Source organism: Gambusia affinis, linkage group LG18 (assembly GCF_019740435.1).
Source record: "Gambusia affinis linkage group LG18, SWU_Gaff_1.0, whole genome shotgun sequence".
NCBI classification, from domain to species: Eukaryota; Metazoa; Chordata; class Actinopteri; order Cyprinodontiformes; family Poeciliidae; genus Gambusia; species Gambusia affinis.
In genome coordinates this window covers 12,380,470-12,496,934 of record NC_057885.1, presented here as the reverse complement: position 1 = coordinate 12,496,934, position 116,465 = coordinate 12,380,470, and the positions used below count along the sequence as shown (strand labels likewise).

General features: G+C 40.1%; 8 protein-coding genes across 8 annotated transcripts; 3 read left to right on the top strand and 5 right to left on the bottom strand.

Annotated features, from left to right (window-relative positions):
- Positions 1-2,964: 2,964 nt before the first annotated feature.
- Positions 2,965-5,811, bottom strand: LOC122820011 (piggyBac transposable element-derived protein 3-like). The gene is made up of 2 exons (XM_044097157.1): positions 5,352-5,811; positions 2,965-4,799 (listed from the first exon to the last, which is right to left on the bottom strand). The coding sequence occupies exon 2, from the start codon at positions 3,961-3,963 to the stop codon at positions 3,313-3,315; it is 651 nt and encodes a 216-aa protein (XP_043953092.1). The 5' UTR covers positions 3,964-4,799; positions 5,352-5,811; the 3' UTR covers positions 2,965-3,312.
- A 772-nt stretch (positions 5,812-6,583) lies between these two features.
- On the bottom strand, positions 6,584-12,778 carry LOC122820688 (zona pellucida sperm-binding protein 3-like). Its single transcript, XM_044098258.1, has 8 exons — positions 12,770-12,778; positions 12,603-12,722; positions 12,380-12,495; positions 10,254-10,357; positions 9,084-9,267; positions 8,843-8,960; positions 8,664-8,747; positions 6,584-8,597 (listed from the first exon to the last, which is right to left on the bottom strand). Exons 1-8 carry the CDS (start codon positions 12,776-12,778, stop codon positions 8,568-8,570), a joined length of 765 nt encoding a protein of 254 aa, XP_043954193.1. The 3' UTR covers positions 6,584-8,567.
- A 186-nt stretch (positions 12,779-12,964) lies between these two features.
- Positions 12,965-14,940, bottom strand: cnpy4 (canopy FGF signaling regulator 4). The gene is made up of 6 exons (XM_044097156.1): positions 14,763-14,940; positions 14,517-14,643; positions 13,986-14,082; positions 13,715-13,837; positions 13,502-13,619; positions 12,965-13,296 (listed from the first exon to the last, which is right to left on the bottom strand). The coding sequence occupies exons 1-6, from the start codon at positions 14,845-14,847 to the stop codon at positions 13,190-13,192; spliced, it is 657 nt and encodes a 218-aa protein (XP_043953091.1). The 5' UTR covers positions 14,848-14,940; the 3' UTR covers positions 12,965-13,189.
- An 829-nt stretch (positions 14,941-15,769) lies between these two features.
- On the top strand, positions 15,770-26,696 carry LOC122820022 (calpain-5-like). Its single transcript, XM_044097181.1, has 13 exons — positions 15,770-16,105; positions 17,117-17,296; positions 18,813-18,944; positions 19,028-19,239; positions 19,835-20,027; positions 20,114-20,307; positions 21,450-21,527; positions 21,660-21,942; positions 22,021-22,143; positions 22,228-22,424; positions 23,803-23,921; positions 24,061-24,200; positions 24,988-26,696. Exons 2-13 carry the CDS (start codon positions 17,132-17,134, stop codon positions 25,162-25,164), a joined length of 2,013 nt encoding a protein of 670 aa, XP_043953116.1. The 5' UTR covers positions 15,770-16,105; positions 17,117-17,131; the 3' UTR covers positions 25,165-26,696.
- Positions 26,697-26,818: 122 nt separating this feature from the next.
- LOC122820023 (transmembrane protein 272-like) lies at positions 26,819-32,676 on the top strand. The gene is made up of 5 exons (XM_044097182.1): positions 26,819-27,151; positions 29,707-29,762; positions 29,848-29,898; positions 29,984-30,190; positions 32,099-32,676. Exons 2-5 carry the CDS (start codon positions 29,729-29,731, stop codon positions 32,317-32,319), a joined length of 513 nt encoding a protein of 170 aa, XP_043953117.1. The 5' UTR covers positions 26,819-27,151; positions 29,707-29,728; the 3' UTR covers positions 32,320-32,676.
- A 3,902-nt stretch (positions 32,677-36,578) lies between these two features.
- Positions 36,579-46,706, bottom strand: pcolceb (procollagen C-endopeptidase enhancer b). The gene is made up of 9 exons (XM_044098256.1): positions 46,515-46,706; positions 43,486-43,528; positions 42,324-42,432; positions 40,954-41,212; positions 40,639-40,763; positions 38,508-38,644; positions 37,542-38,413; positions 37,362-37,445; positions 36,579-36,808 (listed from the first exon to the last, which is right to left on the bottom strand). The coding sequence occupies exons 3-9, from the start codon at positions 42,426-42,428 to the stop codon at positions 36,579-36,581; spliced, it is 1,812 nt and encodes a 603-aa protein (XP_043954191.1). The 5' UTR covers positions 42,429-42,432; positions 43,486-43,528; positions 46,515-46,706.
- Positions 46,707-47,773: 1,067 nt separating this feature from the next.
- Positions 47,774-70,015, bottom strand: per1b (period circadian clock 1b). The gene is made up of 20 exons (XM_044097180.1): positions 69,837-70,015; positions 61,648-62,428; positions 60,007-60,260; positions 59,508-59,629; positions 59,149-59,350; positions 58,875-59,069; positions 58,352-58,430; positions 57,520-57,626; positions 57,114-57,267; positions 56,757-57,030; positions 56,515-56,623; positions 56,254-56,413; positions 56,045-56,157; positions 55,717-55,863; positions 53,373-53,744; positions 52,223-53,010; positions 51,946-52,132; positions 49,618-49,834; positions 49,196-49,346; positions 47,774-49,105 (listed from the first exon to the last, which is right to left on the bottom strand). The coding sequence occupies exons 2-20, from the start codon at positions 62,040-62,042 to the stop codon at positions 48,833-48,835; spliced, it is 4,299 nt and encodes a 1,432-aa protein (XP_043953115.1). The 5' UTR covers positions 62,043-62,428; positions 69,837-70,015; the 3' UTR covers positions 47,774-48,832.
- Positions 70,016-74,574: 4,559 nt separating this feature from the next.
- On the top strand, positions 74,575-98,630 carry rell1 (RELT like 1). The gene is made up of 10 exons (XM_044096791.1): positions 74,575-74,836; positions 77,795-77,800; positions 79,680-79,891; positions 85,636-85,707; positions 88,493-88,547; positions 91,757-91,948; positions 92,622-92,745; positions 94,694-94,731; positions 94,811-95,134; positions 95,249-98,630. The coding sequence occupies exons 1-8, from the start codon at positions 74,814-74,816 to the stop codon at positions 94,709-94,711; spliced, it is 702 nt and encodes a 233-aa protein (XP_043952726.1). The 5' UTR covers positions 74,575-74,813; the 3' UTR covers positions 94,712-94,731; positions 94,811-95,134; positions 95,249-98,630.
- Positions 98,631-116,465: the final 17,835 nt, after the last annotated feature.

Genomic DNA, 116,465 nt, shown 5'->3' with positions numbered 1-116,465 from the left:
CAAGATTTTATTAGTAAACCGTAAACATTTGTATTTGCAAGTATCTGCCTTACTTTCCACACGTTTTTGCCTATTTATTAAGAGGTGGAATATTTTTTCCTACATTAATTTGTCAAAGACCTTCTACTTCTTCTGTGATCCTCCAAATCAAACAATCCTACAGCGTCTTGCAAAAGTCCTCTTTGAGCTTTATTACATTTTCTTCTGTTTCCTTTAATACTAATTGTTCATTAAAGTATACATGCACACATATGGAGATTTATACAAACACACATATTTGCATCATGACTGCAAATAGACTAAAACATATAAGGCAACAATAATGCTACTATAAAAAAAAAACCAAAGACATTAAAGTAAATGAGTTGCTCTGTAACTAAACAAAAAATCTGTGTAATTTTTGGGAGGTTTATGCGATACAACACAATGTAGTGCATTCTTTTTATTTATTTATTTTTTTGTATATTTAGCCCCCTTTATTCAGCTGCCCCGAATACGAATACAGATGCACTCCAAACCTTGCAGATTTTTACAGTAGAAACTGCTGAAAACCATCTGTCAGTTGCTTCCACTTCAAAGCAACGCTCTGTTGGTCTGTTACATAAAAATCCAATAAACTACATGGAAGCTTGTGGTTGTAACACGAGAAAACGTGATGCGAACACTTCTGCAAGGGTTGCATTGTGTAAATATCAGAATGCATCTATTAAGTTTGTTATATTAGTGCAGTAAAAGTGCCAATTCGACATAAATGCTGCTATTATTCTGGTATCTTTGTATTGAACTCTCAGGGTTTATGATTTTATAGCTTTCTTTTCCCCATTATTGTGGGATGTGGTGAAACCAGGAGAAAGTTGAAAAAAAAAAAAAAAAAGCACCTTGAACATTTTTGAGCAGCATTAAAAAAAGAGAGGGGGGGGGGGGGGGGTATATTTTCCTTGCCTGGCAGCTTTTCCCTTTTAAAAAAAAATGATACAAGAATAAAAAAAGACTTAAAGCTGGGCTCAATGTTTCATTGCTTGTTATGCAATTTTATTTTACACCAAACACATCCTCTTTATTAGCACCCGGCGGGCAAATTCTGGACACACAGGAAACTCGAAGCACTGACCGAGCTGACGTCTCGCCCTCCGCTTTGCTCCAATTATCCTCCAGAGAGGCAAAACAAGAGAAAAAGAAAATGTTTGAAGCTAATTGGCTGGCCTGGATGGTTCTCAGATGTGAAGCAAAACTGATACAGATGGAAATATAAGAAGAGGAATCGAAGCATGGGGGGTGGAGAGGGCTTGATTGGAGAGGAGGAAACTTTCCCAGAGAAGGACATAAAACTGATTGATGGCTTCCCTCGGGGAATGTTTCCCCAGGTGTGCCGTATATATGTGTGTGTGTGTGTGTGTGTGTGTGTGTGTGTGTGTGTGTGTGTGCGCTTACAGTGCACATAAGAAATGTTTGGACCAGGAACAAGAGCAATAAACTAAATTGAGGGGAGAAATAGCACGTTTTTGCGTCAATAACGCGCTTTGGCAACATAAATACAGAGACACAAGAGACGTGAGGTGGCTGCCGGTGATGGTGGAGGTGGATTGGCACGGTTTGATAAAGGTTTTAATAAAGCACACACTAATTGATAACAGAAGGCCTCTGTAAAAATGATGTAAGGTATTGTTTAACCGCTTTAATCAGATTCTTTGAGGTGGCGGCTGCTGACAGGTGCTTCGCACTGCCAAACTTCACACCCGGAGGCTCCGAGGTGCTAAGAGACCAAAAAGTAATAATAAACAAAGTACCAGCACGATGTAGTCATAAAACACAGCAATAAACCTCTGTGACAGAACGAGATTTATTTACGAGGAGCAGGAACGGGGCTACGGTGGTTGGAGGTTTGATGAATAATTGAATCAATTCGTCCAAACATATAAAAAGTCAACATCTACCGTCCTGTGCAGTCGAGGTCCTGAACAGGCCAGAGAAACAAGCAATCCATGCCGCTGCTAACCCTTCCTAAACCAGCAGGGGGCCCTCAAGAGCAGTTTGAAATTCCTACAAAATCTATATAAATCTTAGTTGTTCTAAGAGCATTCATCACCCTTCTTCTTTGTCACGCTTTGTCACATAGTAACCATTTTATGTGAAGTTTTATGCGGTTTTATGAGATATAGCGGTGATGTAAAACCTGTGGCTCTGGAGCAGCAGGTGGCTCTGTCTTCCCTCCACAGGGGCTCAAAACATCTAAACGGTTAAGTATGTTTTTAGTCATTTCTCTCCGTGTTCACAAAATATTTGGATAATGAGAAAAACATTATGAGAAATACAACATTTTTGTGATTTGTTTTTGTATCTTTGCATCATAAACTACCAAAATTTCTGAACAGAATTTTCCACAAATATCAACAATCTGTAGAATAAGATGTTTTCATCCTTTTCTGTTCTTATAAAACTTAGATATCTTCCTAATTTTAAAACTTCAAGCTACAAATAAAATAGTGGTTCTCTCAAAATCTGAACATATTTTTCTATTATTGGTATTCAAGGAAAGCAATTTCTCTTTTCTTCAAATAGGATGTAAATGCATCATGATGAGGTAATCCTTTTCCTCAGCACGAAGAGCTTTACACGATTCGACATGGTACAGGTTGAGGTTTACGTTCTGCTGAAACGTTTTAGAAAAAATTCACAAAGTGCTGTACACTGAAGAAACTCTTTTTCTATTTACACCTATATTTCCAATCTTACAAATACTAAATAGGGTAGTTGCTTTAATTTTCCCAAACTTCCTCACACAGTAACTGTATTTACTGCTAAAAGCACCGAGTCAAATCTGTGTGGCCAGTGGAAGAAGTAAATAAAGCATGCAGCCTGGGAAACAAAATTAGATGTTTGTTTGTTTTTTTTGTTAAAGAAATCAAGATGTTTCTGTTTCCCTTTTTTTTTCCTCCATATCCTCCTGGGAACCGAAGAAAAAAAGTGTGTTCCAATTTCTTTTTTTGTGTGATTTCCTATCTATTTGGGTCTAAAAAAACACCTTACAATTAAAATTTTTTTAAAAATATTTTTATTTTTAATTTCACAGCATGTCCACTGTAGTGGACAACAGGATGATTTTTGTGTAAAAATACAACTGAATTTAGAAAATGAGCAGATTATCGCTTTAGAGTAATATTAACAAAAGAATAAATTTAATTTGATCAAAAACTAAATTCTTTATCACTCTTCGTTGTTTTCTGTTGCTTATTGCTTGCAAGGACAATAGTTGCCTGTGTATTTAGTTGAACATTGAACATAAGCAGTTCTACAGTTCTTCTTTTGGATATTTTAGCGGTGATAATCCTGGAAGCACGTTTTCCTTTTGGTGATGCAGAGAAACATCTTGCATTTGGTACACCTCATGTATGTCTTGCCATTGCAGCCCTTATTCCTGCATCTTTCTGCATGCTTGATATCCACCATCTCTGGCATGTGCCTGGCCCCTAGTCTGCGTACAGAGGGCTCTGGTTGAGGGATCCTTGTTTTGGTTGGTGGCTGATACTCTTCTTCACTGTCTTCACTGCTGTCATCAAATGAAGGACTATCCAACAGCTCTTCAGCCAGGTGCAATTTGAAGTCCAGATACTGTTGGGTGTTCTTAGATGATCGATTAATCGCTTTACTGTCAGACTTGTATTGGATCCAAGCGTTTGTAATGGCAACATCAAAGAAATGAGCGATCACACGTGATGTCCATTTCTTGGTCCTGGTTGACATGCGATAAAAGCTCAGCATTCGGTCACACAAGTCTACGCCACCCATGTTGTCATTGTATTCTCTGATCACTGCTGGTCGTCGCACCTGGACATGAGCCTTTTCTTTGTTGGACCATCTGCTACAGATATCTTCTGGATCTTTCCCATACACAGTGGAAGCCATCAACACTGGTTTATTGTCAAACCATTTAGTGATTGCCAGCTCAGGCCTCCTCCGGACCATCGTCACTGATGCTCCTCTCCTTCTTTTCGCAACTGCTTATCTCCTGGTAGCTGGCATGGCTTTGGTACTCGGTTCCTCATTATTGTTCCAGTTGCTGGAAGACCCTTTGCAAGCATCCATGAGATCGATTGTTGTGAAGTATCGATCAAAGTATACACAGGTTCCTGTGGGAAGAGATTCAACCAATCGCAAGACTGCTGCAGCTCCAACTCCCAACCTTTGGCCCCTGAACGTATTCTTCCCTTGATACACCTCAAAATCCAGTACTAGACCATTTGGAGAGGCAAGGACAAAGACTTTTAGGCCAGTAGGGTTTGGCTTGCCTGGGACATATTGCCTGACTGGACAGCGGCCTGTAAAAGGGACGATTTGCTCATCAATGCAGACCTTTATTCTACCTTGGAAGTCTGAGACAACCTTGCCTCACACGGTCAAGCAATGGTCTGACTCTCCAAAGAATGTCTGACTCCTTTGTCTCTTCTGTTACATCCAGATCATCAACAATCTTGAGTGAGCTTCTCAGCTTGTAGAATCTATCCCTTGTCATTTTCCTGCTAATAACTGGCACTTTAGTTTTTTTAGCCCAAAACATTTTAACTCTGGGATAGCCAAGGCAGGCCATGTGTACTGATATGCCAAAGAAAATCTTGATTTCTTGAGCAGTAGTATTTAGTGACACTCCTGTCGTTTGCAGCTGTCTTTGATTTGTAAAAGCTGCCAAATCTTCAAAGATTTTGTCGTCGATGTACTGCGAAAAGTATTGGATTGGACTCCAGTGTTCTCGGATTTTAGGGTCATCTTGACAGACAGGAAGCCCAGGTAGCACAGGTGTGAATCTATTATGATGGATGGAAAAAAAACACAAATAAGTACTTAAATACTAATACAGCAATAATCTAATATGATAATAGAATTGGATACATTAGCCTAGAACTAAATAAAACATACAAGGTAGTCCTGGCCCAAAAGCCTGACGACTTTCCTGCTCCCTTTCTGGCTCTGAGACTGTCTCCTCATCAGATACTCCTGCATCTTCTTCCTCTCCTTCTTCACCTACTTCTTCTTCACCATCTTCTCCTGTCCCAGGCTGATACTCATCCTCATCCTCATCCTCATCTGACAGCCCCAAATCTGAATCTCCCTCTACTATTCGGTATAAAATCCTCTCTGCTTCACTTCTTTCTCCTACAAGAATGTTGACTCATTAAATACATTAAAATGGTCCTGGTGTCCACTACAATTGACATTCATAAAAGGACTGTTATTTCAAAACAGAAATTATTAAACTGTTTTCTGAGATAAAAATATTATCATTGACATGTTAATAAACAAGACTATATATAATTATCATGGTAAAAATAGCAATAGATAAAGAATAATTTGCTTACCTTTCCTCTTTCCATAAAATGTGGTTGTTGGTATGCCAGCCATTTTGATTGAAAAGAAAAAGTGAGTTCCCAGCATGCAAACCTATCACATGACACATCACTGGAAAGCCCAGGATGTCCTCTAAAGAGTAATGCAGGGCTTGATAGGGTAACTCAAAATAGTAAAAGAAAATACAGGTGAACAAAATGTCCACTATAAAGGACACAAATGAATGGGCCGGGTCTCAGGAGGATATATCTTGTCCCATAACAATAAGGTAGTATTCATTGCATGTATTTACAAATCTGACATAAAATGTGAAATAAAAGTAGTTTCAGTACAAGTAAAGAGTAAAAAGAGAGTAAAATAAATAAGCTCAGGGTAGTGAACTCAATCAATCAAGATCATCTGCTAGATCTTTTCAAATCAAATTGTTCGCATTATGTCCAAATCAATCCATCTATGTTTATCTCTGCAGGTGGATCCACATGCTGCCGGAAAGAAAGAAGGAAAGAAGGAAGGAAGGAAGGAAGGCAGGAAGGAAGGGAGGGTGGGAGGGAGGAGGGAGGGAGGGAGGGAGGGAGGGAGGGAGGGAGGGAGGGGAAGGAAGGAAGGAAGGAAGGAAGGAAGGAAGAGAGGGAGGGAGGGAGGAGGGAGGAGGGAGGGAGGGAGGGAGGGAGGGAGGGAGGGAGGGAGGGAGGAAGGGAGGGAGGGAGGAGGGAGGGAGGGAGGGAGGGAGGAGGAGGAAGGAAGGAAGGAGGGAGGGAGGGAGGAGGAAGGAAGGAAGGAAGGAAGGAAGGAAGGAAGGAAGGAAGGGAGGAAGAGAGGGAGGGAGGGAGGGAGGGAGGGAGGGAGGAGGAGGAGGGAGGAGGGAGGGAGGAAGGGAGGGAGGGAGGGAGGGAGGAAGGAAGGGAGGGAGGGAGGGAGGGAGGGAGGAAGGAAGGAAGGAAGGAAGGAAGGAAGGAAGGAAGGAAGGAAGGAAAGAAGGAAGGAAGGAAAGAAGGAAGGAAAGAAAGAAGGAAGGAAAGAAGGAAGGAAAGAAAGAAGGAAAGAAAGAAGGAAGGAAAGAAGGAAAGAAGGAAAGAAGGAAAGAAGGAAAGAAAGAAAGAAAGAAAGAAAGAAAGAAAGAAAGAAAGAAAGAAAGAAAGAAAGAAAGAAAGAAAGAAAGAAAGAAAGAAAGAAAAACCTATTTTCTAGACATAACTTCACCTTTTCTTTTTTTTTTTTTTTACTATACGAGGGAGATGTCTCCAGACAGATCGTGCCTGAGCGCCTTTGGCTGCACAAATCCAAGTTGGCACCGAGAGCAGAGCGGAAAATTATTCCTGTCTGTCATGAGTCCAAACACAATGTTTTGTTTCTCCAGAGTTTTCTTCACTTTGTGTCTTTGGTGAGTGTTGACAGTTGGAGATGAAGAGCGGCCTGTTGATCTGCAGGGGGAGGAAGACTCACAAAGAAAATTGATTTTCATCACAGTCAGCTCAGAGACTCTGGATTTAAAGCCGCGCCGCAGCTTCTGCTTACGTTGACATGGTGACACGCGGTCAAATATTTCTCAGTGTGGGATGTCCTGGTGGATAAAAAACGAAACGCAGGTCATGGACATCAAACTCCACCTGGTTCCCCCATTATTTCCTGTCGCATCTTGTTCATCCATTATTTAGTAGAAGAAAAGACGTACCAAAAATTAAATAAGAGCGCAACAGAGAGTGGATTGTCTTTTTGTACAAGTACTACAGGCTAGTTGATGTTGCAGTACAGCTGGCTGCGAGGGTAAGGTAGAAAAGTTACGGCTCCCCCGAGCCACTGCTTCAGCCATTCAGTCAGATAATAGCTTGTCAGGACTCGTGGAGCAGAACTTTGTTCTTAGCGTCACCGTGGCAACAGTGTTGGCTGTTAGTATGATCCAGTCCCATTTCCTCTCATGTCCATGCTGGAGGACTTGCCAGTAGCTTCCATGCTTCTGTCCACTGTATTTTGTCCAGTTCTTATCAACACTAAAAAACATCCATTTTCAACTCTTGTCACACATTCTGAGTAAGATTTTAGTTTAGACTTTGACTGGACTATCCTGACATATGGATGTATTGATCTGAATAATTCTGTTGCATCTCTACTTGTATGTTTAAAGCCGTTATCCTACTGGAATGGGAACCTCATACAGTCTGGAATCTTTTGCAGCCAACAGGTTTTCTTCCACTATTCCCTTGTCTTCATTTCCATCCATCTTCCCATCTGTCTCTGCCAGGGTTGAACATGTGCTCATCACCACGAGTGTTTGCAAAATCGCAACCCCAAATGCAATTTTTAGCAGAATATTACATTTCAAGAGTCAGGCCTTCGCTCTCTGCATATTGATAGCATATTAGGCTAGTTGGAAAGACTAAGTACCTCTAATGCCCACACCAGATGTCCAGTTTCAGCAGCTGAGACGCTTAAACTCATGGAAACTGAATCATAATTTTAGTTGTGCTTTAAAACGTGAGCTTATGCATCTTTAAAGTAGTGCCTTTTTTGTTCTCACACTCTCAGTTGTCATAATGAGCTATTATTCTGCGACACACACACAATGAGAGTTCAGCACATCAGTAACCTCGCAGACATATTAAAGATTGTGATCAGATTGGACCCGATTCAATACAAGAATGTTCTAGCAGCTGCAAAAGCCTGTAATATATTTTCATAATGTATGATTTTCTGCATTTAGGTCTCATTTTGCAAACGGGGCTTATCTGTTTTCTTTATCCCTAAGTGCTTCATGCTTCCTTTCACTCAGAAATATTTGAGTGAACAATTTATCTAAACAAGGTGAATTACACAGCTGCACAGCTTAGATGCATGTAAATAAACCTTGAGCGGCCATAAGTCCTGCTTCACACACTGACATCTTTTGCTTTTATTAAATTGTAGCTAAATTTCCAGCCAGGCGCCTTTCAGATGGCAGGACTATTTCATGATTCAACTGTTCTTCACAGAATCAAGTCCTGCAGCCATTATCTCGCTCTGGAAGAAACGTGATTGGACCCAGAGTTGTTTCTCTGAGCAGCTCTGCAATAAAACGTCATCTCGGTTATCGTCTGCTGTTCACATGACCTGCACACTGCGACTCAGGAGGAAACCCAGCACACTTTACACCATTTAGTCCGCGCTCTCTGTTGCTCCTCTGCGCCCTCTCGTGGATGAAATAAGCACTGCTGCCTTCGGCCGCCGCTCAGGGTCTGTCACTGCTCTCGCACTCATGATCGTCCCCATCTGCTGACCTCCACCTGAAAGCAAAACCAAATGTGGTTTGCATCACATGGATTTTTTAAGAATGACCGTCACTGACTGACCTCCCAGTTATAAAAGAGCAGGCTTTTTTTCTCTGGGTCCTTCTTAGAGAGGGCAACAGCTTCCAGGTAGCAAGTGATGTAAATCTGCAGAGAGGATAGTAGGATATACATTTCTTTTTCTTTTTTTTTTTTATCTGTGCAGGAACTGAAATGATAAAGAATTTAAATTTGGCACTGACAGAGTATCTCCGGTCCTGATGGAAGAGGAAAGGCTCCAGCTGAATGCGAAGGAGGTCGTCCCGGACCCGGGGCAGGAAGCGAGAGCCGGAGCCGCACAGCTGGGAGTCTGTGAAACATCTGCAAACAACAGGCATGTCCTTATCAGATTTAACCCCTGCAGCTTGGACATAATGAGAAGCAGGAGGTGGATGGATCGGCCGTGGAGGAACCGCAGCAGACATTAAAGATTGCAGGACTCACCTCTGGTGGTCTATGAAGTGGTATCTGGGGTGAGAGTCCACATCAGGAGTGAGGGTGGCCACGCAGCTGCCTGCATGTAGGCGGAGGGGAGGGTGATGATGATGGTGGTGGTCTATTGAGGTCAGGATGTTCACCATCTCGCTCATGAAGTAAACAGGTGAGTGTCTCTCACTGCTCCAGTCATCTTGATGGTGAAAAAAAATAAAAAAACTTCTAGTTACTTTTAGCTTCAACTGATATTTGCAGTCCAGATTAAACATGACTCACATGTTTAATCTGTGACATGTCCTATCAGATTAGTTCTCCTTAGTTTATACTGTTGGGAAACCTCCGATTGATTCATATTTTACTTTCATGTCCTTTGAATGTGACGGCGATCTTCAAGGATTTTTCTCCAGGTTTTCTAAGGACCTCTACCAATATACCCATTTAAATTGAAGCACGTTTTAAACGTCGCAAAACCAATCTTCAATGTATTTGTTGGGATTTTTACTTGATAGAGCAACAAAATGTAGTGCACTGTCAGAAAAAGGGATAGAAACAACAAAAAAATCAAAGTAAAAATCTGAAAAGTGCCATTCAACTCGCCGACACACTGCTTTGTAGAACCTATTGAGAAAAAATAATTCTGCGTTGTCCTTCTATCTCTTTTAGCTAGTTGCTAAGCTAAGCCTAAAGGAAATGACATGTTAGGAAATGCAAATGCGAGGTATGGGTAGAGGAAATGACACACCAGGGAACGCCCTCTTTGGGGAAAAGCTTAGATAAAGGCTTGGAAGAGTTGGACAAAATGGCAACCAACTCTTCATGGTTGCCATTTTGTCCTGCTAGCTCCTACAGGTGGCATGAGAAATGGACCAGCTGTATTTTGGCATTAATAAATGGAATTCATGAATTCACCTCACCGACTCTTTTTTTTTTTAAAACCTCATACATCAAGAACTCAGTATGGAGAACGGATAATTCTCTACAAACCGAAGAGAAGCCCACAGCATGATACTTCCAGCACGGTGTAAAGTTGCCTGAATATGAAGCTCTGATGAAGACCTACCGCAGGGAGGTGAGAGATCCTTCTTCATCATCAACTTGTTCGGATGAGATGAGAAAAGTCTCAGTGGTTCTCAACTTTTTCATAATAAGCAGCAACATACGTGAGTTTTTGGAGCACACCTGTCATGAGGTTGAGGTAGAAGTCGGGGGTGAGATGAGCCGAGTGGACGGAGATGACAGACATCCAGGTTGGCCTCAGGGCTCCGCTGCTCTCAGCGTACCTCCTGTAGTTATAAACAGAAGATTTCACATGACATTATCATAGTTTTATATAGCAGGGAGAAGGATTTAGGGGTGGGTAGGTAAATAAAAGAATGAAAATCTAGAATGCATCACTATATGAGGCGACAGTACCGTAATGGTACAAGTGAAATACTATAGTTTACAGATGGTTTCCAGTCTCTACAGGAGCAGAGAGAATCCAAAATCAGACCACACAAAAAAACCTTGCCCAACAGGTGTCAGTAACAGCGTTAAATTTGAAAAGTTATGATAAGAGAAAGACTGAACTAGTTCATGTTGTTCAGATGGGTTTCCTCTTGAGAAAGTCTGTTCTCTGCAAAAAGAAAAACACTTGTAGGTTACATCTGGATAATGTCATTTAGGACAACTGAGACCAAAGTAGACACGTTCGGTCATAATTCACTCGTGTTGGTAATCCAAACAGAGCACATCAACACAAACATGCCATCTGTGAAGCAGAGTGGTGGGCAGCTGATGATTTGTAGTTTTGCAGCCAGTGGCCCTAAATACCTTGTAGTCAGAGTCAAGAATCTGCTCATTGGTATGCAGAGTCCTCTAGATTTGAATGTGAAGATGATGAATGTGACAGATGAAGCTTGGTAGAACTTGGGTTATGCAGAATCGAAGCATTGTTGTAAAGAAGTACTTAGTGATACTCTGACAATTATTTTTTTTTTTACCTTAAAACATAGCTTTGTACATTTGTAGCATAACAAAAACTGATTGTTACAAAGAATTCTTGAATGGTTTAAAAAAAACAGAAATTCAGAATTTTAGGAAATTAAATTATTATTTTTTTTTTTTTAGTTAGGTAGAAGCACTAAATAAAATCTTGTGCTTTCCTGGAACATCAAGGTTGCCTTCTTGGAACACGACATATTTTCCAGAACCTGCAGGGTCTTTCCAGGAACTTTAATAGATCTGTTTCAATAACGTAAATAAGTTCTAAAACTTATTTAACTGGCAGTGACAGTCCAGTTAATTCCTGGACTGTCACTGCCAAAGTTTGGAAGACTACTTCTAAGTGTGGGCAAACTGCCTGGCGAGTTTTAAAAAACAACCTTGTACGTTCAGAAAAGTAACAGGTGCCAGTCCACACAGCCAGCAGTAACAGTAATCCAGGCCAGGAATTTGATACCATCCCAGGCCACCACCAGAGAATTAACTCAAGTCACCAGGACTGAATAAAATTTTAAATGAAGTTGTGCACTTTACCATCAACAGCGGCTGTAATTGCTATTCTCACTGAGACTGCACCCATACCAACACAATGCTTGGGATTTTACACAATGCTTGTCTGTTTGAGTCGCTGTTTGGAAAAGTTGGGAGAACTCCATCACACACCAACTTCATTTAAACATGTTTGAGTCGAATGTCTAGATAAATGGGTAAAAAAAAAACAAATTTTGGCATCCATGTGCTTTTTGCCATAACACTTGTGCACCACCTGGTCTATATCTTTCTGCATTCTTGTGTCAGACATCCTCACAAAATGATTTTATTTATTTATTTTTTCAAATTAAGTGGCCTGAATCAAATCTTTAGTCCCAGAACCTCTGCAATCGCTGAGCAGGCCAGGCCAGCGGAAAATATCCCAGTACTCCCTCTGGCCAATCCACCCCTGACCCATGCGTGGGAAAGTAAGCTCCAAGTTCAACTTCTAAGCCCGGTGAAAGTAAAATGTATCACAAAAGCATCTTTTAAGTTCTGGAAAGTAATATTTAGGAACAGCACCCTGTAGCCTTCTGGAAAATAACCAGATTTTTTCATTAAAGTATTTGGTAAATTCTGGAAAAGATATTTTGTAGTACTTCCGAAATGTTTTGCAGAGTTGTGCAGCTAGGTATATAATCAGTATTTCATGTATTTTTTTGTGTGTTTTTGAGAAATATTTCACATGTAAATTTCCCGCGGCGTAGCAGAAAAAAGCAGCTGGTCGAATAAAACTTCGCCGCATAAATAATGTTTAGTGAGGCTAAATTAAACGTCCCTTAATGTTTCACCTTTTATACCGACACAGCACAGGAACAGCAGCTCCCTCCGTCTTGAACGTCTCACCAGGTGAAGATCCAGGGAAGAACAGCAGCATGTTGCTGTACAACACCGCATCGTCTGTAAACTGCAAAAAAAAAAAAAACGCCAAGAAATAACAGGATGAAAACCAGCAGGGGGCAGCATGGAGCAGCTCCGATCCGATGCGCCTGGGGGTGGAAAAGTCTCACCGACCGTCACTCTGCTCCCACACTCAGCCAGAGGAGCCATGATGATGAACTCTCCATCTGCGGAGCGGCTGGCGGTGCAGCGATCCCGTCCAGAACCAGATGGTCCGAGCCTCAGTCCGACAAGCTGCGCGGGAGGGGGGCGTTGGGGTCCAACAGGTGAGGTCTCATCACGATCTCCATGTTGTCCTCCTGACAGAGCCTGAGACCTCCGAAGCAGCCGGGTCAGAGTGAAACAGAAAAACCGGTTCGGTTTGATGCGTGTAGCTCCGAGCTCTCAAAAAATAGGCAGAAATGATTAAATAAGCAGCAAGTTGCTCTGACACCACCTTCGAATGACGAGTTTAAAGACATCACATAAGCGGTTTATGTTGTTAAAAAGGTTTATTTCAAATATATAAAACTGTACATGGGGCAAAATGAAGTAGAAATACTGTGATGATGCAAATAATATATAAAGTGTCATGTTGCAACATGCAGATTATCCATCTGCAAACAGAATAACAGACTTCCTCTATGCATAATTTCGGCTTCTGTCCTCTGCGATGCAGCTGAGGTGTAGTGTTGTCTTCACTTTCGTCCAAAGGTTTTCCCTCAAAGTTCCCCGGCGTCGTGTGTCGTTCCTTCTTTATCTGCTCTTTTTTCTTCCTCAGCTCCTCCCTTAAGACCGGTGTCGCCTTTCCACACCTCCTCAAGACATTCTGGGTAAAAGAAAGCACACGATTTAGGAGGAGCATGAAGATAAAATCAGTGAAATCTTAAATGTGTGGTTTAGACAACTTAGACTTTTGATTCAAGTAAGTATTATTTCCCATTTAAATCAGTTTCTTAATGGCTTCCTATCACCACGTGAGCATCAAAATTTTAAATAAGTAGCTCTGAAGCGTCTCTCCGTTTCCGGCACACCTTGCTCTGACGTCGTCAGGACGTGGTTCTCACAGAGGAAGTTCTCCAGCCTCCGGTCCTGATGGTGGAAGTACCATTCCTCCACCACGTCCTCGTACTGCTCCAGCATCGTCTCGCACTGATCGCAAAAAACACACTTTGTCTAAAGAAAAGTCGTTTTGACAATCGTCTACTTTTAGTCACAGTCAGGAAGGGGAGTGTTCTCTGTCTTACTTGTTTTTTCATATTTGTCACCTCTGCAGACGGCTCGTCCCAGAGCTCATATGGCATGCCCAGGTCTACTTTCACTCCTTTGTTGACCAGATTCTTCAGCGTCGTCATGGTCTGACTGGAGCCCTGCAGTCAACGTTAAAACACAAGACGATAAACAACATGCTTAAGCAGACACACGTTACTCAATTTAGTGTTGGAAAACGGTAGAAAGTAATTCAAACTTTCACGGAGCCTTGAAGAAACACATTCAGTACAACGAGGCGTTCGCTACCTTGGCGTATCTGAGGCTACCAGGCCTCTCGGCGTGAACGTTGTACTGCAGGATGCGCTCGCATATGTTGTCCACCGCCTCGGTCAGACGAGTTTCTCTGAAATAAAGCATGAAAGATTAAATTCTGACATCTAACAAACGCAGGCATAAAACTCTTTGCAAAACTTCAAACACAAACTTTCTGCAAAGAAAAAGAACTAGTATAATCTCAAGCAGAAAACACACAAGATGCAACAAAGCCAAATGGCTTGTACAAAAAACCTAGATGTCATTATGTACTTGAACCTGAAATAATAATAATCACCTCACAACAACTTTAAAAACATTACTAAAAGAAAGAAATTATTGTTAAAGTAGGCCAAGTGAAAAACGTCATATATATATATATATATATATATATATATATATATATATATATATATATATATATATATATATATATATATATATATATATATATATATATAAGGTCACTGCTGATCTCTTTTATCCTGGCATTGAGTTAAAACACAAGGAAATAATATGGCTTACGAGGTGTTGTATTTAATCTTCCGCCTCCTCTTGCCTGTGTCCAGCACCTCTCCAACCTCCAGAACCTCTTTAGAGCGACCCGTTTTCTCCAGAGCCTCCTGCAGCTCCATTGTGAGAAACTTACAAACTAACACAAACAAATAAACAACCCCATATTAATTACGGACTCAGGAAAAGAACAGAAAAGTTGCAACAAATGCGACTCCTGACTCTTTTTTGTTTTTGTTTTTTTTTTTGTCGTCAAACCTTCGCATTTATTGGGCAATCTCTCGTCTTCACTCCCAGCTGCAAAGCCGCAGACACAAACGACAGCCAGAATAAACGCTTTCATTCTGAATATGTTTAAAATGGAGAGAATTTAAGTTTAGCGTCACCTCAGCCACATCGGCGTCATTTTTCCGCATGCGCATGCGCGCTGCATCAAAGCAGACACGACTAGTCGATTGCTGGTGGCTCGATGGCATGACCAGAGAAAAGAAAGACGAAACATCGATTTGTTCAAATAAAGTGTAAACATGTACATCTCGAGGACAAATAGGTCTAGTAAAATGAGATGCAAGAAAATTAAATAAAGTGCAAACGTAAAATAACTGATTTTATTATTTATGAAATGCATACCTAAAGTCCTAATCTTTTATGATGTCTATTCACACTCACTTCGCAAGACTGCTGTTGAAAAAAAGACATGTCAAAACTTGATTAACATTTGCTGCAGAAGCTCTGGGCAATCCAGTGAAATACTGGGAGAATATATTTTGGTCAAATGAGCCCAAGTCCGAACCCTTTAGACATTGAACACACCATTTCTGGAGAAGGGGGTGCATAAATAGAACCTTCAGTACCTTCAAGACTTGTGGTTTCATTTGTGTGGAAGAATGGGTCAAAATCCCATCTGAGAAATTTAATAACTAGTTTCTCAATACAGTAGAAGTTAATTATCAAAAAGGCTTTCCCAGAAGTAATTGTATTTTCTTTTTCTTTTTGTATGTGTGCATTACTTTGGATGTAAACATAATGGCTGGGAAAATTTATTGTCAATCACTTCTTTAGCAATATTTAAACTGAGAAAAACACAATTCTTATTTCACATCCTGTATTTGAACAGGTTAAAGTAGCAAAATTGCCTTGTACCATCGGATCTGTTTGTGTTTAAATGTCTATTTGATGTCTATTTATTGCAATTTTTAAAGCAGCTGTCAGCATTCCCATTTTTCCCCTTGAAGTGTTTCTCAAAATACACCCAGCCTAAAATTAGAACCAGCTCCATGGCCTAATTTAGCTCATTCAGAGCCGTTTGCTGTACACAGCTTCAACATCGTGTATGTTGGGTCTAATCGATGTGACATTTGGCAGTGAAGCAGTTAAAGGAGAAGGTGTCAGCCTCTTGGTTTCTCAGGTGACATTTGCAGCACGATCAACAGCAACCAATCCTCCAGGAGAGCGTGAGGAAGAGGAAGGAAAACCTGACGGCAGAAGGGGACCTGGAGTTACAAACCATGTTGAGATGAGGACTGAACCGAAGAGACATCAGAAACAAGGACAAGAAGGAAGCGTAGGGACGACCACCTGACAGCACACCGGAAGAAGCAGTAAGTGACGCTCAAACTCTTAGAAAACACCCTTATTCGTGCTGGAGCATGGAAGTTCACATGCAGATGTGTGAGGCTGACGTGTAAAAAAACTGCAATACCAGTAGATTTTACTGGTGTGAGGTTATTCTCAGCTGTAACAGTGTATTATGTCACCCTGCATGGTGACCAGCTGTCTATTGTCTGTGTGGAGGGAGATACAGTTACACAGAAACACAAACACTCAAGTATCGCCCTAAAGCTGTTACATAAACACAGACACATTCGTAAGGATGTGAAACTGTCCACTCCTTTTTTTTTACTTTTTTTTAATGGACCATAACTTCATTTCTTGTCTTGAGGCGTGAAACATCCTGGACAGACTTAAAATAGGAAAAAGCAATGTTACTCTTCTCTGCCTGTCCTATAATACAAAACATGATAGAAGCAAAGAAAAATATAGTCTGCAAAATTTCATGTCATAGTCTTTACCTTCCTTAAGTACTCGGTGGAAAGTATTGGGAAAACAAGAAGAAGTGGTAAAATCCTCAATTATTCAAAAACAGCAGGCCCACAATGTCAGTACTGATATAAAGTTAAAATAAAAGCAGTCTGCGTTGAAATAAACTCAGTAGTCTTTATGTTAACTCTGTAACTGTCAAGCATGGTGGTGGAAGTTTTGTGCTTTGGGGTAATTATATCTGCTGGTGGTGTTGGTTCACCACACTGACTAGATAGAATAACACAGACGGAGGTTTGGTGTTTCCAAAGCTAAACCACTGTGTGGAAATGACTCATAAAACCATTTTGATGAACAGCTTCTGCGTTTCAGACAAAATGGAAAACATTTATGAGGTTGATAAAAACAAAACTACTTTTCAGACCATGATAACAGGAGCAGACTACAATCTAAATAATTATCTTTTTGAATGGCAAATGACTTTAAGATCTCAACTCGTTACGTGATGCATCAAGTATTTTTTCTCTCTCTCTCTGAGTCCTTTTTAGCATCGTCTTTCCATTTCTTTTTAGTCGTTTGATGTGAGAATGCTGGAAGCAGTGAATGACTTTAAGGACCAGAGCTTTGACAAGCTGAGACGCTCCTGCCTACGTCGAGGGGCGCTCTTCAAAGACCCTCTGTTCCCTGCCACAAACCAATCCCTCTTCTACAAGAGGGCGCCCCCACCTGGACTGACCTGGAAGAGGCCGCGGGTGAGTTTGCTGTGGAGTAAAAGTGTCCAAATAAAACTGAAAGCAATCCTAGCAAATGCCTAGAAAGCCTAATTTATGAATCCATCACCTCTGGTCCCTGATCTAAATTGAGGAGGCAACTTCAGTGTTTCAACAAGTGGATTAATTAAAGCGCTTTCTATAATTAGAGAGGGTGTCAGGCAGTGAAACTCTATCCCGAGGAGGAGGAGATGCAGATGGACAGCCATATTAGTGTCAATAGTTGAGTTCAGAAAAAGCAGCAGCATGTAAATAGACTGGCTGGTTGTTTTTAGAGCAGTGTTGTGATGGCCGGGGCTTCCAGCCGCTGTAGCTGAAAACTGCAGCTAGATGTGAATAAAAACAGCCAACTTTGAGGTTTTATAATTTGTAGGTTTATTGGGGAAACGGTTATGTTTTTATGGTGAAGAATGAATGTTTTATTGCAGTAGTTAGGGTGTAGCTTGTGCTGTAAACGTTATGTTACCTTCTGGTCCTCTCTGGTTTGTGTTATGCTGTTTTGAAAAAAAGCTGGAATCGTATTTTATGGTTTTGCAAGTCGGGCTGCACGGTGGAGCAGTTTTTGGAACTTGTAGCAATAAGATCCTGAGCTTGAATCCTGGCCTAGGCGCTTTTAACCTTGAGTTTGGATGTTCTTCCTGTGGATCCATAGGTTCTTTCTGCTTATTTTTGCTCCCCTGCACATGTCCAAAACCATGGCTGTTTTGTCAATTGCTCTCTCTACATTGCACTCAGGTATGAGTGTGTGCTTGTGGTTGTTTGTCCTGGGTATCTCTATCTAGGGTGTAACCACTCCTCTCTCCACCCCACCCTGAGCAATCCTCCAAGGATGAGCAGGCCGGTACAGATTCTCCATCCTACGGGAGATGAGGGTCTTAAAGAAGGCAACTGTGGTTCTTCTCTTGTTTCTTCAAGATGTTTTACTCCTCAACCAAAAGTCTTCCTCAGTTCTTCAGACTTCGAAGCTGTAGTCATAAAAAAAAATCTCTCTCACAGGGCCCTCGAGGCCAATTTATCCTCCCTTTACTCACGTAAAGTGGTCCACCCAATTCTAACGTCATCAGCCATTACTGTCCTCGTAATGATGTTTATTAAGTTAGCATGGCCGTTGGACACTATATTATTAAGTTAGCATGGCCGTTGGACACTATATCAACAAGAGGACGTTTGGACTCAGTTTGGAATCCAAAAGAAAGTTTCAGCTAACAGCAAGCGTGGAATAAATCATGATAATGTACATTCTTAGAGGAAGACATGAAGAATCACTGGAGTAGATGGAGGTGGTCTGTGTTTCCATTAAATACATCCACATGTGGATAGAGAAGTTCCCCCATATTCATCATTTGTCTGGGAAAACATCAGGATTTGTTCTATACAAAAAAAAAACATCATGTTTTCTGTCCCCTTGAATGAATGGAAGTTAATCAGTGTAGACTGATATGATTTTATTTACTTTTTATCCTAATTTGGTCTTTTGTTACGTCTCTCATCTATCCAGGAAATTTGCAGGGACCCTCGTTTGTTTGTGGATGGTATCAGCACTCGCGACTTGCACCAAGGCAGTCTGGGTAACTGCTGGATGGTGGCAGCCATTTCCTGCTTGGCATCCGAGCCCTCACTGTGGAAGAAGGTTCTCCCTTCAGACTCCTATCAGCTCTGTGCCCTGCCTTTACACTTTCCCCTAATCTTACTCAATCCTTCTCCTCACTTCAGGTCATTCCCAACCACATGGATCAGGAGTGGAACCCAAAGCGTTCAGACTTGTACGCAGGGATCTTCCATTTCAGATTCTGGCGCTTCGGACATTGGGTTGATGTCGTTGTGGACGACCGTTTGCCGGTCAGTCAAGACGGAGTCCTGCTCTTCTGCCGCTCAGCAACACCAAGAGAGTTTTGGAGCGCCTTGCTGGAGAAGGCCTACGCCAAGTAAGGAGAAGCATAAAACTGTGTCCAAATAAACTGTCTTTAAAAGAATATTATTTTAAAGAATAATATTCTTTATTCTTTAAAATAAAGAATATTTTAAACTTATATTCTTTAAAATGACCCTGACTATGTCCTCTGCAATCATATAAGGTCTCCAGCAAAGGTTCAAAACACTCATTTCCAGAGATCCAGAGTTTCCCACAGAGAGAACAAAGCCCCCTTGCTAAGTCCCGTTTGTGCTGACTTGATGGTAAAGGGTAAAACGGCAAAATGGACACTTTCCAGTCAAAGTTTGTTTTCTTTCCTAAAAAAATAAACATGTGCTTTATACCAACTGTTTAGTAAATGAGCATTTGCCAAATCTGCAAATCTACATGCCAGGAAGCCGTTCTGCAATGATGTGGGAGAAGATGAGAGAATTGATGTAAATATGTGTAAACTGAAGTCTAATTTTGAGCCTGTGTGGATTAGAGAAAACTCCCCACAACACTAAAAGCCCAGAGGCAACGCCACAAATCTCCTGCAAATGGACTGACTGACATTTAGAAAGGGATAAACACACGACTCCCTGAACCAGTTTGTGTTTCGGTTTCAGACTAAATGGCTGCTATGAGGCTTTAGAGGGAGGAAACACTGCGGAGGCCCTCATCGACTTCACTGGAGGAGTTTCGGAGCCTCTCAGCCTGGACTGTGAGGCCCTCAGCCTGAGCAGCGAGCGGAGGAAGGCACTCTTCCAGACATTAGTTAAGGTCCATGAGCATAAATCCCTCATCACGTGCTCCATCCGGGTAGGACTTTGTTTTTTCTGTGACCCTGAGGGGCTTCAACGTTTCAGACGATGCTGGTAAATTACTAAACGTTTCACATTTCTCAGCCAGCTGAGGGGGAGACGGTGGAGTCGGTGTTGGACTGCGGGCTCGTACGAGGACACGCCTATGGCATCACAGCGATGAGGAAGGTGAGGCTGCCGGAGAATCCGCCGAGGACAGGCGGGACGTTCCGACTCTTTATGGTGCGCATGAGGAACCCGTGGGGGACCACGGACTGGAAAGGAGCCTGGAGTCAGGGGTGAGGGCGCTTTGAAACCTTTTCTTCTGACCGCTGAGCGCGTTTTGTGGGCGCTTTAGGAATAAAGCCTCAGCTGACGATGTAGTTTACAACGTTTTACAATGCCACTGCAACTTTTCTGGACAATTTCAGACATTTTACAACAGTTAGGCGAATGTTTTACAGGGGAACATCTGCTGTTTACATTACGAAGCTCTGAGAAAACTGAGAAAAATGGCCACAATGGACCAATGACGCTTTCCAGAAGTTAAAACACTACTTGTTTATTTCTTACACTCTGTCATCTGCTTCACAGTAGAGCTCATCTACAGCACACACCTTTTGAACATTTTCCACACTATACTGAAATGTACTTTAATGCTTTAAGCTGAATTTGATATGATAGATGCAGCACTTCATGTGTCAATTAAAAATCTAAAAAGTGTGGTGTGCATTTGTCGTCGGCCCCCCTGCGGCAATACTTTCTAGAAACACCTTTCACTGCAATTACAGCTGCAAATCCTTTGTGTCTGTACCAGTATCACACATCTGGAGACTGGCATCTTCAATGTAAACTCCACCAGTCTCGTCATTGAAAAACCACATGTACCACAAGCTTCTTTAAAATGTGCAAAAGAAAAAAAAAACTGCCAAATACACTGGACAAAATGCTTAAAATAGATTTAAACGCAGAACATAACAAATGGTAGGAAAATTCACAATAACATTTTACATAAAGATTTTCTAAAAGTCATACTAGAAAGATTTAAGAAGAAATGTTTTTAAAGTCTGAAGATTTTCTCTCCCTCCGGTCAGTGAAGATGTTTTGACCGCTGTTTCTCTCTCAGCTGTAGTTCTAAGACCACTGCACATTTTGTTTTTGCTTATTTAATTCATGTCTCTGATACAATTCAACGAGTTGCCATATTACTGAACTAAATCTATTAAATGATTTTATCTGCTGTTTTTCCATCCAACCTAGAGAGTTTGACAATTCATTCAAATCTGTTGACTTCTGTGTTAGTCTATCCCAAAAATCCCACTTGAATAAAATGTATTGAAGCTTAAGGTGTCAGTTTGACAAAATGTGAACGAATACGTGGTACATTATGCAGCTGATTACGATGAATGCGCCTTTTGTTGTTGTTGCGCGCCCCCTGCAGGTCAGAGGAGTGGCAGCAGCTGAGCCGAGCAGAGCGGGAGAAGATGGGGTTTGTTGTTCGTGATGTCGGAGAGTTCTGGCACGTAGCATTTCAGTCAAAATCTCAAACTATATCTTCAGAAACATATGTTGCATAATTTTTCCAACCTTCCAAGCACTTTCATTCATATATATATAATTTATTTATTTTATTTTCCTCCCCTCCAAACAGGATGGACCTCCGGGACTTCTGCTGCTACTTCACAGACGTGGTGGTGTGCCGGCTGGTGCAGAGGACGCTGCTGTGGCCGAGCTCACACTGGAGAGAGACGCAGAGCTACGGGGAGTGGGCTCCATCTCCAGTTGCCCCCGGCACAGCGCCTCTTTCTACGGGGAAGGTCAGGGAGAGCAGTCAGGAAGGAACCAAAAGGGGAGCGGCCATTGAGGAGATGGACAGGAGGAGTCGCTGTGGGGGGTGCATCAACCACAGGGACAGCTTTCTGCACAATCCACAGGTACAGACGTCATAAAACATACCTAAGCAAACAGAAAAAAAAATGCAGAAATTTACCCCATTACCTTCTGTTTTTAAGTACATGTTTGAGGTGCAAAGCAAAGAGGAGGAGGTGCTGATCTGTCTGCAACAGGAGGATAGGAGGGTCTTGAAGAAAAACGGTGGAGGGGAAAACCTGCCAATAGGCTTCGAGGTGCTGAAGGTGGGCAGAAGCTGTAAACAAAACACGAGCCTTTCTCGCTTCTTGAAATTTCATGGCCTTTTCCCACCATCTCATCCGGTTGAGGTGGAGGCGAACCGCCGCAGCCGAGTGCAGCTGGTGGTGGAGCAGGCGGCCAGCTCCATCTACATGGACTCCCGCAGTGTGACCCTGAGGGGAACTTTGGCTTCGGGTCGATACGTGGTGCTGCCCACCACCTTCCTGCCGGGCGACACCGGACGCTTCCTGCTGAGGCTTTTCTCGCACTCTAACGTCCAACTCAGGTGTGCCAAAGCGCAAAGAAGCCAGATGAAGAGGTCGCAGCTCTCACAGAAACTCAGATTAATCTGACGTTTGATGAGGCAGGACTGGTTATTCAGATAAGGTGTAATAAAACCGTATCCTAATTCAGAGCAAGTAGTTTCTAATTCTTACATCTAACCAAAGGAGAAGAAGTAAACTGTACCTGACACACACATGCATACACATACAAAAGACATTTAAGACAAAGTTTTGAGGGTCAGTCTTGAAGCACCCTCGTGTCTCCTAATAGACAATAAGCACTTAATCAATTAGTAAATTAATCTCATAATACATTTAAATGAGCTCCATAATTACCATTCAGATTATTAATATTTTTTTGAAGTGATATTTTGTTTAACAAGACTTCATTCTGGATTTTATTTATGGTTTTGGTTGTGTTTGGATTTTATTGACTCTTTTTGAATGTTTTTGGTGTTTTAGATATTTAAGATATCGTTCAGTTGCAGTGTGCAGTATTCTTTATATTAACATACAGTACAGACCAAAAGTTTGGACACTATTTGGTCTGTACTGTATTACTTGAAAAATGACCTCAAGACAATAATATTGTTTATCACAATGAATTCTGGGACAGTTTGAAATCCAGTAAAATGTGTTATTGAGACAATCCTGCGGACTTTTAATGTCTAAATTCATCATAAACCTCATAGCCTGGTATTGACCGGTTTGTTTTTCCAAATTTGATTCGATTAGATGTTTAACTTTAAGCTTTTCTTAAAGTTCGACAGCATCAGTGCATCTCATCTCTGTAAGGTGTAAATTTTGCAAGGGAAAGTTGACTTTACTGCAGGAATTTAAGGCAGCATTTGAAGTTACAGACTACATAACTTTCCTCATAAAGTTATGAGGAAATATTTCACTCAGAAACCATGTGACGAATGGGAACGATCTGTGACCAAACTAGAAAAACAACATAAAATAGGAGGGAGAGAAAATAACAACTCAATAAAAAAATAGGCCAACACAAAAATGTATCAAAAAAAAAAAAAAAAAAAGCTAAACGAACCCAGAACATACAGAACTGGAAACCTACGGAACAAAACAGAACCATAAATGTTTATGAGCGAACAGATGATGCAGCATTTCCAGTCTCCGCTTGGTTGAAACCGGCAATGTTTCCCAGATACTCTTCAGTTGATTCTGATTTGTAGTTTATGTCTGTTCATCGGGGCAGATAGATTGATTGTTCCCACCTATTAATTAAGCTCTAGTTAAAAAAAAAAAAAAATCAGATTTTACTCTTAGAAACAGGAATCGATTCGTGGCTAATTATTTTTCTTCCATGTAGCAGGATACAGCTCATGATTCCAGTTCATTTTTTTTTTCTTATCTTTGAAGGGAACTAAAGGAAGAACTGCCATCTCCGTCTTTGTTCCAATGTTTTCTACCTCAGCCAGTGGTGGTGACCACAATCCATCTGCGCAGGGCATCTGGACTCAAACCTCCCAAACAAACAGGTGGCTTAGCAGAAGAAGAAGACATTTTTTTTTTGGCCACATGTTCAGTCCTCCTCGACTGCTTCCATTTGCTCTGTTTTCAGTTTCTTCTGTTTTTGTTCCTTTGCATCACGTCGGGTTTCCTGCCTGGCGGCCACAGCTCCAGATGTTTACGCCGTGGTGCGGTGTGAGGGCGACGCCGTCAGGACGCGAGTGTTCAAAGCTGAGGACGGAGACCCCGAATTCAACCTCCGAGCCGTCTTCTACAGAAGATACCCCGACAACAACATCTCTGTCGAGGTTTGACGCTTTCCGTCTCGCGCCCAGTCAGACGATTGTGCATCACAGAAGTCTTCATAACCCCTGAGGTTTTTCACGTTTTGTCTTCAAAAGACATCAAAAATCTTGATGTATTTTATGTGATAGACAAACATTAAGTAATTGGTCGTGTAAAGTGGGAAGACAAATGAGTCCTGTGCAACTTTTAATACATTTTCTACCAGGATTATCCTGCAATTTGCTCCATCCGTCTTCTCATCAACTCTACGCGATTTTCTTGCCTCTGCTGCGGAAAAACATTCACACAGCCTGATTCTACCACCACCATACTCCCCCATTAGATGGTGTATATTTTCTGCCACACACACAGTGTTGCTAGTGGGACTACACTTTCACATTTTGATTACATTTGCCCCGAGAAGCTTCCTAAATGTGTTTGTTGTGTCTTGGCCAACTTTAAACATGACATGTTTAAAGTTTCCCTTTAAAGAATTGTTTTATTCTGGTCACTCTTAGAGTAACGCTTCAGTAACTTTTATAAACTAATTTGCTTTGATCTGGTTGGACAAGTGTTCATAGTGCTCCACGTTTGACATGTGTGATTCAAATTACTCAGTCATCTCTGCAATCTGTTAACGACTCTTAATATTTATGCAGCCATTTAAACCCAAACTTTGCACACCACCCCTAGGAGTTTGACTACATGAAACCCCTATAAAACATATTAAAGTCTGCTCGCATCATTAGCTAATATGAACATTTTTGAGTTTTGCAGTAATGACCTGCATGCCTGCTTGCGTATGTGCAGCTGTGGAGCACAGGCCTGCTGTGGGACTCCCTCCTCGGAGCGGCTCGACTCCAGACGACAGAATCTGAGAGCAGCCGGAGCCTCGTGATTGATCTGCGAGGGGGACGGTCGCGCTCAGGGTCCAGAGGCTGCATCTACGTGGAGACGTCCACCAGCGTCTGCCTGACGGATTTGTGACATCTGTCTGGTTGCCACGGCATCACCAAGATCATTTGGATGAACAGCGGAGCAAATAGACGACGACTGTCAGGGACAGCAAGTATAGCGAACCCTTTTTCTCTGTTCAGGGTTTTATTTGGCTGCTTTTATTATTATTTTTTAATACAACAATTATCTCTGTTTCCTATATATATTATGTTTTTTTTTTGTTTTATACAATAAATAATAATACATCATGTGCTTCTTTTATTTAATTTAAAGTCAAATATTCATATTTTTTAAATAAATCTTAATGGATGTTTCTTGAAAATGTGATGTTCCCAATTTTTATTGTATGTTCTTAATGCTCTATGCAACAGGAGTTCTACCGGCTGCACAGTCCAAACATTAGAAAGCTGTGACTGCAATGATTTTTATGCTGGCCTGTAATTCCTAACCAAATTGTACATGGATTACCAGAAAAGTCCAGTCATCGTAAACAGACTAATAACTTCTGTTTGTCTGCTTAAACCAATAACTCATGGTAAGATTAAACTGCCGACCAGATATGTGGCAATAGAGTACAACTGTATTGTACCAACTAGAGCTGACCAACCAGCTGTGTGCTGATGAGCATCAGACCCAAAGTACTGCAGTGCTATCAGAGAAAGAGCCCTCTGCTGCATCCCCTGCTTATTTGCATCATTACCTGCGCCAAACTATAAGGAGTTAAGCTCACTCCATGTTATATTTGATTATTTGGAGTATTAATACAGCTGATATTGCCCAGAAAACTTACCAAAAGCATTCTGTCCAGACAATATAGAGCTCTGCCTGGCTGCAAACGTTCGATAAGACATGCTAATTCTGCAGTATTTGTTTATCAAGATTAGATCCCAGTCGTCTTCGAACGTCAAGCAGGCAGCTGGTTTTATGGTGGCAGACATTATTTCACGTCTTTAATTCTTTAGTACAAGCATTTTGTTGCAAACAAAACGCTACTTTTGTTGATTTACGACTGATGTCTTTTTCTGCGATAACCGTTGCATCTAAGGTGCTCATCTCTTTCCACTGTTTCTCCATTCTGGCTCTGAGTTTGACTGTATTGTATTGTGAAAATGTAAAGTGGACCCTCAAACGTTCACAGTGCGATAATCATTAATTCATTTATTTTCAGAAGAACTGGAGTCCAAATTATCCACATAAAATTGTCTATTCATTTTCTCTTTTTTTTTTGTAGAGGACTTCTAAGATATTAAAGAGAAAACAAAGCTTGATAAGCTGAAAAACCTAAAGGGCGAAGCTATTTGACAGAAGCAGGTGTTTGAAAAGTAGCCAATCCTGGAGCACCACTCATTTTCCTTATTGCTGATTGGCTGTAACCCCGATGAGCTGAGATTGGGAAGACTTCAGATGTTCGCTTCTCCTGTAGTGCAAAGAAAGTTTCAACTGTGTGCGTTAATGTATATTATGGTAAATTTGGTGCCTAAAATATTAAAATGGGCAGTTATAAACATTTTAGAGGGTCTCCCAAGTATTTCCGGTTTTTGAGCTATTTACTATAGTTTGTTGGAATTGGTGCCATAAACTGAAATAAATCAACATATCCAGTTTGGAGTTATTTAATGAGATAATTTAAGTCCCAATGCTCAACTCAAGTCCCTAAATGCAGAGATTTGCTGTCCACAGTGGGGACATCAACCCCTATGTTAAGAACCAGTGCTTTAACTACAAGTAATTTGTAATATTAAGTTTTATCTTTTCTAGTTTTTATATAAAGAAAGATGCGGTCACTGTTATGGCTAATAATATTTTATTTTATAGCCAAGAATTTAATTTTAATTTTAATGGGAAGCGGGAAACAAACTAGCTCGATTTGCATAGCTAGGAGTCGTTGCCCTGCGTGACCGCGCATGCAGGCGCGCTCCCGTAGCTGAGAGGTTGCTCTGTCAGCTACCACACATAAAGGAGCGGCTGTCGATACACAGACGACCCAGAAGAAACCAAAACTCTGATTGAACTTTAGGTAAGTTTACGTGCTTCCCGTGATTTCCTTATGGGGTAACTCTGGCCGGAGACTTTCCGCGGCTGAACGCTGACGCAGAGGCCGTTTTCGGGGCGTGGGAGGCGGTGTGAGTTCTGGCACAGGACTGTTTCCCACAACATGCCAAAGAGTGAGAGGCGAGGCCGAAGTTTGAGGATCTCTGCGCTCATTTCTCTGCGTTCTTTTAAATCTGCACCACGAAACTGAACAAACATCAGTTTTCATTCCCTTCTACGTTGTTGATTTCTTTCCACATGTTGCTGCTTACTGTTAAAGATAATCAAACGAGAGCTTTTTTAAATTGGATCAGGCTGATCTGGGTTCACACACTCCCTCCACTCGCTGTTGTTCTGTTCTTGGTCTTGTGTTATGATCTTCGTTTTCCAGTCGGACTGGTTTTGGGAATGCAGTCTGAATAAACTTTATTATTGCACTGCCATTATTGTAATCTTGACACCAGAGAAAGAACTTTTTTTTTATTTATTATTATTATTTTTGAAGAGTAAATAATAATGGTCAAACATAACCTGCTTTTGAAGATTTTTTTTTAAAATAGTGTTGGGAAAGTTATTTGTGTGTAGCATGAACCAAATGAGAGTTTCTTAAGTTGCGACATCAAGCGTTTTATTTAAGGATAAATAATTTTCTGTTTGTTTTTTATTTATCCTTAACTTTTATTTGCAAAGTTTTCATGTGAAAGCATAAAAAAGGTATTTATTTTTTGCTATTTAAAAGAGTTTGTCTGACTTGCATTGTGGGTAATGTATCCAACTTTATTTCTTGAAAATATGAGCTCTAACTAATTCGTAGACCCCTGTTGCTTTAATTGTAACCGTTCTTTTAGCAGTCTGTCCCATGTGATTTATGTGCTCGCGTTTTGATGTGTCGTTTGGAAGATATCCAAAATGTGCAAGAACAACATTGCTTTGTGAAATGTTTTCAGTTGAATGTGGACATTTTTAAAAGTCTAAATCCTCTGCAGAAGGAGTAAAGTAAAAATACTTACGAAATTGCCTGATTGGCAATTATTTGATAATACGAGGGAAACGATCTACACATAGGTATTTTTATTCAGTTCTTGGGTTTAATATACTGCATTGACAATTATTTTATCTTTACCACATTTGCAAAGAGTCCAATCTAACCTCAAGTGTACAAAGCCCACAACAGACCACTCTGTTAAAAGTCAAGCCGAAATAAAGAAATGTGTGTAGCATCTGTACATTGGATCAATACGTTTCTATCAGCTCAGCTGTTTTCTGTTTACGTTTACTGATGTCTCCCAGCATTGTGGAGGAATTTTGATCCACTCTTCCTTATAACAATGTTTCAGTTCTTTGACGTTGGCCTCATGAACTCGGTCAGTCAGATTCAGGCCTGCACTTTGACTGGATGATTGCAGCACCTTGAGTCTTTGTTTTTCCACAGATTCTGTTGTAAACTGAGCTGCTGAGTTTGGGCTCATTGTTCTGTGTAAAGCTGCCGTATGTAACTTTTATATAAAAAGAATACATTTATTGAAACCAAGTTGCGACATTTTAGTACGAGACAGATAATCTGTGGGAAAAAATAGAGCTCCTTTGCCTTCTTCCAGTGCCATCTAGAAGCAACCAGTCAGAGCCAGGGGGCGGGTCTAAGCGCTGTCAATCACCGTCTGTGTGGCACACCCCTTGACAGCACCTTTATTTGCTTTTAAAGCCCTGCATGGGCTTCCCCAGTCTTCTCTCTCTGAGTTGTTGCAGCCTTACTCATCCTGCCTGCTCGACCAGGTCAGCTGATCACTGATCTTAAACTTATTTTGTCTAAAGTATTTTTATATCCAAGATGGCAGCCATTAAGGACATTTTTGCAACATCTCAACTATAAATGGAGCTAGACAAATAAAATTTTTTCATTACATTTTTGGGGTCAGATAATTGGATAGCCTTGCCACATTAGACAGGCTCTGCAGCCATCTTCAAAAATGATCGCCATCTTGAACTTTGAAACATATCGCACGACAAGCGGTATGTTTCGAAAAAAAAAAAGAGCGGACTTTGAAGGTTACATGTATGGAATTTCATGCTTGCATCATCATTTCATTTTATGAAATGTGCAACATTCCACTGCACTACCTGACCGTTTTGAAGAGGTGTTTGTACAGATATGTCGCAAGAAACAAACCTGTAACCATTACCTGATTAATAGTCTCCAACATTTCCTTCTCTGAGGTCATTGCTGTTGTCTTGCCATCCTGGCGCAGTGTAGCACAACCGCACAAGTTTTTTCTCCTGAGCAACAAATGGACAAAAGTCCCACTGATTATAAAATCCTACAAAAGTAACAAAGACATGCACGAATTTTTCTAACCCGTTAACGACCATACTGTCGTGTTTAAAGGTCAGCGTGTTCTTTTATTTTTATTTTATTATTATAATATTATTATTATTTTATTATTATTCTTGTTCAGGTGGATTGTATTATTTGAGTTGTCAGGTTTGTTTTGGTAACGGATGAATATATCCATCAGCGTCACAATTCCTTGTTGACCTCCGCAGGTTGGCGTCACCATCCCTGAAAATGAGTGGCATCAAAGACCATCCGGTTATACTGGGTGAGATCCTCTTTCTGACACCTTAATGGTTTCTGATCTGATCTGATCTGAAAATTGAGAATCCACGTTTTGTTTCTTCCTACAGGAGTCTCAAAGGTGGTTCTCTTTGTCATGCCCATTGCCTATATTGCAGTCGGTGAGCGGTTGTGCGTCTTCCTGTCGGTGTCATCGCTTTGCTTCACTGTGCTTCCTAAAAGAACAGCTTTTCCTCTGTCCACTAGGGGCAGTATACTTCAACGAGTGTCCAGTCCAGGAGAAGATCCCCATCTACCTGATCGTGTCGGGGGTCTTCTCCATAGTTCTCAACCTCCTATCTTGCCTCCCCTGCATTGACAGCAGGAAAGATGCACCGCAAACACCGGGGGGCCAGGTTCTCACCCTCTGGAACTCGCTGGTGTCCTTGTTCCTCTTCTGCTGGTTCATTTCAGGTGAGCAGCTTTTATTATTTGTAGATGCAGTGTGCCGAACCCAAAAGGACAGAAATGATGTTACTGGTTGTCTGGCAACTCCTTGGCGGGTTAACACCAGAGAATCTGGTTGCTCAGTGATAATTGTAGCAGCAATTTTAAATTTAGTTCAAGTCACACTTCAGCCACCTGTCGTCATTTTAGTTTTTCACTAGTTTAAGTTGACTAAATTTAAAATATGATGTCTCAGTTGAAATATTGTTGTTGTTTTTTTAATTAGTTTTTTTTTTTTTTTTACATTTGTACATCTTTAAACAAAATCCTTCCTTGCTTTCTTAACCCACTGATAACCAGGTAAATGTTTAGTTTTGGAGCAATTTTAATTTGAATAATTTTTTTTCAATAGGTTTTTAAAGTCCTAAAGAAAACCTTCTCAGACACTGAATAATGTGTATCATTACATAATGCTACTGATCGCTGCATTATATGTAACCAGGTGCCATTCGTTGACCATCTTTTACGAGAAAGAGTCTCATTATCAGAGATTTTAACTTGGCAAATGAGTAATAAAAAGTCCAAGGAAAATTTATGAAGACCTTTAGAAACAGGATGTCTGGCCAGTGTTTCTTTCTTCTTTTTTTTTGTTTGTTTGTTTTGGTTTGTTTTCCTCAAGATTGAAGCAGTCGCTCCGTTTAGATCTTCAGTTTTGTCATCAGCCCAATGGTTCAGTTTTCTTTGTTGCGATGCCGTCACCTTCTCTGCATTCAGTTGTCAAACATCTTCTTTAGGGGACAATGACATACATATGAATAGCTACAATTAGTAAATGTCTAAATCATTTATCTGTGTATCTTCTGAAAGTCTACATACATGATGAAATGCATGATGCTGATGGGAAATGAGACAGAGACTACAAAAGAAGATCATGGTCTATTGTCCTAGAAAGACTGACTACAATGGTCACGTTGTGAGAGTTTAAGCCACTCCTGAGCCACGATCGACATCGGAAATGTTTTATCTTGGCTGAGAAGCTAAAAGGACTGACCTGTTGCTCAGAGGTCCAGAGTCCTCGGATGAAAGTAAAATTTTGCAATTTATTCATAATTCAAGAACATAGAGCTTGGAGGAAGTTCTGTGGATTTTGGAAGTTTCATTAACTAGCCTCTATAATCATAAGTAGCGTAAACATTTGAAATGCGTCACTCTGTGTCAAGAACCGCTGCAAATACACTTTTCTAACAAAATTGCTGAAATTAAATGTTTTATCTCCAGAATTATTATGGTTGCACTTATCAATGCTGTAAAGCTGCATGTATCACATTTCATAAATTTGACATTGTAGAATAAACCTCTTGTAATTATGCACATTGACCACTAGATGCCGCCCTATAATGTTTTTTTTTTTTTTTTTTCTTTACTGGCACCATCCATCGCTGATGTTTTCTTGTAAAAATAAAAGGGACAGCGAGACTCTGAGGTTTTCTCCACTGCTGTGCTTAACCTTCTGCAGACGGTGTGACTGGAATCGCAGGTTCAACCTGTCAGTCCTGTGAACGCTGCAGCTAACAGCTTTTATAGCAATCAATAGTTCTTCAGGGGTTTTAGCATTTTTCATTCCCTCTCTGTGCAATGCATACAAATATTCAAATTATTACTTTTTATTTGTTCATTAAACTTTCAAATTACAAGCATTAAACCTAGTTTTGACGGAGCTATTTGATCATAAATCTTTAGGAAATCTCTGAGGTTTCCATAAAACAGCTGGACTTGCACAGATCGATTATTTTTTTCCAAATTTTTTTTTATCTGCTTGACACTCATGGCTGACTTTCTGTGGTTAACCTCGCTAGCTTGATACTTCTTCACATGGGAGGGTTAAAACCTTATCACGATACTTTTATGCTCACATTTCTTTCCCATTTTTGACAGGCAACATTTGGATCTACTCGATTTATAAGCCCGAGTACAACAAGAACGCTACCGATGTGTCGCGCTACTGTAACAAGACGCTCTACCTGTTCGCCTTCTGGAACGCCACGCTGGTCTACATCCTGATTATTCTGTTCATTCTCACCGGCTGCTGCGTCCTCTGCGGCTTCTTCCTGTTGGGCCGGGCCGACAACGACGACGACGCCAACCAGCAGGCGTGAGAGAGACCGCAGAGAAAACTGGAGCTGGGATGCTCGTTGGCTTTTGTTGCGCCAGCTGTGCAAAACAGCTTATTATAATAATATAAGTTTGAAAAAAGAAGAATAAATATTCAGTTTAGTGACTTTTATTTTTTTATGGCTGTTGAATCTCTACGCTTTGCTGTCGGACGACTTTTTACACAGGCTGTATTCGCCTTTTGTTCTTTCTGCTGTATTTTGTCTACCACTGTGAATCAATGAATGAAAGTTTTCTGTTTGTTTGGACTGCGGTGCTAAAAGACAAGTTTGGTGGGGTGTTTACATCTTAAGCTTTTTGGAAGGATCAAGAGGAAATCATAAAAGATCTCTTTTAATTTACTGCTTGTGCTCATTTATTTTTGCGCCGACATCTCTATCGAAACAAGCGTCAAATCTTATTGTTCAGCTTCATTGTCAAATATATTCTCTAACACGGCGGTTTTCAGGTAGAGGCGGGGGCGCCAGAGCACTTTAGGGAGGCGCTGCGTAGGGAAAAATAAACCGGAAAAGCTATCTGCTTGCTGTCTACTGATGAGAGAAACGTCTTTTACGCATACGATCAACTCTGTGGATTTAGGAAAAAGTTGGCTGGTAGGGGTGCGTGTGGAGTGGGGGATCAGTGGAAATGTTTCTTAGAGGATGTTTTGGCCAGTGATGTCAGTATCGTTACTGACGTGGACCACTTTTTTCTCAAATCCAGTAGTCAGACTACAGTTACTTATCAAAATCATTTTTGCGTTTCTTCAGTTATGTTACTATCTTCTTTTGTAATTTAATCGTATTTCTCTATGTCTTGTCGAGTTGACCTGCAGGCCCCTTTAACCTCAGTGGACAGAAATGTAAAAATGGGGGAGATGCGCATTTTGTTGGTGGAAAAACTGGAACTATTTTGAGTTTCTGTCGTCAAGTCCAATTATTATAAGCGGCTTTGGGCTTCATTTTTAAATTTAATGAGTGGCGTTACTCATTTGGGCTTGGAAATAAGCTAATAAATCCCAGAATTTGTCCATCATTAAGGTAGTTTTAGTCAGTCTCTCCCTGTTCATCATTTCCCGGATGATCCGTCCCGCTGTGTCTTTATTAATGTCAAGTTAATATATTACCTCTGAATGACGTCGAGCTTCGCGTTGCGCTCCAGAAAACTGCAAACATCGAGACCAATATGAACAGCGCAATAAACGTGAAAACAGCCCGTAGTTGCCAATAATTATAATGGCAAGTTAGCACCGTTATAATTATTAATATTACGGTAAGTGTCGCAGCCATCTGAGCTGTGGAGCTGCAGGAGGAGCTCTGTGTCTGAGCTTTGACACCAAACGCAGGGCCGTAACGCAGAATCTGGAGGCTGGGGGGAGGGGGGCTTTAAATCCTTCTTAGAGTTTTCCAGACAACAGTGGACCACACAAACTACTCATGTTTTTTGTACAATCTCCTCTTCAGTTCAACCTTATCAGTGGAGACACATTGTTGATGTTACCATTATAAAATAACTTACAATTAAGTTTTGGCAAAGATCAATGTGATTTTCACAGGAGGCAGAGCGTTGTTGTTAGCAGCTGCTGAAAGTAACTAAAAAGTTACTTTTTAATGTAACTTGTGTACTTTCCAAGTCATTAGTCAGTAATATAACTAAGTTACTTTTTCAAGGAGTAATCAAAATTGCATATTTTTTTATATTCAAATTTACATTGTACTTGGTTTTGGCCAAAACTTGCTGAAGGTGGCATTAAAAACTGATATTATTTCAGCCTCCACGGGGTTAAGCAGGCATTGTGCTCCTTGAAGCACCTTTCATACTTATTTTTACATTTAACATTTTAAAATGGGAAAGTTTACATATATTGAACTGGGGTTTGTTTTCAGTGTTTGACAGCCTATGTAGCTTTTCTGTTTGACATTTGTAGGCGTAATTAGTAAGGTAAAGGTACACCGAGACATAAGATGAACAAAGTTGGCACATCTGACATAAGTGATAGCAAGTCACCCTGTTGACAACACTCTTCAGAGTGGAAGTTGTTATAGAGAGAAGATTGGCTGGTTTCAGTATCACTGAGTGAAGCCAGAGGAAGGAAAAAACAACAACATTCAATAGAAACTTTTTGCTATGGAGATACAGTTACCTTAATTTTCCAGATGTTGAAGCACCTTGTTCTAAATTGTATTAAATGATTTTCAAACAAGTCTGTCTAGACAGCTCAGAAAGCTGAAGTTTCCACTGAGGTTTCTGACCAGCAGCGCTTCAGCTTCAATGGGCTCCACCTGTGGTAAATTCAGATGATTAGATATGATTTGAAAAGACACACAGATGTCTATATAAAGTCCCACAGTTGACACTGCAGGCCCCCTTTAACCTTTGCAAATATAGGAATTTTATGTGCGAACCATTTTAAACAAGAAAAACACAAACCTGTCACTGGCTTTAAACTGACAATATAGAGCAATAAAATGCTTTAGTTTTGGAAAGAGGACCTAGTCCAAATAAAACTGTAAATGCCACAAACTTTCTAAGTTGATCACTTCTGCTAACTTTTATTAAATGTGAGCCACTTTTCTCATTTCATCTGTTAAATAAGACTTCACCAGCAGGAACATCTAAAACAACAGTTTATTTTGTATCCCATATCATAGAAATTAATTCATTCCATTAATGCATAATTTACAAACAAAATACAAGATGAAATAACGGTGAATATTTAAAACGTGACAGCCTTCCATTAGTAGAAATATGTTATAACTTTGGAGGATGTTATTATTAAAACTTTTGCCATTCTTTCCAAGATGTATTTCTCTGCTGTGGACCTGACCGGTGCCTGATTTGTTGATCTTAGCTCCCTGCCTTATAGGATTTCCAGTGACTTCAGAAACATGAGTTGATAAATCAGAGCTGCTTGGGTCAGGACTGAGAAGTCACCTTCCCTGTAATCACTGGATCAGGTAGTTGAACAAAGTGTTAGAGGACAAAAAAAAAGAAATGGCTAAGACTCTAACGTGACATATAGGTTTTTAAAAACATAGCCTTTCTGAATTAGGATCTTTATTTCCATTTCTAGGATATAAATGGTAACTTATAAATGTATTTTGTTCTTTCTTTTATGATGTTTTTTCTTGAGAGGTACAGAATGAAGCAAAATCTTCCATACCATCCCTGATTTCTTTAGTGCTGGCTTCAAAAAGTCTACATCGAGTAATTTTTTAGAACAGTACTTTGTTGATTCCTAGAGGTCTCATTTTTACTCTGTTGATGTGACACCAGCTTTAAGAGCTAAGAGTGTCCTTGCTATTTTCCCTGGTAGATTCAAATTTACATTGTACTTGATGGATACAAGTTTAACTTAAAGTCAATTAAACTGAAAATTTCCAGAGATATAAAAGAGGTAAAACGTCAATATATCTTAGTGAAGAACCTGATAGTTAATTTATTTTATTTTTGACATTTAAAAGATTTTAGCCAGTAGACAAAAGATGTTTTATTGAAGGAGCTTTGTTGAGTTACTCCATTAAGATTAGATAGCTTACTTTTCTGAATAACCTCAGTTTGAATAAATAGAGCAAACATCTCACCAGAGAGTTCAACTAATGACTTGTCAGAAACTCATTGAACTTCCTGAATACCGTATTTTTCGGACTATAAGACGCACCAGATTATAAGGCGCATAAAGTGAAGCAAAATACGGTAGTCTGATAGGTCAGACTTTATTCAAATTATTAACAATAACTTAATTACCTTAATTACCAGATGTTGAAGCACCGTACATATCAGGAAAAGTGGTTCGCCACCCCAAAACAAGTCTGTCTAGACAGCACAGAAAGCTGACTCCACGAGGTTTCTGACCAGCAGCGATTATGCTTCGACAATCAAGGGGAGTGGCTTCGTCGCTTTCCAAAGTCGCAATAAAACATTCGGTACACTGTTCATTAAGGCGCACCGGAATTTAAGGCGCATTGCCGATTTTTTTGCAAATATAGGAATTTTATGTGCGCCTTATAGTCTGAAAAATACGGTAATTCTTTTCTGGCTTTAAACTGACAACATGTCAATAAATTTATTCACTATTTTTCTCACTTTATTGGCTATTACCAGGTAAACACTTTAACTTAATGATATTTGAGACTTAAAACCAAACCTTGGTTTAATGTGGTTTTGGGACACAAGATGTTGTAAAAAGACTAAATCAACAGTATTTAGCAAAAACATCAAACAATGCTCGCCACATTTTAACCAAACAACAGCTCCTCTTCTGTCATATGAAATACAGATACAAAGAAATCACCACGGTGACTGCATAGCTCTGTGTTGTACCTTTGATAATCCCAGGGCATTTCTTGCAGGCGGAGCTCAGAGTGACTGACTTGATGGGTCCTGATTTGTTGATCTTGAGGCTCCCTGCCTTATAGGCTTTGATCAGAAACACCTCCAAAGTTGCTGAGCCGCTTGGGTCAGGACTCAGAGAAGTCACCTTCCCTGTAATCACTGGACGGGTGAACAAAGTGTTAGAGGAAAAACAGAAATGGCTAAGACTTTAACGTAGACATATAGGTTTCTAAGCAATAGCCTTTCTGAATTAGGATCTTTATTTCCATTTCTAGGATATAAAATGGTAACTTATAACCTATAACCCATTTTTTACAGAGGAAAAAAATGTTTTTTTCTTGAGAGGTACAGAATGAAGCAAAATCTTCCATACCATCCCTGATTTCTTTAGTGCTGGCTTCTAAAAAGTCTATCTATCGAGTAATTTTTTAGAACAGTCTTGTTGATTCCTAGAGGTCTTTTTTCTTGTTGATGTCACCAGCTTTAAGAGCGAAGAGTGTCCTTGCTATTTTCCCTGGTAGAAAACACATTTCTGTGGATGGATACAAGTTTAATTTTTAAAGTACAATTAAATAAAATGTCCAGAGATATAAAAGAGGTAAAACGTCAATATATCTTAGTGAAGAACCTGATAGTTAAAAGGGTGTTCTAATGATTTTTTTAAGCCAGTAGACAAAAGATGTTTTATGAAGGAGCTTGAGTTACTCCTCACCAAAGTCATGTGGGCAGAAGTTGGAATGGAGAGTCCCTATCCTCGCGCAGGGTTGAGCACACAGTGGGTTGAGAGGTGAAGCTGCTGCAAATGTTCACACAAACACACATTCAAACAAAGAAATACATCAAGCAGCATCCTTACTGATACGGGTACAAAGAACAGCTCCATTTCATTCACCTGTCATGTTGACAGCAGGCTGTTTGGTCACAGTCCTGCTCAGTTCTGATTTAGTTGTTGTTGTTTTGGGCTTTATCTTTGGCTTCACTGTTGGTTGCAATCCAGTCTTTGGGGTTGGCTTCATAGGTTTGACACGAGGTTTCATGGTGGGCTTAGGTTTCACCCAAGTTTTCCGTGAGGGTTTAACCAATATTCTAGGTTTGAGTGTTGGCTTAATTATTTTGGTTTTAAGTGTATTTTTATCCCCAGGTTTAGCTGTGGGTTTTCTTACGGGCAACTTAGGTGTGGGTTTCGCTGGTTTTGGTTTGGAAGTTGACTTGACTGCAGGCTTGGGAGTAGGTTTGCGGAGTGGCGGTTTCTTTACCAGAGGAATTCTTGAAAACGGCTTTTTGGGGGGTTTGGGTGTTGGTTTCAGACGGATGCCAGGTCGTGGTTTAACAGGTGGTTTTGTAGTTGGTTTAGATGTTGATTTGACTGGTTTAGTAGTTGGTTGGATAGGCCTAGTCGTTGGTTGGACAGGCCAAGTCGTTGGTCTTGATGTTGTTTTGAGAGAAGGTTTCAAAGTGGGTTTAATCGGTTTTATCAAAGGCTTTTTAGTTAGTTTAGGTTTTGGTTTTACAGATGGTTTAGGAGTTGATCTTAAAGCTGGTTTGGTGGTCGGTTTAGGTGTTGGTTTGGTGGGTTTCCTTGGCTTCGAGGTTGGTTTCTGCGGCCTGGAAGTTGGCTGAAGTCTGTAGATGAAGTCACCTCCAGCTGTGGGTGTGCGGGACTCGCGGGGAACACTGGAGTAATGTGCCATGAACCCATCTGAGGTCACACTGAGATCCGACACAAACTGGACAAGGAGCTCGTTGCCATTTGTCACTATAGTTCTATATAAAGGTTGAGAAAATGTCATTGAAACCTCAAAAATGCATTGGTTGAAATTTGTTAATTTTGAAAGTAATTTCTTAGCAAAATTCTCACGCCGGCGCTCTATCTCCGCAGAATTTCCCAATCCTCCTCGAGTCATCGGTCTCTCCTCCGTTAAACAATGCCACGTAGTCGTAGCGACAGTACAAATCAGACTCCAAGTCCAGCTTCTCAAACTTCACTTCAATCACCTGGAAGACAGATGGCAACACAAACTAAAACTTCACAAACATTACGACAGGGAATGGCGCAGGAATGTTTATTCCTTCCTGGTTTTCATGAAATGAGTACAGTACGTCCACAGAGAGGTGGACTTGGAGGAGAGGGGAAATACAGAGGGGCTTTTAGCTCTTTCTGTCGCCCTTGGATACCCCCTCCCCCATTTCCTTAAGGTCAATCTCTTGGCTCACATGAACACACCTGCAGAAACTCAATGAACTCTTTCATTTAACCGTCATTACCAGAACCACTGTCACACTTTTCTCTTTCCCATGTTTCACAAACACATACGTATGTTAGTCAATGTCAATTAGTAACTATGTTTCCTATTGATGGCCCAGTTTACTCATTTCTTTAAACTTTCTCTTGCAACAACAACCCACTTCTCACAGCATAAAGTCCAACTAACATTTAATTTGCTGCATGAGATTTAAAAACTCTCATTGAACAATTTCAATGCTTAAAATGAACCTTTTAGGTCTTAGACCAGGGGAGCTCAAGTCCAGCCCTCGAGAGCTACCGTCCTGCAACTTTTAGGTGCATCCTTACTCCAACAGATCAGGATCAGCTCTGAACAGACCTGCTAACGAGCCATTCATTTGATTCTAGTGTGTTGGAGCAGGGAAGCATCTGAAAGTTGCAGGATGGTAGCTCTCAAGGACTGGACTTGACATTTTACAGTGGATCTGTGTCACTGAACTCTGTAGTAGCAGTGTACATATTTGAAGTAGAAACATCCACAGAAAAGTACATTTTTTTTCCATTCTTCTATGCAAAACAACTCAAGCTCAGTCAGATTAGAGGTAGAGCATCTGTGAACACACTATTTAATAACAAAACCCTACTTTAAGATCACCATAACGTTCAAGGGGCATCAATCCTTTTCCAAGGTCTTATATAAAACAAATTTCAATTCAAGACTTTAATATCTCTATGGATTTTTGTGGGTTAAGTGGCAGGACAACCTAGCATGATATGGCTGCCTACAATTTCTTTAACATCTGTCATATCACTCTAGTGGACGTTATTTCCCTGTATTTTAACAGTGAGCCATTTTCTGCACACTTGTTGCTAACAGTATGAGCTTAGTTGGGTGTGTTTTCTGTAGTGTTTAAAATGAAGGAAAGGTTCAGAAAAACTCAACTGTACACTGACTGTACAGTTAAGGGGAAAATGTATCAACACTCTGCAGGAGAGTTTATTGCAATTATGACCAATTTTTGTCTCTGAGTCAGCAAACCTAATTGTAGAAAATTACACTCATGATTTGCTACCCACAACAAATCAATTATTCTACTTTAGAATTGTAAACACATACTTGTAACATTATTTCATTGCACCATAGAACTGCAGCAGATTCCCTGTACTCACTGTCACCAACAAGTCTTAAAAAGGCATAGTTAAATCATAGATATTTTTTCAGTGACAGAAAGAAAATATACTGGCAGCTTATTTTAACCTTTGAATTCTTGGTCTTCTCTTTGCTTTAAAAATATTTTATTTTTAATCTTAGGGACTGCCAAAAAAAGTTCACAATGCAACTGAAGAGTCAGAAAAAACATTTTAAACAAATTGAAACATCAAGTGTTTCAAAACACCTTCAGAGGATTGTTGAATTAAAACACAAAATTAAACACTTGTATAATTTTGGAGAAGTTCTCCTAATGAAACAAAACTCCACTATTTTTATTCATCTTGATTTAAGTTTCACCCAATCAACAGCAAACATGACTACCTTCCTAAGTCTAAGACCACAGGACTTCAAAGGGGTTCATGAGGACATTTGATCGTTCAAAGATGATTCAAGCTGTCCATTTGTTAAAATTGCTTTTCTGCTGGATAACACAAAGAACACCAGGGGGCACTGCCATTTGTAAACAAGGTACAAAAAGAAAAAAATCCTTCAAACGTAAGAGGCAAGTTAGTTGCATTACCATAATTAGTTAGTGTATAACGATCAGCTTACATTGCTCGGCTCGACGGTGATGTGCCAGGAGCAGCTGATACCTGCTGGGTAATTTGAGTTGGGCCAGTTGGGCGTTTTCACAGAACCTTGTGGTTTGGTCAGACGGCCTCCACAGAACTGGTCCTCTGTGAAGTCAAAACAGGAAGCGCTCTAGTCCAAGTTAAATGCATGCACACATCGTAATTTGAAGGGGCGGTGGCTTTGCTCCTTCAAGATGATGAGATTTTAGACAAATGATCATTTTGCACATTACAAATGAAACGGCAAAATTTGCAACTGTTAAAGTTCGGCAGATGAAAACTAAGGCGTCCAAACCATCCATATGTGGCTTCCCTGCATTGAAGGAAGCGAGAAATCCTCTCCCTCCAGTGGCGTCATCTGACACCATCTCCAGCATCATGGTGTTGGAGGTGGAGATGAGCGCGCCTGGCCTGAATGTCCCACAGAAACGGCCCAGCTTTTGCACCAGGCGCGAGTGACCGTTGTAGACGTCCAGGTAGTCGTAGCGACAGGTGGGGTCAGCTTCCATGTCGAAGAGGCGGAAAGACAGCATGACCACATGACTCTCTGGGACCTGGTGTATTAGGAGAAGTCGAAAGTGAGATTATTACATGCTCGATTACATTTATATATTTACCATCATACTTCATGCTGGTTTTAAGTGGTAGGAACACACACATTTTTGTTATGGAATACAAAATACCAGGATGTGCAACATTAATACCGTAATATCATATTGAGAGTGTTGGAGAAATTCTGGTTGCAGTGATTTCCACACCCAGGACAGACTGCAGGTCCAAACAAGTTAAATATCACTGAGAGTACCGGAAGCACATGAGAAAGAGGAAACAATGTCCAATCGTTCCCAGAGGTATTCTTCACTGTTATACTGTATCAGAAATTTATCGAGCCTGTTTAGTTTTTAGTTACAATATGCTATTATCAAGAAGACCTAAGATATTGAAATAAAGCCAGTCAAAGTTTGAATGTGAGGGAACAACCTCACAATCGCCTGGAGGATCTTTATCTGTCCTGTCACCTGAAACGTCCTCGTCTACATTATCGCATGCTGAGTCTTCACTTTATCTGCAGGGTCTTTGTCTCTCTATCTCCAGAGCATCCTTGTCCTCAGTCATCATCTACATCACCATCATTGTCACAATTTCTTGTTTTATGTCATCCAAAAAGAGTTTACATCCATCCTCTTCAGAGATTGCTATCAGAGCAGCTGTCTTGGTCACCTCTAAACCCCCTGCAACTCCGCATAACCCCAGAAGAGGTCAAAGGTGTCCCTCCACTGTGTCCTCCTCCACTCCCAGTCTTCGCTTTCAGTGTCGTCATCATCTTCAGTATCTGCTATTGAATCTTTAGCATCCCTACACTTCCTGGAGTCCTCGGAGACCTGGCATCTCCCCAAGACTTTGAATTTTCTACAATCTTTAGACATCTTTCTTCTTTATGTCTCCAGTGTCCATTATTTTCTTGAGTCTTCAGAATGGTGTGGTGTTAGAGATCTTGAAGATTACCCCAATCAGCAACTAGTCTTCGAGGACAGAAAATGGTCACCTCTACTCTGCTAACATTAAATACCTTTTCAAAGAATTTTGAATATATCCTTGATGAGAAACAGAGCATCAAGCATGTTAAGAAATTTGACATAGAAACATTAAAAGCAATTCACTCACAGTGATGTACCAGGTGCATTTACTATTGGGTTTGTAGAAACTGGGGAACCCTTCACTGGCCACTATGCCAGAGTCAGTGACCAGGTGACCTCCGCAGGGGAACATAGTCCTGAAAAAAAGAGACATTTTGCAGTGGACTCCATGAAATGCATCTTCCCTGATCAGCCATACTGAAAAGTTTGGAGGTAAAAGTTTGCAGGCATACATCACTAAATACTCCTGGTGTATGTAACAGTGGCAGCCTGTGTTCTTCGAGGCTAGAGGGAGGTGGAAGTGGTGTGTTTTCACTTGACGCGTGGTCAGACCAGGCCAGCAGCCTTACCGTACGTATACTGTATGTGTGCTGTGCGAAGACTGCACCACAAGAAAGTTGACAGGAGACACACTTTTCTGCAGCAAATGGGCACTTTCAACCTGCGATGCAACAGACTGCTCACACATGGAGCCTGGTGACACACAGCCACCACTCCACACTCAGATAAACACACATCAAAAGCTCGACCAGCTTCAGCTTTTAATTTTGCTGCACCCACTCTGTGCAGATGGAGTCATCCACTTCTCCAGCAGTTTGTCATCTTGTAGAATCTATTGCTATATATATTTGTTAAGATTGCAAAATTTCTACTATTTTTCACTCCTGTTTTATAAATGTTGTGAGTCCACTGTGGTACTGTTCGGCCACAGTTGGCTGTGCTATCCCAGTGGTTAAAGTCCCTCCCTTCAGACCCACTGGAGCTTAGCAGCCCACAGGTATTTGTTTGTTACTCATGTTCAATTTACACCCTGTGTGTTTGTGGAAGTCCAGGCTTCGCTGGAGCTCTAAAAGACAACAACATAAAACTAAGCTCCAGAGATGAAGAACTCTGCTAAAGTGTTGCAGCCACCAGATCCAAAGGCATCTGTGAATATGCCCAGTTTAATTACTACACCATTTTCAACATCTGTCATTTTCTTTTGTGCGAGTTTACAGGATGTCAGTTACATGCTCCCAACACTAAACACTTCCATTTCCACTGCACTCCCACTGATCCCAATAAAGGAATCGGGCCAGACTCCCAGTCCTGATCTTGAAAATGACTTGCCACTTGTGAACACTTGTGAACATTTTGGAAAATAAAAAGCTACAAAAAGGAGGATGGTATCAACAGAGATGAACTCTTACCTTGAGTCTGTATTGTTCGTCTGACTCTGCCCTTCGGTCCATCCTAAAGCCAAAGAAAGGACAAGAAGACACACAGTCGATGCCCTGTCCTCCATCCTGCCGTCCTCAAAGAGTAGGAGAGAAGGCAGGGGAGGAGGACGGAGGAAGGAGGGATAAGTCAGGCATAGGCGTGGAGAGAGTCTGAGGTTAGGAAAGGGAGGGAAGAGGTGGCAATGATGAAAGGAAAGCTGAATGAAGATTGTTTGATGAAGGAGCAAGGGTAAATATAAATGGACAGAGTCCCTGCTACAGCAAGCACCCCACATATTTTATCCAAATGACAGATATCTATGCAGCATGCCTGCTTTTTGTCTTGTCTCTAGTTGTAGTAATGTCAAACAATGAGGATGTGTCATTGATTCTGGGACGACAGTGATGACAGTAGTAAGAGTTCATCCCATAATCGACGATGTTGCAGGTTCTCATCCCCAGTTGCACATGCCTCACATGTGGTAGTCAGGTGATCCCGGAACATGGCAGCCTCGACTCCAGTAGCTTGTCACTCTCAGTGTGTGAATGACTGAATGTAGTGTGAAGTGGACACGACAAAGCTTTACACAAGTAAGCCATTTACTTGTGTGGCTTGCAGATGTGTTTTGCAAGTCAAGTGGCACAAATTAACGTCTTTTGTTGGATGCCTGGGCTGGCCATTGGAGATAGGGTTGGGAACTTGATTACTTGGGGGCATGTCAGAGTAGAATGTCCTTCGCATGAAAATGAGTGCACTGAGAAGATGCAGGCATCTTTTGGAGAGGCTTCCTGGCATCTTCCCTTTGGACGTTTTGTGATCTGCACCGGAAGAAAACTGTGGGGCAGACCCAGAACCCCTTGAACGTGATCCAAGATCGTCTTAGGATCCCCAAAAATATTCTCCCACCTGGACATAAGACCTCTGTGACTCTATCTCAGTCAGACGATGCAGTAACCTAATTTACTTTAGTAGAGTTGTAAGTACAGGTGAAGATGTGAAACAATCTTGTTTGAACCTCATGATCAATTTTGTTACGTGAAGGAGAGGGACAAAGGTGACCCTTGATGTCTTCCTTCAAAATGGCCTTGCACACCTTCAGTAATTTTTTTTTTAACTATCAAGACTTCACATTAGGAGGTTCTGTTGGAGGATAGCCACAACTGTCCAGAATTGCTAGACCAGAATGATTTGTCCAGAGAACAAATGAAGTGAGAACTGGAATAAGTACAATGTGCCAACATTGAAGGACCCTCATCCAATCCATGTGTGGGCTTACCCACATCTCTACCCAAGATCAAAACATCCTCCAACAGAACTGTCTTTAACAAACCACAAACAGTTTGGTAATGACCAATGTGTTTCTCTGCATGTTGGAGCACTATCACAAGACAAAAGTGAAAACAAAGAGTCTAAAAGGTCAGAAGATTGAAATGCTGAACTTTTTGGCTAGGAAACAGCTCTAAATGTGAGAACCTAAATCTGACATTACAAGTTCGGATCTAACACGCAAAAACAAATAACAGGAGTTATCAATAAAGATGGACAACACAGTAAGTCAAAACTTACTGTGTAAAATTGTTTTCTCATCAAAAGTTTGAACTCAAAATGCTGCAAACCCCAACATTTGTGTCACTGCCAAACGTATGGCCGTGATTGTATGTATAAAAACCACTTCACTGCACAGCCAGCTATAAGCAGGACTCTTGTTAGTGCCTGCATTTAGAAAACTTGCTCAGGGTACCTACTTTCAAATACACCAACAAATCAAAAAAAAACAAAAAAAAACAAAACACTAAACCCTACATAGAGTTTAGTTAAAGAGCATATTTTTGGTTTGCCTTAACAAAAAGAATATTTGACCATTTTTTCTGCAGAGCAATTGTGAAGTCAGGCACGGCTGTTGAACAAGAAGGCTTGACTCATAATTTCTGCTCTAAAGAACCTTTAATGTACTCTCTCACGAATCAGATCAGGATTGTTCAGACTAATCAATCCCCTCCACTCTAAACTCAACCTTCCACGTCTTTACAGACCTTTCCAGTAACGCTGGAACCAAAATAGCCAATGACCAGGCTCAACCCACAGATTCAAGGGTCTAATTGTTTAAAATGCGTGCTGAAAAACTAAGATTTACGTTCACTGGAATTTCTTCTTCATCATAAAATTTTACATTTGACATTGTGTTTATATGGTGCTTTAAGTATTAAAATAGGCAGTTATGAGCATTTTTAGGGGGAGCCTCAAATATTTGTGGATTTTTGCTATTCACAGGCAATTCAATTGTGGTCCCTAAACCATGCGAATGCCGGGGTCCACTGTTCTTTTGTCACGTTTTCAACAATAATTAAATTCTTTACCCTTAATTTAATTGTGTGGTTCAACTTTCTATGTCAAGTTGAACCACATGGGAAGCTAAATGAAAAACATCTGGCTTCGTTGCCAAATATGTCTGACCTAAACGAAGACCTATTGGGTTTTGGAGTCCTTCAGTGTTTCTGCCGTCAGATAACACTCATAAATACAAAATGCTTATTTTAGAGTACTGGTATTTACTAAATCAGCCTCAATGGAGGTGATATGATTTTGATAACTATTTCTATAACATAGCCTATTTAAACTTTTGCATCCATATGGTAGCAACTACAGCTGCTATAAAATTCCTGCCTTTTAATCTCCTGTACTGAAACCGTCACTTAGAAAATGTTAGACTAATCAAAACCCTGCTAAGCTAGCCTGCAAGACCATACATTAATTGTCAGAGTAGTAGTTTTAACCTACTTTAATGTGCTGGATTTCAGAGTGTAGAGCTAATTAACTTTTATGGCTAACTTTGATGTTAGCCATGACTAAATGTTAGCTTACAAATTCTATACCACACTGTTCAGAAATAAGTGAGCACATCTGAAGTTAAAATACCACCAGAAAAGTTCACTATAACTCAGATATGGCAGATAAACATGTAAAAGTTTAATTGTCACTGCTGTATTAAATAACCGTTAAGTGTAAGTTTAGTATTCACCTTGGTTTAGAGCTGTTTGTTGGCATAAAAGCACAGTTGAAAAAAAGTGATTGCTAGCTTCTATTTGTTCGCATTGTGATAGTAAAAAAGTTGGAACATTGACTTTTGCTTGTACTAATCTTCTTCCGTAGGTACCTGTGACAAAGTTGCCAGGACAACTTTAGGTTGTTGTTTTTGCCTGGACATGAAAGCACAGTTTGAGTGAAAGCTATTCTGAGAGGTTAATTGTATTTAAACTTTGGGAATAGTTGTGTACCTACTACTGAGAGGTTAATTGTATTTAAACTTTGGAAATAGTTGTGTACCTACTACTGAACATTTTACATGTTGTTTTACGAGACTTATGTTTAGCTTTTAACGCTAGTCAGCTTAATTTTTTGTTTTACTCTTTTCAGGCTAGGAAAGTTAGCATGCTGACTTTAGTTTTTTGAGAGCAGTCCTTCTATAACCTGCTGCTTTGTGAAAGCTGCAAAGGCATAAAAATAGTTTTCATTTTCATCTGGCCAAGAAAAAAAACAAAAACATAAACGGTTCAGCATGTAGCATGTTAGATGCTGCCTGATAGCTGTTTCACTCTAGAAAAGTTAGCATTGCACTGTGGCTCTTTTTTTGTATGACACGGCAGCGAGCACAAGTTTAGATTAAAGCCGACGAGCCAAGAAAAGCATAGTATATGTGAAGGTTGATCACGGGGATTAAATTCCTTTGCGCATTGTTAGAAACCAGGGGATGAAATTGTTAAAAACCAGGGGATGAAATTGTTAAAGTGCTGGAGAGAATGCTAAATAGCCAGCCCCAAATAAGAAAGAATTAGTTTTTAAATGTAGGCCTACTGGGCCAGAACAACAAGCCAATTTGGTACAGAAAGAAAGTTTCTAATTGGAAAAGCTTTCAGCTAATTTATTAACAACTACTCTCTCATAACTGGTTCGGCACACAATAAAAATCATTATTGTCATCACTGTAATAAAGGGTTGCAGTGAAGTCAACTTTCCCCACATTGTTTGTCTGAACGAGGACGTGCCTTTGTCTTTTTTAGGCTGCGGTGAACACTTTGGGTGGAAACCGCAATTTGAATAGAAGGAGGCTGCGGCCGGGTTGGAAAAAGCAGCTGCCCTCATCTGCTCTCTGCCTCCAGCTCCTTCTGGACACATCTGTGTACCCAGGCCAACTGTTGCAAAACACCCACTGACAAAAATAGAGTCAAACGGACATAAAACTAACAGCTGGAGAAAAGAAAAGTCAAACATCTAAAAGAATCGTGTCTTAATGACATTTGAAGGGATTTTATTGTTTTCATTTTGTACAAAGAACTTCACAAAATATTTAAGAAACTGCTGCAGATGCCACTGACACCATGAAGAGTAGAACGTCACATGACCAGAACAGTGCCAGAGACACAGAGGAAGAGAGAAGAAGTGAGTGGGGAAAACGTGGGGGGTTGAAAAACTGTCAGGGTGTTTATGAAGAAAAGCACTGATCTCTTTGAAAAGCTACTTAAAGCCACGAGCGAGCACTGCTAACACATAAACTGAAAAGTGACCGCCACTTGGAGGAATACTGTCCGTCACAGCAGCATTATTCATCGTCCACATGAAAGCTTGAACTGTAGTCAGTCACAGTGCCAGTCAGTTTTCTGGTGATTGCCATAGTGCCGCAACGAGGGGCAGCTCAAATGAAAGTGCTTGACTTCTGGGATAAAAACATTTTTCTTTTCCGACAGCAATTCAGACATTTTTACAACATGATTTATTCATTTTGGGGTGTTTCTGTCTTCTTTGTAGCTGTAGGGGCTTAAAGTACAAAAATATACTCAAAGTAAAAAAAAAAGCAGTGTTTCTAGAAACATTCAATATGAAGAACAGTAACAGAGGAGGCGTCCCTCTGTCTTCTCAAGCTTCAACTCTGTAATGTGGCTCATCAGTCTTTATTCCAAACACATTCGTCCTTAGTCCCCTATAAACTTTACAGCTTAAATAAATATGCACACAGGAACAAAAGAGAACAAAAAAGGAAAGAAGGAACTAGAAGTCACTCTAAAACTGAGTGGGAGTATCTGGTGGTTTTCAAGGCCTTTCTCCTGCAGTCACATACAACATGCCCGATGCTGTGTGATCACGGTCAGACATTTAGAGCAGTTCAGTCTGACCAGTCCAGCAGTAAATGGCAGTGTCGTGGATTAATATGCACCTTACCATCCCAAAAGAGCGTGCAACGTGGAGCTCTACATGTCCTGGAAGGTGCGTGATTGTTATTTTTTTTTCTCTTCTGCAGATCAGCAGAAACGTGATAAAACTCAAACGCTTCTCCTTTAGATTTTAAGTCACTTCTTTGTCTTTCACAGTTTCTGCTGCCAGTCTCTCCGTCTCTTCTGTATTTTCGTCCGTTTTGGCGTCTTTCCTCTGCGCCTCATCCTCCTCGTCTTCGTCTACTGCCTGGACGTCATCCATGGTCGCCTCGGCGAGAGCCTTCCCGTCCTGGCCGGTGCACTCCTGGGTTTTCAGCACGGTGCACAGCTCCATCTCGTGGATCTCCACGTCGAACGGCGTGGCGGGAGGCACCGAGGGGGGACACTTGCAGCCCGTGCAGCCCTGAAACCACAAGGAGACGCACGATTCATTTACATTCCTGTGGGTGCGCGCAACTCTCGCTGGGGACGCGGGCGGTGCTGGGGAGCTTACAGAGATGTTGATGGCCCGCGGCAGGCGTCCTGTACGGATCCAGGGGTGGACCTGGCTCAGCTCCTTCTTCTGCTCGTCCGTGAAGCGAGGCTGGTGTTTCTGCAGGTTCCTCAGAGCTTCACGATCCTCTTGCAGCACTGTCTCCATGTTTCTGTTCGTAATAACACAACAGAGAGAGGATTATTTGTTTATTTATTCATTTTAAAGTGGCATTTGTTGCCCCTCAGCAGCCAATATTTTACAAATACATAGATGCGGCAAAAGTGGAATGATGCAGTAGCACAAAAAGGCCTACTTTTCCACAAAAAAAACAAAAACAAAAAAACTGTTTTTCTATTATATAATAGTGAAAAGACATGCTAAAACAAAACACAAGAATCAGCTAAAACATGAGAGGACTGAGTGAGGAAGTCACGTGGTACCTGACGGGCAGCTGGTAGGTCATCATGACCTTGTCGTCAGTGTTCGCCATCAGCAGCCAGATGGGGTCCTGCAGCACACACTTGATGAACTGATCTTCCCCACCATCTCCTCCAGCGCTGCTGCTGCCGCCCCCTGCTGGCTGCTTACGGGAGTGGTCATTCTCAGAGGAGTCGATGCTGCCAAAGTACTTGCTGGTGTGGCTGCCCTGGCTGCTGCCTGATTGGGGGGAAAAAAAAAACAAACAAAAAAAAAAACAGTTCAAGCTAACTGTTACTGAGTAAGTTGAAAAGTTCGCAACATCTACAGTCAAAGAGAGATCAGTGACCCCAACTTTTTCGAATACAATTTTGGTGGAAAAGCCCAGAAAACTCTGCGTGGTAACGTGACTCAAACTACGAGGTGCAGTAAAGTAAGTACCGTATACACGTATTCTTTAGGTCTCCATCCTAAAACTACGACTCTCCGTACGCCACCCTTTCATAATTCCACGTCACACGCTGCACATGTCTGATTTCCTCTCCAGAGATGAAGACATGTGCACTCGTCCCTTGCTTTGCACCACGGCTACGTAATCAGACGTGACGATCAAAGCGATGGCAAAACCGCGGACTCAGCTTCGACAAATAGTGAAACTAAACCAGTCATCTGCGAAGTAGATGAAAGGAAATGCGTCTGATTTGGAGTTCCAGAAAACTTGAATTAATAACAGAGCAGAAAGTGCCGAGTAGAGGAAAGTGACAGAAGCGAACTGCTTTGAAAGGTCAGAACTGACAAGGGAGTGGGGAGAAGTGGCTATGAGGGGAAAACCGGCTGCTTTTCAGCCTTTATCTGTTTTCTCTAACATGTTTTGCTTGATCAGACAAACTGATCTCTAAAAGCAGAAATTAATACAAAGCTGCTTTTCTCACTGTATGTACAAGCATTATGCACAACTGATAAAGTTAAAGAAAATGCACAAACGTTCATTTCCAGCCATCTTTATGTTGAGTTTTTCTACTTCCATGTCAAACTGAGGCCGTTTGAGTTTTTAGGTTTTCAGTGTTTTTTTTCTTCAATTGCTCTGCTCTTGGAAATAAATTGCTGGAACGTCCATTCCTGGAAAAATTGGAAGCTATGAATATTTTTGCTAATCGTAGAGTGATTGACTCCAAATACTTGGAAATTACCTCATAATCCATCCAAGATTGACCCCCCTAATAGGTGACCAATGATTGGAAATTCAAATGGTACTTTTCTGGTGAGTGAATACACAGTAACTAACCGCTAACAGGCCGAGCTAACAAAAATACTCTTTGAGATGGACAAAGAGTCCAAAGTTTGCTAATTTTAAGAGCAGAAATGCATCAAAATGACATGGGAAAAGTGTACTTTTTAACTAAGATATGTCAGCTTTTCATTTATTCTCCCTTTGAACATGGAGACTTTCTGCAGATAACAATTATTGATAATTAACTTATTCAATCTTCATCCTTAAGATGAGAGCAAAATGCTTCTTTTTAATTATTATTTTTTAAGCTTAAAAAGCAGAACAAGCTTGTTTAGTAAAATCTAAAACTACAAACTGAGAAAATGATCAAGTTTCACACGATAAATGCGAGGTAGTGTTTAACACAATCGAGGCAGAGGATCATTAAGTCGAATAAAAATAAATGGTTTAGAAGCAACGTAACGAGACATAGCCAGATTCAAGACCTTGAAAGTAAAAAAATACAAGAAAAGCCTTTCTGCTCCTTTTTCACTAGTTTATGTGATCGTTTATGTAATGTTCTTATGACAAGCACAGACGAAGAGTAACACAAGAAATTATTTATCAGAGGTGACCATTTTGAGCTCAAGTGTACTTCACCAATCCTCACTAAGGCACCACCTCTTTGCATCCATCATCCAGATAAGAACATGTCGAAAATTCAGAACCAAGCTCAACTTTCTGTGACCCTGAACACTTCACCTTTAACCTCAATAATCATTTAGCTCGTTTAACCAAAACGGTGACAGCTCAACGATTCGCTCTACATGCAGGAGTCTTCCCACTCCATGAACAGTTTGGCATTTCAAAAACCAGAACATTTCAAATGTATTTGTGTTCAGACCCGTTTACTCTGATACCCTAAATAAAATCCAATGAAACCCAATGGCTTTTTGGAATCACCTGGTAGTTACTTTATAGTTTGTTTGGGAAAAAAAAAATAGGAAAACCATTTCACTCCAATTGTGCTGATCTTTTTCCAAAAACTGCAAGAAGTGAATTTTGTGGCTGTAAAGCGACAAAACGTAGAAAGATGAGAATGTTCGCGAGGCGTGGTGTCTTTTGGACCAAATCTACTCACTGGTGCCACTGGTTCCTGAGGAGCTGCAGCCGTTGGAGCCGGAGCCTGACCCTGAGGACCGCGTGCCCGAGGACCCCGAACCAGAGGCGGCTGAGCCGGTGCCTGAGCGAGAGTCTTCCTGCAGCAGCAGGTCCAGCAGGTCACTAGAAGTGGACATTGCGTCCTGGTTGGACTCAACAGCTTCAGCCTGAACAGAAAACATTTTGTACCTTCTTAAAGATGTTTCTCTAAGCTAAGGTGAAATTGTTGGGATTATGGAGCAGCAGAAAGTGCCTACGTTCTCATTCTCCTTGGATGGATCGTCAGAGCTCCTCTGATTGGTTGAACTTTGCCCCCCAGCTGCTGCGCCCTGCACAGAGGGCGGGGCTTGCTGCGACGCTGCCAAAGCAGTGGTGACTTCTAACCGGTTGCTTGGCAACTCCTCCAGCTGTAACAAGTTGAGAGGGGAGGAGCATCTTGACTGGAAGAGGGGAGACTCCGCCCCCTCGCGGTCAGCGGGAGTCTGTGTGAAGGACAGTGGGGTGCTGCTGCGGGACAGGGCGCAGGTATCCACCATGGGCACAGAGTTGGAGATAGAGGGGAAGGGGACGGGGGCAGGGGCCGGGGGAAACCCAGTGAAAGCGTAATTGGGGTTGTAGAAATGCCCCGGGGCAACGCCAAGCTGAGACATGGGGAGCCCCATCTGGGGGAACATGTAGTTGGGCAAAACGAAAGCCATCATCGGAGGTACCATCTGGGTGGAGGGGAACCGTGTCGGATCGGGTACGGGCAAAGGCTGGGGCAGTTGCGGGTAGATGGGGTACATTGGAAGCATGCCAGTGGGGAAGGGAGCGGCGGGGATGCTGGCCTGGGAGCCCACCGAGGGCCACGAGGGAGAGTTTGTGGGCGGCCCCAGGGGCATGTTTAGAGGAACAGGGGCTGCGTTCGCTCGAGGGTCCTGTCTGTTCACAGGCAGAGAGCTGAGCTGGTCCGAAGACTCCTGGTGCTTTAGTCTCTTACCGCCGCGGCCCCGGCGCTGAGAGGTGCCGCCTCCAGCTGCTGGGTAATCACGGGAGCAGCGAACACCTGAGAAAAAACCCCGAAAAACTGTATGAGCATTTCCTAACCCACAGAGAAAAGAAAACGCACATTTCCTCTTTATACTGTTATGAAATGCTGCCTATATTTGAGATAACACAAAACTATACAAAAGAAAAAAAACATACATCTTGAATCTTAAAGGAAGCTGGTTGTACTGGATTTCATTTTGGGCTGTCGACTTTAAGGGGACAGAATACAAATGTGCGGCACACCTTTCAGATTTCTATTTGTATCACATAAATCTAAACATTATGTGCTACTTTATTTTTGGTCTATCGCAATAAAATCCTGATAAAATGCATTTAAGTTTGTGGCTTAAATTTGAGAGAGTGATGTTCGCATCTTACCTCGGGGAAGCACAGCAGGGGCGTGGCCGCGCACGTTCAAAGACGCCGTCTGATCGAGGACCCGCAGCTTACTCAGATCGCTAAAGCGGTCGAGGAATGCCTGCTCCTCCTGCTGGGTGTGGGCCGACAGCACCTCCTTGGTCAGGCCCAGCCGGCCGGGAGCTCCGCCCCCTCCCATGCTGCCGCTCCGCCAGCTGTCTCTCTCCGGCTGACTTGCCTGAGGTTTAGGAGGCGGAGGAGGCGGCGGAGGAAGGGGATAAGGGGCTACAGCTGTATTACTGGGGGCGGCTGGAGCAACTGAAGTCCAGCTAGTGGTAGCCAGAGGGGGGGCGACCAGGGTTGGAGTTGTAGGAGCCTCTTCCATAACGATGTCTGAGACAGGGTACAAGGAATGACGAGATGTTAAAAACCAATGGCTTTAAAGCTGAAATGACATTACATAAAATAACTCACAAACACAATATATGCATACATGTCAGAACAAATAAAGCAGAAAGAAATATGCATCATGGTTTCCCCAGTGTATTATAATCCTGGTGGACCACCAGGCTTTACTTGTGCTCCCACCAGGCTAAGAATTTGCATTTTTTAAGACTTTATAGTTGGTGTTCCGATATTAGTCTTACAATCTTTCAATAACTCATAGTTATCAAGACATATTTTCAAATTTCCTGTAATTTTTAAACTCAAAACCGTAACAGGCCACTGGATGAATGACTGGCCTAGCACCCAACCAGCGGGCTTAGCAAGTTTTCTGGGGGAAACCTTGTGCATGATTTTAAAAAATACTTAGAAGAGACAGTTTCACTGTCTTGAGAAAAATAAAAGAGGGCAGAAAACAGCAACACATGAGAAGTCATTAAACTAAAACAACAGTTTTCTTTCACTCAGTATGACTGGGGTATCACACTCCCGCAACAGCTGTAACACAGTGATCTAAACAGTTAAATCTGCAATTCTGCAGAAAATAATTCCAAAGATCTGGACTAGCTGCTGATTTTTTTTTTTTTTTTTTTGCAAAACTTGATTAGCCTGATTTGAGGCTTTTAGCTATCTGAGCATTGTCGTTGTCAAATTCTGCTCGGCTTTGGAAGACCGTAAACTTCCAGCGCTGCACCTTCAAGGAATGGCCAGATGTTAGGGTGGCTTATATTGTGGAAAAAGGTCTGTAAACACAAATTGCTCCAAAGATGCGAAGAGAATGTTTCTAAATGTTCTTGCATGATTTGGTCGAAACAAGTCCTTCCTCAACACCATTTTACATGAGCACTGTCGTTTCTCGGACTTCCAACTGTGACCGCACGATGCAAACAAGGCTTGATTTTACAATATAAGGAGGATCCATCTGACACCAAAGTGAGAGTTAAAATCTGCAAGTCTGACGGATCAAGTGGGTTCCTGCCACTCCGCATAGACATGAAGGCCCTTTTGCATCTAAGCTGTTGATTTTCAAAAGTGGAATAATTATACGACTATTAACTTTAATAATTTCGAACGTTCAGTATTGGGTGTGCACCATGGTGAAAGCTAGGTTTGTGCAAGAAAAGTAATTTTTCTGAGCTTTACCAATTCTGACAAAATAGGAGTTAAAAGCTCAGGATTCCACCCAAAGCATGCGGTCAAAAATTTGAGACTTATTCTTCGTACTAATATTGGTGTCTTCATATGGCACTTAATAAAGCTGCATTGGATTGGGAATGCAAGACTGTCTGTATAATTTTGAGTCCTCCTGGATTACAAAAAAACCCCAATACAGTTATAATGTCTTTAAAAATGGCTAAAGTTGTTTGTTGAATAAAAAGAGCAGTTCAAAATAAACACACAAAAAAAGTCCCAAAAAGTAACGACCAAATTAATTCCTGTAATAAGAACTGACCTTTTGTGAACTGTTAATTAGCACTGTGTAAATAAAGGCCAAACATTAATATTAATCAAATAATTTGCAGAAAATTCAAATAGCTTTTTGCTTAAAAAAAACCCCAAACTATTTTTAGTTGAAAGTGACGTAGAGATTGCCATTCCAGTTAAATACTTTAACGCATTAATAAATCTAAAAGTATCAATCACAACTACAAGATCTTCAATCCTCTAGCTTTAGCAAGGCTAGAGGATTGAAGATAGTGAAAAAACATGTTACTGTACAAAAAATCCTAATCTAATCTGAAACACTGAGGACATAGAAACTGACACTTATTTTAAACTTCCAAGTTGGTACAAATGATCACACTGTCTACTGCAGACCAAGGTTAAGGATAGATTAAGAAAGAGGAAAGAAAAGATCTTCAAGGCTCGTGGCGTTCTCCTTTAGAAACCTGCAGAGAGTGAGAGTGATGACAGTGCCCACCTGACTCGGGAGGTTTCTTGTCTCCTACATGGACGATGGTGCTGCTGAAGCTACACTGAGACGTAACTGAGGCTACACTCTCTGCCTTCGAAGCCATGGTCAGGGGAGGCAGAGGAGGTGGTTCACTTACGAGGTTACCTGAACCACCTGAAGAGAAACCAGCGTTGAAGTTCAGACGCAGAGAGACATTGACAGCCAGATTTGTTAGCAACTCAGGACATGAGACAAGCTCACATTTCTGTTTCAGACTGTAGATGTGGATAATTGAATGCATTCTGCTTCTAGTCACTTTTAAGGTAATAAGTGGAAGACTTCGGAGTTTGGGTACCTTGGTTGTTGCCACTGGCGTCCGGCTGTTTATCGTCATCGGACGTGGAAGTGCAGGAGGAGGAGCCGCACTTCCTTTTCACTGTGTTGGGAATGTTACAGCTCTCCAGATATCTGCGCAGGATGAATACAGGATGAGTGACGGGCATTGCGTACAAAAAGGAAGAGAGAGAAGAAGAAAGAAAGCTGTTTTGAACCTAGCACACAAACCTGATGATGCTGTCCAGACAGTTGATCTGCTGGTAGGAGTAACTGGTCGAGGGCTCCTTCTGCAGAAGAGCCGCAGGTACCAAGGAGCTGGGAGGCTGAGTGATGTCTGCTATCAAGTCTCTGATTGGATCGCTGTTTATGGTTCTTACTCCTGCTGCACCTGGACAAACATGAGAGGAACAGACACGTATGTTCCCTGTTCTCCATCATCATCATCAACATTCTTGGATCGTTCATCAGCCAGCTGTGCTTTTATGTTACCTGCGCTGGTGTTTCTTCTAGGTAATGGACGGTTGCGGGACTCGATGAACATCTGCTGGCCGTTGGTCTTGACCATGTGGACGTCCTTGCACATTTGCTGGAACGTCATCTGAGAAAAAACAAAACAAAACAAAAAAGACAAAACTCAAACATGTAAATTTGGGTTAATAATAACAGTTGTCAGAATATAACAGTTGTATTGCCTGTGTTTGCTTTTAAAAACAATGGCGTCTCAGACTCACAGGCTTGTGCGAAGCTGCGGCGGCGACTTCGTCCATGGCGGGGCCGTTGCTGTCGCTGGACGAGGCGGCCGAGGCACTGGGGTGCTGCTGGTGGGAACGGCGGGACCCCCGGGAGCCGCTGGACCCCAGGGAGCTGTAGCCCTGAGAGCTGCCGCTGTGGACCGGCTGGACAAGCAGTCGGTGGATCTGCTCGCTCAGGTGGACGATATCGGGCGTGGTGACTCGATTCTCACAGCCCATCGCCTGGGTGAACACGTCCTCGTTCAGCGGGCTCCTGTAAGCGAGAGAGGTAGAAGTGTGATACGTCTGCTTTCTTTCAAAAGTAACACGAGTTTATACCGTTTTTTAAGTGCTTACGTTCTGACTTTGTGACGTCCGACAACAAACGCCACCTTCCTGCTCCAAGGGTTGACGAACGAGGACCAGCTGGTGTCGATGGTGACGTATTCTCCACTGCGGGCGCACATCCGCAGGGGCGAGTAGTCGAACGGCTGTCCTGCAAACTGAAATACTGAAAACGAACCACGGGACAAGTTTAGACGGAATATGAAACGAGCATGAAAGGCTTATTAGACACATTTACAAGAAAACAAAGTATTGAAGCTTCAGGAATGCAGCCTGATATGATTGACAACCATGTTCAGATGTACAGTATCTACAGTACTTTTATGAGAGCAAAAAAAAAAACATTCAAAAAATCTGAATAATAATTGATCAAGATCACAAAAACTAGCAAAAATAGAAGAGACTCAAACAGACTCACTTTTCTCATGAATAGCCACCATCGTTGGCCTGTCCTCTGGGTGGATGTAGAGCAGGATGGGGGTTCCCACCATATCCTGGGGCAGGTAGCCTAAAAGCGGTACAGCCCTGAAAGCACACAATCAGCTCATCAGAACAAAGTTTTTTATTCTGCCAAAGACTTTGAACAGTTGTGTGATATTTTATTTCATGTCTGACTTTGAAAAAGTTGCAACAAAACCACAGTTTTTCAATTTTTACATTGACGTTCCCAGTGGAAACATGACTGTCAGTTTGCAACGTGTACCATTTTGCTCAGAAAACACAAATAGCAACTGAAACACTCACCATTAAATTTTGAAACATTGAAAAAATGAGCTAAATATGAACCGGGAGAACAACTTTTTCTGTACGTTTTGTCTAAGCGCGATTAAGTGGAGCTGCACTCCATTATTGCTGAATAATCAACGAGTCATAAAAACAACAAGTGCAAGTTTAGCTGGAGTAAAAGTACATTGAAGACTGTATGTTTTAAGTCAGAAATGTATTTAGAAACAAATAAGAAAGCAAAGTTGTTTTAACCTCATGTTGGATCAGCATATTAAGATTATGCTTCAGAAAATTTAGATGGGACAAAATATTTGTTGCTGACAATAAAAGCAGAAACTGAAAAGCAAATACTGATCGGGACATCCCCAGTGTATGGGTGTATTAGTAAAACACATCAATGTGGGGGAAGTAAACAAGAAGTTATTCAGATAAAACCATATCTGCGACTCAATCGACTGAAAACCTGAAGTCTGTTAGTTGATGTCACAATGCTTCGGCGGGCTCTAAACACTCAGGTCACTGACCTCTCATCGACATCCTGGAAGAGGCAGCTGGGAGTGTGACTGGTGGTGAAGATCCTCTTGTCTGGAGGGATACGGGGAGCTGAAAGGAACAGAGAGAAAAGATGAATATTTTCCCCTCTCTGCATGAATATATGTAAAAGGCTCACTTCTGCAGCACGCATGCAGTCGGTTTCTGTGCATGTAATCCATATTCAGAGGAATATGGCGCTCCAAAGCTAAATAGTGGCACACAGCCTGTCCATCTCCGTCATTCTCCCATAACTCTACAGACATCAGGAAGACATGTAGACACTGTGAACTGAATCGCTGAAACTGGAGTGTTTGCTTTGTGTTTACATAAACTTTGCACCTGCCTGAGTCCTAAAACCAGACTCCCTCATTTTGTTTTGACTGTAAAGTCTGTTTTGTCTTCCTCTGAATCCCTTCACTTACTTTCTTATTTAAGCCTTATGAACACCATAATGCAGACTTTTTATCCTATCATGTCAGGAGAGAGTAAGTGAGAGTGCAGACAACTAGACACCTTCGTATCCCGAGTGGACCTTCTCGGCAATGAGCAGGCAGCAGGGCTGCGGTTCTGCAGCGTCTGAGTCTCTGAGAGTGAGCTGGTAGGGGGTCAGGCGGAATGGGTGGTAGCGCATCTCGCCCCCCTGCGTCCGGTCGGCGCTGATCCGGCAGAACATGGACTTCTCCTGGGTGCAGTCGACGGGAGGAGAAGCTGCAGGGAGGGCAGGGTCAGTCAGTGTGGGATTGCAATCCTGATTTTGAGGATTTTTAGGGCTTGACATGAGCCGAACCTGAGCCAATGCAGGAGGCCCATGACGGCAGGCGGCAGGGCGCCGTGCTGCTGTAGAAGGTGCTGACGTCCTGCGGGGCCAGCAGCTCAGAGAACATGATTCCCTGGAGACACTCGGGCTTGCAGCGCAGCAGGGTCGAACACTGAGGGGACACGTACACGACCTTCCCCGACAGGAAGGACACGGCCATAGAGAACGTGTCCTGGAAAACAGACAGCAGGAATTCAGCAAGAAAAAACTAGTACTGCAGATTCACAGAGCGCAGCAGGTGAGGCTGAAAATATTCCGAGACCAAATGTCTTCTTCACACTTTTTTGGTCAAGAACTCACAACAGAAATAAATAGGAGTATGAACTCACTGTGTTTTTCAAGGTGTATTCTGAAGTGATGTTGTCGAGCTCCTCTATGGTGAAGGTCGACAAGTCCAGACTGCAGCCATGACACTCCTCCACACTCCATTGGTGGTAGTACTCTTTGTTGGCTGAAATACACAAGAATATATTACAATCTCTGGTAAAAAAAAAAAAAAAATCTTTGAAATCTTTTCATTGCAGTAAAACGATCTCACACTGTCACATTAAGATCTGAAGACTGATCCTCTTTAAATAGAAATTTTCTTGTCTAAAGTGTAATTTTGGAAAAGCCTTATTGACATTTTCTTTTTTCTTGCTACAATAACTGTAGCAGTTCTATCATTTTTTTTCTCCCGCAAAGTATATGGATATTACATCTTTTTATGCAAAGTGCAACAGACATTGAGTAACCTGTAAATGTGGAAGCGGCTGTAGGTGAACTTGCATCGCGACTATCATTTAAATGGTCCGGTCTGAAAAAACCCCAACAGAAGCAGCTGCTCACCTCGGACCTGCCTGACACACTGCAGGGCGTATTTGAGGGCACTCAGGGTGCTGGAGTGGCCCTTGGCTTTGCGCTCGGAGGGAAGGCGGAGCTTCAGCTCCTTGATGGCCTTCATTAGTTCCTTTTGCGTCTGCAGCCTGGCTGACTGGTCGCTGCTCCAGCCGGAGGTGGAGGGGGGGTCGTGCTCCGAGCTGTTGGACAGCAGGCTGTAGGCCAGAGAGCCGTTGGGAGGTGACAGACTCTGGGAATTGGAGCTGGGTGATGAAGACAGATTTGGAACATTAAATTTAACAGTACTTTTGTTTTTTTTCTTTCTTACAAAAATATAGAGTGTCTTTTAAAGACACTCTATAAAGAGCATTTAAAGACATTTAAAGACATTTTCTTCGCAAAACTGTATAAATACACATATCCTTTTCCTTCCACTTTGGTCCATATATATATATATTAAAAAAATCCTATATTCTTTTGGTATTATTTTTTTCTGAATGTGTGAGATCTTGGCCCACAAGGCAGAAGGTGTGCGCAGAAACGTACATCAGATGAGTTCGACGAAGAACGGATGCAGGTTTCTTGGAATTGACTGATAAGCAGCATTCAGGTTTCAAATGCTGGTATCTCTGAAGAAACGGTTCCCACTTCTAAAACAGGATTCTGAGGGTTTTTTTGTCACTTTGAGGAAGACAAATTTTAGTTTGAAATGTAGCGAAAGGCAATATCGTTAAGGAAGTTTTAGAAGAATTTTTGAGAATTTAAATCATGTCATCTCACATCATTCAATCTGAATTGATTGTTTACTCAGCTGCTAAGCATATACATATATGTATAAAGCATGTATGATAAGATGTGCATGAGATGTTGTGTCCTGGTGCAAATGCTTGCAAAAAGTAGGTTGGTTAGAGATGCAAGATAATTTCATCTGCAAAAGCAATTCATCATTTGAGCACAAAGCATTCATCCAGTAGGATTTGATCACATCCACCCTGCCACGCTGACCTAAACAAATCCTGAAATAACACAACTTTGAGGTTGGCTCTGAATTTATTAGTGAATTAAAGATCTATTTCACTGTTTTTATTGATATTTTCTTTTAATCCAAACACATTTAGTTAGTTCAGATCTGTAAAACTGACAAATCTGGACTGGATACTTAAAAGATTAAAAGCAGATACAGCTTCTAAACGTACCTTTTTGGCAACTAGATCCAGTTAAAAACCCCAAAATAAAAGAGTGAACAAACAAAGCGAAATGTCCCTTTTTGATCTAAGAATGAATGTGCTAATGTGGAAATAACTCAGAAACCAAATCGATTAATAAGATGGACTAAAACTCACGTTGTGATGCAGCGCATAAGAGAAAAATCTCATTTAAATAGAAATGAGAGAAAAAGGCCATTTATTGAAAACCTGAAATAACGGCAGCAGAACATTTTCATGCTCCACCCATATCCAGACAGATGTTTTCTGTAGCAAGTGATACCTCTTGTCAAGCTTCAAGTTATCAGGCTGTATTATCCATCCTAATCCACAGGTATGAAGGAAACACTTCTATCAAAGTATGTGTTTGTATGTAAAGGGTTTGAAGGACTCATCTGATGACTTAGAAGAGCACCTGAAGCATCAGAAGAGACGGATCTCCTACCTCTTGTTGCTGTATGTGGTTTCCAGAATCATGCCGGAGTCCTTCCCATTGGACGAGCTGTGACTGTGGGAGCTGGGCGCCGACTGGTGTCCACACGAGGTCCCTCCGTCCCTCACCCTCCTGCCTTCGCTTTCCCTCTCCCCAGAGTCGTTTCCGCTGGAGACGCCGTCCATGTCGTCCGAGTGCGACCCTCTCTGGTCTCCGGACAGGCTCCCGGGCCCTCCTCCGGAGGCGCCGCCTTGTCCCTGGCCGGGGACGTTGGAAAGGGAGCGTCCGCGGGTGCTTTTCTGCTCATTTCCCTCTAGTGACTCTGCCTCCCGGTCCTCGCTGCAGGCCCCTGCCACTCGCCCCCGACCGCTGCTGCTGGGCACGGACGTGGAGCTGTCATAACTCATACTAGTGTAGAATGAAGTTGTACCGCTCAGCTGGAGCTACTCAAATTTAAGTGGGACTACTATGTAAATACAAGTGAATCATAGTTGTCGACTTAAGAGAAAAAACAAAACACGACGGTTTAAAAAACAAAAAGTGCTTTTCCTTGGTGGCTTCAAGCCCTCTGTGAGGGCAGAAAAGCTTGAAGTGTCACTCAACGAGCCGCAGACAACAGACGAATTTCTTGTTATGAAACAGCCCTGGCGTGGATCCTCGAACAGATGGGATGAGCGATGGAGTCAGAGTGGGAAGATAAAAAAAAACAGCTCTTGGTGAGAGCAAAAAAACAAAACAACCATTTGCTGCACTCCTGTAGAGAGGCGAGTCACTCCAGCCGCTCAAAGGCCACCTGAAACAAAACAGAGAAAGTGTTCACAGAATGGTAGGGAAAGTTTGAAAAAACAAAAAAACAAAACAACAACAACAACAGACAAAAAACATCCCATAATATCAGCTCATCGCGTCCCCCCTCTCCAAGGTAAAACTCCAGCATGGCCCTGAAATGTGTGCTCCGCTCTGGCTGCTTGTTAGAGAGTGTGGGTGTTGCTTTGCTCCAGCTGATGGGCTTTTTTGCACAGATTAGCCACAAATAAAAGCGCAGAAAGACAATAATCTTCAGCTCCCGTTTGCATGGCGCAACTGCATACGCACTCATGCTGAATTTAGCAAAAAAAGTACACAGAGTCAGTCGTCACAGCACAGTCCCCTTTTGCCCAGTAGAAGATCAAAATAAACATTACGTCAAGAGCGGGAAATAATGCTGGACATCGGAGAGCTCTCTCGTTCATTAGGGCTTTAATTGGGGGTAGTGCCTCTATATGCTCAGAAATAGCTGCCACCTACGCAAGTAGGAGTCTGATTCTATTTATTGGCCACCAGGTAATCCTATAAGAGTTACAGATGCATCCGAGAGACGACGCAGGCCGCCGCTAAGTCGTCAATCCTTTCAATTTTATACACCTGGCTGCTCCAAAAGAAGCTTCCAAAACTCCCCACTGGCCGCTGACAGGTGTGCAGTGATGCTCCTCTGCGGCATTGGTGTGTAAAAACGTCCTCCCTTTTCTTCCCCCCCTCCATCCCCCAGAGTGGCAGCTCAGACAAAAAAGCTCTCTGCCCTGACGCAGAAACCAGATTATAAGAAGGTAACAGGTGTGGACAGCCAGTGACGACCGCAGCTCATAAATATCCCAAATCAAGGTGATTGGGTTGCTTGAGTTCAGTAGTTCTCGGTGCACTGGGCGGCCTTCATTAAATTGCTAAATAGCATTATGTTTAGTCAGATGGATGATACACGCTCTGCACATGGCACAGTGTGTGAGCCGTGGCCGAACTGGGTGGGAGGAGGAGAAATAAACAGGATGGGAGAGATGCGAGCTGTTGTCCGTGCACAGAAGAAGAAGAAGAAGAAGAAGAAGAAGAAGAAGAAGAAAAAGATTCAGAGGTGAGGTGGTGGTGATGATAAAGTGTTAATGCTCCTTTTCTGAGATTACAACTACAGTCTTCAATACACATCACCACTAAAACACCGCCATCACATTGACGCATACGGCACACTTTAAAAGGGTCAGAATGGTCTAGACAAATCCAGGAAATTAGGCAAGACTTACAAATTAAAGCTCATGTATATCATTTTCCTTCACCTATACAAATACAAACCGCTTTGTTTAGGCTGGATATGACATGTGGAAATGTGAAAAAGAATGGATGCTCTTTGGGGATAAAACGATTAATTGTGATTAATCGCAATGAGTCGATTATTGAAATAATCGTCAACTATTTTAGTAAATCGACCAATTGTTAACTGGAGTGTACAGACTCTAAAAAGGACAGTTGCTGAAAGAACAGCAGTAATTAACCAAAAACTGTACAAAAAATATATTTATTTTGCATTTAAGATATAAAAGTCAAACTTTTCTTGTGTGCAAATATCTTTTCTCCATTCTCTAAGTCACTAAGTTAGTTTTAGCTTCACCAGGTCTAGATTCTGTATATATATATATATATATATATATATATATAAAAAATTCTTAAATCTAAATAAGCACCTTTTTCTGTCCAGTTATTAAATTGGTTATTCCAAAAAGTATTTATAGCATTGTATAAAATAAGGTTAAATGGAAAATCTGCAGAATGTTCCAATTTTTTTCCACTCAATTAATTGATTAGTCGTCATCAGAAAATTTGATAGAATAATCGATTAATAAAATAAGTGTTATCTGCAGCCGTAATGCTCTTCAAAGGTTCTTTGCAGAAGTCAGTTCCGGGTGCAAATCAGGGAGCTAACATGCTAACAGTGACGCCTCCTCATAACAACATGATGTGTTTGATCTATAGGAGTGAAACGCACACAAACACTGGGAGAAGTGTACAAGTAACTCTGCGGGATGAGATCTAAATTTATGTCCGCCCTCTCCTCTTCTGTGGAATCGGTCTCTGATTATGCAAGGTACTGTCTATGTTGGCGTGGGAAGGAGAATGGCATGATATAAAACACTACTTTGTGCTCCTGAAACACTGTTTTCTTCATAAAACAAAGATGGACACTTCAGCTAAGTACTGCACTTGATCTACACTGTTCAACAGGATAATTGGGGAGACAAACCAGATGAACCAACATCCATGGCTCAATGTGAACAAGTGAATAAAAGTTTCTTTTCAGGTTTTCATTGTTTTACTCTGTCAAAAAGCAGGTCAGTGCTCTTATATTACCTCCTTTCTGCATAATGTAAAACTGCAACTCATGAACTCGCAGCCCTTTGTGTGTTTACATCTGTAAACATCTGTAAACCTATCAGTTCATCACTCTGAACTGATGAGCTTAACAGGATTTGAGGTAGTGAAGAAGTCAATTCCATATTTCCTCCTGATTTTCTCCAACTCAAATCAGTCTATATTGAGCATGTTTTGGCTTCGAAATGAGACACAGCCATCTGTTTCCAAGGTAGCAGTTACAAACAACCTCACATACTTACCAGGCATGAGCCAGTTACTGGGATCAAGGTTAGCAAGCTTTTAAAAACAACTTAAATTTCCTGTCTGTTCCCACAGGTTTTCCAATGTTTCAGGAAAACGTGTGATTGGGATAAAATCGAAGAATGTCACAATGACAATATTAATTTGAGTCACTTTTTCTGACTAGATCATTCCAAAACAATTCTCCACAGCTCCAAGACCAAGGAGAAGCAGCTATATTTGGGCATGCACAGACTGGACCTGGAGGCCGCACTTTGAGTTGAAGCAACAACAAATCTGATAAACAAAAGCAGAATGTTCAGAGCTCGTTACATGACATTATTTCCTTGTTTTGTCGACCTTTCCCTGGATGATTATTTGTCACATGACTGATACAGCAAGTGACCAACACTTAAAACTAAAAATTAATATATCATTTTGTAGTTACTGTCTTTTAATGTTGCTTGTCCATTTTTTCTTTAAATTCCAACTACAAAACATTGACTATGAATAAAGACTGTCGGCCTTAATAGAGGTGACCACTGCGCCCAGACGTGGATCTGCTTAGTGGCACAAATTAACAGAAATACAGATTATTTTATTATGGATATAGATATTACAGATAGGATATGGGTTGGTTATCAAGTTACAGCAAGGTTGTTTTTTGTTTTACTGTTGTGATTTTTCAAATGCACAGTGCTGGTCAGCTGGCTGACAGAAGGTTGTTATACTTTTCCTCTCACCAAGAAAAAGAAAAAGACAAAATCAGGTGTTTTACAAATAAAGAACTGCCACCAATAAAATAAATACACCCAGGGGTTCTTTAATTTGGATTTTCTCTGGGTTTATGACTAAAGAATGAACGTTGCAATACCTGAACTAGTCAATATGCTTTAGGAACAGTTCATACTCCGAGAATCTCACAAAGAGTTATAGGAGCAAAGAAGAGACTGAATTGTTTTTTTTTAAAATGCATCAATTTAAAAAACAATAACCTTTATAGCCCAGTTTGCATTCACTGTTTGTATGCATCATGCAACAGTGGAATAAAGACCTAATCTGTAGGACTCCAATCAATCAACAACAATTTATGAGCAATCAATGGAAGACACACAGCAGTAATTGCTTGTACCAAAACAATCACCTGAAGTAAACACCGGTGTAACGTGAGAATACTTCCCGCTGCAGATTACACATTGACTGCAGAAAGATGCGGTCCGTGCGTGAACAGGTGTGAAATTCCAGGAAACATACAGCTCCTGTTTACCACCAAAACCACGCAACAGGACAAATATAGGAGAAAATAAAAAAGAAGAAGAGACGTCGCGTTATTTCGCTCGGCTCTCTGCGCAACTGAAGCGCGCATCTCAGCAGCTGGATCCAAGCAATTCTGTCCTGTGTACATACACGAGCACGTGTCAGCGACGGTGTTTTCCGCGAGCCTCGCGGCGTGCTGATTGGTCGGCTGGCTGGACCAATGAGAGAGCGCTCTGTGCTGAGAAGGGATGAAAGACACCAGGCTCAGAGGCTTGTGTGTGATCTGCAGCACACTGAACTGAATCTAGATCAGCGTTAAATGACACAAAGCCCCACATAATGAGGGAAACAGTGGCATATTTATTTTTAGAGGAATTAAAGCGGGTTTTCTTTACTATATATTATCAGATCACACATATTCTCTTCCAGATAATAATTAATCAACATTAAAGGCAGTCAGAAAAAGCTCTGACGCATAAAATGGGTTCAAGAAGATCAACTCTTAGTTACTGCTATAATTATTCATGACGTTTCTCAATTGTTGTGGCTTGATTTAGAGGAAACCTGAGTCAAGTAGGTTGGTTGGTTATCCCCCGACAAGTTGTAAAATGAGTGTCAGTGGGTGGCTGACAGCTCATCTACCAGACCACATAGAACAGCGTGTCATTATGCCCCATGATATACATCTACAGTGTCTGCACATTTCTCAGGCAACTGGAAACTCTCCAGTCATTTGCTACACATGGGGTTGCAACAAAATAAGAATCTATAATGAATAAGATCTTTATGGACTGTTAGGATAGAAGCCTGTTTTAAAGCCAGCTGGCTGTGATGAGCAGCAACATTTAGGGGAGAGGTTACTGTGTTATTTCATGCCGCAAATTGATTGAGAAAACTCTAGCAGTTTCTATAGAATCTCATTTAAAAGGACTACAAAACTGTGATGACAATGGGTTAAAACTGCAGTGCTTCAACATGTTGGACTCTACATGATGGCTGTTTCACTTGTGAGCACCGGTACTTCTGATCTATTTGATGTTTCTTGACAGCAGTGTGGAGAAGCTGGAGAGGGAGGGTGTGGCGTTACTCCATTCTGCGGCGGTTCCTGTCGGACCAGTGCCCCTCCTACTGCTGCCCCCAACCAACTAAAATGCAAGCAATTCTCAGAATTGCTTCCCCACCAGAAAGCAGATAACCTAGTCTTACATTACCCAGCAGAAAGCAAAGGAAACCTACTCCACAGCACATGTATACAAGTAATAGCAAATTTGTTCAAGACACAACTGACACATAAAATATACTTTGTTTTCTAGACATTAGGCGGCCTGCCCCTTTCTGACGCTGTCCTGGGTATCTGCCCATATCAAGCACCACTACTGACTCTGGTCATTCCAGCACTTCCCTCTTCATGTTCAGTCAAATGAGTTTAAACGGTGTGAATGAAGAGCTTAAAGGTCTTCAAAAAGAGTTAACCTTCGTTCTTGTAATCGGTCGTTGAAAAAAATTGTCAATCTTTAAAGCGAACCGTCTCTTATAAACCCTGTAACATCCCGAGTCTCCATTAAAAATTGAGTTTCTCCTTCACTTAAGCTATTTTAAAGTTACCCCGCTCTCACATGACTACCTGGTCACATAACTAGATCCAAAGTATATTTAATAACACTATCAGTTTATTAAGACAAAGCTATTCTGGCAAGTCTACCAGTAGCACTCTGATCCACATACACCCCTAGTAAAATGAAGCAGACAAACAGGCCAAGTGCACTACAAGTATGTTGACATCTTTGCAACGTAGATGTTAGCTGGGTGTCACAGGTCAGGTCACACAAACATGACAGAAAGTTAATCACTTATGGCACCTTAAAGAAAGATCGGCTGTCAACTTTCCGGCAGCCCTCTACCTTTCTGAGAACACACAACGTACACACACCTTCCCTTACTATCACTCTGTCTTTTCTTAGCATTGTTCACCAGGCAACAGAGATTTATTAGAAGATAGTTTAATTTCCCCAGCCATTAAAGGAGTAAGTACAGGCATCTTGCAGACTGACAAGAGAGATTTCTCACCCTGTGAGGACTCAGTGTGATTGAAATCTCATGAACTGTTTAAATGTAAAGAGTCACTGGTCCACACGTGCCTAAATAGTTCAAAATGTACAAAACGTCACCTCAGGCAATGCCCTTACCACCCCACAGCAGGCTTGCTGGTTTGGCCGGATTTGTTTACAAGCAAACTGGACCACAACTGGTTCAAAGCTGGGTTTATAAAACTGCAAACAGAGAAATGTATGGATGCTGCAGATGCAGCTTGTTGACGATAGAGGAAAGATACAGAAATTGCTGCAAAGAGCACGTTTAGGAAAAAATCTTTTTCGTTTTGGGAGAGAGTGATACACTGAATCAATCAGAGAAATGTGCATTTGTCCTCAGATATTTTACTTAGAAAATCAGAGTAAATATCAGCATCTGAGAAAAGAAAAGCAAGAGAGAAGGAAGACAATTCTCCTTTTATGTCTTATCAGTCACGTACACGGTGTCTTCTACCCATCTCTCTCCTGTAGGGAGTTTCTCTAAGTTTCTCCAATCTCTGGTTAATTGGTACCTCTGTTCCTAAATCAAACCTGGTTCTAAGGAGTTTTGGTTGGAAAGAGAAGAAAAAACATCTTCACTGAAAACCTCCGTTATCAGTTCCATAAGTATAACACTTGCTCAGAAACCTTCATTATCAGTTCATTCTTTCCAGTAAATAAGCAAAAGTTTTATTTTCCAAGACAACTAACAGTCACAACAATATGAACAACAAGTGCAACAACCTGCAGACATCTCTAAATACAAAAGACTCAACCCTACATTAAAGGCTACCCTACACTTGGTTTAAGTTATAAAAATGATGGCTATTTTCAGTGGTGCAATAAACCAACTAAAATCTGACATGGCATGGGTTAGCTGGCCTAATTACTTATTTAAAGTTCTAATGTTTTCCCAAAATTTTCCTAACTAAATTTCTCAAATGTTCACTACACATTCTGTACATGGAGCCTTTGATTGATCTCTAAGAAAGAAAGAACCTGTGATGAGCCGGTTGTCTGTCTGTATATGCCCGTATTTGATTGGCATCCACAACAATTGACAAAACATATCTTAGTTAGCATGGATCTGACACAGAGGGATATTTTACATTACTTCGTAGGTGCAATGTATCCATAAATCAAAAAGGAAAAACGAAAACAATACACAAAAACATGAAGAAGCGGTACTATCTTCTAAGCCTAACTACTACGTTAGTATTAACGCTGGTTGGTTGGCAGGAGTTCAAAGCACTGGTATCTTCAGAATCACATCGGTTTGTGTGGCTATGGTCTGTGTAATAACGCAAAATCTATGCGTAAATTGGCCCTTTATTGGAATGCGTGTAGAACTATGAAGATATTTCACACCTAACTATAGCACTGAGCAGTTTGTCAGCAGCTTAGAGCTATGACAACTAGCATGCTAGCAAAAAAAAAGCAACGGTCAAAGTAAGCTAATAAAATCCCAAGCAAACTTACCTTATCTATGTGTTCAAACGTAATCACAGTTGATATGATACGTCCCCTTAAATGACACAAACTTCTTCCAAGAAAAAATAGAAATCCAGTCAATATCGAGTAAATTCGCTTTGCCGCTCCTATGTTGGCTCTGCATACATTTCTGAGCTCTCCGCGAATGAAGTTTACACGCACGGATACACGTGTGGCAGTTCATGCCTTGGCAAGTGATGTCGAAACAGCAGCACTGATTGGACAGGAGCAGATCGTAACCCCGCCCAAAACACACCCCTCTAATTTTTGATTGGTCTTGATGGGTGGGGCTATCGGCACGAGGCTCAGCAGTCACGTTGCTCAGTGACTGGAGCTGCAGTCAATTTCCAAACAACAGTGAAAACACGAGAGGACTGACCTCCTACCTCAGGAAGAGTTTACCGTAATACAGATCATAGCCTGGAACAGAAATATGAAGAAGGGTGATGTTATGTTATAACATAACAACAGCAATACTAATACTAATACTAATACTACTACTACTACTAGTACTACTACTACTACTAAAATAATAATAATAATGATGATGATGATGATAATAATAATAATAATAATAATAATAATAATAATAATAATAATAATAATAATAATAATAATAATAATAATAATAATTTCACTCATTTGCACGCCCCTTGAGTACACTATTTCTGATTACTGATTATTATTATTATTATTATTATTATTATTATTATTATTATTATTATTATTATTATTATTATTAGTAGTAGTAGTAGTAGTAGTAGTAGTAGTAGTAGTAGTAGTATATTACTATAAGAATAGATTCCAAGAAAAAGAAGAATTTAAAAAAAGGACTAAGAGGAAATATTCCTTCTTTTTTATTTTTTTATCTAAATAAAGTTCAATCTGTATGGAAAACATTTGAAAAATGAGCTGCAGATATTATTTAAATCTAGACATTGGCTGATTGGCTATATAATCCAATGCATCACAGGTTGCATTTAAAGCTGTCCTTTATATTTTAGGCAGCTGGAAAACTTTGACCACTGTTGTTTATTTATTTAGATGGCAATATTTTAAACCTTTTGCTTTTACTCTTGTTATAAATAAAGTTCTTCTTAGGTTAGTAAAATATTAGTTGAAAAAGAAATATGATTATAACACTTTTTAGTGTTATTACTGTTGATAATTAATGAAAAACTTCACATCAACCTTGGATCTTTTTATTGCATTTTATGTTTTAGCTTTAGTGTGTAATAATTTACTCTTTGACCATTTATTCCTATTAGAAATAGTTTTACTTTACATTTTGAATCTTATTTATGGTGTTACCCAGCCAAAAAAAAATCCATCCATCCATCCATCCATCCATCCATCCATCCATCCATCCATCCATCCATCCATCCATCCATCCATCCATCCATCCATCCATCCATCCATCCATCCATCCATCCATCCATCCATCCATCCATCCATCCAGCCAAAAAAATCTACAGTTTATTTCAATGTCATAAACTGAATGATTGCTATCTTGCTGCAGACTAGTAATTCTAACATCAGAGCTGGGAATCACGAAGCGCTTATTATGATGCGGCTTTGATTCGTTATTACGGCTGCGCCAAAGCTCCGGCATGCACATCTCAACGTGCTCCTATCATGACATCATGTGGCCCCCGCCCCTTACACGCCCTCATTCACCCTTACCTTGGCCAATGGGAGGTTACTGAGACTCTGTAAACAGAGCAGATGTAGGATAATGAAAATGACCCAAAAAAAACATTCTCTTGTGCATAAATATTAAGTTTATTTTGTGACTCTTTAAATAAATATGTGTAAAGATTAATTAGTACTTTAAGTATGATAATTAGAATTAACCTCTGACACAGTAAAAACCCGAAACCTTTTCAAACGTGTTAATTTTCCTCTGAGGAGAAATGCTTTACTCTTATTTGGCAAGTGGAAGTTCGCACGCAGTTTCTTCCAAACAGGTGTTAAAGGATTGCGATTCTAGATTCATAGAAGGTGATGTAGAAATGGTTCAATTTGTTGTGTTTTAGTTTTTTATTCCCTTAGACATTTTTGTGTTCTTTTTTGATGTAAATATGAGTTCATGGATTATAATCTTGGATAACCCATGACTTGCGACTGAAATTGGAAAGTGCATTTTTCTCCAGGGTGGCTTGATATCTTGCCAAAAATCAAGGTTTCCTGAGCCAAAACAAAACACAGGAAACCCTCCGTTTTTCGGAAATGCCATGGTGTTCTTCTCTTTGAAAGCTCCATGTATATTTTTCTTTTGATGTGTCTTCTTCGCCACTTAGCTTCAATTTTATCTCATGGGTCCAAAGAATGTTCTCCGGAAACTGTTGGGGATTATCAACAGGCAATTTAGTGATTTTATCGTGTGTGTTTTTCTAACAGTGGTGGAGCTCAGATGGGTCTTCTTCCATAGAGCCTGTTATTGATTCAAAATGGTTGTTCAGAAGCTTGACTTTAGAGCTGAGCTTGAATGGTTTTTGATTGTTCTCTTGGATCATTTTCTACCATCCACACTAACGTTCTGATCAACCTGAAGTCGCATTTCCTCTTGAGTGGACATGGTGGGAAGGTATCTGCAGTAAACACTGAGTTTGGAATATGATTACAATGAAATGGTTATCATTGTCCATTGGAGTGCAGATAATGCCATATTTTAGCATCTGTCTGCGAAATAATCACCAAATCACATGTAGTTTACTCTACTACAATCAAAGGCATGCAGAACTGCTTTTAAATAAATAAAAAATCATTTTCAGGGGAAATGAGACATTGTTTTAATGAGTTGCAAGTTCCAAAAATAGAATAACAGGTGTTCAAAAGACAACCGCAGAAAATGTGGCCAATAGAGGGCAGCAATGCAACATATTTTTATCCACTAGATGGAAAACACTGATTTTGAATCAAATATTAAATTGGAAACAACAACTAAAGTGATATGTTTAACTGGAAACTTTGATTCCCTACCAAATCATAAGACCGAATAAAACTTTAGTTTTGGCCCCTATAATTTTCTGTGTTTTACAGGTTCACATCAAGAAGTCTGCGTGTCCCAATCCTGTTGGGGACACAGACGGTGTGTGATTGAGTTAGACTTGCTGTCCTTAAATAAAAAACACTCAAACAGAGCACTAGCTACACTTATAGAGTCACAAATGTAAGTAATGTCTCTGTAAAAGCATTTTTTTTCTGGAACAATAACATTTGCTTTGTGTACATGTTGGGCACGTTGATATATCTGTGTTCTCACATGTAAAATTAAAATGTATGGACTCTGATTTAAGAGCCATATATTTAGTTTTAACATCAGGAAAACTGACCGTCCAAAGTTCTGTTGAAACAAAGAAGGGGCGCCTTCTTATTTCTGTGTAAGCACTCTGATGTGGGCAGGTTCTGTCTTTCTGGATATTTAGTTTTTGTTTGGAGCTTAATTCTGACAGAGAACATGCACTTTTGATTGTGACTTCGCTAAAGATCAGTGGCTAATCAGGGAGAAAGAAAAGACAACAGGTGCTCGTTGGGGAGAGGCCACTTTTAGCAGCAGCTCAGCTTCAGTGAACAAAATTCATCAGAGGTAGTTTATCTGTGAACTTAATGCGCTTTGACAGCAACACCAACAGAACATATTTTTGATCGATCCCCGCCTTCTGGACTGTTGTTCTGTGCATTTATTTTTAAAATTAAAAGCCAAGTAAACACAATGAGCTGTTATTTAAATCGTGCTGGTGACTCAACATTTACAAGTTATTTCATTCACACCGTCAAGCATTTAAAGCAACAGCAGATTGAAACAGCAGCACAGTGTCTGAGTTGCTGTGTTTTCTTGCCTCCCGAGTGACTCATGCTGGTTCTTCTGCGAGGCTGTTTGTTCCCCTGCCTGCTCACAAACAAGAACAGAATGATGCGCTGTGTTTGCTCGCTCTCTCAATAACTGTGCGTTTCTCAACATGATTTTTGGGTGTACCTTCAGTGAAGATCTGTAAAAAACTAAAAACAACTTTAAAATATATTCAGATTTTTTTGCAGTGGCATGATGTGACATAGGAATTTCGGTAAAACCATCCTGGGGTTTAAATACGATGTGACAGATAGACCCATTTCTCTAGCCATTCTTCAGAATGGTAAGGGTATGTTCAATTTTATAATTTACATAAAACTATTTTGTGTTTTTATTTTATTTTTTTTTTTTTTAAAAAGGCCCATGTGTGTTTTCAACTAGCTGATTTTGACCTATATGTAGAGCCAAATGTTTGATGCTTGATAGTGCTATAAAATGTTTTGCGTTTTCTTGCAACTATGTACTATTCGTTTGAGAGATATCTGGAGTTTTAGATCTTTTTCTTTAGGATACAAATGTACCACACACTTACATACAAAATGCAAAAGCAAAACAGGAGCTTTCCATTCCTTCTCTAAGACATAAACAGAAGCTTTCTGTAAGAAGGAAAGAAAGAAACAAAAAATATATCCAAGCTATTTGAACTATTTCTTAAAGACTGTATAGATACCAATGAGGCTCTTTTAAGATATACTTATGTGCAATTTTAAATTGGAATTTGCTATCACTCTGACTGTACACAAATAGACCAGGATGTATTTGCACATAAACTGCAAGGGAATGCAAAAGAAAAAAAAAAATCCCACATGTCCCCTAGGGGGCTCCGTACGAGTCTGCGTATTCGAAGTCGATAAAAGCCGCCATTTTTCTGGATTTTAAATCAAACGAAAACCGAGTGGCGGGGGCGAACCCTCTCGCTCTGCTCGCGCTGTGCTTCTCTCTGTTGGAGGCGGTTCGAGTTTAAACAGGGCGTATCCTCTCAGTACAGAGCAGGAAACATGTTGGTGTGGGTAAGCGGTCCCTCCTTTGGTTGAGTTTGTCCAGAGTTTGGTTCCGAGAATACGTCCAACCGTCGCATCCCCGCCAGCCTAACGGCCAGCCTCGATCTTTTAATGGCTCATACTGTCACAAGTAAGTTTACACGATTTTCCGGTTTCGTGTGTGGATGAAACTCAGTCTAATGCTTGCACGGACAGTGATATTTGTCATGTATTTCCCTTAAACGTTTTCAAAACACTTTTGTTGTACTATCGTGTCTTTATGTTGACGTTACAACATATTTTGCTAGAAAAACCGGCGTGTAGTAAAGTTGCTCGAGTGTCGGTTTCACTTGTATGATGAGGAACACACATCTGACTCTCATTTTCATTGTTGATTGAAAATGTATAGACATTGTTCAGACTCTTAGCCCTCAAAATAAAACACATTTTAGTGTAACATTTTCTGCTGTTAATGTAGCACTTAAATAATAACATTAGTTCTAACTCTTACTGTAACGTCAGAGGATTTGCAACGATACTCCACTGGTGAAGTAGTTATTTCTCTCTCATTATACACCAATAGGATCCTTTTTTGGAAAAAACTGCAAAATTATTGACTCCAAACTAACTATTTTTGCAGTTTGGAGCTGTTTAGTTTTTAGAAAATCTGTTCGTGCTCAGTTTTTGGCAGCTGCACAGTCATTCATGCATTCAGCAAATACGCCAAACAGTAACATCAATATTTCCATTTGAAGCCCTGCTGCTTTTTGTTATCCAGTAGGATTGTAACTGAATATCTCTGTTCTGCAGTGTGCTTTCTGGAGTTCATTTTCCCTCCCCTTTTAACAATTTATTGTCCGAGAAAGGCCTGTAAAACTTGTGAGTCCAACTAAAGATGCATAAAACCCTTTAGACAGATTTATTTATTTATTTTATTGAAGAGGCCTAATTGGACCAAACATTTTTTTTAGGAAGAATAAAGTACTTATTATTGAGGTGGACCACAAATCCCAAATGAACTAACAAAATTATTTCACCACAGAGCAATTCAATTTAAACTTAAGATTTAAAAAAAAAAAATCATATTTACCTTTTTAAGACTAGTAATCACAGACTTTAAACTAATAATCAATCACTTCCTTGGTCCTAGACCCTAAACGTCATATAGATTATTGCAAGCATCATAATGAGGGATGAGGAAGAGTACTATTGAGGAAATGTGAATACAGCAGTATTTATAAAACATATCACAATTGCAGGATTTCTCAATATGGTTCATTACTCACAAATGCATATTTTGCTTGTGGGGGGAGGGACCATAACAAAATGGCAGAGAATGACTGGCTCAGACAATTTCCTAGAAGAACTACCTGCAAGACGTAAAGCCAGGGATTATTCTTAAAATGTTTTAAACCCTTCTAACAAGAGGCAAAAAAATCCCCCGTGTATTATGTGGGCGATGACTATGCTTTTTTTGTTTTTGTTTTTAATCAGGCCAAGCTTTGTTGCAGTAACTATACTTTTGCAATTTCCTGCGTGTTGGGACACAGAAAACCACAACAGAATGGAATCTTTTATCTTGTTCTAGTGCTGACCTTGATGTGTGTATGGCTACGGTCACACCAGTTTTTCTTTCCAACAACAGTTAATCTTCATTCTACGTCCAGTTTATGTATATCTTATAATTTATAGAGACCTTCATTGAGCTCAACCTCATTTAGCTGAATCTGATTTGTAAAAACGACATCATCTGGGGTAGAATAATGAAAAAGCCTCTTTAAAGGTAACAATAACTCTACCAGAGGTCGTGTTATGACTGGAGATCTCCGAAGAATCTAAACAATATTCATACCAAACTGACGATATACATCACGCCCTGGATCACAGTGGTGTCTGCATCGTGCTGTGGGGATCCTTCAGCCGGGACAATGAAGCTGGTTGGATTTGATGGGAAGATGAATAGAGCTAAATGGAGAGAAACGTATAAAGGCCGAAATCAATTGAAGCGTCTCACCAATGTAATGGTGCATATCATGTATTAGACTGGCCCAGTCAAAGTTCAGACCTAAATCCGATTAGTAGGTGGTAGAATTTAAAAAAATGTATATTTAGGTGCTCTCCATCCAGTCTTCTGGATGAACTTGAGCTGTTTTGCGAAGAAGAATGTGTTAAAAAAAAAAAAAGTTAATGGAGACATTTCCCAAAAGACCCACAGCTGGGGAAAAATTGCTTTTCGGAGCCTCTGTATTTGTCCGTCAACCAGCTTTCCTGTCACTGCTGAAGACAAGCGTCCACACAGAAGGATGCCACCAGCACTATTCTCACCGTGGGGATGGTGTGTTCGGGGTACAATGTCAGCTTTCCATCGCATAAAGTGTTTAAAAACAATGATTTTCCTCTAGCGTCACAATTAGACACTACTTTGTTTCAGTCCATCACGTAAAAATCCTAATAAAATGCTCCAAGATTTGTGGCTGTAACATCTGGAGCCTTTTAAGAGATGCAAGCACATTTAGAAGGCTCTGTAAATGGCTATAAATTAGGAGTGATGAATTTTTAACTTGACGCTGAACAGTTTGCTCTCTTCTACTGAAGGAGTACTAAACGCAGCAGCGATACTGAATGAAGCACAGAGGTTAATGTCTTTATGTCTTTGAGTCTCCCTTTTACTGTATGATCTCAGGTTGCTTGGTGTAGAGACAAACCTGTAAAAATTTTACAAAAGAATTGTGATATTCTCTGGCCACAGCCGTTATGAAACATGCAGCCTGCAGGATTGAGACATTTCTCAGATAACTGGCTGACGTTTTTGCATTAGTATTGGTGATTAACAGCTGATAAAAGAAGATTCTATTTAATTTTTTTTTTTTCATTTCATAAATTTTAAATTATGAAACCTGATAATGAATGCAGAGTTAAAAATGTGATGAAATCACCTTCTGATTAGTCTTTTAAGGAGTCTCATTATAGGAGAATATTTGACTTGTGTGGCTGGACGTTATATATTCTGGAAAGCAGAAAAATGAGTCAAATTAATCAGCACAACTGAAAAATTACGGAGTTGTACATCCTTTCATTTAATTTACGTAGCTCTTGGTTAATATTCTATGACTCGCCACCTGTCATCTTGATGCGGCTCAGTCATCTTTTTTTGTTTAGGCCGTCTCACAGGATCTAGGTTTATTTTGGCTTGGCTTTAAGTCCTCTGTAAATACCCCTCTCATCCAGTGTCCCATGTCTGTCATGGCTTTATTGCTCTATTTCGGGGGTGTCAAACTCCAGTCCTCGAGGGCCGCTGTCCTGCAGTTTTTAGATGCGCCACAAGTACAAAACATTGGAATGAAATGGCTTAATTGTATCGCCTTTTTGTGTAGATAAGTTCTCCAGAGCCTTGCTAATGACCTAATTATTCAATTCAGGTGTGGCCAGCAGAGGCTCATCTAAAAGTTGCAGGGCAGTGGCCCTCCAGGACTGGAGTTTGGCACCTGTGCAAACCGATCTGTGATTGTTGGGCACTTTAAGGGTCGTGTCTGAACAGCCTGCGTACTGTGAGCTACTCATTTCTTCACAAAAGCACACGGAGACATTTGGTCACAAGACGGTCAGTGAGCAGACAATGTTCAATGTGTTCAGTCTGATGCAGCAGGAGGCTGGGACAATGGTAGAGGCCACATGAGTGGGTAGTGGGACAGTATAACATCTAAATGTTGTGCTCTGGCACGTCTCAAATTAAATGCAGAGTCAGGATCTTGTAATTAGTGATTGATATTGGTCTGAATTGTGAGTGCCAACCTGGTCTTTTTATTCCCCCTGACCATGCCATCCATTGCTGGCTGACTGTAGATTGCAGACTATACTGTGATTACTGAACCTAAGAGCCAAAATATTCATCCTAATTTGTGGAATTTATTTCACAATGACATTTAAAGTTATCTTACCACCATTTTGGTTTGTTTGAATTTGTTTATGCCTATATGCAATGTGGCAAGTTAGGACAGAGATAATCTGAACATGCTAAATAAAGGAAGCAGACAATTTAGCGGTGTTCTGCTTGGGTTTGTTCGTAAAACAGGGTGGACCGATTAATCGACCGATTAGTCAGCCGATACTTGTGGAACCGATCTTATCCTACAATCCTATGTACCTCTTCAACGGTCTGAATATTAGCCACTGTCTCCCTTTGCGAGAGGATTGGCTGACAGACCCGCCGACTGTGCAATTTACAGCACTGCCTAATAAATGTAAAGTGTTTGTATTTTTTTACAGTCATTGTTCACTGTTTTTCAAAAAAATTGGAACATTCAAAGGGATACTTGGAGAAGCTTCAGGACTAAAAGTTTTTTTACTCTATCACATGCAGTTGAATCAAATGTTTGTGTTTGTCTTATAGAAAGCTAAATGTCAGAATAACGAGAATTACCCTTTCTCTGTAACATTAAGGACTTTACATACACTAAGGTTGCTATGCCTTTAAACCTCAGACATGCTGCTACCTTGCATGACATGATGGAAACGTCCAAATTGATCAAGACAATATATCAAAAAGATGCTAAAGTAACAAAACGTCAGCTAGGACGTTGAAGGGTTGGCGCTAATAGGTCTTCCAAATGGACAATGGCCCTAAGCGTCCAGCCAAATTAGTTACAAGATGGCCTCTAGACTAGGATGGCTACCATGAAGCTCTGATCTCAGTCCTGTTGAAAATCTGTGACCGGAAGCTCGACCCTTACAGATTAAAATCTTTTCTACATTTACTAAGACGATGTGTATAAACTCGTGAATTTACCGAAAGTAATAAAAGAAAAAATCCTTCCCTAACTCTGGTATTCAGCTAATAGAAATAGTTTTGGTAATCTTAACTGACCTAGATAACAAATTTATTCTGATGAATAATGTCTGTTGAGGGCCAAAGCTTGTCTTTTTATGAAGTACGTTTTAAATATGTGGTTTCAACTGTAGAAACATTCCTGCTTCATGTAAACTGGATTTGAGGCATACAGATATTGCTGGAGAGGGTGAAGGAGCTGGCTCAAACTATTTAACTTTTGCCTTAGTGCTGGCTTTCTTCTTTGTGGGCCTAACTGGAGTGGTGGTCTGCCACGTGCTAAAGAAGAAGGGCTACCGGTTCACCACCTCCCAGGCAGACGACGAAGACGACGACGATTATGACAATGTGTTTAAGGATGGTGAAGAGGAGCCTGAGCTACAAGGTAAGAGAGACGTTTGTGTATATGCACACAGCCTGTTTCGCTACGTAAACCAAACTGAACAAAAAAAAAACCGATTTTATAGCTTAAAAATACTGCTTCGTTTATGCCTTCTAAAAGCATGTCGGTGTCTTGTAGATTTTAGATGCATCGCTGCGTCAACACACGAGTCAAATAATTGGGTAACTAGCAGGACTCTGGAGAGTTTGACTGCACTGAGGTAACTCAGCCATTTGAGGCGTGTTGGACCAGGGATGCATCTAAAAGTTTCAAGTCACTGGACTTTTATTTGAGGATGCCTGGTGCAGAGTAGCTCTCTTACTGTACAAAGATCGACTGACTTCTATCACTGATTGATTCATCTCCAGTTTCATTCTTAGTGAGTTAATATGTTCAGTGTTGCAGTGCATAACGAAATGATTTTAATGGCCACTGTGGCTCAGACACAATCATTTTGATTAGATGACAGAAAGCCATGACCATTGTGTTCTCTGAGAAATACTGAAAACTAAGAAAAATTGAGTAGCCTTGGTGTAAAACTAACAGTTTCTCTAAATAAAATCAGTTTTTTCAGGCACTTTGACTCATTCCCTGTTGTCTGCATCATTCCTGTCTGAGCTTACTTGCGTTTTGAATCACTGATGTTTGAATAGATATCCGGCTACTGAATTTCTGAAACTTGTGTTGCTTTTGACATGAGTGGAGTTACTGACGTTTTGTTGTTGATCTGACTATACAGGCAGAGTAAAGTGGCGAACAAATACAGGGCATCATACATCACGGGTAGTGGCACGAGGTCTGAACAGCTTCAGTTTTTTTCTGTAATGCTTAGTTGGCTTTGATGGCCCTCTGTTAAAAGTAGTTTATATGAATAATTACCAAAGAGATTTTAGGATAGCAGTTACCTCTGTGGGCTAAGTTAACATCCTACGATTCATATTCACAAAGCTAAAAATATAGTCCTAATTCTTTATATGGTGACTTTGCTTCATTGATTTTTTTAAATTTTTTTTGCAACATTAATTACTTTGACATCCCTTGTCAAATTGCTGCATCATTGTGCTTTGTACCGCAGCAGGTTGCGTTACATTCCCTATGACACCTTTGCAGTGAAAACCAGTTTGACATTTACATTATTGGTAACCCAACACACTGGCTAACAATAATTAAGAATCAAATCTGTAGGCAGTTGGTGGAGGATTAAAACTACTCATAGAAAAAAAAAAAAGTAGTTCATTTGTATTGAACTATGGGACAGATGAATAGCAAAGGTGAAAAGGATTAGGATGCCGATAAGGTAATAATAAAGAGATGCACCAATTTTTGTAACCAATTGGATGCATTTTCTTAAACTTATGTTGAGCCAAAATCAATTGGCCAAAAATCCTTTTAAATGTGACGTGTGAGCGTTAGTGTTGACAGGTGTGGATGTTTAACCCCTTAACTGACAACCCTTGGATGCAAGTCAGTGGGTCCATGAGCACACCGGCATCCTCAAGACAGAGACTGAATGTGCAGGTGTTGTATAGTGTGAAGCAAAAAGCCAAACCAAATCAATTGACAAAGTGGACCAAGCCAAGATTGAGAACCAAAAACCCAGTTAAATGTGCAATGTGGGGCAAGCGAGAACAACTCAAAGATCTTAGTTGCAAGTAGGGTTTTAGTATAACCAGGAGCTTTAGCTCCAGCTTTTTATGGTTAGAGCCTTGAAGACGTTGAGCCAGACTCCTCCTACACATCAACAGACAAGCTGCATGTCCTCGCATGAAAAATGGAAAAGAAAGTCAAGATGGCAGGGAGTACAGGAGCTTGACATGTTACTCTGTAGCTGCTCTGAGTCTGCCTCGATTTCAAGTTGTAGGTTTTACAAGTTGAGGTTTCTACAAGAAAACCTTTGAGATCCCAGAATAATAGAAGACATGTTGCAGATATTTGTTTCATTAAATTTTTTTTTTAGAATGTCCGCCACTTGTAGACTGTTTTCCATCTAGCTAAAATGAGAATTTCTGCGTCTTTTGAGATGTATTTAAATCATTTGCCAGACTGCTATGCTGCTAAAATCTTAAGGTCTTGGACTGATCTGTGGATCTCACTGTGGTTTTGATTCTCACTTTAACAGTCAAGAACCTACCAAACTACAGATATGAGGTTTAAACATGGCAACCTTCCTTTAAAATTACTAAGTAATTATGTTCCAAGTATGTTTAATGGGGAAACACCACTGTGGGATTTAAATTTTTAGATAGGAATAAATCTGTGTGTGTCTTAATATAGTCTTCTTCAAAAGTTACAATTCATGTTTTGCAAAGAAATCTGATATAATTTATCTATTGTAAATAAGAGCTGCCTCTTATTTGTAATGGATTTCTTTCCAGTATTGGTAAAATTGCTATGAAATCTCAACATGTCTTAATATGCTGGAAAAAGGTCGGAATGTATTTTTGGTTTTATAATTTTTTTTTTTCACTTTAACCACTTCAGTTCAAAGTACAACAAGACATTAAACTTCTTTAACTTCAAGTATTAAACCTGTGATGTAGTTTACCAGTAGGTGCCTCTAATTAGCTGTTCTTCATTATTTTGTCTTGTGCATTATGTTTCATTTCTTGCCGCCATCTATAATCTGCCCATTATGCCAAAACCTGTTGATCAATAAGCGCATTATTCCTAACGGTGACAGAAATATAATAATGTTATTACTTCCGATGAAGTGCTAGAACAGTCATATATTCAATGTTGTTTTTTACGAAGCACACTTATTAAGCAGCAAGATGCATTTTAATCCGGGCTATTCCTTTTCCTTTTAACTTTCTTTACAAACTGAATATTAGCTTAGCCGTTCTGTTTTTTTTTTGTTTTTTTTGCTCTGTATCTGCTCTCAAATTGTACTATAGCAGTTCATGTTGGAGTTCTAAAAGTACACGGTGCGGTATGTGTTTTTACTTTTTTTTTTTTTAGCCCTAGTTTCCAAACGAGTCATAGGTTTGCATGCATGAGGTTTTCTTTTTCACTTCCCAGTCATGTGATGGAGACGAGCAGGGTCAGAAATGAAGCAACAAGGGTGCTGGATGCTTTGGTCTTTTCTCAACTACCCTCAAGCTTCAATTACGTTCGTGAAACTGACGCAAATTAGAGGTTCCACATGTAGATCATAATGAGATTTTATGTCAAATGTCTGGAGGTGGTGAATTAGTTGCAATTAGTTGAACTGCTATTGAAGGGATTTTTAATTTATTTTTTGTTGTGAGCACTCTGTCTAAATTTAGTCTTTCTCTTCTGTTGGAGGTGTGAAATAAAAAGAAGGTGCGTCTGTTCCTTTAAGGTACGAAACCAGGAAGGCTGTCTGCAGTTGCATTACTCATACTCCGACTTTCCCGTGGGAGTGTTCAGTGAGGTAGAGGGAGAGAAAAAAAAAAAAAAACTCTTTACCAAACGGTGTTAAATTACAGAGTTCTAGATCTTGCGTAGATCTGCCTCGATTCAAAAAGAAACGCAATCTGCTGTACATCGGTAAAGAAAAACAAGTCTTTCCTTCCCCCTTTACTTCTAGTAAAGCAAAAGGAACTAAACTCTCAGTAGTTGGGTATGTGTGGGCTTCATCACAGATGTGAGGCAAGTGGTAGGAAGGAGTCAGTTTTGACACAACTTTGAGATCCTGTGCTGGTTCTTCTCACTGGCCCATTTTCCTGTTGAAGGCATTTCTGTACAATGAAGCTCTGGACATAAAAATCTGTAAATGGTGTCTGTTCTGCTGTAGTTCCAGTGGATTTCTCTCGGCATACCTGCCATCTTTGTTGGAAAGCCCCACCTTCTTCATGACATATTGAAACAGACATGTGGCTTTTGTCTTCAGCTGATCCTGTCCCACAGTTTTGGTGCCTTTCTTCTGTTCCACCACACGCCTCCTTTGAAAAACGCATCTTTTGCGAACAATGCAGATTCCTGGCAAGGATTGCGTCACACCAAGGAATGCCTAGGAAATTGGTGATAAGAACTCAGGAAAATGAGAGGAAGTATTCAAGAATGGAATCCTGGAAATACGAGTCAAGGAGAACTAATATTTAAGGGCTGCTTCATCTGATCACTGACTCAGTGTAGAAAATACACAAAATTTGTCATCTATCTGATAGCATGATGACATTTATAGATGCCATCAATACTTTTATTGCATGTCTGCTGCTTACATGTCCTTCCATAAAGTTATACACTATGTTTTATCATTGATGGAGCAATAAATTGAGGTGCACCACTGCATTTTTAGGAGTGGGACTAAGCATGGACTGTTATAGTTTCATAATAGCGTTAGGTTATCAAAGTGTTTGCTCAAATATTCACAAAAGAAAATCCAGCCGTCTTTTGTGACCAGAAAATTTATATAAAAAAATATAAAATTGACTACTATGGTTATAATTATTTATTGCAGTTTCCTTTTTTCAAACATAGCATAATAAAAATGGAGTGGGGTGTAGGGGTGAAGAGGAACACAGTTTGTGTGACTCTATCTTGATCCAGCCAATGAAAACGCTAATCTCTGCACCACTTCCTCTGGCAGCCATTAACCAACCTAATTCTTGTCAAAGCAGCCGGAACTTGTAATGAGCAAGAAGGCCTACTGGTTGTAGCTATGGCTTCATCATCTCTTTTTTTCAGATGGCTTCTTATATTTAATGTAAATATGCAGAAACATAGAGCATCTTAACAGAAAATTTAAGAGAATAGAACAAAATATTTCCTCTGCATTTTTTTCTTTCTTTCGCATAGAGTCCGTAAAGACGTCCTTTTCCTGTTGAGGATTTCTTTGGCATAGTCGGTGCTTTCCTGACTATCCCAAGTATTTTGAGAAGAGCCAGTCTCACAGATGTCTCTGTATTTTACCCCACAACATATTTGAACATGTGCATTTTGGAATGGATGAAATTGTCATTAGATTATGAAGGTTATATCTTTATATTCTTTCACAACATTCTGTTATTAGCCATGTGCTGCTATAACCCTGAGGACAAAACTGAAACAACAGAAGAACATAACTGTTTTTTTCCCTCCTACAGCTAAAATATATTCACTGTTACCGGTAGTTACTAGATTTTAAATACTATTTTGGTCTCTGTATTGTAACACAATTATGACATGCTAATATAGGTGGGCTAATTACTAATTATTCAGGCTACATAATTGGATAGCTACTAATCGCACTGCCTTAATCTTTTCCATCATGATCTATTGTAGGTTTATAATTTTATGCATCTTAGTTTGTTTTTCTGGGAAATGTAGGAAAAGCACAGGTATCTTCAGCCACCTCACTTTCCATGTGCAGCAACAAGTGGAAAAGAGGAGGCTTGCATCATTCTATGCTCCAAGCAGCTGGGAAAACCTCTAGGACCTTTTCTGGCACCCTAAAGTACTTGAAACTATAGCAACAACATGATTGAAAACGGGTGGTTTTAAAACTGTAAAAAAAAGAAGTGAAACCATAACCATATTCTAGTATAGACTAGAATACCAGAAACTGAGATGATGATATTGGTGAAAGGAGTGCTGATCAGACAAATTTCACAAAGTAATGTTGGTTTATAATGTTGACATATTCACTTACTCTCTCTCTTCTTTCCACTTTTGGCTGGAATATTTTTTGTCTTTTATTATATATTAGCTGTTTTTATTTCTTGTCTTCTTCTTCTTTTTTTTCTTTTTTTTTTTAAATGATCAGATTCTCAAATCTCTAATTTTCTCTCTACATGTTCTGCTAGAGCGGCATGAGACCGTGAGTGAAAACGAAGACACAGTTGGACATATTATCCAATGCATCATGAAAAATGAAGGTATGTGTCCCTCTTCTTTACACTATGCAAAAAATGTCACCTCTACTGGGTGTTTGCTTTACAGACTAGCAGTTATGGGTTCAGATAACTTGACAGCAGGTGGCCTAACTAAATTTATTACATATTCAAAAGATGGATTAATGCCCGTGGCAAGCTTCATGAGCAGCATCATATGTTTGTCTGTATTAAGATTTTTGTCATTATATCCTATGCTTCGAATCCTACTTTGATTAAATCAATTCATCAAATCCAAAACAATAAACATGTGCTGTGGCTGGCTACATATGGGTGCTGTTTTGTTGTAAATCAGTGTTCAAACACAGCCTGACATGCGTTTCAAAACTGCAGTTTTTATTTTAGGGCCAAAAGACAATTACAAAGCTGCCCTTCTATTACCTGTAGGGGATTAAAGTATTAATGTCCCAACAAGATCTTGAGAAACTCATCCATGCGTGTTTCTTTAGTCGATTGCTGCAATAGTCTCCTCACAGGTCTGTCTAAAACCCAGAACACTGCTGCTCGTGTTTTCACTGAAACCAGGAAGATGCAGCTCATCACCCTAAAGTCCTTCCTCTGGCTCCCCATGTAGTTTTGCTTAGCATCAAAATACATTCAAGACCTGTTATTATATCAACTTTCCAGACCACTCATCTTCTGGTTCAAGCCTACTCTGCATTATTTGAGAAATTACATCATAAACTGTTGTCTGGCTTTCAAGTTGTTTTTCTAAAAATGTTTAAAACAAATTTTTATTTTCCTTTTAATCACATGAAAAAGAATGTCCCTGCTGCTGAAAATGTACTATAAAATAAATTGCCCTGAACTCCAAACTTTTCTCTGTCTCAGTGACTAACATAACGTGTGACCCAGACAGCGGTTATTGTAGTCCCGAGTTTTACGTTGACTTTAGTGCTTTCACAAAATGACTCATCAGGTCCACGAGTGCTGGACTCCTTTAACGGTGACTCATTGTCTCGTTGTCCACATACGGGGAAACTGTTCACTCTTTGACACAGTAGCGTATGAATACATGGACTATTTTTAAAAACTTCACACACTGCGAGGCTTTGTTTTTTGTATTATTAAAGGAAGCGGAAAGTTGACACTATTTATATCCACAACACATTTATGGTATCCAAATCAAAGGGAAATGCTGCCCTCTACAGGCAATTCCTTTATACACACACACAGCTCTCATAACTCAATTCATATTAGATTCTTCAGCTCTCTTAGTTCATCATCTTCAATTACATTCTCGTGTTGCATCTTTAGTTGGTTCAAGCAGCAGGCTTTAACATTGAGCTTCTTGCTTTAGTGCAAATATGTGAGTGAGCCATCATAGCAATCAGTGGTCTCTGAAGCTTATAAAACAGATGCTCCACCTACTCCAGGTGAGTTGCTCCTCTGTCTCTCGTTGCCTTTTTCTCTACCACACATTGATTCATTAGTGTGAGGCATGAATTTTGGAAGTTTCTTACGCTTTGATTATGTATAGGAGAATACATAGTGCAGTGAAACCCCTTATGGATTTCTTTCTTTTTTTTTTTTTTGTTGTTTCAGGCCATGGAGCGGGATTTAATATCAGACAAAATAAGCTGATTTGAATTATTTATGTATTATCAAAACAACCTCGCTCTATATAAAAAGTAATTGCTCCCTATACCTAATATCTTACTGCCATTTAACATTTGAGAAAACCGGCAGTGAGTTAATGGTGTGTTTATTCCATACTTGAATCCACATCAAAATTGGATTCAAGTATGGGCTTTGACTAGACCACTAGTCAAAGCCTATTGGCTTTGATTAGTGAAACTAGTTAAAATGTTAGTGTTTTGGGGGTCAATCAGAGTGTGCTTGAACTTGAGTCAAAATCTGATGACTGGACATTTCCTTTCATTCTCTGGTAGAAAGTAGATTTCATGGTTGGTCCAGGTCCTGAAGCAGCAGAACAGACCATCACTCTACCACCATGATTGACTGTAGGAGATTCCTTTGCTTTTCATTTTATCCCAGATGATTTTTTTTCTCACCTTGATAAGTTATGCTTTGTATATAACAGATTTGTAATAGATGCACAAGGGCTATTTTTATTTTAAGTGCTTTCCTAACTAGTTTTACCTTTCTTTTTTTTTCCTGTTTTGTTTCATTGATACAATTCGCAAATAAAAAATAAATCCTTTTTCTGTTTCTTTTAAAAGCCCCCAAGTGACCTTAAATTGTACTTTTATGCTGCTACAGCTACCCCTCCCACCACTGACTAACCAAACAAAACAGTTTTATGACAGGAGGATGGTTCACAGAGAAGATGAAGGCCAGTACTTTGAGTTAGACGTCACTACAGATTTTCATAAACTCTTACCAAGTCATATCTTATTTGTCCAATCTCTCTTTAAGCTTTTGGTTCAAAGATGATGTTGCATGCTTATAAATGTGGTGTACACATCAAGGCCCGGCAGGTTGAAATGTGTGCCTAGGACCAAGTTGTGTAAATCTAAATCTGAGATGTCGGCTCTACCAGTAAGAACTTAAGGGCTATTTTTGGTCTGAATTGTGTGAAATTGAAATGTTATTTCCCAGAGCTGATTTTTTTTTAATTTATTTATTTTTTTGCTTTCCACAAAAGTCTTTTTTTTTTTTTCTTTTTTTCTTTTTTTTTTTTTACATCATGACTGCCATTTTCTGTTTTAATACTTTTACTTTTTGAAGAAGCCATTGAAGATACTGTACCACTCTGCGTCGGACATGTTCCATCTGTCTTCACATGACTGTCTGTGTTCCTCCTCAGCAAACTCTGATGCTCTGAACGCCATGGTTCACCACACCAGCATTGATTCAGACATGTAAGTATATCATGTTTACAAAAAAATCAATCATATTTTATTTTATTTTTTTAAATCCTAAAGGCTGAGGTTTCTTGCTTTAAGTAGACTCCTCCACCAGGTGGCACTGTATGTCTCCTTTTAAACCTCTCTAATTCGACCATCACATTTTTATGAGCAGCACAGGAATTCTCAAAGTAATTGGGCCACATTTATTTTCTTGATTCTTTTCCAGATTGGCTGAGTTTGATAGAGGCCAAGCAGCCTGAGAATATTCCCAAAATGCCGTAGTGTCCCACAGCAGTGCATTGTGGGATTATTAAACCATGTATGCAGCTGTTCTGGCTGGGTTTCTAGCCAGAATGCATTGTGGGACTGGGAATTTAAATAGATAAAAAGGAGAACAAAATTAACATTTTAAAGGGCCTTAAACATCTGCAGCATCTCTTACTTTAGACATAGTGGATTAATGAAATATAGATTTAATTGGGATTTGATACACTAAAAATGATTATTTTTAAAGTAGCAGTTTTTTTTAAAATAACTTTTTTCTTTTACTAAGAAATCACAGTTAAATGTTTATGTACATGGATTTGTGGCTGCAAATTTGTATTCGTTATTTGCTTCCTTCGGATTATTAAAATAATTTAAAAGTATCCAATATTCATGCTCTGATCTAGACCTTTATTGGGGTCATTCTGACATCGGCATTTTAAATAAAAAGCTTTCTGCTTGTTAGTACAAGATGATCCTTAATTATAAGAAGAGGAGCTGATGGGAAGAGATGACTCAGATCGAACATTTTTTGGTCGTCTTTTTGATATCTGTAAATGCAATATACATAGAAGTAATACAAGAGAAGAAGGGAAATGAGGAAAATGGACACACTGGAAGAAGACATGATGGTGACAGTAGAAGCTGTAAAATGAATTACGGGAGTATATTCCCCCCGCACACACACACACCCCATCTGTCCTCTGCTTTTATCTTCCTTTCATATTGCTGTAGAGGAAACCTGTTTTAGAGGAAAAAGGTTTTCTTTGATTGAGTGAATAAATGGCGGGAGCGTTAGCCCTGCAAAACTCCCGAGGTCCCACTCATTCATCACCATTTTCTCCGCCAAGCTACTTTCATGCGTTTTGCCTTCTTCAGTTCTCCCTCCAGCTATCTTGATTCACATATTTTCAGTCCTTGCTCTCCCATTCACTTGCTTCCTACTGTCCAAATTGCTCTCCATAGTGGCCCCTTCCTTCTCTGGCTGTTACAATCCATATCGTTCTGTTTCTCTCTGCCAGGTCGGGCAGCCTTCCAACGGATCACTTAGAGGTGGTGGACAGGGGGGAGGGGTTTTGGTTGGGGTTGATTTATAGGATACACAGGCGTTGGGTGATGGACAGAAAAACAGAGACTTGGAAGAAGAGGAAAAGAGGGATGGAGGGAAACCACAAGCAGGAGAGTGACTGTAGTGTGGCCAGGCTGTGCTATCTTCCTTCCCACATTTGCTTCTTAACTTTCCTTCCCCAGCTGCCTGCATCCGTCAGCCTCCGTCAGCTTTCACCTCATCATATCCTTTTTTTTTTTTTCTCCTGTGGAGGTATACATCCTAACCATACATCTGCACAAAAAAATATTTTCAATGCACTAGTTTTGTAGGATTGTAGGCAGACCTATAAAATGAGGGTATGTCCTTTAGTAAACGAAAATCATTTATTTTAGTTTAAAGAAAACATTTCTTTAAGCAATAATGCAAAAATGTCTGCCAGCTATGTGGATTACAAAGCATCCTATCCAGTCTAGTCTAGTGTTTCTTGGGCTTTTCTTCCAGATGTAGCTTGTAGCGCCGTGAACTGCGGAGGCTCATCACCACGTGTTGTGATAAAAAGAATTTGACTGAAGTTCTCAAGTTTTTAGGGAAACCTATTCTCAGTTTAGTGTGTGTGTGTGTGTATATATGAATTGAGGGCATACTTTTGACTTCTAACAAGTTGCATTATGTAACCAGGTATTTGCGTAAAACGATCTGTCCCTCGCCCTTTTTATGTTTTTGCAATAAAAAAAAAAAAAAAAGCCAATAAACCTAATTCAGCAAATCCTGCCAAGCATGTTCGCCTCCTTTTTCTCCAGCCCTTCAGTGTTTGTTGTAGAGTCTCCGCATTAGTAACAAACCATCTCCGCATTGCTTATTTTCATCAGGCTGCTCTGTTTCTTCCACAGTAGTGTGCAAACAATACAAACCGCTGCTCTCCAGGGTCATAAAAGACAACAACATGTAGGAGAACAAAAAGATGAGAGACATGGCCTTAATTAGCTCCTCTTTCTGGAATGCAGAGATAAATTTTAAATTGAAAAGAAAAAAAATTGAAGAGGGGAAAAAAAAAAAAAACTACATATGTCACGATACAGTTTGTGCTGCTGCAAAGAGAAACTTGCCTCTTTTTTTTATTTTTTTTTTAATTTTTTTTTTGCCTTAAATAAAATCAATAAGGGCTGGTTCTCAGGGAGCTTGTCAGTAATTGCTTAGAGGTATGAAATATTAATGTGTCATTCAGCGGCGATGGGTTTTAATAGAGGAAGCGCCGCTCTACTGAATAAGCTTTAATTTTCTCTGTAAGACTGATTTGAAAGCAAGTTGTTGGATAGTTTGGGAAATTTCTCAATGTGTCAGTGTTTTCCTGTCATTAAGCATTTGCGGTATCTGTAATGAAAATTGATCTCTTTTTAATAATTATTGTTCCGGGAGGCTGGACTAAAGTGTCACCACTGACGGGTTTGAAATGCCGTGCTGGTCGGCGTGTCAAATATATTTGCTTTGCTGTGCGTTGGTCCACGCAAGGCGTCTAAAATGACAATATCTTGACTATTCAAGTATGAATTACCATAGCAACCGCTGCATGTCCTCATCGATCTCCTGGTTCTCTTGAATGCATCACTCAATCCTCCCCTCCGCCCGCCTAAGCTAAATTTCTAGAGTGTGCCGGTTGTTTACCAGGTGAGGAAACCTTTATAAATGTAAACTGTTCACGGAGAGTTTTCAATGTCAAATGTTTGACTAATAGACAGGAAAGCGGCACGGAATCAAAGAGTGGCGATAAGGAAGAGGCCTTTAAACAAATGGGACGTTTCACTGCAATATAAATCATGAACTGTGATAAATTCCCGAAATACCAGGATGTTGGTTTAGTTTGAAGTATGTGCACTTCCTTTATAAATCCTTGCTCTCTGTTTTTCAGTACAGCGTCCCCACCGCTCACCCCCATATCACCGGTGTCTCCTCGAGGAGCAGCCAAGCTTTCGTTCAGCGAGCCGTATACCAGCGGCGGCGGGAGCGGCGGCGAGAACAAATTGCCGCTGACGAAGAGGCCCTCGCAACGAAAGTCAACGAGGCGCCGTCCTAGTCAAGTCACGGTCCTCTCTGTGGGCAGGTGGGTAAACTCCTCAACTCCTAAAAGAACTCATTAAGTGATGGATTTTCTTAAAACATAAAACTGCCTACTTGCCTTTATCCAAAATCAGAATATTGCACATTTCGATTAATATTAATTCATGTACAAAAAGTGCATCTTAGCTAATTTTTTCTGTAGCCTACAGTTGAAGATAAATGATGGGCTTTCAACATGTTTACTTCTAAAAATTGAACATAACTGAAGTTTTGGCGTATCTCTTGACCTTGATGTGGTGTGGTCAGAAACACGTCGCATACGTTTTAATAATACACTTGTAGATTTGGTGATAAACCATCGTTTTCCAATCATCTTTGACAGAAGTGTAAAGTTGCATATTGGCTTTGTAAGAACTAATGGTTGAAGCGTCAAGATTGGGATTCTTTCTCTAATAGATGGAAGTAGTTGTGACTGCAGAGTCTGTCGTGCATTTTCTGTCGGATTACTAACAGGTTACAAAATCAACAGGAATTCCGTTCTGTGTTGCTTTGACCCTTCTGATCAAATCATTTTCGTTCGTAAACTTTAAGAGACTGTGCTCTTTGAAAGCCTTTAGTGTGAAGTGAGTGCTGAAGCTGGGTTCTGATGACATTCTCATTTAGGCCACAAACTCTGCGCAAGTCTCGGCAAACTTTAACGTTCTTTTCTCCTTCAGGTTCCGTGTGACCAAGTGCGATAAATCAGGAAAGGATCGAGCCACTGTGGACTCTGAAAGCAGCTACCAGTCGGCGTTGGCGGACGTCCCCAGCAACAGCAAAGGCCTGACACATTCCATTAAGGTCGGTTCCGTTGGAAGCTTTATCCGTCTCTGTTAAACTCTGTCGTGCATCTCTTCTTCCAATATCGTGTGTAAAAGGTAGAACTCTCTACATTTAATTTCAGTACAGTCATTATATCTTAGAGTAAATAAATAAATACAACTGATTAAATAGAGCGAATGGCCTCAACTACAGTCAGAACAATAACTGAAAAGTTTAAATGATTCTAGCAAGCAAGGCGTGATTATGGATCCATGTTTATCTGCTCTTCACACCCCATCGGGAGGAAGGTGGAGAAGGTAAAAAAAATCTTGGGATTACCATGTCTCTATACACGAAATCTGTTTTTTGCGAGGAAAAAGAACTAGTGGCAAATTTATTAAGAGAAGATGCCAGGACAGGTCTGGAGCATAGAGCTTGTTATGTGCTTGGGGCACATTATAATTATTTTTGCTTATTTTTTTTCTTTCTAGATTGTTTTGTACTCACTTTAGTTGAATGACTTTTAATATGCTTTGGAGTTTGGATAATTCCTTTTTGTTAATTAACTTGGTCTCGTTAATTTGTGGTGCTGTTGGACCGCCTGTAAAGAGGCTGCGTTTCGACATGTTTGGACTCGGGCTCCACCACCATCACTCCTGAGGATGCGTCCTGACACGGCGCGTCCCCAGTAGCTGTCGGCCGCAGCTGACGTCTCCCGCCTGCCACGCGGTATTTTTGTTAGCTGTTGTTTGTTTGCCGTTTTTCGTTGTGATTTTGGCCCGGTGGGACCGGTGGTCCTGTTTTCGATTCTTTTTTGCCATTAAGTCCGGTACTAGTAGGGGCTTCGACGGCCCTGTATAGGGTTGGCCCCCAATGTACCGTTTTGTTATTTTTGATCAGCTCACCAGGTCCAACTTTCTGTTGGTACTTTTGGGATTTTTTTTTTTTTTTTGGACACGGAGAACTGAGGATATTTAATTATCAAAGCACCTGAACCAAAAGAAAAGTTCAAGAAAGTTTTAAAATAAAATCCCTTTTTTTTTTTTTTTTTGAACCCTCAGTTTTGCCCACAGGTCCTCAAACATGTTGTGCCCCTGTTGGACGTAACAGAGCTGTTCTGGAGATTTTTCTGATAGTTTAATTATGATTATTTATCTGTGATGGAAACACTTGTGGAATAACCCCCAGAAATTCAGCTTTTATGTTGCAAAGTAACACATCAGGGGTAGAAATGGTCAGCTCTACCCACAGTAATTGATGCTGTGTGAGATGTATAAAATAAAAAGGCATGTTGCATCCATCCATCCATCTTCTTCCGCTTATCCGGGGTTGGGTCGCGGGGCTAGCATTTATTTATTTACCATTTATTTCCTTAATTGGTTTAGTTTTGACTATGCCATTTTGAAGAGTGGCGTTGTGCTACCTGATGTAAACAATGTACTGTGAGGTCGGTAATCAGGTTTCCCCAGCACTCTGATCAACCAATAAATTTGTGAGAACAATTAAAAGGTTGGATTTTTCCACATGTTTCGGTTTGATGATGTGCCGCTGCAGTAAATTTAGGGGATTTTTACTCCTCCTCGCTCGGTTTGTAGAGGGAACTGTAAGCGCTTTGTCCAGGTGTGACGTAGTTCAGATATGTAAAACGGCTGTGCTGTTGAGCAGGACCTCAGTGTTTGTTTCTGTCCTTTAGTTTAATCCGGACGCGGAGAGCTTCTAATCTGAGAGGCACCGTATGAGGATTTAGAACAACCTGATTTAGATCCATCTGACTGAATCAACACCTTGACCAAATTTGTTTTAGCGGGAGGGGGGGGAAACGTTGTGCTCACTAACATCCGTGTTTGCTCAGTTCCTTACCGTAAGCCCTGCTGTTAACTTTTAGCTTTGTCATGCTGATGTTGTAGAGGAAAAAGGCAAAATTTCCAGGATGAGAAATAAAATGTGCAAAATGACAGAAATATTATGGAATTTTTTTTTCTAACAGGAAGAGACAGAAGACTGAGAGGAGTGATGGAAATTCAGGTAACTTAGTCTAGTCTTTTCTTCTCCTTTTTTTTTGCATATTTTCAGCATGTTAATGTGCAACAACTTTCCCTCCTAGTTTTCCACATGGACAGCAGGACCAATATCTCGGCACTTTAGATTTCTTTTTTTCTTCATACTTCGGAGGGACGAACAGATCCAGAAGGGGTCTTGTCCTATTACTGCTCCACCGGTAGTGGAATCTGCTGCTGAGAACCTGCTGGACAAAAGAGGAAGAACATTTGCATGTTTTTTTTTTTTGTTTTTTTTTTCCCCCCCTTCCTGCAGAAGAGTTCCAGCAGTGCCTGGCTCAACGGCGAGACAGCAGCCTGATGCTAAGAGCCGAGTTTGAGCCAGGGCTTTCAGCAACTATGGCAACACATCAAAGTGCTCCATGACGGATGTATGTATATATGTTTTTATATGTAGAATAATAAAATATAGCATTGTTGTGTGTTGTATCAATTGAAATTATAAAAGATACCTAGAAGCAGACAGAGCTCTTGTTCTAAAACAGGAAGCTGGAGGAAAGTGATGCAGTTCCAGGAGATCCACCGGGTCAGCGCCACGAGGGATATATCATCTCCTGTAAAACCGTTACATGACCTCAAAGTGCTTTTTACCATTTTTCATCAAGGTTTTAGTTGTTTTTTTTATTTTTTTTTTTATCTAATTATATTGTTTTTTTTTTGTGTTCTGTCTTGTCTCAATAAAGAACTGTAAGTCAAACTAGAGGAAAAATTGCACTTCCTTCAAAAATGCAGTGTGAATGCCATAAGCTGAATATTTTTGGTGTAAATAGAAATGGGCAGAAGCAACAGAATAAAGCAAAAGGCCTGCAAAATGCTACTAGAGTAACTGTACAAGAGTGAAAACATCCATTCGATGGAAAAGTCCCACCCAGAATATTAGAAATTTGAGTAGAACACAGTTTACTAAGGTCACAACCATTTATTAGCTAAAATTAGCTAAAGAGGTAAAGCTAGATGAAATACCAACAGCCTCTACATTAGAACTAGCATCTTGACCTAGAGTAACATACTCCATGCAGTGTGGGGGAAAAACATAAATGTAATGAACAGAAACAGTTTGCACTATTCTTTCAAAGCAAAAATATAGGTGAGTATAGATGGTAAGAACAATTATTTTTAGTTCTACCGCAGAGTGGCACATATGTTGAAATTAGCTAAAGCTTATGGTTCATGGTAATGGTTGTGGAGCGCTAGCATGTTTCGTAACATTAAGTTGTTCCATCTGTATAACAAAAGCTAATGTTAAATTAAATGCTGTCAATAACCTGCTATCATTAGCACGTTCTCTAAGATTGACTAAATTTAGTAGGTTTTCATGAAATGTAGTCGAAATAATTTTAGCTATTGTTTTAGCCCTCGTGCTGTCACTCACATGTTGAATATGCAAATTCATGCAATATGTGAATAGAAATGTTTTGGCTAAAAGTATGAGAAGCAAATCTTTATTTGCCGAAATGCTAACATTAGCAAGAGAACCATCACTACAATACTGACAATGTGCTCCTTACAAGCATGGAAACTATAGTTTGTAAGCTAAAATGCTACCTGAACAGGTAATTTTTAGTTTGGCCAACATTAATTCACTCTATTAAGTTAAGACATTTGCTTTTGGGTAAAATAGCTTAAAAGCAAGGGTTGTAAGTCTACAAGCTGTCAGTAGCGTTTTAACTAGCAACTTTCAATATGCTAGAATTAAGCCTTCATATAAAAATCGACTAATATGCTAATTTAAAATTAGGGTTACTTTTACCCCAAGTCTCTGGGACAGTCTTCCTTTGACCCAGAGATCTCTGGACTTCCAACAGTCATTTTTAAATTTGCCTTTTCCTTATGAAACACTTATTTATATTTTTAAAAGTGCAATAGACGCAACTTTACTTGGTCTAAAGTATTAGCTCATATACAAATAGTGTTGGAAGGAGGGTCAAAATTAGGGTTTTAAGGAGTCATCACTCCATCATAAAAAAATTAAACATACAAAATAAATCTTGAAAAGCCAACATAGATTCGAAATTGTTGCCCATGTGATGTTCTGACAGGAACTGTAAGTGTGTTTAGTAGTGATTATTAGTCACCAGAGAAGATCTATTTGTGAACCATAAAAGTAAAAAAAACAACAACTTTTCTACCTTTAACTGTGATAAGAAACCATCTGAGTCATAATTTAAGAAGTGAGTCATCACTCAGACTACCATTTTCTTGCATATTTCTCTCTGTAAATGTCACTTCACTTTGCCTCGTGTTTAACGCACACGTTCAGGATGGGTTTATCCATCTTAAATCTGTGGACAAAGAAGATAATAAAAATAACACCCCAAAAAACACTGCAAAGAGGCAACGTTATTCAGGATCTGTGTCCATTCACCTGCAGGCTACCTTTTCTCTCTGATCTGATGGAGCCATCCATCTTCATCTTCCATTCCGTCTCATTTCACCCTCCACCTTCCCCACCCTCGGAGGGACTCCTCTCTTTCCCTCTCCTGCTTCGTGCTCTAATGAAAAGATGATTTGTCTTACTCATCTCGAGTAAGCCGACCTTCAGCTCTCGACCATGTTATTTCCAGATAATAGAGATGAGGTGTGTTTGGAGCACAAGACGGAGGATTAACAAGCCTTGACTTTTTTTTTTTTTTTCCTCTTTTGTTTTTTTGTTCCGTCTCCGTTGACCTTCTGAGGCTTGTCGGGCTCACCCACGCAACGAGCTCATGTTCTCAGAAAAGGACGCGGGCTTTAAGACCGAAGGATAAACACAGTGAGGAGAAAGCAGTTTATTTGGGTCGTTATTTGACTAAATTATTAACAACACGGTGGATTGACTTTCATGGTGGTTGACGGGGACGTTTTTGTTGTTGTTGTTTTTAGTCAGAAAGGTCACAGAAGGTGACGCCATGGCTGTAGATTCAAACGTCCTGTTGAAACACACTACGTTTGGTTGCAGGGTGTTGAAGCTGTCAGAAAGCTGCTTTGGACGACAGCGTGGAACATGAGAAAAGCAGCAGAGGAGGCAGCGGCAAATATTGACTCCCGATACACGCGTGTGTTTGCTTTAGCTCGCACCGGGACATGGAACCAAAGGGCGTCCGCCTCTTCTGAGTGCGGTCTGTGAGACCACAGCGGAACAAATCCCTCCATTAGGCATATAAAAGTGTACAGGTACAGCTCTGATCCGTCTTCTGCAGGACTTCACAGGCTGTAAATTTATCCCAGGCGCTGAATTATTCAGACCTGCAGGCCACAGGTTCCCATGACGATGCCAGGCTGATCGCCCGCATCCTGTCTCTGATTGTGGCTGGTTGGAAGGACGACTGGAGAGGGACCAGTCCAAGCACCTATTGTCTTCCGTCCAACTTACCATCCTTTCTTACCATGGTGTTTTATCCTCCCATCCTTTCGTCTTGCCATTCTTTCTTCCATGCTTCCTTTTAATCCTTCCATTCTTCCTTCCTTCCTTTTATCTTGTCATCCTTCCTTTCAACTACCCTCTTTCATTCCTTCTTCCTTTTTTTAATCCTTCCATTTTTTTCTTTCATCCATCCTTCTTGCCATTTTCCTTTCATTCTTCCATATTTTTTTATCTTGCCATCCTGTTATGTTTCTTCTCATAACTTAACAATATAGACTCAACAGAACCTCAGTGGGACGTGACTTAGTTTATTAGACATTTTTCCCCAAGAACATAGTGAGATCAATGCGCTGATACCACATTTGGTATTCTTCCACATAGAACACAAAATAGTGCCATTGAATAATGTATTGTTTTATCACATACATAACAAATCTCTCCTTTCAACCATCATTCCTTTCCTTCATCCTTCCTTCCTTTCATGTTACCATCCTTTCTTTCCACCTTAATGTTTTTTCTTTCATCCTTTCCATTCTTTCTTTCATCCTTAGCAACTCCTGCATTTATTCTGGGATTTCTGCTATTATGAGTTTGGAAAAGTCTGTATTTTGTTTTTCATAAATGTGTAGGAACCCTGTCTGACTGAAAGGGACACTCTCTCTTCTATCGGGAATTTAGGAAAACAGAAAGGAAGGTGATTTACCTCTGACCCAAAGCAGATCAGCGACCTTCTGAAGTGACTGACCCGGATTCCTCTTCACCCAAAACTGCTCTCCGGTCTCTCAGAGTCCTGTGAGAAGGCAGCAGTCACTGTTTTGACCAGAAACAATAACTTTCACCTTGATGTTGAAACGGCAAACATTACATGGAATAATAACCTTTTAGGAGAAAATCCCTAATACGGTTTCTAGGGAGACGGCCTAATCTTTAACTATGGTGAAACATTAGCCAGTCTCTGATGATGTTGGTTCTGTTCCAACAAGAGGAAGTCTATTTTGAGCCCTACCTTGAAGTGTTTAAACAGTGAGCAAGTACATTAGTGATAATAGGGGGAGATTAAACAAAACTTGACAAAAATCAACTTAGTTAAGCTTCTATAAATAGGTACAATCAATCAATATTTGAGCCCCTATCTGAAAACCCTTAGAATTACCTACCTTAATAGTTTAAACACCAAGTATACCTAATTGTGCATGAATATGCACTTTGGAAACAGTTTTAGCACTACTGCAGAACAAGCTAACGTCCGCAGTCTTCCTTCCCTCCGCTCCTTCGGGCACAGCCAATCACCGTCAAGGAAAATGAACGGTGCTCCTTGATTGGCTGCTTGGGAAATGGCATCCAATAGCGTGTGTAATAGTATTATATGCAGGTTTTCGCTCACTATTCCAGGTTGAATTGGTTTCAGTTCATTTATTTTTATTTTTTTTTCTTTGTATTTAAACTAAAAACTTTTTTATTGTCTATGACAAATATCACAATGCAATAATCCGTCGTAGTTTTTACCACTAGGCAAGACAACCCGCACCGAATGTCCATTCTTAAGTCGATTAACGTACCTGTTCCTCTGAGAGGTGGAAGTGTGTTTCTCTGTGCAACAATTAAGGGTGACATCATTAACTTCAACAGAGCTCTGAGAAAAACAAACACATTAACGGAGCACACACACCTCAGGGACTCTGCAACCAGCTGCCTAATGGACCCAGTAAAAACAACATGAAGGAATCTGACATACAAAGTCTTCCTTATTTGCTCTCGTATCATCCGTCCACAGCAGGGTTAGCTTAAATTCTTGTAAAGTTGAATGACAATTGAGTTGACACATTTTACCACGGAAAAGTACAACACATTGTTCATATACTTCCAGTAGGCTACAGCAGATGGGAATGTGGGACTAATTTAACAAACTAACAGGCATTTATGACGTTAAACAAAACAAACCAACTGCACCGTAAGGACGTTTTTAATGCGTGTGGATCGTTTATTATTTTACTGGTACATTGTTGCCTTAATTCAGGCTGTGTCCCAACGGCTCTCAGACACACTGTAGCTGCGTCCTCCTCCCATCAATAAAACAAATTGACATCCTTACATTAAGGACTGTTTCCGAGCTGTTTCGTTCTAAGGCTCTTGAGATTAAAACTAAAAAAAATTTCCGATATCAAACTTTCTTTTTTTTTTCTTTCTTTTTTTTAACTGAAAACTGTTTTAGTTTTAGTTTGGTTGCAAATCGCACCGCACAACTAAAACGGCTCATTTTTTTCGTTAACTCTGAGAACTCAGTTGTTTTTTTTATTTTTATTTTAGACTTCTGTGCTGTTTTTGACAGTTTACCTTAGCAGATGCTTCTTTTATGCTTTTAACTCAAATAGAACCAAGCAAATGGGGGGACTTTACTGCCACAAGTCGAGAGCATACATTCAGATACATAGCCACACAGGCACACGCACTAGAAGGAAACAAACGCACCCTCGAGGAGGCTCCCAGCCTCCCACTGCTCAGTATAACACTCTGATTGATGTTCTATTGGCTGGAACGTTGCCAGGCGATCACACTTTTTTGCTTTGAGAGTGAGCAGAAACAGTGAATATTTGAAAGAGAGCAGCAGTTTTGAGTACAAGAAATACCAGATTTGAGAACAAACATGAAATACTGCTTTAAAACTGAAAATGTTTGCTCTCGTATTGCAATTGTTTTTAATGTTTTAATTGATTGCAAGTTTGTTTTTATAGATTTTCTTTTGGTCTATTATAACTTGATTGCACTAGTTTTATGTATTTTGAACTTTGTAAAACAGTGGAATTTCTCTATCTTTAAATTTACCTTATTTAGTCATTATACTTACATAGTTAGCATTGCTAAAAACAAGTAAGAACCCAAAATATCATATACTACAAATAATAAAATCCTGAAATGTTCATGATAGTTGTCATTTCTTTTGAGAACAACCACTGCAAAGTAAAGGTTTTGAAGTGGCCTAGTCAAAGTCCGGGGTTAGGGGACAAAACGCTTTTTAGACACTAATGAGTAGTGGTTTTAATTTATTGTTAAAATAAATAAAACGACTAAAAAAAACAACAAGCAATCGCTTTTAAAAGCCTAAAGCCGCTTCTCCCTCCGACTTCATACAAATCGTTTCCATTGCGGTTTTGCTGTTATTGTTGAACTTTGGCTTGTGATTCCACCACCTTGTCAGCTGCCTCTGACTAAACAGGTTTCCTCTGTGCTCACGAGTTTTTGTCATCCATCATGATGAGAACGCAAAAATACCAAAAACACAACCTCTGTAGACACACCCCTCACAGTCGTTTCACATCAAAGCTCGGGATAAACCGTGGCTGCATTCACACGCACACACACACGCACACACCAACATGCATTCAGAGTCTGTCTGTCCCTGAGTGTGTGCTTCTTCATACTAAGCGTGTATAATGCTTCAAAATATTGAGGCAAACATCTTCAGGGATCCAGTGATTTGTTTGTGGAGGAAATATAGAGAAGATGAAACTTTCAGAAAGAAGCCCAAAAAAGGAGGTTTTGTCATAAAAACATCGTGAAAAGATAATTGAAGGTTTATAGTTTAATAATATAGCCACGTTATTAAAATGATCTGCAACACAAATAAAAAAAAGTGGAATTTCAAACACTTGTAATAATCTAAAAAAAAAAGGGTTAAAAATGTGTGCGAAGGGGAAGACTGATGAAGATTATAAAAAAAAGAAGTTGGTTACATGAATAGATAAAAAGAAAGAAAAAGCTATTCTGGCATATCATCCGTTTCCATCTGAGACAGCCGCAGATGGCCTCATGCTCTCTCAATGTGAGCAAGTTGAAAGTCAGCAGATCTCCATTCTTGTCATTATCATTAGTCCAGGCTGCTGTGGAAGTTTGGTTGGTTCCACCACCTTGTCAGCTGCCTCTGACTATTTCCACAAAGCCCCAAAGGTGTTCATTAGCTGGGGTCCCAGGGGCCACAGATGACGCCCGCTGAGGCTCTAACTGCTGCAACAGCGAAGTTTAAGCAACTACCACACACACGGATTGCTATTAGTTACACAGAACAAGAAAGAAAGAAAAAAAAAATCCCAAACATTTGCCGCTATGCAAAATCTGTGAGTCTCTTTATGCATTTCCTTTAGAAAGATAAAATAGTCACAGATCTGAAATATTTATATTACATTTCAGATCTCTCTTCTTTCCCTGTCTTTGAGAGCTTATTGTAATTTTTATGTGGCATTCCTCTCTTTCTCCAGTTTTAGCCACATGTTTCTCCCTAATTAATTCTCAATATATTGGCTAATTAAAAACATTTGCTTAAGTTTTAATAGATTGCTATGCAAACATGGTAAAAGAACAAAGTACTCCTACATATGTCAGGTGCTGTTTTTAATTCAATTTACCATAATTAGTTCATGGTTAACTAGCTAATTACCAAATTATCTACAATACCCATGTCCTAAGCTAACTTAAAAATGAGTTTCTTCTTCAGTCTACAACTATTAGGTAGATTAATTTTAGCGAGCTAATTAGCTAGCTGCACACTAAAGTCTCAAACTTGCCTCAATATTTAAGAAATAAGTTAATATTTTTCAAAAATGTAATAAGCCTCTATAATGTTTTACACAAACAACTGATTCTGTTTTGTTTTTTTTAATTTATTTTTCATAGTTTATTATTAGCAAGCTAACCAGCAAGCTAGCTATGGTCACAAATTAAATTTCAAACGTACCCCATCAAAAATAAAAAATATGACTGCCCATGTATGAAATTTTTATGATGGCTTCATAAACGTTAACAGCTATTGGATTTAGTTTTTAATGTATTCACCAAACCAAGGTCAATTACTGTTCTTCTAACAGTAGGCTTGAACACCAAGTTCTGGAAACCTAACCCTATGAACTCAAGTTTAAAACTATCCTTAGAAAAAAAGATAAAAATTGTATCATAAAGCTGATAACATGATTGAATAAAAATGATAAAAATAGAAAGAAAAAACTCCAAGCATATTAGAAATGTCTAACATGTTTATCTATGACACCTCGGGAATATTTACAGATGGTTAATGTGATTTGTTTTTTTCTTGAACAAATAAATATATTATTGTTATCAAGCCTATTAAAAGTCATTAGAGGAAATATTTTGTGCGTCTACAAAAATGGGAACAACAGTAAATTATTTCATAAAGCCTTTATTAGGTACAAATGCAATGAAAATGATTTGGCAGGCAAACAATTTTAATTCAATTTACCATAATTAGTTCATGGTTAACTAGCTAATTACCAAATTATCTACAATACCCAGGTTGACCTTTAAGACTGAAAACAACAACAGGCGCTTGTGTGGTTGAGTTGTGCTAATTGACCTTTGCTTGGCTTGTTAACCTTGGCTGTAAAAGCTAGGAAATGAAGGCAAAAACAAGACATGTCTTAAAATAAAATAAAAAATTAACATTAATTATGTGCATGAATCATGTTTCCATCGCTTTCTCTTTATAATTGCCACCGGATTTTATATTTGTTGTGCTATTCTGAAATTAGTGAGGACATAAAATAAGAAAAGCTATGAATAAAGTCTCACTCTGCTCTGGCCGTTAAATACTCCCAGTTTCTATGCGAGATAAAGGTGAAGACTTCATAAATAACACCAAAACGCAATACAGTTACACAAACAATAAATCACCCGTAAAAAGGGATTTCATGACCTTTCCGTCTCTCTTAGTTACACAGCATTTTAAAAGCATTCCTTCCCTTTGAAATTTGTTCCATTTTGTCACGTTGCAATCCCAAACATTTATGTATTTCATTGAAGTTTTAATAGATTGCTATGCAAACATGGTAAAAGAACAAAGTACTCCTACATATGTAAGGTGCTGTTTTTAATTCAATTTACCATAATTAGTTCATGGTTAACTAGCTAATTACCAAATTATCTACAATACCCAGGTCCTAAGCTAACTTAAAAATGAGTTTCTTCTTCAGTCTACAGCTATTAGGTAGTTTAATTTTAGCGAGCTAATTAGCTAGCTGCACACTAAAGTCTCAAACTTGCCTCAATATTTAAGAAATAAGTTCATATTTTTCAAAAATGTAATAAGCTTCTATAATGTTTTACACAAACAACTGATTCTGTTTTGTTTTTTTTTTTAATTTATTTTTCATAGTTTATTATTAGCAAGCTAACCAGCAAGCTAGCTATGGTCACAAATTAAATTTCAAACGTACCCCATCAAAAATAAAAATATGACTGCCCATGTATGAAATTTTTATGATGGCTTCATAAACGTTAACAGCTATTGGATTTAGTTTTTAATGTATTCACCAAACCAAGGTCAATTACTGTTAGCAAGATAGCAAGACTTCTAACAGTAGGCTTGAACACCAAGTTCTGGAAACCTAACCCTATGAACTCAAGTTTAAAACTATCCTTAGAAAAAAAGATAAAAATTGTATCATAAAGCTGATAACATGATTGAATAAAAATGATAAAAATAGAAAGAAAAAACTCCAAGCATATTAGAAATGTCTAACATGTTTATCTATGACACCTCGGGAATATTTACAGATGGTTAATGTGATTTGTTTTTTTCTTGAACAAATAAATATATTATTGTTATCAAGCCTATTAAAAGTCATTAGAGGAAATATTTTGTGCGTCTACAAAAATGGGAACAACAGTAAATTATTTCATAAAGCCTTTATTACACTGATTTTACTTAACGGTACAAATGCAATGAGGGGAAATGATTTGGCAGGCAAACAATTAAAATGGGGATTCTCCTTCATCCGGATTACTTCTCCAGGAATCAGTCAGCCTTAATTAGCTCGTTTTCAGGCACATGAGGTGACTAGACAACAAATCCAAAGCTTGACCTTTAAGACTGAAAACAACAACAAGAAGTTAGCAGGCGCTTGTGTGGTTGAGTTGTGCTAATTGACCTTTGCTTGGCTTGTTAACCTTGGCTGTAAAAGCTAGGAAATGAAGGCAAAAACAAGACATGTCTTAAAATAAAAAAAAAATTAACATTAATTATGTGCATGAATCATGTTTCCATCGCTTTCTCTTTATAATTGCCACCGGATTTTATATTTGTTGTGCTATTCTGAAATTAGTGAGGACATAAAATAAGAAAAGCTATGAATAAAGTCTCACTCTGCTCTTTTCTGGCCGTTAAATACTCCCAGTTTCTATGCGAGATAAAGGTGAAGACTTCATAAATAACACCAAAACGCAATACAGTTACACAAACAATAAATCACCCGTAAAAAGGGATTTCATGACCTTTCCGTCTCTCTTAGTTACACAGCATTTTAAAAGCATTCCTTCCCTTTGAAATTTGTTCCATTTTGTCACGTTGCAATCCCAAACATTTATGTATTTCATTGATATTTTATGTTAGACCACAACAAAGAGTGAGTGATAGTGAAGCAGAGCAGTAAGGTTCAAACCGTAATCAAAAATAAAAAGTGTGGCATACATTTCTATGCACCGCTTTTACTCCCATACCTCTAAATAAACTCTATTAACACCACTAGGGAATATATTAAAGAACGTGCTTTAGATCAATTAACTGTGTGTAATAGTGGCCCAGTCAAAGTCCCAACCTAAACCCAACCAAGAGTCATATAATCTGAGACGATTATATGAAGAATTTACTTTAAAAGTGCATTTCTAACTATTCACATATTCATTCATTTTTTTTCCCACTTTAAAATTAAAAACAGTTTTGTCTCGGTTGATCACATAAAATATCAATAAAACACACTGGAGTTTGTGGTTGTGTCAAAGTATGCATGGCACTTTAGATGGATGGATTCCTAAAGAGTTTGCAAGCCGGGCCCGTGTTTCCTAAGGAAATGTGGACTCCCGTAATAAAACCATAGTTATGTATCACAATTAAAATATCGTGCTGATGTCGTGTCCGTGTCAGAGTACCTGCAGCGTGTTGGGAGCGTGGAGTGTTAGGTGCATCATGATCCAGCTGCAGACAGAGTTCGGTCCAGACACTGGAGTCTCTTTAGTCGCAGCTTTGAAAATGAAGCCTCCTTCACAAGGCAGATATTATCCCTCCGTCACAGGAAAGATTGTCCAAAACTTCAAAAATAAATCTGTTTCCGGCAAACAGAGTTTTTCCTTCATTCGTTTTACGTCTATACACAAAACCTCCATTGTTCAGAACTTTGGCAAAGTTTTATGGCGGTTCTGATAGTTCTGTCAAGTTGCTATAAAGCAGCATTAGGTAACTTTTATTTAAAAAAAAGCTTTTTTAAAATATTTGTTAAAGCCGTCACCATGTCATGACAGTGTACTATGAGACAGATAATCTGTAATCACTCTCATGTATGCGCTGCTCACACCCTCCCCATTTGCTCTGCTACGCTACAGCAGGTTCACCACAACAGAGGCTGTCATGATTGTGAAGGCTAGTTAGCATGGTCAACTCTGACAGCGGATAAACAGTTTTCCTGGAGTGGTAAGTGGATTCTTCACCATTAGATGCAATCTGCAGCCAACTGGCACACTGAACAAACAGAAAAAAGATCGGCATACCAACGCAATGTGTTTTTGACTGGGAGTGCTTTCTTCATGTCTGAGTAAACACACTGTAAATATCACTACGGTGTCGGCAGGACAAACATCTCGGAATTGTGGTAATACCAGCAATTACAGAAAACAATAGTACCCTCTTCTGTAACATTTATGCACTGCTTTACATTTACATCTGTGAAAATGGCTAGTGCAATAAGTGTTTGCCAGCTATCAAGAACTTGTCCACGTCAAAGCAATCTATGTCAAACCTGAGGAAACATTTAGAGGTAATTGCAGCTCACTGTGTATTTGTCCCAATATTTGACTGTTTGGTGTTGATGCATGACAAACGAGAATGTATTCTTTCCCATGAGACATTGTATGCAATGTGCTAGTGTTATGGTTTTCATGAACATAAAGTAAACTAGAAAATTCCTGAAGAAATTTAACTGGGGCCTGCCACCGTCGGTTTGGACCCAGGGTTCTGATGCTAAAAATTAGCATCAATGCTAAGCTTAGCTGAATAGTAGTCATTAGCTTGTGGAAAGTCACAAGTATGTTAAGTAAGCTGGACGTGCACCATTCAGTCTGTTAAAATGAGTGTATAAGCTGAAATTAGCCAAAATGCTAATGTAAGCCTAAATACTTTCAGCATGTGGGGTATCATTAGAATGTTCTCTATAATTTACTTACACCATTCAGTATACTAAACATGGCTATTAAGTCAGAAAAATAGGTAATAGCTTATTTAAGCTAAAAGGCTAATGCTAATAAACTGCCTTGCTATGCAGTTCCCTAACCTGAGAGAACCAGATAATGCAGAATCATATTACAACCTGCAGTGCACTAAGAACAAATAAAATGTTGAACATGGGTCAATACTCATTAAAATCTTAAAGTAATCAAAAAGTAATCAAAAGTAATTAGTTATACAATTACATTTTAAACAAGTATACCCATTTGTTAGTTGTAGGAGTGGGTGACATTTTGTGTTACTATTGTGATAATAATAAACAATACAATAAATTCCCACCCCTAGTTGTTTGCATTTTGAAAAATTTTATTATTCCTGCCATCTGTGTAGAGCAGGGGTGCCCAAAGTCCCGCTTGCTCGTATCAGGACGCAGAATAGTGAGATTCGTTGCGTGTCAGTGATGTTCAGTTCGGATGTATGCGACCTGCACATTAGGTCGCATTTGAATCAGATACGTATTGGATATGCAAGTGGCCTGGGTCGCGTTCGAAAAGAATCAGACCTGTTGTTCAGACTGTCATGAAAAGATCACATCATGTTGCATTCTGTCAAAAAAGTTGGAATTGGGTCAATTCAAGATGCAGTGTGAACGCAACCTAAGTGGGATGTTGGCAGTTATATTCTTTGGCCTCCCAAGAATATAGCTCTCTGGTATTTCGATTGGTTAGAACATAGCAGAAGGCGGGGCTTGCCCAGGGTGGGATTTATCCAAGAGCCACCAACCACTGCACCAAGACGTAAACATGAACAGGACTTCATAAAAAGCTCACAGAATGATGGTTGTTCATTAGCACCAGGTGAAAAAGTAGGCCTGACCTCATCTGTGAGACAGCACAGACAAATTTATAATAATGTGTAACAATAATGAAAACACCACCTCATTTTCCCTTGGTATATAACCAGTTGGATAATGGGTGGCTGAATTAAGAAATGATGATTTAAATCCACATTGAGTGAATCAAAAAAACAATTCTTCTTTAGAAGAAAATTCTCTGATTTGATGTTGATGTCTGCAGAACTGATTTTGAACAGATTTTGATGATTAATTCTCACTTTCTTTGTAAACTGTGTTCAGTGGCTCTGCTAAACCGCCCCTCCCCCCCACGCTGATGGATTTTCCTTCAAGGACAGAAGAACAGGCTGACTCGTTCACACTTAGATCCTACCGCTGAGAGCGCGGACGCTTTCCTGTAAGACGCTGTCAGACGTCACCCACTGTGAGCGCCCCATGTTTTCATGACAACCTTTTCATCTGTTTTCTCCATCTCATCACCATGTTCCTGACTCCAGCTGAGCTGCTTCCAGCTCGTGTCCCTTAAGGTGCTCCCTGCTCGCATCCTTCTGTCTCCTTCAATGTCACCGTGATGCAGCTGCAATTCTAACCTGCTGTAACTTTACGCTTCTCCTCTATCCGAGCGTCCTTTGAGCAAAGAGCCCAAGTTCTGAGAATTAAGGAGATCGTTTTCAAATGTATCGACCGATTTGGGTTTCTCCGTCCTCTTCCAGCCGCCCACGCACAGCCTCACCCCTCTGACTTAAGCACCTCTTACCTACCCTGCATCTTTCTTTTTTCCCCACCCTCATCTTCTCTCTGCAGAACGCTGAGAAAATGAATGTTTTCCATTTCCTCAGCTCTGCTGCTGTGTCCTCTGCCAAAGGTGAAATCTTAAGCATGTTTTCTGCAAGGCAAGAGGCTCTATTGGTGCTTAACTAAGGAAAAAGAAACGACCAATAATACTTAGAGGGGGGATGAGAAAGCCTGGCAGGAGAATGAAACTGTATTTTCATCAACAACAGGCGTCCATCCAGTTCATCTCGAAGCAATTTTCACAGAGCCAAACAAACACATGGCCTGTTGTTGTGATTTTCTCTTATTGCTTCCTGCTGTAGTGGACAAACAGAACAAGGAATGAGGCATTTATTTTTATACCTGGAACATATTTCGAGTTTAGATAAGAGCGGGTCAGCTTCTCTCTTGTAAATGGAGGCGATGTCAGATTCACGGATGCCAATGTGTGACAAAGGCAGTCTTTTAAAAGCTGGAGCTTCAGCTGTGTTTATTTTGGGTTACTTTTATCTTCTATCAGTGATAAAAAATTTAGCTATACAGCATTGTCATTAGATGAGGTCTAATTGACAACGTTCGGCTCCAGAGCTCCGCTTAAATAAGTAATGCTTTGCAGTTATTCACAAGTGTGGGTTTTTTAACGGCATGAATAGATTTTCCATGACAGAATTAAAAATACTAGCGATATTGTTTTAGATTTAATTTTTTCTCATTAGTTTTTTTAAAATTTATTTTCAAACTTAAAATTATGTATGAAATATAGATATTTCAAATAAATTTCCTGGAGTCAATTTTTAAAGGTCATGTATCATTTGTGGCTCTAAACAAGTCTTTTGTAGTTGGACTAAAGGGAAATATTGTTCTCAGGATGGTAAAGGTTGTTGACTCTTGCTCCAAATTATTTACTGAAACCCTGCATATTCATTAGTTTATGCTTATTTAGAAGGAAACTCCTGAACTTATGTGATTGATAAGGTGTAAGACTGAGAAAAGTGCTTCCTGTACCCTAATTATGACTTTGTCAAATGGTAGGCAAATATGATATTGACATTAGTTAAAGTCTGGGATCTGCAATTCCAGTCCTCCAATGTTTACAACGAGAAATACAAAGCAGAACATAATTTGAAGGAGAGAAAAACAAAAAAACAACTAGTCCAGTTTGCCGCAGGGGACCAACATGTACCTTTTCTATCTGCATAAAATATTATCTGTGGCAGAGATCTGGCACACCATCTCCATGGTAAAACACAACAGAGGCAGGCTCAAGCTGTGAGGCTAGGCAGGGGTAGGGAAGCTGATCAGAGGATGGGTGATTTAACACAGGCCAGGTCAGGGTGGATTTTATTTGCAAAGAATTTAAATCATCATTTTACTCCCACCTTGCAGATATGTCTCATTTTGTGTTGCTAAGTTATAAAAAAGCAACAAAAAAAACAAAAACAAAATACATTGATGTTTATAGCTGTGCTTCTGCAGCTCCTGGATGTTTCCTGTCCACCATGTAGGAAGTAGGCAGCTTTAACACAAATCCAAAGAAATGTATAAGAAAATTCAGGTGTATGCTGCTAATGAATTGCTCATTTATCAGATCAGCAGAGTTAAATACTTTCTATTTCTACTGGGTGGACGGCGGGTCCTCATCGCTGACCCAGTAACCTAAAGCCTCAAACTCTGCTAATCCCAGAAATGTGACGCTCCCCACAATTACGGAGGTATGTGTTTGTGTCACAAGTATTTGCATGTGTGTGTTTGACATGAGAAAAAGTGTGAAAGAAAGAGGTGGGGGAGGGTTGAGGGATTACTACGCTGGTATGCGAAGCACTTTGAGGCCCTTCGTTAATCTCCAATCAGAAAGTCGTTTCCTGTGACCGCGCTCGCCTCGGAAAGCACGGCGACGTCGAGCCTTGACAACGATACATTGTATGCTTCTAATGAGCAGACAGTCCTGGAGAGAAATACAGTAACCAAGGGTGCTGGCTATTGACATATCGACTCACGGTTCGTACTAAAAGTCCACGTGAGGCTCACTGTGCAGACGTGTTATAAATGGAGTTCTCTCTGTCTACAGGAGACGAGACAAGAAATCATTATGTGGATAAGCAAAGAGCTGGAAACGGCACCGAGGAGGAAACTAACAGTGAGAGGATGAAAGAGAGGAGGACAACATTCGGAGGTCCAGCTGTCATTAGATCTGGGTTACCGGGGGTTAAACACGCAGATGTTTCTTTGAATTTAAAACATGTTTTGATCTAAAATAACACGAGATATTTCGCAGGTTTTTCCTTAAAAACAATCAGATTCAAAAGTGTTTTCACACTCAACACGATGGACTCGATTTGTGCACACATGGGCCTGCAGCAGTTCAGTCAAAGTGCCTCAAATCTGTAGTCACGTGGTTATTAGAAGGTATTTTTTCCTCTCAGTCAGAGAAGTGAAGCTCGAAGCAACCCGAGGAAACTTTGTCTTCCTGTTGGTTTAGCTACAGTAGAGCCGCTTCATCACCTGACAGTGAGAACGTCATCTGGTGAGACAAGTTTAAAACAAGAAATAGCAAATTCAGAGAGCCTGGCGAGACAAAATAGGTAACGTTAGGTATAAAAAGATGAAGTGAGTAGATTTCGAAGCAATCCCATGAGTCAGTCAAGAAGTTTTGAATTTGATTTTTTTTTTTTTTTTTTATATACTGGAGAAGAAAGCAAAGAGAAACTGATACAAAAACACAGAATGAAGTCAAAATAACATCTTACCTTTTCACCATCCGGCAGCATTGGCACCCCATTTGGCCAGATGTGTTGTGTTGCTGTGGAGACACATTAACAAATCAATAAAATATTAAGCAGCCGCACATTCTTGGAAGTAAATGGCCCAGCACCGAGAACAGAGCAACTCAACCCACAAACAGGACGTCAGGTTTGAGCTGATCAAGAGCAGCTCAAACCTTCATATCATCTGTTTAAAGCAATTTATAGTGTCATCATATTTAACGTGTCAACTAAATGCTCACGACTTGTAATGGCAAAGTTTTGCACGGACTCCTCTCCCACAAGGGACGCCACCATAAACTAGAGGGCCCTTTTGTTACGGTAAAACAGCAGCGTGTTTTACTGTCACAAAGTAAATTGTTCAGGTTCAGATTGATAATCAGGGAGCATTATTGATCGCCTCCGACATGTGAACGGCTTTTTAATGAAAACTTTTTCCTAAAGATTTCCCCTGATCACTTAGCTCTGCTCTCGGTTTATATTGGTGTTTGGTCACGACAATGAAAGCTGCGTCTGCCTGAAGCGCTGATACAAGTTGTTATTGCCATCGATCACCTGCATGTCTGTGTCTGTCCGCGCGCGCGTGCGTGTGTGTGTGTGTGTGTTTGCGCGTGGGTGTGAAAGATCGTGTAACAACGTTCAGGATGGGAATGACCTTTTCTCTCCTGGTGGTGTGCTTCACCAGGCTGTGGCATTTTATTGCCTGGGTAAATAATTAATCGGTGACTTTTGAATAAGTTTGTCTCAAAGTGAAGGAGGAACAGAGACTGACAGAGGGAGAGGACACAGTGTCTTTAAATGAAGAATATACGCGAGGAGCTTTGCATGACTGACGAAGAGACTCTGATCCCGTAGGACTGTAGTTTAAATCTTCAGCTTTTTATGTTATTTTCACCATCTATAAACTATGCATCATAGCGTGTCTCGCTAATGTCTCGTAAGCTGTTCTTGTCACTCTTGCAGATATTTTTCTGTCACAAATCGCTGACATCTCCATTTACTCCACCTCCTCTCTTCTTCATCTGTCTTTCTGTTTCATTTACAGACACACAGAAATCGATCAGTCATGGCCAGCATGTCACAAACAGGGATTTCAGTGGTTTCACTCTTCTTCAGATTCTCCTGCCAAATATTTGACTTTCACACTGGGCCTCCGGTTATTTGCAGATTCACCCATTGGTGGATTTTTACGTGGAAGGTAACCCAAGTTGTTTGCAGAAAAGCTGTCTATTTGTGGATTTTTTTGTAGCACATATCTAAAATATTTGAAGGAATATTGCAGCTTGGGAAGCTGAAACACCTGGGGCAAAGCTACTTGACATGCTATTGGCTGGCGTCTGCAAAGCGGCTTGGATTGACATTACTTGGTGCTGATTGGCTGTCCCCAAAGAGCGGTAAATATTAGACTCTGCTGTGTGTTAATATGGTTTCAATCCTTATTAATGCATATTAAGGTATATTTGGTGTTTGAGCTATTAAAATAGGCATTTGGAAGTGTTTAGTGGGGATCTGAGGATTTTGGATTTGGTCCCTAATCGCCAAACAAACCACAGACTGAAAAATGAAGGACGGAATAAAATAATCCAAAAGAAGAGGGAAATCAAACAAGGATGTACTGAAGTGCAGAAGGAAGGTGGGCAGGAAGGATGGAAGAAAAAGGAAGAAGCGTTATACTACTCTGATTTCATTTCAATAATTGCATCCAAGCTTTCTGAATCAGAATGAAATTCAACCGTTAAGTGCCTCAAGATCTCCATCCCTAATGTATGGAGGAAGACGATCTTAAGCACATCTGAAACAAAGCAGTTTTTCATTAGGCTATTAAAAGCAATAAGAAAATGTTGCTGGTGTGCCATAGCACTCCTCTGAGGACTCACTTTACGACAGTCTCCTGATATTTCAGTTTAAAGTCATGACAACGTCCAAGCAGTGCAGCAATGAAGTCATCCAATAAAACTTGGAGCTTTAATTTTGTGGGCTAAAACCTGAACTATGAAGCAGAATCAGTGACACGTTTTCAGGATTTCTTGCTAACCTGAGATGAATCTATGGCAGCTGTTGCGTCATCTTATGAAATGTGTTGGGCTTAAGCATCCCTGCTGAAAGCAGCCAGATTTAGGAATGTAAGAAAGTGCCTGACCTCCACCTGGTATCAGAGAAACTAATCTATATGTTACTATTGATTAAACAGCTGCAAGGTCGGATGGGTTATTCATGTAATAGCAGGTTGCACAGGTTTCATCACACCAGGGCCTTTTTTAGGTGGAGGCCCTTTATATTTGTTAAAAGCAACAGAATCTGGCTTTGCTTTCCCAAGATTTCTAATAATCCTCCTGCAGGTCTGCGGCTGAGTTTAGAGGCAGAAGTGGGCATCAGCATTCAGGCTACAGGAAAAAAAACAAAAAAAAAAACTCATCATGATGACGATCCTCTCATCTCCAAGTGCCTCGTATTCTCCTCATCCAAATGGACCCTTATGATTTGAGTTGGACTTGACCGTAACCCAGCAGCAGCAATCCCTCCGCTTCACATTCATCGGCTCGTTCACGCAGGCCCCCCGACACATTGACGGTTAAAAACCAAGAGTGCAATTTCGAGCCGGGGCCGGATGCTGCGACAGGCTGCACTTTAAATAGCGGACCCTGTTTCACACACTGCTGCTCTGCAGGGCACCCACCCAGCTGGAGGGTCCCTTATCTTCCAAGGAGCGGAGCAGGAGAGGAGCTTATTTCCCCTGAGGGCTTCCAGAAGCGTCACATCCATGCAGAGTCGCGTTGGTCCTGAGAGAACGCTGCAGTCACAATCAGCCAACTTTTACAATTACAGTTCACGTTTGAGCAGGTCAATAATCCTCTGAATAGCTCCGCCCCTCCGTCCCCTCAGCCTGCTGGATGTGCAGATTTCTCCCTCCATTTCATCTACCATTCTCCCGTCTCTTGTTTTATTGTTTTGCAGTGGCATTTCTTTTCTGGTGCATTATGTATATCCCATATTTCACTGATATGTGTTTGCTGCTTTCTGCTCTCAGGGGTGTTTTTAATGTGCCCGCCTCAAAGTCTTCCAGGCTGCTTGGATTAATTTGAGAAGCATCCACAGCCCACCATCCTGCCAAATACACAGTCATGGCAAAAAGAGAAAGCAGATACACCCACTATCACTTCTGGGGCTTTAATAAAGAAACAACCAAGTGTTTACTAAGTTCTAAAATTATTTAAATCTGACTAAATGTAGCTTGAAACACTGAATGTGTACAACATATGTAAAACCTGAGAGTTGTAGTTCCTTTTTACCACACGTTTTATAAACTGCAATAATGAATAAATATGGCAAAGAAACATGCAAAAAGAAACTCAAATCTTATGCTTATAAATCTATAGAAAGTAACTCAAGCCTTGTTAAAATTCCATAGTTTTGTGATGTAACAATAATATTTCTAGACAATAAACCATCCCATAAATTACATGTTATTATATTGTTAATGATAATATTGTTGTTCTGAGACCATTTTCAAGTAATATAATGATATTGGCACAATAAGTCTGCCTTCTTGAAGATCAATAAACATTCAATGCTTAACTTTGGAAGATATTTTAAATATTCAACAAACGGAAAAAAAAAAAAAAAAGACCAATAAAACAAAATAAAAACCCCCCACACAGAACTGAAACTATAAATAAAATGGACTATGTAAACAAATTGCAAGCATCTCTGTAAACAAAATTGCTGATCCAAAAATATTAAATCATCAGAATGGAAATGATCATGCTTGTTGCGACAAGAATCCATCATGGTGCAACAGTAAAAAATAAACATCACGTTGTATGTGAACAAATAGAAGACTCAGAGCCTCAGCTTTTCATATCACAAACACCACTGTATCTATTATAAATATTCTCATTTTATATTTTCTTTAGAATTTGTTGACTCCTAATCTTTATGTTTTACAAATTATGGCCCTGATCTGTTATTGGGACCATAGTACTGATATAAGCATTAAGACTCCCTGTACTTTACGTACAAAATTATAAACATTTTACTACATCAAGAAACACTTCAGAATCACCCCTCCAGTGTACAAACTCTGATAAAATAGTACTTTAAAAATGCAGTAAATTAGTCTAATTCAATTCAACCTCCTGAGAATGTAATTCAGCAATAAAAATGTGAAATGCTTCATTTTGTTGAGCTCACAGTGATAGAAACTATGGTTAGCCACAATGCGCATATTCGATTAAAGTGAAGAGAATGACTTCAACGTCCACTGAGAGCAAACTTGCCAGACAGGATGATTAATGGCTGCCTCACTGGGTCGGAAAAAGCTGGTTTGCATCGGAGTTGGGTTGAGTTGCACATTTGCAAGGCAAAAAGAGTCTCTGGGCTGTTTGAGTGCTGACAATGTGAGTGTGGTGTTCCCTGCCTCGGGCTAACCATCCTGCTCCCGCTCAGCAAAAAAGTCCCCTCGGAGGAGAACTCGTCCTGCAGGCCAGGAATGGCAACAGAGCCACCTAAAAAAGGCTCGCAGATCGCAGAGAGAGTGTTAGCTTTTAAAGTCAAAGACAAGTCCTCTCCGAAAAAAGGTATGTTCAGGCTCCAGAGTGTCTGCTTGTAGCTGCCACAATGCGTTTGCTGACTGAGATGATAGAAGACCACAGAAGACAGGAATACTTTTTCTGCTGAAGTGCAACAATTGGCAGGTTTAGGATCTTCTCTAAAGTGATTGTTTTCGTCAGTTCAACAATAAATTTGATTT

Excerpts from the sequence above, each read along its gene's own strand:
- LOC122820011 (XM_044097157.1), bottom strand. The coding sequence starts at position 3,963 with ATGGTCCGGAGGAGGCCTGAGCTGGCAATCACTAAATGGTTTGACAAT.
- LOC122820688 (XM_044098258.1), bottom strand. Across the intron at positions 8,961-9,083 it reads CACTTCATAGACCACCAGAG|ATGTTTCACAGACTCCCAGC; the intron begins GTGAGTCCTGCA and ends TGTTGTTTGCAG. Across the intron at positions 8,598-8,663 it reads TGCTCTTTTATAACTGGGAG|GTGGAGGTCAGCAGATGGGG; the intron begins GTCAGTCAGTGA and ends TTTTGCTTTCAG.
- cnpy4 (XM_044097156.1), bottom strand. The coding sequence starts at position 14,847 with ATGAAAGCGTTTATTCTGGCTGTCGTTTGTGTCTGCGGCTTTGCAGCT. Across the intron at positions 13,838-13,985 it reads GTAGCCTCAGATACGCCAAG|GGCTCCAGTCAGACCATGAC; the intron begins GTAGCGAACGCC and ends CGTTGACTGCAG. Across the intron at positions 13,297-13,501 it reads CCTGACGACGTCAGAGCAAG|AATGTCTTGAGGAGGTGTGG; the intron begins GTGTGCCGGAAA and ends TCTTTTACCCAG.
- LOC122820022 (XM_044097181.1), top strand. The coding sequence starts at position 17,132 with ATGCTGGAAGCAGTGAATGACTTTAAGGACCAGAGCTTTGACAAGCTG. Across the intron at positions 21,943-22,020 it reads GCTTTCTGCACAATCCACAG|TACATGTTTGAGGTGCAAAG; the intron begins GTACAGACGTCA and ends TCTGTTTTTAAG. Across the intron at positions 22,144-22,227 it reads TAGGCTTCGAGGTGCTGAAG|GTGGAGGCGAACCGCCGCAG; the intron begins GTGGGCAGAAGC and ends CATCCGGTTGAG.
- LOC122820023 (XM_044097182.1), top strand. The coding sequence starts at position 29,729 with ATGAGTGGCATCAAAGACCATCCGGTTATACTGG. Across the intron at positions 29,763-29,847 it reads AGACCATCCGGTTATACTGG|GAGTCTCAAAGGTGGTTCTC; the intron begins GTGAGATCCTCT and ends TTCTTCCTACAG. Across the intron at positions 29,899-29,983 it reads CATTGCCTATATTGCAGTCG|GGGCAGTATACTTCAACGAG; the intron begins GTGAGCGGTTGT and ends TCTGTCCACTAG.
- pcolceb (XM_044098256.1), bottom strand. The coding sequence starts at position 42,428 with ATGTTCCCCTGCGGAGGTCACCTGGTCACTGACTCTGGCATAGTGGCC. Across the intron at positions 40,764-40,953 it reads AGGGAAGCCACATATGGATG|AGGACCAGTTCTGTGGAGGC; the intron begins GTTTGGACGCCT and ends TTGACTTCACAG. Across the intron at positions 38,414-38,507 it reads TGCGGAGATAGAGCGCCGGC|AACTATAGTGACAAATGGCA; the intron begins GTGAGAATTTTG and ends ACCTTTATATAG.
- per1b (XM_044097180.1), bottom strand. The coding sequence starts at position 62,042 with ATGAGTTATGACAGCTCCACGTCCGTGCCCAGCAGCAGCGGTCGGGGG. Across the intron at positions 53,011-53,372 it reads CCCTGCTGTGCTTCCCCGAG|GTGTTCGCTGCTCCCGTGAT; the intron begins GTAAGATGCGAA and ends GTTTTTTCTCAG. Across the intron at positions 52,133-52,222 it reads CATCCAAGGAGAATGAGAAC|GCTGAAGCTGTTGAGTCCAA; the intron begins GTAGGCACTTTC and ends TTTTCTGTTCAG.
- rell1 (XM_044096791.1), top strand. The coding sequence starts at position 74,814 with ATGGCTCATACTGTCACAAGTAA. Across the intron at positions 79,892-85,635 it reads AGAGGAGCCTGAGCTACAAG|AGCGGCATGAGACCGTGAGT; the intron begins GTAAGAGAGACG and ends ATGTTCTGCTAG. Across the intron at positions 91,949-92,621 it reads ACGGTCCTCTCTGTGGGCAG|GTTCCGTGTGACCAAGTGCG; the intron begins GTGGGTAAACTC and ends TTTCTCCTTCAG.